Raw genomic sequence first — 102,780 nt, forward strand, 5'->3', positions numbered from 1 at the left:
GCTTAAGGCTAGCGCTCTACCACTTGAGCCACAGCGCCACTTCCAGCTTTTTTCTTTTTGCTTATGTGGTGCTGAGGAATCGAACCCAGGTCCTCTTGCATGCAAGGCAAGCACTCTACCACTGAGCCACCTTCCTAGCCCCTATTCCTTAATTTTCTTTAAAAAAGCTAATGAACACACAGCCTCAAATATTTAAATTTCTAAACCTTACAAATGTAATTACAGCAGCATCTTCCCACTTGGAAGAAAATATGGAATTTCAAGGGTTTTTCATGGTTCTGCTACAGAACCTTTATTATATATACCCTATTCATCCACTAATACTCCATGAAGCTTAAAATTAACTTGCATATTGCTGTGGATGTAGTTTGAGTCTCTCCACAGGTCCATGTGTTAGAAGCTTGGTTTTCAAGGAAGTGGGATTTGGAGATTGATGGAAGCATTAAGAAGCAGGGCCTACATACCATTCCTAGGTATCTAACCTGAACAACAGGAACAAGTATACAAGGACACATGCACCTCCATGTTCATTGCAGCACTGTTCACAATAGCCAGGATGTGCAAACAACCCAGATGCCCCACCACAGATGAACGGATCCAAAAATTGTGGTATCTATATACAATGAAATATTATGCATCCATTAGAAAGGACAAAATAATGGCATTTGCAGGGAAATGAATGGAACTAGAAGAAATCATGTTGAGTGAGGTAAGCCAAGAGCAGAGACAAACGGCACATGGTCTCCCTGATAAGTGGATGATAAATCCAAAACAAGGTGATATGACAAAGTCAACAAGACTTGAGAAACAAAGGACTTCCACTCATTTGGTCGAATCACTACTAAACCCCATGCTGATGATCACATATATATGTGCACACTGGAGGGAAAGTAGGAGGAGGACACAGAACTAGAGGGAATCAGGGGAAAACATACAACATTGGGACCCATCAGCTGCACTGGACATTGATCAAAACGAACTAAGCAACTCAATAGCAGTGATGGGAAAGAGGGGGCTGAATGGGAAAGAGGAACAGCTGACACCATGCAAAAGGAAAGGAATGTACATATCACCTGATGTGGAAGAAATAACTGTATTGTCAAAGCTCATAGAACTCATAAACTTTATAGACCACGATAGACAATTCGCCCCGTGAAAGTTAGAATGTGTCTGTGACTTTAACTAAGCATCACTATCCCACAATACTGTGAAATTATGTAATCACTTAATCACAATAAAGAATTTGCAAAAAAGAAGAAGAAAGAGGAGGAGGAGAAGCCAGCAGCAGTAGCAGCAGCAACAGCAACAGCAGAAGCAGGGCCTAGTAGAAGGTCTTTAAAGACATCTCGCTGAAAAAGGATTAATGTGGCTTCCCTGGAGTACCTAGGTTAGGAAAGGAGCAAGCCCCACCCCCTGCTCTTCCTGTTTGAGGTATGACCACTTGTTCTTAGTGATTCCATACACCACTGTCACCAGAGCTGCCTAATCTTGAACTCCAAACCTCTAAAACTATGAGTGAAATGAACTTTTCTTCCTTTTGAATTTTTTTTATTGTTTTGTCAGACACCTGGACTCTAACTTGGTATCTGACAGTTTTGTTCATTAGCAGGTACCCTACCGCCTGAGCCATGCCTCCATCCCCAACCTCTTTTCTTCTTAAGTAGTTTTTTTTTGTGACAGTGCCACAAAGCTGACTATGCACACCAACCACAGATGAAGATGCTTCTGTGATAGCTAATTTTCAAACCTCCCTGAGAACTGGGATGTCAAAATCTGTTTTACAGTTGGGAAAGTGGCTTAGTGGTAGAGTGCTTACCTAGCATGCATGAAGCTCTGGGTTCGATTCCTCAGTACCACATAAACAGAAAAAGCTGGAAATGGTGCTGTAGCTCAAGTGATAGAGCACTAGCCTTGAACAAAAGAAGCTCAGGAACAGTGTCCAGGCCCTGAGTTCAAGCCCAGGACTGGCAAAAAAAAAAATCTGTCTTAATTTTGACTTTGACTTTTTTTCAATAAAGATTCAGATTATACAAATGTCACACATCTATAGAACACAAAACAAAATTCTTAATCCACATCTGCCTCCAGCATTGTCTTTATTGATTTCTTTATCTCATAGCCAAAGTTCTGGGAAAACTAGCCTATTGTCAACATTTCTACTTCCTCTATTTCCATTTTTACTTTAACTACTTCAATTGAGTTTCTTTCCCTCTCACTCTTCAAAAACCCCCTTTGACAGGGTCACTAGCAAATTTCATGTGGCCAAAGCCAGCCCACACTTTCTATCCTCATTTTCTTGATTTCTTAGTTACATTCAACATAACAAACCACCCACTCCTTCAGGAATATACTCCTTCCCTGCATTCTATGCCAATACTGGAATTTAATATAAACTTGTTCAGGCTGGGTGCTGGTGGTTCATACTTGTAACCCTACCTACTCAGGAGGCGAAGATCTGAGGGTTGCAGTACAAAGACAACCTGGTCAGGAAAGCCCATGAGACTCTTTTTAAATTTTTTAATTAATCAATCAATTAATTAATTTTTCCAGTCTTGGGGCTTGAACTCAAGGCCTGGGTATTATCCCTGAGCTTCTTTTGCTCAAGATTAGCACTCTACCACTTGAGCCACAGTGATACTTCTGCCTTTTTCTGTGTATGTGGTACTGAGGAATGGAACTCAGGGCTTCATGCATGCTAGTCAAGCACTCTACCACTAAGCCACATTCCCAGTCCTTAATTTATTTTTATTGTTACTACAAAGTGATGTACAGAGAGGTTACAGTTACATAAGACAAGTAAAGAGTACATTTCCTTTTAGAAAGTATCACCCCTTCCCTCACTCTCTCCCAGTCCACAAGAACTCTCCAATAAAACTACCAAAAAGGCAGAAGTAGAGATGTGGCTCAAGTAGTAGAGTGCCAGCCTTGAGCAAAAGAAGCTCAGGGACAGCACTAAGGCTCTGAGTTCAAGCTCCAGGACTGGCACGCACACTCACACACACACTCACATATTAATATATATGCATTTGTTCAATTATTAATTGCCTTATCATACAAATTGAATTTTCTGTTTTAAAGAACAAAGCTAAGCCAGGCACCGGTGGCTCAAGCCTGTAATCCTAGCTACTCAGGAGCCTGAGATCTGAGGATCATGGTCCAAAGCCGGCCTGGGCAGAAAAGCCCCAGTGAGACTCTTATCTCCAATTAACCATTCAAAAACGAGAAGTGGTGCTGTGGCTTCAGTGGTAGAGAGCTAGTCTTGAGTACAAAGAGGCCCTGAGTTCAAGCTCCCACAACCAAGTAAAATTAATTAATTAATTAAAATAAAAAACAGGGCTGGGAATGTGTCTCAGTGGTAGAGTGCTTGCCTAGCATGCATGAAGCCCTGGGTTTGATTCCTGAGTACCACTTAAATGGTGGAAGCTGGAAGTGGCACTGGGACTCCAGTGGTAAAATGCTAGCTTTGAGCAGAAGAAGCTCAAGGATAGTGCCCATGTCCTGAGTTCAAGCCCCACACAGGAATGGCAAAATAAATAAATAATAAAATAAGTAAAATAAAAAATAAAACCAAGTTTTAAAATGTAGTTGTTTAGTTTGGTATAACTAAGATGCATTAGGTCACTGATGTGTCTTACAAAGGCTATCTACGGGGTCCTCTAAGCAACTCCAAATTACTTTCCTTAAACTGTGTCTGGTGTGGCACATGTGCTTGCCTGTGAATTCTGGCCTCCAAACACTACCAAGTCACAATTAAGAAGATACACACACACACACACACACACACACACACTCCTACTTAAATCTGTCCAGAAGCTATAATATTACAAATTATCATGTATTATATTCTTCCAAGGTAATCTACATAGGCTCCAAAAGAGCTGGTCACCTTCATAAATGTCAAGGGCCTATTTTATATTGACATCTTGTTTGTCAAATTTACAAATGTTATTACTAGAATGCATGAAATGTGTTGAAAGGCTATCTCACACTCAGTTTTTCACCAAGATAGTCTCCTTCATTCTAGGAGGTTTTGTTTTTATAGCAGCAAGCAGAAGTAAATGGGTTAGGATTGTCAAAGTACCCTTTTGTCCTACAGCAAGAATTCACAAACCGGGGCTGGGAAGGTGGCTCAGTGGTAGAGCGCTTGCCTTGCATGCCTGACGCCCTGGGTTCGATTCCTCAGCACCACATAAGAAAAAGCCGGAAGTGGCACTGTGGCTCAAGTGGTAGAGCGCTTGCCTTGAGCTGAAGAGCTGAGGGACAGCGCCCAGGCCCAGAGTTCAGGCCCCACGACCGGACCCAAAAAAAAAAAAAAAAAAAGAATTCACAAACCAAAGAGGTAGGCAAGCAGTCATGGATAATTTCTCTCTCCTGACCGCTTTGAGTCCATTAGGACACAATTGTTTTAGATGGGTATTTCTTGTAAGTTATTGGACCATCTATTTCTCCTGCCCAGTCTGCCCTCTCACACGGAGCCCCACTCTCTGAGAACGCAGGGAGGGACCCATTAGGTCTGCTCTTACCTTTTGTCTCAGACCGTCCAAGGCCCGTGGGAGGGAGGTGATGCATGATGCACTCCTGGCCCCACTGATAAGCTTCCCTCCGCCCTTCTGGCCCATCTACTTCTCAAGCTTGAGTGGTGCAGCCTGACATCCACAGCACCAATACGGAGTTACAAAACGTTATCTAGGGCTGGGATGCAACTCAGTGGTAAAAGCAAGTGTAACATCTTGGGTTCAATCCCCAGTACCAAAAAAAGAAGAAGGAAGAAGGAAGAAGGAAGAAGAAGAAGAAGAAGAAGAAGAAGAAGAAGAAGAAGAAGAAGAGAGGAGGAAGAAGAGAGGAGGAGGAGAAAAGGAAGAAGGAAGAAGGAAGAGGAGGGGGGAGGAGGAGACAAAAACAAAGAAAAACTATCTACTCTGTACATCCCTTTTATAAATTTTTTAAATTTGTCTTTAAAAAGTTGTTTAGTTCTAAGGACCATGGGTTTAAGTTCAATCATAATTTCTACAGAACTTTCTGAATTTCATATTGCCTGCCTGGTATCAAAAGTTTTGAGCTGGCAGAGGGTGGGGAGGCTTGAACTCAGGACCTGGGAGCTGTCCCTGAGCTTCTTTTTGCTCAAAGCTAGTGGTCTACCATTTGAGCCATAGCTCCACTTGTGGCCTTTTTGGTAGTTTGTTGGAGATAAGAGTCTCATGGACTTTCTTGTCCAGGCTGGCTTTGAACTGTGATCTTCAGATCTCAGCCTCCTGAGTAGCTAGGATTACAGGCATGTGGTGCCTGGCAGAGCCTTCTTTTTAAAAATACATTTTTCTTTTCAAATAAAATCTTAGATGTATTACTGTATATAAAATAAAGGGGCATCTTAGTGATCTACAATAATAATAATTTGAAATATTACTCGAGGTGTGATTCAAGTGGCAGAGTACCAGGTAAGCAAGCCAGAGACCTTGAATTCAAACCCCAGTGCCACCCTTTAAGATTTTTTAAAAATATGTAATCTACTAAAAAATCGAACAATGAGAATAGGAAGATCATTTTAGTAAACAAAAACTTGAAACCTAGTGTTAATTATAGATAAAAATTGCAACTTTATCCATCAGTTCCTGTACATTAATCATTTCTGAATTTTGTTTTATTTGCAAATGGGGAAAACACCAAAGATAATGCATATAAAGTGTTATTGCCACTTACAAGTGCTTCACCTTATTACTTCAGATTTTTCTTTTGCAATGTTGAGGATTTGGAGTTATTTTTCAGGAGGGTGCCTTATGAATGCTAGGCAAGTGTTCCACTTAGCGGCATCCTTAGCCCCACAATAAGTTTTAATTAAACAAGTAATCTGTTAGAAAGTTGAAACACTAAAAATATTTAACATTCATCTTCTTTACTTTTGAACACAAAAATCAAGCTGTTTGCTCATAGCTGCAATCTTAGCTACTCAGGAGGCTGAGATTTGAGGATCAAGGTTTGAAGACAGCCTAGGCAGGGAAGTCCATGAGACTCTTATACGTAATCAACTACCAAAAAAGCTAAAAGTAGAACTGTGGCTCAGTGCTAGAGCACTAGTCTTGAGCAAAAACACCACAAGGACAGGGCCCAGACCCTGAGTTTGGTCTCCAGGACCAGCATACACATACACAAAACAAGACAAGCAAAGACCCTAAAACCTCTGCTCTCCAGAAGCCTAAAGACCAGAGAAGGAATAAATATTAAATCAATAAATAATTTTACCTTGGTGCAAGTAATGCACATGGACACACACAGAGAAAAACAGAAAAGCAAAACCGACGAGCACCAGCTGGAGAAGGGAAGGCTAAAAAAGTAGGTGAATAAGGATGAATATGTTCCATACAGTTTATTCACATGTATACAAAAGATAAAACAATGAAACCTGTTGCAATTTTAAATAGGGGAGAGTGATAGAGAAGGTGAGAATACATGTATGCATTGTATAACTGTGTGGAAATGTCCCAGTGGATCCCCCTCCCTTATACAACTAATGGATGCTAATAAAATAAATGAATAACTATCCACAGAAAGTAGAAGCTCTTCCCCTAGATGAGGGAGGTACTAAGAAGTCATCAGTAGAGATTTGGTAGCAATGATGCCTGAGTCCAGTCCTGAAAGATCAGTAGGCAACCAATAGACATTGTGGTGAAAATGTTAGCAAAGATATGGACTGTGAAGTAGCTTGTTAGACAACAGGAGGCGCAAATAGAAACTTCAAAAAACTATTTTCTACCTTTTCTACCCCAGGAACCCATGGCCTTTCTGTGCCCATAGTTCCCTAAAACGCTGCCATTTCAACGTCCACACACTTATAACAGGGGGCAAAAAAACACCACCTGAAAGTTAAATCTGTTCATATCAGCCATCCAGAACATAGAAAATGACCTGAAAAGCTGATGTCAAAAAAGAATACACACACACACACACACATACACACACACAGGCACGCACACACACCACACACACACACACATGCACACGCACACACACACACAAATTGGAAATATTTAGTATAGGGATTTCAGTTCTGCACAGTTTAAAATAACCCATGAGAATAAATAAAGAACTATATTACCTGGTCAACTCAATTGTGACCCACAGAGACAATGGGTCACTGAGATGAAGGTATCTGCTCTGTACCAAGTATATAAAGCAGGAGGCTTGGGGCTGGGAAGGTGGCTCAGTGGTAGAGTGCTTGCCTTGCATGCATGAGGCCCTGGGTTCGATTCCTCAGCACCACATAAGCAAAAAGAAAAAAGCCGGAAGTGGCACTGTGGCTCAAGTGGTAGAGTGCTAGCCTTGTGCTGAAGAGCTGAGGAACAACACCCAGGCCCAGAGTTCAGGCCCCACGACTGGACCTCCCCCCCAAAAAAATAAATAAATAAAGCGGGAGGCTGTGTAATAAATATACTTAAAAAAACTCTACTCAACCTGTTACAATAAAAACTTTATATTGTTAAATGGGAAATCTGCTGTTATCTGTGAAACTCAGCATTGTGAACCATCTAATTTCCCAATCATATCAGCTAAAAGTGACATTAATATAGCACAAGTAATAAGATGTACTGATATGCTCCTTGGATAGCAAATATTTTAGGTCACTGTGATAAAAGACAAAAGTTATAGCTTTTGATACTCTTCATGTATGAAAAGATAAATAAATAAATGTTTTTATATTACCAAAAGAATGAGTCGCTAATCTTACATTTTTCAATAATTCGTATATTGATTCAACAACCAAATTAGGCAAAAATATAAATGCTTCCCCTCATACACTACTGAACAAGGTATATACATAGGTCAAACCCCTATGCTAAAATGAGATGAAAAATCAAGATTTTCTTAAAATATTTTAAGTGTGAAAAATACAAGCTGTAGGTGACTATAATAAACTTTTTATATATTTTATTTTATTGTATCCAGGAATTAGTGTTTGAATAGCCAAGCCCAACATTAATCTCTTTCATTGCAATCTTTAAGTTTTTGTATGAAGCACACTATAGACCATCCATCTTTATGAATCTATGAATTATAGATATAATTATCTAAACTCCTAACTTTAAAAATTACTAATCTATATTCTATCTCTTCTAAAATCTATACATTCTTTTCTCCTTTAGAGTCTTTATGAGTCTTATCTAAGAGCCTACTAGGACATCCCTAAAATACTTTATTTAGTTTATTTCACCTTGAATAAATAAATCTGGTAATATTTACAGAGAAATACTTCCGTTTCTATGGATTTATATGACTCTGTACATTATTTGCATAAGTGATGGGCTTAAAAACTAAGAAAATAGTGCTAGAATGTTGATTTATGACCTCACAAAGGTAAATTAATTATTTGTAATCATTAATGCATGAGTTTTTAAAAAAATAATTTCCCATAACTTTTTCCCCCCAACTTTTTAAAACTATTCTTAGCCAATGAAAACTTTTCGGTGCTAAAAATTACACTTCGTAAGCCATTGTTTAAATATCCAAAATGCAATTTTGTATTAGCATATATTAATTGTACAAAGGGTTTAATTTTGACATTTCCATAGATGTGTACAATGTACTTTGATGAAATAATATGCAAACATTTAAGTTTTTTTAATCCTGATGATTGTAAAATGAAAAGCATAAGGAATTTTCCACAAGAGAAAATACTTGAGGCATTATTCAATAATGGCCATTTAAAAGTTTCTACTTAGAACAATGAAACCTGCTGAAATTGTTTTAAGAAGTAGGATACAGGAGACTGATAGAGAAGGTGAGCTAGATCAGGACACATTATGTGGAAACGTCACACTGTAACCCTTACAACTAATGTATCTAAAAAAAATTCTATGTACTAAATATGTACTATTATTCATTGGATTATCATTTAGTACTTAGAAGCAAAAAATATTTACATGCGTTAAGGCAGTAAAAAAAAAAAGTATATCCACGTACAGACTGAGGATTTAAGATTGCATTGTTACATTTGTATAATGCAACAAAACTACCACTTTTGTCCATGAGCCAGAGTACTTAATCATATTTCCATTAACTCCAGAACTAGAGATATCTAAGATCAAGGTTCAACGGAGGAGATCCTGAGATTACTGCGAAGAAAATATCCAGTATTTTCCTCACATTTCTCCACTCTACACTTTAGCTAAGCATCATCACCTGTTTTTATATTAAAATACATGCATTTCTCAAACTCTGTTATTCTAAATGGGACCTCCTCCTCCTCCTTGAAGTTGAGATACAGCTGCCATCTTCAAAATTTTAGAAGCACTTCTTGAAAAAGACTATTGAAGTTGCACAGCGGTTGGGAAACTGTAGTTAACCCAACGAAGTGCATTACCTCCACCACCACCACTCCAGCCCCCATCCCAATTCTGTGCAGCGAGGAGAGTTTTATAACTTCCTAAACGAAGTCGAATGAAAACACTGTACTTGAACTTGATTATTTGCTTTGGGTGAGGTGGGGGGGAGCTCATTTAGGAGATGGAATTCCAAGGTCACCGAGCTGACAATCACTTTAAGTTGAGCCCCTCTCCACGACCACAGTGTTTACCCCTCAGAAGAAAGGCCGGGGGGGGCGGGGGGGCCGGGAAGCAGTTACCTTTTCAGAAAAAGCCACTCGGGCTAATCTAATTCCAATGGACATCGAGGCCATGAATGGAAAAACAAACTCATTGCCCGGTACGATTCTATTCCCATCTGCTGCCAACGCAGGGCCGCCCCGCGAACGCGCTTCCTCTGCACACTTCGGGCCTGACACCCCCCTACCTCTCCCCCCACCCCGCCAAGAAAGAAAACTGCGGAGAAAAGCGATCCCTTTGCAAGGTTGGAAAAGGAGGTGTGTGAGAACCAACCCGCGGAAATACCTTTTAAAAAAAGAAAAAAAAAAACTTTTGACGAAAGAAAGAAACAGAAGCCAAACTTTAGCTGCAGAAGGAAAAGCCCCCGCGCGCGGCGGGCACCGCCGGAGCTTCTCCAAGACCCCCTGGTGCAAGGGGCGGCGGCTCACCTGCCATGTCTCCGCCGGGCTGCGTCGGCTGGAGCTGCAGCTCAGGCTCCCCGGCCCGCGCCACGTGCTCCGGCCGTGCTTGCTGGAGATTCCCGGGTCGGGTCGGGTCGGCTCCGGTGGCGCGCGTCGCTCGGCGCGGCTCGTCCGAGGCCGGAGGAGCGGGCGACCTGCCGGTGCGCGAGGTTACAGCGGCGCTGGCTGGCGGAGGCTTTAAAGAACGCAGGTTCGGCGCCTTCAGCCCCTTTTCTGGTCACACCGCAGGAACCCCCAGATCCTGGAAATGGTGCATCAGAGTAACTGCCTCGCGGTGTCTATTTGAGGACTCACCGGGCGCGATCCCACGGCGGGATGGGATCTGCGTCCTTGGCAAGCTCAAGTTCAAAGCGAGTGGTCTCGAATTTGGAAAGGCTGGAACTGTGTGTGTGTGTGTGTGTGTGTGTGTGTGTGTGTGTGAAGTGTTGCTCATGTGGGTGAGTTTCCTTTTCCTTCTTCGGATCTTCACTTCACAGGCATCAAGTTCTTGGTTCGAGTTTTTCAAGGAAGAAAAAGTAGTTGGTGCAAATGTATTTACGGGGGAACTTTTTAATCAATCCGATTGTGCAGTTTTGGGGAGCCACTCTCTTTTGGGTTGATTGGTTTGTCACGACTCACAAAGTACAATTCGATGTGCTTCTTTTTTTTTTTTAAACCACTCTGCTTTCTTTTAAATAGGACACCTTCCAAAATACATGTAGGAAGTACTGGGAGAGTAAGTAAAGAGAATAGATAGGGAGGGAGTAGTAAGATAGTTGAAATCAAGACAAAGATATTAGTCCACCGAGTTGAGCCAGTCAACATCCCCCCTCCAACGTCCTTCCTACTTTATTTGACGGTAGGGAGGGGAAAGGACACATGACTACAGTTTTTTTGTGTTTGTTTTTGTTGTTTGGTTTGTTTTTTTTTTTTTGGTCCGGTCGTAGGGCCTGAACTCTGGGCCTGGGCGCTGTCCCTCAGCATTTCAGCTCAAGGCTAGCGCTCTACCACTTGAGCCACAGCACCACTTCCGGCTTTTTTCTTTTTGCTTATGTGGTGCTGAGGAATCAAACCCAGGGCCTCATGCATGCAAGGCAAGCGCTCTACCACTGAGCCACCTTCCCAGCCCCATGACTACAGTTTTTAAAAAGCAGAATTCACCCTGAGGAATTAAGAGACATTATTCTGTTGAGTTCTTCCAATATGTTAAGAAGACAATACATAAATGGTTCCACTGGCATCTTTGTTTACAACACTGTATCATTAGTGAATAGAAATATATTTGAGACCTAAGGTATGAGGGTTGAAGAAGCTCATACTCAATAGCAAAAGAACACACACTGTAATTTTATGAATTTAGATTTTTAAATAGCACTTTGGTATAAGTGGCTGGGTTATATATACATATATGACATATATGTGTGCCATTATATATGACATCTCACATTATATATATGTAACGATGCAATATATGCAAATATATGCATAAATAATACACTTGTATACACAAACATATAAAGTGACTATCTTGTACTGACTTTGCTTTAAGATCACAACATCACAGTAGCATTTCTATAGCTACATGAGTTAGAGTTCCTAGGATAATGTTTCAGAAAAATACTCTAAAAACTGGGTTTAATTTTAGTACTGAAAGGGGAAATTTGTTGTTTGTTAGTTTCTAAAAGCAAAAATAGCTCATCAAAAGCAGTAGAAGAGGAACTGTAAGCTTTCACATGGATAGTGAGGATGAATAGTTAATTGGTTATAAAAAGAAAGTTATAAAGATAAGCTGGACACTGGTGGTCTCAGGAAGCTGAGATCTGAGGATTGCAGTTTAAAGCTAATCTGGACAGAAAAGTCCATGAGACTGTTCTCTCCAATTAGCCATCAAAAAGCTGGAAGTAGAGCTGTGGTTCAAGTGTTAGAGGGCTATCCTTGACCACCCTGAGTTCCAGCTCCAGTCCTGATATAGGCACACACACAAAAAGTTTCAAAGAAACTTTATCTTTCATTACAATGTTTTTATATATAACAATGGAATGTGGTACTTCCTGTACTTAGTCTAATACTCAGTATTTCTGACTGTACAGAGAGGTATCTAAAAAGTAGATAGATAAACCAGGCACCAGTGTCTCATGCCTGTAATCCTACCTACTCAAGAGGCTGAGATCTGAGGATCCTGGTTCGAAGCCAGTTCTGGCAGGAAAGACCATGAGACTCTTATCCAATTAACCACCAGAAAACTAGAAGTGGAACTGTATGGTTCAAAGTGGTAGACCACAGCCTTGAGCACATGAAGCTCAGGGACAATGCCCAGGCCCTGAGTTCAAGCCCCATGACCAAAAAAAGAGTATATATAGGTAAAATAATTTTTGTATCTACTCCACCCGCAAAGAGATGCAATATAAATCCCCACTCTTTAAGTATAGGTTGTACATAATTATATAACTATGGTATGGTATCTTTCCAAGGAATATAGTACAAAAGAGGAGAGGAAGTAACTATAGTAGACAAACCTGACATTTGTTACTTCAGCCAGGTGATCATAGTTAACATCAATGGTGATAAAGCATGTTTTACAGTGTATTTGCCCTTGATATGGTGTAATGAGAATGTCATTCTATCTCTGAGACATTCTTCTTAAAACCCATCAGTTAAGCATAGATAACTCACACCTATTCAGGAAGCTGAGATCAGGAGGATCTCAGATCTCAGTTCAAAGCTAGCCCAGCTATAACATTCAAGAGATTGCTTCTCAAGCATTAAAAAGCTGGGTTCAGCCAGGCACTGGTGGCTCATGCCTGTAATCCTAGTTACTCAGGAGGCTGAGATCTGAGGATGGCAGTTCAAAGCCAACCTGGGCAGAAAAGTCTGTGAGACGCTTACCTCTAATCAACTACTCTGAAAAAGCCAGAAGTGGCACCGTGGTTCAAGTGGTAGAATACTAACTGTGAACAAAAGAACCTCAGGGACAGCACCCAGGCCCTGAGTTCAAGCCCCAGGACTGGCAAAAAATAATAAATAAATAAATAAGCTGGGTTCAGTGGCATGTGCCCGACATCACAGCTACATGGGAGTCTAAGACTGGAAAGATCAACGTTCCAAGACAGCCCCAGCTAAACTAAAAAAAAGTTTATCTCAGTGGTAGTGATTGTAATGTTGCACACTTATCATCCCAGCCACTGGGGAAGCACAAATGAGAGGACTGCAGTCCAGATGTAGTCTTGGGCAAAAATAGAGACCCTATCTAGCTAGACCCAAAAAGGCACTGGAGGAGACAAGGTTCAGTTGTAAAGTACCAGTCTAATAAGCACAAGGCCTAAGTTAAACTCCAATACATCATGAGGAACAACAACAAAATCCTATTCAATGAGAAAGATATCAGACAAATTCCTATAGAGAAGCTTTCTACAAAATACTTAAGGCTAGGTCAAGATCATCAAAAATAAGAAAAATCTGAGAAATTGTCACACCCAACAGAAATCTAAACAAATACAACAACTGAATGTAAGTGGGATTCTAGAGGGGATCTTAGTGCAGATAAAATAAGGCAAAATCTAAAGAAACTTGAAAAAGTATGCACTTTAGTGAATGTTAATATATCAAAATTGGTTAATTATGAGAAATATAATGCTAATATAAAGCGGGGCACCAGTGGCTCACACCTATAATCCTAGTTATTCAGGAGGCTGAGATCTGAAGATCACAGTTCAAAGCCAGCCCAGGCAGGAAAGTCCTGTGAGACTCTTATCTCCAATTAACTACCAGAAAACCGGAAGTAGCGCTGTGGCTCAAAGTGGTAGAGCACTAACTTTGAACAGAATAGCTGACAGACAGCGCCCAGGCCCCAAGGTCAATTCCCATGACTGACAAAGAAAAAAATAATAATAGTACTAGTGTAAAATGTTAATATATTAATGTAAGATGCTAACAATGGAGAAAATGATTGGGAGTTTGAGGTATGAGAGAATTCCATACTATTTTTGCAGTTTTTCCTATGAGTCTAAGACTTCTACAATTCAAAGTTTATTTTAAAAGAGTAAATGGGTACTTTCAAATAATCTACTCACTCATGTGATTAAGATTCACAAGGATCAATTACTTTACAATTGCTAGGAAGTAAATAACACTGTAGATGTATAGAGAACTTTTATTAAAACTGGAAAGACAAACTTCAAAAAATGTAAGGAATGTCTCAGTTTGCCTTCATTAGTTATCATCACCCCAAGAAAGCAGCAGTTGAAACTAAACCATGAATCTAGACATAATAACTGACATTGGATGGATCTGACTCATTGAATGCTTATGCTATACAAGTAAAATTAACAATGACTAAAACTGAAATTACTGACAAAGGTTGCTCCTGGACCATCTGAGATATTCTAAATACTGACTCGGCTCAAAGGAAATAAAACTGAAAACCCTTGATGTCACCCAAAATAACTATTCTGCACCCTATCTGAACTTAGGGCTCTCTACCTAGCAGCCTACTCAAAACCACTACTGAGGTTGAGGTCCCAGTGCTAAGAAATAGATAATACATAAGAACTTTCAGCGGGGTGCCGGTGGCTCTCGCTTGTAATCCTAGCTCCTCAGGAGGCTGAGATCTGAGGATCACGGTTCAAAGCCAGCTTGGGCAGGAAAATCCATGAGACTCTTATCTCCAATAAACCACTCAGTAAATCGAAGTTGCGCTGTGGCTCAGGTGATAGAGTGCTAGCCTTGAGCTGAAGAGCTGAGGGGCAGCGCCCAGGCCCAGAGTTCAAGTCCCACAACTGATACACACACAAAAAGAACTGTCAGGCTACCAAATTACTAGCCTGAAGAAGCAACCAGGAAAGACACGACATGATCTCTTGCAGACCTCCAGATGCACTCAGCATGCACCCCAGGGGAAAAAGCAGATGTTGAGGTCTTCTGGCCTTTCAGTTAGGCTCATTTTCTAAAGCAAATAAATTTACATGGAGACAAGGGGCGAGATGTCTCCACCATCACCGCATACTCCAAGCTGGAAAATATCCAGTATTCTCTTGTGTGGGGTTGGAGGACGAGGTGAGCTCTTTGGGGTCTTGGTTTTGTAGATAGAAGGATGCACTTGGGTCAACACTGAATGTGAGTTTGCAATCGGTTGGGCACAGTTTCAGAGTTCAAGACAAGAAACACATAGAGAATTCCTAGGCAAAATTCTCACTGGCTTTTCCTTTCCTCAAATCTTTAGGTGATGCATCCTCTAGCCACCCAAAGCCATCATCGTTCTTCTGGAGACTCACAATGGGGAAACACTAGGTTCCACTACTCTTCTCCCCTTCAGTGCAGCTCACGGAGGCCCGCCTCGACAAGCGCGGGAAAAGTGACACCAGACACGAAGCTCCCAGGGTGCCTGAAACAGGCGCGCATGCGCCAGAGGGGCGGAGCTCTCCTCCCACGCGTTCGCCCCACCCCTCCTGCACGCGGAGCGGGAGCACGCGCGCACGCGCTCTGTGGCGAGCCCGCCTCAGCGGTAGCCACGGAAGAACGGGTAGGGGAGAGCACCCTTGGCGGTTTGCTCCGCTCTGTGGAGGAGCGATGGGGAGGCGTTGGGCTAGGGCTGAGGTAGGAAGGAGCCCAGCCGTCGACGCATCCCGCGCCCTTAGCCCCTGAGCCGTGATGCGAACGTGGGTCCTACTCATCGCGGCGCTCTGGTCCCTCGTAAGAGGTGGGGCTGGTCCCCTCGGCCCGCCCCAGGTTCCCTGTCCTGCGGCCTTCTCTCGGGTCCGCTCCGTCCCGCCTCCTCTTCTAACCAAAATGTCCATGGTTTCTTTCCTCTGCAGTCGGACCGCAACGTTCTTCTTTGCTCAATAAGAAAGGCTTTGTTTATGGCACGGTAGGACACCCAGGTAATGAGACCTCTTCACCCCGCACGGCCTAGCTGGGGGTGGGGTGGGGTGCTGGGATCCGAGCAGGCCTGCCCTGGGCATCCACTCTCTCCTGGCCATCTACTCTCTCCTGGTCATCTACTCTGCCCCAGTTATCTCTTCTGAGCATCTATACTCTGTCCTGGGCATCTGCTCTACTCTGCACTTGGGGAAGGTTGCAGGACTCTTAGCAGCAACACTAGCCTTAACTAATGTCACGTTGCCTAGAGCTACACAATTTAGGGAGCCCAGATTCAACGTAAACCTCTTGCCCTGATGTCCCCCTCATTTCCAGAAGTGATGCTGTTTTGCAACTTTTTTTTTTTGCCCCTGGTCCCGGGGTTATTTCGGGGCCCCGCTGGTTACTGCAGTGTGAACTCAGGGCCTGAGCACTCAAGGCTAGTACTCTACCACTTTGAGCCACAGCGCCACTTCTGGCTGTTTTACTGGTTACTTAGAGCGAAGAGTCTCTCGGACTTACGGCTCAGGCTGGCTTCAAACCACCCTCCTCATATCTCAGCTTTCTGAGTAGGATTATAGGGCTGAGCCACCAAACGGTTTGGTATCCACTCAAGGAGTGATTGTCTGTTAGAAAGGCTCTTATCTCTCCCTGTATTTGCAGAATCTACTAACTAGAGCTACACACCTGCTGAGGTAGAGCTCAAATGTTATTCACTATATTACAACTTTCCCATACTCCTCTAGCAAAGTAAATCACCTGGCTACTTTTAAGTGACTCTGAGCTACTTCCTGATATTCGTTATGTTTGGAACCTCTTTATATTTGAATCTTATCTCCCTTTTCAGTGCCATTACTATACCAACAAGTTGGTGAATAGTATCTTTATGTATTCACAGCCTGGCACTCAAGAGGCTTTAAAATTATCTTGTGGAACTACACCGGTTCCAAGCATACTATGACTGTTTCCACCAAATCTGAATCCCAATAATTAATAGCAGAACACTTTTTTTTGGGGGGGGGGCCTGGGGCTTGAACTCAAGACCTGGACTCTGTCCCTGAGCCTCTCTGTGTTCAAGGCTAGCACTCTACCTCTTGAGCCACATTACCACTTCCAGCTTTTTCTGTTTATGTGGTACTGAGGAATCAAACCCAGGGCTTCATGCATGCCTAAGCAAGCTCTACCACTAAACCACATCCCTAGCCCTGCAGAACACTTTCCTAGCATATTCCACATAGGCTTAATTACTGTTGCCAACAAAGGGAATGTACAGTGTTGGAAGCCAGGTCGAGAATTATCCCCTAGTACCCCTTAGGGATAATGATTATATTTAAAATAGTAATCAGAAATCTTTCTATGGTCTTTGATTCCAGTATCTCTTCAAAATATATGATGAATTCCAAATCTGTACGTTAGTCTACTAAGTGTGTCATGTACATTTTACCTACGCTATGTGAAAAGACTATAAATGAGAGTAATGAGAAGGAGACTTTGCTAGTCATTCTAAATGAGGGCTAGCAAAATGTCCAAATGTCATAATTCTTTAATGAAATCCAAAACTAGTACTCTTGGGACAAAATAATACAGTGTATTTCTTGATTTTTCTATGTAACTTAGTTACACATTATTTTACCATAGTGAAAATATATGTAAAATTACGTCAGAATAGCCCATTCCTCATCTGTATGGATTTTGGTCGTGCTAGTAAAGAAACAGTGGACCCCACCTACTTATGGATTGGGCCTAATGAAAAAGCATTAACAGGTAAATTACTTGACATTCTTTTTCTTTGGTTTTTGTGTGTGTGTGTATGTGTGTATGTGTTTTGAGGCAGGATCTTGATATTGTAGCCCAGAGTAACTTAGAACTCCACCTGGAACTTGAAATCCTGCCTCTGCCTTTCAAGTGCTGTCATGTAACACCATATTCAGAAATTTATTTTGTTTGCTTTTGGTTTTGTTTTGTTGTCGGTTGTGGGGCTTGAACTCTGGGCCTGGGCACTGTCCCTCAGCTCTTCAGCTCAAGGAGAGCACTCTGCCACTTCAGTTTTCTGGTGGTTAATTGGAGATAAGATCTCATGGACTTTTCTGCCCGGGTTGGCTTTGAGCCATGATCCTCAGATTTCAGCCTCCTGAGTACCTAGGATTACAGGCATGAGCCACCGGCGCCCAGCCAGAAAATTATTTTAATATGTTCTTTTAAAAAGATAGTATAAACACTGTTTTACAAAAAGTCATTTTTGAAAGGAAGAAATTAAATTTTTAACTATGATTTTTATTATTCCACACTTAAATTTTATATCTTAGTTTGTGCTTTGTGCACTACTTAAGCAAACACTGGAGCAGTGCTTTTTATGTGATTTAATTTCAATAGTGAAGATTGAACCAAAGCTTGTGGTAGGCAAGTGCTCTACCACTGAGCTACACACCTACTCCTAAAGCAGTCATGTTTGTATCCTGCTTCCCAGAGCTGTATTATTTTAGACTTTTGTGAAGAGAGGTATTGAGATTTGAACTCAAGGCCTCACGTTTGCCACACCTCCAGTGCCCCCCTTTTTTGCACTGATTATTCTGAAATAGGGTCTCACTTTTTGACCAGGCCTTGATCAAGATACTGCTATTTTAGGCTTCTTGTCATAGCTAGAATAACAGACATGAAGCACTGTGCCCAGCTCAGAAATTTTTATAAAACTTAAAAATTTGGGCTGGCATGGTGGCTCAGTGGTAGAGTGCTTGCCTTGCATGCATGAGGCCTTGGGTTCGATTCCTCAGCACACATAAGCAAAAAGAAAAAACGCCGGAAGTGGCGCTGTGGCTCAAATGGTAGAGCACTAGCCTTGAGCTGAAGAGCTGAGGGACAGGGCCGGAGCCCAGAGTTCAGGCCCCACAACCGGACCCAAAAAACAAAACAAAACAAAAAACTTAAAAATTTATCCAATAATATGAAATATTTAATATAGAATTTTTCATGGTATCAGAAGACTGCCTTGGGTTATGAGCATTATTGATTTCTGTGAAGAAATATTGTTTACTGAGCTTATTGTCATAAACAACTTAAAACTAAGAGGCAAGAAATGATTGAAAGAAAACTAATGTATATAAATTTCAAAAGCTTATCTTGTAATTTTTCATAGAGTAAGATGATAGAATGAATATTTTGTTTGATTCCTGAGAACATATTTTTTTCAAAATTGGTATTTATTTGTAACCCCAAGTTTACTGAGTAATGCTTGAATTATTATTTGTTAAACCATATAATTTACTACTTCCATTTAGGAAATAATCGAATAAGTGTAACAAACACAGGACAGCTGATGGTGAAAGATTTTCTAGAAGCTTTGTCTGGACTTTACACATGTACTCTTTCTTATAAGACTATCAAAGCAGAAACTCAAGAAGAAACTATTATAAAGAAGCGATATGATTTTATGATCTTTGGTAAGAATACAGGAATATCTTAATTTACACGTTTAGCCTCAGTCAGAGTTAAGTATAAGGTTTCTTCCTTTAGTAAAAAATGGGTCTATTATAGGTAATTACTATGACATAAGTTTTTTGTCTAGGCAAACACTTAACATCAAGATAAATGCATCTTGAATATCCTTTTTTCAAGTTTCCACTTCCCACTGCGTATGTATATAAACACAAACTATCGCAATTCTGACAGGTAATTTAAAACTGTTACAAAATCAAATTAATGATCCTTTCACTTGTGTGAGCTGACAGTAGTAACACTTTCTGCGAATTAAGAGCTCCCGCCAAAACATTCATAGTTTATTCTTGATACTGTTAACTTATCTGTATAACCAATCTGTAGAATCATTTTTCCTCCTCTAAGTAAATAATATTTCAAATGAAAATAACATTATTCTTTAAGTTTTGAAAATACATTTTATGAATACAACTTGATAAACCATTTATTAAATAAGTTCATGCTGATTTGCAAGATTAATGAGATTTAATATTACATGGTTTGGGTTTTTTAATTGTTTGGTAGAGGAAATTAATGCTAGTCACATTTGTTTTTATTTTCATCTTTTTTCAAAGCCTATAGGGAACCTGATTATTCATATCAGATGGCTTTGCGTTTCACCACAAAGTCTTGTATAGGAAGATTTAATGACCTGCTTTTTAGAGTCCTAAAGAAAATCTTGGATAATTTAATCTCTGATTTGTCATGCCATGTCATAGAACCATCATATAAATGCCATCTTGTTAAAGTTCCAGACCGTGGCCTCATAAATGAGCTATTTATAGCCTTTCAAGGTAAAACAAAAAAATTAACATTATTTTTATGAGTTTAGGCCTCAACCCTGATAGCTTACAAAATTATCATATGAACATGAGATATCTTATAAATAATATGTTGTAAACATTTTTTAAACAATATTATTCCCTGGTTGTGGTTTTAAAAACTAATATACTGCTGGGCACCACTGGCTCAAGCCTGTAATCCTGGCTTCTCAGGATATTTGACGATAATAGTTCAAAGCCTGTATACGCAAGAAAGTCTTGAATCAATTACCAAAAAGCTGAATATGGATCTGTGTCTCAAGTGGTAGAACACCAGTCTTGAACAGAAAAAGCTCAGAGACAGTGCCAAGGCCCTAAATTCAAGCCCAGTACTGGCACAAAAATAAATAAAAATAAACATACTAAGCCCAGTATGGCGGGGGGAGGAGGGTTCAAGCCTATAACTTTAAGGGAAGGGTAAGAATGTAGAGGAAGGAAATTTCAGGCCTTGTTAGGGAAATGTGACTTGGTTCATCTAACCTTAAGCATTAGGAGTGAAGGGGAACCTAGTGTTGATGCGGGTCATGAGGTTAGATGGAGGAAGAAAGGCTTGGGATCAGAGAGGCTCTGATTCTTTTTTTTTTTGGGGGGGGGTCTGGTCATGGGGCCTGAACTCTGGGCCTGGGCACTGTCCCTCAGATCTTCAGCTCAAGGCTAGCTCTCTACCACTCGAGCCACAGCGCCACTTCCGGCTTTTTTCTTTTTGCTTATGTGGTGCTGAGGAATAGAACCCAGGGCCTTGAGCATGCAAGGCAAGCGCTGTACCACTGAGCCACCTTCCCAGCCTGAGGCTCTGATTCTTGTCTCAGAAATCAACTCAGAGCCAAGAATATGGCTTAATCTTACAATCCTAGCTCTTTAGGAGGCAGAGATTGGGGAAATCACTGTTTGAAGCCAGCCTAGGCAAAAAGAAGTTTGGAAGACTCCATCTCAGCCAATGGCTGAGTATAATGGAATGAGCCTGTTATCCCAGCTATGGGGGGATAACAGGACTGGCACAGTGGCTGGTGTGGTCATAAATCGAAGCCCCACTTAAAAAATAACCAGTGCATAAAAGGGCTGGAAGTGTGGCTTCAGTGGCAAAGTACCTGCCTAGCACGTATGAAGCCTTGGATTCTAATCTCCAGCAGCACCACAAATAATAATATTAATTGTTTGCCTTCAAATACATATTGTTACTTATTTAGAAGTCAGTGTTATTTATGATTATAGCCTTTAACTATGCAGCTAATATTCCACTTACAACTTCTTGTAGAATTTTAAATGGTATATATGAGAATTTACAGACAGGAATAACCAAACCCAGTTTGCTTCCATTTAAAGGCTTGTAATTACTTCCATTAACCCCCAGATGGAGTAAATTCACAATGTATAAATTATTCAGATTGTGTACCTAAATTTACTATTAGGATTCATAGTTGGATTAAATGTATGTATGGATGCATACTGAATAAAGCTTTATTGAAATGTTTGGGACTTTTTAAAATTCTTTTTGAACCTATTGTATTTTCAACCTCCAGTTAATCCTTTTGCACCAGGGTGGAAAACTGCATGCAATGTATCTGTTGACTGTGAAGATATCACTAATCATAATATCCTCCAGGTGAGAATTTCATTGTAAGTGCCAAATACAATAAAACATTTCATAAATTTTTGTAAATATTTTATTTCAATAATTAAAATTTTCTTTTTTCACAACCTGTCTCTCTGTTGTGATTGTTTGTCAACAAATAAAAAGCATTTCTTAAGAATAAATTTCAATTCTCTCTGGCTCAGCTTCTTTACTCATAGTTGGTAATCTATTTGAGCCACACCTCCAAGCCAGCATTTTGCTGGTTAATTTGCTATTTAGTTGGAGATAGAGCCTCATGGACTTTTCTGCCCAGGCTGGCTTCAAACAACAATCCTCACATCTCAGCCTCCTGAATAGCTAGACAGGTGTGAGCCATTGGCACCCAGTTTAAGTTAAATATATAAATTATATATATATTCCTTAAGTATACATATATAGATATATACATATGTATTGTTTATATGTATATATATATATATATATATAGTGAAATTACTGGTTATTTTAGTCCATAGCCATACCACTCTGAATGCATTCAATTCTCATCTAATCTCACAAGCTAAGCAGGGTTGGGCCTGGTTAGATATTGCATGGGAGATTACTGGCTGTCTTAAAATGTATTATTTTGTAGTAGTACAACTGCAATATTATACAGAGTTCCCCAGATTAATATGTATTCTATTTATAACAGAATGACGGAACCCTGGTCTTTGTGTCCCAAGTGATGATTAAACAGCAGCCTGAAGAACAACCTCACAACCATTTCATCCTAGGTTAAATCAATAGTTCTTCAAAATTATATCTATACTAATAATAACAGCTGCTCTCTCCTCTGCCCTCTTCACTGGCTAAGTAAATAGTCTTGAAAAATCCTTTCACACTTCTGGTCTTGTTCCTGAGCCCATAACTTTATAATCTATACCTTTAAAGACATACCATGTTGTACATGGCTATGCATAGTACTAAGTTGATACTATTATTAAATCTCTGAAGGTAGAGCAAAATTCATGCATGATTTAGTTTTTAATGCTGATTAGAGAAAAGGCTTCCATTTTATTTGGCTCTTTTTCTTGAAGACTATATAGAAGTAGAAATAATGGGCCAGGTATTGTGATATATGCCTGTCATCCCGGCTCTTAAAAGGCTGAGGCAAAAGATCACAAATTCTGAATAAAAGTAGTGAGACCCCATCTCCAAAACAAAATAAAATGCTAGAGGTGTGACTCAAAGTGATAGAGTACTTGTCTAACAAGCCCAAAGCCCTGGGCTCAAACCCCAGACCTAAAAAAAAAGAAGAAGAAAGAAAGAAAACAAAAGGGCTGGGAGTATGGCTTAAGTGGTAGAGTATGTGTCTAACAATCATGAAGCCCTGATTTCAAACTCCACTTCTGCAAATAATAGTAATATTTAACTCTAGTTAACTAGATAACTCCAGTTATATACAATATGGAATAGACATGAGTAATTCAAACAAGTTTTTAATTTGTTTTTTCCTTAACCATTTTATATATGAATTGAGAGTAGTTGATAAGTTCAAGGCTAGACTAGTTTTAGCCTAATTTTTTGTTTTAACACACAACTTCTAGAGAATTTATGATGTATAAATTTTCACTATATTTCATTGCCTTTGACAAAGGAGGTAGAATTTGGTTGATAGTTTAGTAATCATACTTTTCTCTGGTATTTAAATCTTAGGCAAGAGATCGGATAGAAGAATTTTTTCGGAGCCAAGCAAACATTTTATCCCATCACATCAATAGAAGTGTACCTGCTATGCATTTTGTGGACCATAGTTTTCAGGTTGTACGTATGGATAGCTGTCGACCAGGCTTTGGAAAAAATGAAGGCCTACATAGCAACTGTGCTAGCTGTTGTGGTAATTATCAAATATAAAAATCTAGATTATATAATCACTTGGGATAATTTTTTCACTGATCTACAAAATATATTTGGCTAAAGAGATGTAAAAAAATTCTAAGCTTAAATATTATCTTATTGTATATTTAGTCTTAGTAAAGTGCACTCTTTTTTTTTAAGGTTTTTTGTTTGTTGGTTTATTGGTTTGTTTTTTGTTGGTCATGGGGCTTGAACTCTGGGCTTGATTGCTGTCCCTGCACTCTTCAGCTCAAGGCAAGCGCTCTACCACTTGAGCCACAGTGCCATTTCCGGTTTTCAAGTGGTTTACTGGAGATAAGAGTCTCACATCACAGACTTTCCTGCCCGGACTGGCTTTGAACAGTGATCCTCAGATCTCAGCTTCCTGAGTAGCTAGGATTACAGGCGTGAGCCACCAGCATCAGGCTTGCACTTTTATAAAACATTCTTACAGTGTTCTACTTAAGCTTCTATACTATGAAGGAAAACAGAATGGTCTTACCTGTAAAACATCAAAATGAGGGGCTGGGAATGTGGCTTAGTGGTAGAGTACTTGGCTAACATGCCCTGGGTTTGATTCCTCAGTATCACATACACAGAAAAAACCAGAAGTGGTGCTGTGGCCCAAGTGGTAGAGTGCTAGCCTTGAGCAAAAGAAGCTCAGAGATAGTTCCCAAGCCTCAGACTGGCAAAATATATGTGTGTGTGTGTGTGTGTGTGTGTGTGTGTGTCTCAAAATGAGGAAATAAGTACTAGAAAACTGGAAATATGTGCCACTATAGAAGAGATGGCAACAGGCTTATATTAAAGTAAAAAAATAGGATTCTAATGTATATATGTAGGTATGTATGTATGGAGTTTTTAGGGTTTGAACTCAGGGCTTCACGCTTACTAGGCAGATGTTCTACCACTGAGCCACACCCCTAGTTCTTATTTCTTCCTTTAAAGATCATCAAATTATAAAGCTTGAAATTCATATATAATCTTCTACAACTTAGTTGGCTTAATAGGTATAGGTAAAAGTATAGAAATGGTATGATATTGAAGACATTTATATTATTGATATGAGTACTTTTAAATTATAATAATGTGTTCTATGTGTTTTCCTTTGCAGTGGTTTGTAGCCCTGGGACTTTTAGTCCCGATGTTGATGTAACATGTCAGATTTGCATTTCTGTCCATTCCTATGGAGCTAAATCTTGCCCATAAACAACAGACGAAACTCAGCAGTGTGAAGACTAGAGGTGAAAGCATTGCTACCTGCTTGTAGAGGTAGGGGACATAAGACGATTCAGTCACATCCTAGAGCAGCATCACAGATAACTCCATAAAATAGAACCAATAAGACCAAAACATTGGAAGGCAAACATTTTTAGAAACTTCTCAAAACTCATTAACATGACAAGAGTTAAATGCTAAGAAGGCATTTGACCCAATATCTCCAGTGTACAAAGGAAAATTTTAAGTATTGGTGGATGATTTTTTGATGAAATATGTTTTACTGTACACAAACTGAATCTTGTTTTGTACCTAAGACTATATTAAGGTCACGAAGAGTAGCAAAGCATACTATAATAAAAAGTTTGTATTTTCCGTATGTTAACTTGTTTGAAATCACTCTTATGTAAAGTTATGTATATTACCTTTGTAATTAGACTCCAAAATATCTAGTTCCTGTGCTTTTATTTTTAAATAATAGAATTATGTTTTTTAGTATAGGCTTAGATTTACAGAGCAATCAAGCAGGTAATACATAGACTTGTATGCAGTTGTCCTATACCCTCATCCCTCCCTACTTTTCCCCTAGTATGAACATACTACATTCATTGTGGCATATTTTTCCCAATTAATGAACCAATACTGATACTTATTATTAACTACAGTCTCAGGTCTACATTAAAGTTTTATTCTTTGTGTTTTAGGTATTGGCAAATGCATAATGACATGTCCGCCATTACAGTTTCATACAGAATAGACCCACCACCCAAAAATTCTATCTCACATACTCATCCCTCCCTCCGAGTCCCTGAGTCCCTGGTTTCCACTGTCTTGATAGTTTTGCCTTTTTCAAAATGTCATAGTTGGAATTATGAAGTGTATAGACTTTGCAGAGTGGCTTCTTTCACTTAGCAAATATACCTTTCAGGTTTCTGTATGTCTTTCCATGACTTTAGTAGCTTATTATATCATAGTGTATTTATCCATTCACCCATTACAGAAATCTTGGTTGCTTCCCATCTTGGGCAACTATGAATAAAGCTGCTATGAACATTTGTGTGCAGGTTTTTGTGTGAATGTAGTTTTTAGCTGAACTAGTACCTAGGAATGTGAATACTGGGTCATATAGCCTGCCAGACTGTCTCCCAAAGTGGTTCACCGTTTTTGCATTCCCACTATCACTAAGTGTCCTTGTTCCTCTTCTCCAGCATTTGGTATTAACGGGTTTTATATTTAGGCCATTCTAATATGGGAATAGTGGTACTTCACTGTTGGATTAATTTCCAAATTCCCTAATGACATCTAATACTGAGCATCTTTTAATATGGCTATTTGCCATCTGTTTATCTTTTTTAGTGAAGTGTCTCTTTAGACTTTTTTCCTGTTTTTAAATTGGATTATTTATCCTCTTAGTGTGGTTCTAACACACATGTTTTGTTTTTATTTACATATTTACAAAGATTTTTTTTACCATTCTATAGTTTGTCTCTTCATTCCTTTAGCACTGTCTTTCACGGGGCAGTTTTAATTTTTGTTTTCATTTTCATATAATGCTGAGGAAGTGCTCTGCCCCTGAGTAACAGCCTCAGTTTTTCATTTTAATTAATTTCCTTATATTTTCTTTCACAGATTGTCCTTTTGGTGTCATATCTGAAAATTCATCACCAGATTTATAGAGTTGCAGAGTTTTCTATTTTTTATTTGGGTCTTAGTTTTTTTGGCTAAGCTTTAACTCGTTATGTAGTCCAAGCTGACCTCAAACTCATAGTCATCCTCCCCACCCCCATCCCTGAGTGCTGGAATTACAGGTGTGTACTACCACACCTGGCTGGTACTATGTTCTCAACTGTAAATTCCAAGTGTTCATTGCTGGTTTATAGGGAAAGAATGGACTTTTATGGATCAATCTCGTATCCTATAACCTGACTGTAATTACATATTCCAGAAATTTTTTCTCAGTTCTTTGGGATGTTCTATATAAGCAAACATGTCATCTATGAAAATGTACTTCTTAATCTGTATATATTTTCTTATTGTATTAGCTAGACTGCCTCTCAACCCTTGTACAGTGTTGAAACAGGAAAAATGAAAGAAGGCACTCCTACCTAATGTTCCAGATCTTAAAAAGAACACATCCAATATCTTACTATTAAGCGTGATGCTACCTGTAGGCTTTTTGTAGACTTTCTTTGTCAAATTAAGAAATCTCCTTTATTCCTGGTTTCTGAGAGTTTCTATCGTGAGCAGATAATAGATTTCGTTAAATACTTTCTCTATTTGTTGGCTTTCTTTTACCTATCAATGTGATGGATTACATTACATTAATTTTCAAATGTTGGATTAGCCTTGAATATATGGAATAAATCCTTCCTGGTCATTGTATTTAAATATTTTTATACATTGTTGGATCTAATTAACTAATATTCTGTTAAGAATTCTTGCATTTGCTGGTTCATGCCTGTAATTTCATCTGCTCAGGATATGGAGATCAGGATTGCAGGCCAAAGTTATACCAGTCCAAATATTAGCAACACCCTATCTCAACAAACAACTTGGCCAGGTGCCAGTGGCTCATGCCTGTAATCCTAGCTACTAAGGAGACTGAGATCTGAGGATCACGGTTCAAAGCCAGTCTGAGCACAAAAATTTGTGACACTCTTATCTCTAATTAACCACCAGAAAACCAGAAGTGGTGCTGTGGCTCAGTAGTAGAACGCTAGCCTTGAGCTGAAGAATTCAGGGACAGTGCCCAGGCCCAGAGTTCTCTGTCTCTCTCTCTCTCTCTCTCTGTCTCTCTCTCTCTTTGCCTCTGTCTCTCTCTGTCTCTCTCTGTCTCTCTCTGTCTCTCTCTCTCTCTCTCTCACACACACACACACACACAAAACAAAACAAAACAAAAAAAACCTTGAGCATGGTGGCATGTATTTGTAATCCCAGCCACATTGGAGACATAGGTAGGAGGATTTTCAGCAGAGGCTAGTCTTGGCCAAAAGGATAAAACTCTACCTAAAAAATAATTTAAAGCAAAAAGGACTGGGGGCTTACGTGATAGAGTACTTGCCTTGGAATCAATCCCCAGTGACACCAGGAAAATAATGATAATGTTTACATTCAAGATTATGAAACATATTGGGATGCAGTTTTACTTCCTGTAATGGCTCTTATGATTTTGAGTAAAAGTCTCACTATATAAGTGGAGACTGACCTTGAAATCTAGAGATTCTCCTGCCTTTGCTTCCCATGTGCTGGGATTATAGATGTGTAAACAACACCCAGCTTCCTTTAATGGTAACATAATGCTAGCCTCATTGGGTAAATTAGAAAATGCTCCCTTGACTTCTTTTTCTAAAAAGTTGCCAGGTGCCAATGGCTCATGCCTATAATCCTAGCTACTCAGGACGCTGAGATCTGAGAATCATAGTGGAGGCCAGCCCAGGCAAGAAGATCCTTCCATGAGGTTCTTATCTCTAATAAACAACTCAGAAAAAGCCGAAAGTAGTGTGTGTTTCAAGTGGTAGAGTGCTGGCCTTGAGCACAAAGAGGCTCAGGGACAGAGTATAGGCCCTGAGTTCAAGCCCCAGGACCATCAAAAAAATAAAAAAAGTTGATTGCAGACTGGGAATGTGGCTTAGTGGTAGAGTGCTTGCCTAGAATGCATGAAGCCCTGGGTTCAATTCCTCAGTACCACATAAGCAGAAAAAGCCAGAAGTGGCGCTGTGGCTCAAGTGGTAGAGTAGTAGCCTTGAGTGAAAGAAGCTCAGGGACAGTGCCCAGGCCCTGAGTTCAAGCCTCAGGACTGGCAATTAAAAAAAAAATTGATTGCAGAGAATTAAATGGTTGGTGAAATTCACCATGAAGATAACCTCAACCTAATAAAAAATATGTGCTGATACTACTTTAAACATAACAAATTCACTGAAGAAAGTCATTTCTGTTGAAAAGATAGCCATTTCTTTTATGGTCATGATACCTACTGAAGTGGATTTTTTTTGTGGGGGGGGGTCCAGTTATGGGGCCTGAACTCTGGGCCTGGGCGCTGTCCCTCAGCTCTTCAGCTCAAGGCTAGCGCTCTACCATTTGAGCCACAGCGCCACTTCTGTCTTGTTTTTGCGGTGCTGAGGAATCGAACCCAGGGCCTCATGCATGCAAGGCAAGCGCTCTACCACTGAGCCACCTTCCCAGCCCCATGAAGTGGATTTTTTTTTTTAATGCTAGTCCTAGGGCTTGAACAGGGCTTTGGCATTGTCCCCGAGCTTTTGTGCTCAAGGCTAGTGCTCTACCACTCTGAGCTATAGCTCTACTTCCAACTTTTTGGTGGTTTATTGGAGATAAGAGTCTCAGAGACTTTACTGCACTGGCTTTGAGCCACTATCCTCAGAGCTCAGCCTCCTGAGTAACTAGGATTACAGACATGAGCCACTGTGCCAGGCTGAATCATGTTTTTTATTGTCTTTCATAAGCATTTTCTAACTAAAACATTACAGTAATGTTCATAGTTGTTCTAGTATAATGAATACATAATCTTGCTGTGGATAGACTTTTCTCAGGAAACATCTTTTAAGTATTTCTTTCTTTTTCGTAATGCCTTTGCAAAGATTTCTACTTGGGTTGTAGCTGCTGAGCCATGAAAACTTAAAAAACAAACAATTCTTTCAGACTTAAAATTATCTGTACAAAACATATCTGTTATACAACAAAGTTTATTTTTACAAAACAATGGCAGTAGCAGACTTAGTTCAGATGATACATTTAGTATAATTTTCCTGGTCATATTGAAATATTATTGAAGTAAAAGAAAATCTCTAGGGCCAGGCACTGGTGGCTCTTGCCTGTAATTCTAGCTAGTCAGGAGACAGAGATTCGAGGATCATAGTTCAAATCCAGCCTGTGCAAGGAAGTTTGTAAGATTTTTTTTTTGGGGTCCGGTTGTGGGGCCTGAACTCTGGGCCTGGGCGCTGTCCCTCAGCTCTTCAGCTCAAGGCTAGCGCTCTACCACTTGAGCCACAGCACCACTTCCAGTCTTTTTCTTTTTGCTTATGTGGTGCTGAGGAATAGAACCCAGGGCCTCATGCATGCAGGGCAAAGATTCTACCACTGAGCCACCTTCCCAGCCCCATTTTTTTTGTTTTGTTTTGTTTTGTCACAAGTCTCACTATTTAGCCCAGACTAGAAATTTTTGCAATCTTGCCTCTGTCTTCCAAGTGCCAAGATGTTGATATTTATATCAATATCCATATTGATAATATAGTTGGGATGAGGTGTGGTTCAAGTGGAAGAGTGCTTTCCTAGCATATGTGAGGCCCTGAATCAATCCCTAATGCAGAAAAAAAGATTGTGGGAATAAAATAAATTTTCAAAGATAATGTGTTTGGTTCTGACAGCTCTCTGAGGTACTATCAGTCCAAGACTCTCACAAACAAACCCACAATGGGAGATTCCCTGAAATGCAAGCTAAATTCTGTAAAAAGCTATGGCACTAACTTCTCAGAATTTTTTTACCTTTCCTTTTGTTAACTGATTCTTCGGATGGTATCAAGGGTCACTTCCTGTAGCCCCTGGAGGTAGAGAAAAGCAGTGAGATCACTACTGATTTGCTTTTATTCTAATGAGGTAGCTCTTTGATATGATGGTATAATAAAAGGAATGTCTCCTTTTATCTGACTTCCTACCTTGGCTAGGCTTTTTGCCTTGGCTTTTGAAACCATCAATCCATGAGGCTAGCCAAACCAAATCCCTGTGTTGCCTGGATTTGCAAACATCAATCGCCTCTCACCTGGCACAAAATTGCTTGAGTGTTCTGATATTTATTTCACTTACCTCTCTGATCTGTACTATTAAGTGATGGCTCACACCTGTAGTCCTAGTTGCTCAGGAGGCTGAGATCTGAGGTTCAAAGCAAGCCCAGGAAGGAAAGTCCATGAGACTGTTATCTTCAGTTAACCACCAAAAAGCTGAAAGTTGAGCTGTGACTCAAGTTCCAGCCTTGAGAGAAAAAAAAGGCTAAGAAACAGCACCCTGGCCCTACATTCAAGCCCCAAACCAGCACAAAAATAAATAAATATATAAATAGAAATTTCAGCTTATATTTTTAATATAATTTTATTGTTATCATTAAAGGGTTGTACATAGGTATTGCATAAATTGCAAATCAGGTATTGTATACATGCCTTTTTTGGACATTGTCACACATCAACTTATATTTTTATAATCAGCTTATATTTCTTTAACCTTTAAAATATCAAATAGAACTAAAAGGCTTATGATATAAACTGCAGTCTTAGCCAGGCGCCAGTAACTCACACCTGTAATCCTATATTCTCAGGAGGCTGAGATCTAAAGATCAAGGTTCAAAGCCAGCCAAGGCAGAAAGATCCTCGTGAGACTGATCTCCAATGAACTACTCAAAAACCAGAAGTGGTGCTGTGGCTCAAAGTGGCTGAGCACTACTAGCCTTGAGCAAAAGAGCTCAGAGGTAGAACCCAGGCCCTGAGCTCAAGCTCCACAACTGACAAACCAACCAAACAATAACAACAACAACAAAACAGCAGTCTTAGGCTAGAAGTGTGACTCAATGGTAGAGTTGCCTGCCTTGCAAGCTCAAGACCCAGAATTGAAATCCCAATGCCTCCAAAAAAAGGAACAGCACAGTTCTCTCAATCCTCAGGCCTACATCACCCAGCTTTTATTTCCTTAATGCTTTCTGGCTTCCAGACATGTTAAGCTCTCTTGCTTGCCGCCTTCCTGTAGGTTTATATCTTTCCTATCACTGTCATTTAATGTTTCAAGAGAGAGGGACATGATTGTGGCCCAGTAATAGAGTACTTGCTTAGCATGTGTGAGGACCTAGATTTGATCCCCCAAAAAAAAAGAAAGAGAAGAGAGAGAAAAGAAATTAATATGGTCAACCTGTCACTTTTAATCAGAAACCATACATAAAACTCTGATCTTGGACAGAGAGGGGGCTGACAGGATAGTCATCTACATATTGTATTATAACAATAAATTAATAAAAATATACACAGCTGTACAATTTAAAAATTCAACTTATGAATTGCTTTGCTACACTCTGTAACCACCATTAAATGATAATTGACTCACTCTGTAACCACCATTAAATGATAATTGACTTTAAAAAAAAAAAAAAAAGTAAGGCTGGGTACCAGTGGCTCACACGTGTAATCCTAGCTACTCAGGAGGCTGAGACCTGAGGACTGCTGCGGTTCAAAGCCAGCCTGAGCAGACCTTTATCTTCAACTAACCACCAAAAAGAAAACCATAAGTGGATGTGGCTCAAGTGGCAGAACACCAGCCTTGAGTGAAAAACTAAAGGGAAACAGAGCCTGGCCCTAAATTCAAGCCTATTGGCACCAGACTAAAATAAAATAAAATTTAAAAAATAAAAGTTGTGAGGAAATTAAAGCATCTCAGTTTTTACTATGCCTAAGAATCACCTGGGAGCCTTTACGAACCCTGAAGTACACGTCACACTTCAGGCCAATCAAGTCAAACTTTCACTGCTAGTTTTAAAGTTGCTGCAGGCAATTTCAACGTTCAGCCTACGAGAACCACTATGTTTAGAAGAGGGGTTGGGGGTGGAATTTAGCTTAGTGGAAGAGCTTAAGGCCCCCAGATTGGCCCTTAGCTCTTCAAAAACAAAAACAAGGCAAGTGAACTAGAAGAGACCAGTAACAACCTCTATACTAGAAGCAAAATCCTTTTTGGCACTTCCCTCCCCCTGTACTATCCATGCTACTCAGCTGACCCCATAGAGTAGCAGTCTTGGGACAAGTGGGTCCAGGTGAAATACACTCAGTTACCACCATCCTCCTTACCTAAATAGGAGCCATCACCATCCACCAGCTCTGCAGAAAGGAAAAAGGATTCAGGAAGTCTTCAGGTCATCTCTAGTCCCTGTAACCATTTTCTGATTAGTGATGGAATTTTCACTCCTGGACTCTTAAGCCCTCACTGCCCACACCAGGTAGCTGTACTCTCATCATTGTATGTAAATAACAAAGCACTATATTTGCAGACTCCATCCCAATTCTCAGGGGGTAGACAGCCATAGAAGTATGTCTAGAAGATTCAAGCTGTAGCAGCCAAAGCCCAAAGGGGTTGCAACCTTATTTTTTAAAATAATTTTTTATTGAGAATGTGATTACATAAATTTCACAAATTTCACAGTATTGTAGGACAGTGATACTTAAAGTCACAAACACATTTTAACCTTCAGAAGGCAAATTATCATCATCTTGGTCTATAAAGTTTGTGAATTCCATTAGCTTTTTGTTGTTGTTTTTGTGGGTCATGGGGCCTGAACTCAGGGCCTGGGCTCTGTCCCTCAGCTCTTCGGCTCAAGGCTAGCGCTCTACCACTTGAACCACAGCACCACTTCCAGCTTTCTCTGTTTATGTGGTGCTGAGGAATCGAACCTAGGCAAGCACTCCACCACTAAGCCACCTTCCCAGCCCAATTCTATTATCTTTGACAATACAACTATTTCTTCTGTGCAACCTTACATTTTAAAGTCAGAAAAAACAGAACTTCCTAGGCCAACAAGCCATCACTAAGGGGGTCACAGTAAACCAGTCTTCTTTTGAAGAGCCTGAAACCCAAGGCCAGCATTCTATCCTGGCTGTTTCCTGTTCAGGATGTTAGGGTCCCACCTCACAAGGATACCACAGTGTTTGTGAGGCACACAGCCCCCATCCTATGGCCAGGGGATGGGAGTGCAGAGTGGAAAAGGGCTCACTAGCATGTATGGCATGTGCACACACATCATAGATGGTGTGACACTTTACATATAATATCATTTACTCCTTACCACAAGCCTATGATATAAGCATTCCTATTTTACATAGGAAGAAATGGAGACTCAACAACAGGTTGAGTGCTCAGAGTCACACAGCTGGTAAGCACAGAGCTATCATTAAAACCCTAGTCTATATAAGTCCAAAGCATGAGCTCATGCTTTGGACTTTCAGACACTGCAATGGGCATCAAGCAAGCCTTGGTAACCCCTTCTCTGAAGAGAAGACCCAGGATGCATTGGCCCCTGGATCCCATCTGGCTGTGTTACTCCCCTGAGCTCATGAGGCATCTCTGATTCCATAAGGAAATACATTTTTAGCCAAGTGCTGGTAGCTCATGCCTGTAATCCTAGCTACTCAGGAAGCTGAGATCTAAGGATCAAGGTTCAAAGCCAACCTAGGCAAGAAAATCCATGATACTTTTAACCTCCAATGAAGCAGCAAAAAACTGGAAGTAGAGTTCAAAGGTGAGAGTGTCAGCTCAATTGGCAAAATGTGGCTCAAACGATAGAATATCAGACTTGAGCAACATACTAAGGGACATCACCCAGGCCCTGAGTTCAAATACTGGTGTACACACATACACACACACACACACACACACACACACACACACACACACACACACAGAGTGGAGCTTCTACTCTGCCTCCAGCAATTCCAGCCAAGAAAGAAAAGACCAACACCAACAGGGCTATCGCTGGAGCTGTTTTTGTCCCCTCAATTGGACACATCATGCTCTCCAGATGTCAGAACCTCTGGGGCATTCAATAGGCACCCCCTAGAGGATGAGGAAATATTCTTCCAAGGGAGGAGTTCAAACGGCCTTGTACTTCATTGCAGCTCTTTTGCTGAGTACCTACTATGCGCTGGGAGTCACTACAGAGAGGTGAGTAAAGCCAGTCACCAGTTGTCCCCAGCCCAGTGGAGAAGGACATGGAACCCACAGGCTTGCTCCCAAGGCAAAGCGAAATAAGCACAGGCTTGAGGGCTTGGACTACTCAAGCCAACAAGTAGCATAAGAGTAAGGCAGGGTAGTGGATCACATCTTCCCTCCCCGCCTCCCCAAGGGCAGTAGGGACAGGAAGGAACCTGGATAGAGAGGAAGAAACAGAGTAAGTACAGGAGTGGACTGAGGTGTCAGGAACAATGTGAGAGGCTACACCGCGGAGATGCCCCAGGGGCTGCCCCTAGTGCCCAAGATGGGCATCTCCTCCCCTCCCCCATGTTGCCTGACTCCAGCCTCACTTTTCATTAAGAGAGGTCAGATATTCCTGGGTTGTCATCTCCTGCTGCATCTTAATGTTGCACTCGTGGGACATGTGGAAGCTGCTTCCCATTTTTATTTTGAGTAATTGTGCTGTGTCGCCTTTAATTCTGAGTTGTCCTGTTGCAATTTTTCACCTAGAAAGAGAGAAGGTCATACTGGAGCTGACTCAGTGCACTTTCTCTAGAACACCCTTCCTTTCAAGGCTCCCTTCCCTGCCCTCCCTCTGAGCCATCCAGCAAAGGCTGCCTGCCCAGGCATCAGCATCCTGGCTCAGTCACAATTGGAACTAATGTCTACAGAATACTGCTTCTGAGTCAGGCATTGAAATAAATGATTAATGTCATTTTTGGGGGGTGGGGGGTGGTCCGGTTGTGGGGCCTGAACTCTGGGCCTGGGCGCTGTCCCTCAGCTCTTCAGCTCAAGGCTAGCACTCTACCACTTGAGCCACAGCGCCACTTCCAGCTTTTTTCTTTTTGCTTATGTGGTGCTGAGAATCAAACCAAGGGCTCCATGCATGCAAGGCAAGCGCTCTACCACTGAGCCACCTTCCCAGCCCATGTCATTTATTTTACAAGTCTTCTAGAGTTGACAAGATGAGGACACTGGAAGTTAAAGCAACTTGTCCAGAGTTCAGCGGCTAGTCAGTAGCAGAGTGGGCTTCAAAACCAGGTAGCTCTGGCTCTGAAGTCTGCAAACCTCCTTAGCTGTTAAGCCAACCATCCACCTCCTTGTTTAACTGTGGTTGACTGGGGTTTGAACTCAGGGCCTTGCACATGCCATATCTCCAGCTCTTTTTGTGTACCAGTTATTTTGAGTAGGATCTCCTTTTTAGCCAGGCCTGCACTTGAACTCGGGGCCTAGCCACTATTCCTTAGCTTTTTTACTCAAGACTGGCATTCTACCATTTAAGCAACAGCTCCACTTTAGGTTTTTTTGTGGTTCATTAGAGATAAGAGTCTCACAGACTTCCCTGCCTGGGCTTTGAAACTTTATCTTCAGATCTCAGCCTCCTGAGTAGCTAGGATTACAGGCGTGAGCCATTGGCACCTGGCATTTTTGTTGTTGTTATTTTTTGGTCTGTCTTAGAGCTTGAACTCGGAGCCTGGGTCCTATCCCTGAACTTTTCCAGCTCACAGCTGGTACTCTACCAATTGAGACATACCTCCACTTCCAGCAACTTGATGGTTAATTGGAGCAGAGCAACTCTTAAGTTTGTCTTCCTGGGATGGCTTTGAAGCCCAATTCCCAGATCTTAGCTAAGAGATTATAGGTGTAAGTAGTTAGGATTCTAAGCCCAAGCCACTGGTGCCCAGCAGACAGTATTTTTATGCTTCCTCCATAACTGGGACAAGTGCTTACTACTACTCCATTGAGATAGAGTCTCTCTGATTTTTCTGCTTGGGCTGGAGTAGAACCTCAATTCTCCTGATCTCAGCCTCCCAAGTAGCTAGGATTATAAGCATGAACCATCAGTACCTGGCTTCCATTCCTCCATTTAAATGACAAGCATAGAAATACATGAGGGCTAGCCAATCTAAGAGAAATTAAGGGAAAAGATGAAAATGAAGACTAGGAATAAATAAATAAATGTAGGAATATGGAAGATGGAAAAGGAAGACTATGTAGGAATAAATAAATAAATCTGCACTTCTTCCTCGCCTATTCTGACATAGCTCTTCTGTACATTTCTTAAATGGAGGTACATGTGTACAGACTGGTTGGCTTGGATGATAAGGAGTGGGGAATGAAATAGAGCAGAAGTAGCAAGGCCTCCTGGCTGGCCATCTTTCACTTACCTTTTTTTTTTTTTGGGTCCAGTCGTGGGGCCTGAACTCTGGGCCTGGGCGCTGTCCCTCAGCTCTTCAGCTCAAGGCTAGCGCTCTACCACTTGAGCCACAGCGCCACTTCCGGCTTTTTTCTTTTTGCTTATGTGGTGCTGAGGAATCGAACCCAGGGCCTCGAGCATGCAAGGCAAGTGCTCTACCACTGAGCCACCTTCCCAGCCCCTCTTTCACTTATCTTATACTCACCTGTGAACCCATTATCTACAGTATCAGAAGGCCCTTGACCCTCTTCTCCCTCCAATATGTCCCATACAGTGTGGCCTGTCCTGCAGTATTGCCACCCTCAGACTGTCCTTTTTCCCTTCACCAAATCTGTCACCATCAATCACATCCTCTTGAACCAGAGCTCTGAGACTTCCTCAGATATGCTGCTGTACATTGTGCCTGGACCAACCAGGAAAAAAAAAAAAAAAAAAGCTAGTTTGCAGAAGAAGGGTATTGGCACAGGTTTTTTTTAATGTACTTTTAGCAGCCTTGGGTCAAAGAAAGTTTCCAGGACACTCAGAATCTGAAATGGTTCACCTTCCTTGTTTACAGCCAAGTGAGGCAGCCATGACATGGTAAGGAAGAGTGAACCTACAGATCCCAGACTCTCCTCCTTCCGCTATGGAGCCCAGCAGGACCAAAGATGGAGGAAAGATTGCCCCACACAGGAAACATGAGACCCGCTTTCTCCATCTCCCAGAGCAGAGTTGTTTCCTTGTTCTGGGGGGATGCGGGCTGGAAAGACAGGCTTACTATCCCCCAGACAGATTCTCACTCATGTTGAACACAAGAACCAGGAAGGAATGTGAACTTGGCTGCCAGACTTCACACTGTCTGCCCCACCTGGCCTTCCTCCTTTGCTATATTCTACCCATTTCCCAAAGAGCCTGTGCTGTCAGACTCAGAAGGGAACAAAAGCTTCCTAAGCTCCAGTTCCCCATCCTACCTCTTGCTACCTTATTCCAAGGCCCTTATTCCAGTCCACACACCTACCTTACCCACTGCTCTTTTCTCTTTCCTACCCCCCACCACAGTGGCCAACTCTCAACTCTCTCCTAGCCTAAGAACTGTAGGTGTCTGAAAAGACAGTACCCAGGACCAAAGACCCATCAAAAAGGCCACTTACCTCCTCTATCCTCAGCTGCTCAGAAATGGATGTTATTGGAGTCATATCTCCATAGTTCCTGGCCTCTGGGTCTGAGGAAGCTATGGTCTGAAAGTTCTCCAGGGAGAGTGTTTGTAAAGGCGAGGTAGGACGTTTTACCTTTCAGGCTAGATATGCTACCTTATGGCTAGGTAGAGACAGGTATATTCATTCTTTATGGGCTCAAAGAATAAAATGAGAGATCTAATATATAGCCAAATGAGTCTGGGTCAGAGTGTTGCACAGACACATGGGCCATGTAATTTATTGAGCTGGAATAAAGAAATGAACTATAAGTGGGATCAACCAAGCAATGACCATGGCTGTGCCAGGTATGAGTGACTTTAGAACCAGGTCCCCAAATGTCACACTAGGGGACACAGCAGTTAAGACCCAAAACCACTGCTGCTAACATCTGTAGGCAACAGGCTGGACCAGAAAGAGGACAGCACCTAAACTCTCTATCCTCCTCTGGTAAGCAGAGCATCTGTTCCTACCCTTCAGACATAACCAGCCCAGCTTGTCTTCTGTCTTTACATCTTTCTCTTCTGGAAGAATATTGCTATGATGATTGTGATGGTAACAGTGACAGCTACCACATACTGTGTTGACTATGTGGCAAACACTGTGCTGATGCTCCCAATAACATCAGTGAAGGGAGTATGAAGAAACTGACACTGAGGAGTAACTTGATATGGTCACATTTCCAGTAAGTGGCAGAGCTGGGATTTGAACAAAGGTTACTGTTGATGTGTTCTGTACCTTACCCTGACTACTCTTGAAGGCACTCCCACAGAAGCCAGTGACACATCCCATTTTCAGGACTGAGCTATGGTTCTCTCCTCCCAAAGCTATGTAGGCCCCCACTTGGGAGGGGAGCAGTGGCTGGACTTAGGCAAAGTTCCCACACTCAGCTTGACAGCCCTCTCCCCCCACCACACATGCTCTAAGGATGCTGTGAAGCCGGACAAGGCTAGAGTGGTCAGGCTGCTGGGAGAAGCTCTTCCTGCCAGCCTGGACTTTGTACCTGTCCTAAGAACCTCAGATAAAACTGTACAGAACACTTGAGAGGCAATGTCCTCAGAAGATAAGGATTCCTTCACTATAGGTCTCCTCTCTCTCCTAGCACTGTAAGCATCAAAAAGTTCTGGGGTATCTCTTGGCCTCCCACTCATGTACATAGCAGCTCTTCCTGCCAACCTGAGACCTTCATACCTGCCCTAGGAGTGGCAGACCATACTGCACAGAACACCCTAAAAGGCCAGTGTCCACGAGAGACAAGGACTTCACCATTATGGGGTTTCTCCTCCTGGCATTTGTGAGCCTCAAGAAGTCCTGGAGACCATCTCTTCCTCCCACTCATGCTCCTGGTTGGGGAAACTCCTTCCCTGGCCATCAATTCCCACCTCCCTACCCCTACCCATCAAGCCAAAAGCCCAAGACGTACTGAGGAGCAGCCAGGCAAACACAGAATTCTGCTGACTTGCTAAGGTCTTGGCCGGCTCCCTCAAGCCCCACTGGGCTACTGCTAGGTCACTTAAGACCAGCAGTCCTAGAGTCCCCATACTACGCTCTCCCTCAGGGCCCTTCAGGAAGCAGAGGCCAGACACAGGGGGAAACAGGAACCCATGGTCCTTTATTTGCATTTCTTAGAATACTGTACAAAGGGAGTAAAAATCCTATTCACACTTTGCTTAGAAAGATTGTTGAGGTGAAAGTTCCCTATGATACATGGGGTGGGAGTGGAAGGCCTGTAGGCAGAAAGTAGGGCAAGCAAACCTCTCTCCTTCCTCAGCCCACAGGAGAGGGCTCAGGCCACACCCTTTCAAAGAAACACCTCCCCAGTAGGACTGGGGAAGCAGGGGGCACCCCTCTAGCCTCTTCTCAGGCTGAAGAGACTTCTGTCTGCAGACACTCCCTGTCCCTTCCATTGCCCTGCTTGGCAGGGGTACTGTAGGACCTTGCAGCCACCAACCTCATGTGGGGGCCCCCCACGTGCGTGCCACATGAGGGGCCTTGCCCCAGCACTGGTCTACAGGAGGTCTCAATGTTGGGGTGGAAGAGCCCCAGCAATGGCCGTTTCTGTCACAGCTTTCTCACACCAACCCCCTCACATTGCTGCAGAGGGTGGTGTCAAACCAGACCTGTGTTTATACTGCCTCCTCCACCCATGTTCTCCCCCATGCCAACCCAGGAGCTTCAAGCACAAAGCAGCCTCCCTTCCCTAGCCCCATCACCATTCTGTGGGTGTACTAACTAGCCCTCCAAGCCAGCTCCCTTCCCTGCCCACATCAGAAAGGAAGTTGTATTCTTGCTTCTGCCTGTCCCCCCCCCCCCCCCCCCCCCCCCCCCCCCCCCCACACCACCAGCACTGCCACCTCTTTACACCCGCCTGCATGGGCTGCTGCTGTTGTAGCTCAACTCACTGTCTCCAACCTCCACCAGGACCAGCATGGCAGAGCCTATACCCCCCCCACCCCACCTTTTCTCTCCTCACCCTCCCCACTCTCAACCCATACCCAGGGTGGGGTGCAAGGGAGTCACCAAAACTGAGCCTTGGATCAGACAACTCTCTACCCAGCGGGGTGAGGTGTCATCACACACTTGCTTTGTTATGTACAAAACAGAGTGTTCCCCCTCACAGACCAAAGAACTGAAGGGGAACAATCTAGAAGCTGTACCGTCCCTCTGCTCCCATACAGGGGTTAAAGTGCTTTGCCACCTGAGGGTAAACAAGTGAACAAGGGTCTCTCTGGCCTGTCCCAACCACACAGGTCCACATTACCTGGGAGCCCAGCCCCTTCCACGACCACCCCATGGAGTCTCTACTCAAAAGGCAAAAAGGAAAAGATCAAAAAAATCTGAATGGGTTGGAGCCCAGGGGCCCACCCCCAACCACACTACAAGCTACTCCAAGTTGGCTACTGGGGATACAGAGAGCCAGGCCCAGGGCATGACCCCATCTCCGGTCGTGTCCAGAGGCTCCTGTCTTCAGCATCACAGCAAAGGCTTTCCACCCCTCCCCTGCCGTCACAGGCTAGGGAAGGGGCTGCACCCTCAGTACTTATTGATTCCAAAAATCCGGACTCCGTGGAGCTGGGGCAGCTTGGGGATGAGCACGCTCATCAAGGACACTGTGTTGAGGATGAAATGAATGTGGTCGTACTTGGTGTAGAAGCTGGTAAGGAAGTACCTGGGAGGAGAAGACAGGGCAAGATCAAACACTGGAGAGCCCCTTCCTCTCTCCCCAAATCCTGAGAGCTGAGAAGGGATGGCAAGGGGACCCAGATCAGAAGTAGGGTGGCAAGATGTCCCGGGCTGACTAGGCCCCTCCTGACCCAGCCCACCTCACTTCAGGCCTCATTCAAGGGGAAAGCACCAGTGGAAGGAAGACAGGACCAGGGAGGCCCAAGGACTGGGGCTAGTGTTAAGACCCAGGGATCCATCACTTCCTTGTTCCTCTGTTCATCTCTAAACCAAAGGCCAGAGCCTGGGGCAGGGGTTGGGGGGAAGGAGGAGGGAACTAGCTGGGCCCAGACTTCCCAGAGTTGCTTCGCCTGCTGTCTCCCTCCAGCAGAAGTACTCACAGCACAATGGGTGTGATGGTCAAGAACTTTCGAGAGGCAGTGAACTGGACCCCATAGTCCATCTGCTCCCAGTGGGTTAACAATCTTGCTTTACCCTGGTCCGGAGTCTCAAAGGGTGTGCCTTTCACTGTGTGCAGGAAGATGTACATGCCCTGGAAAGAGGGGCTCTGGTCAGAAGACACAACAGGCAAAAGTCCCCAGCTCAGTTCTTCCCTATCAGGCAGAGGGGGATGTTGGCAGATGAGCATGATGGAGCAGCAGGGAGCCTGGGACAAGAACAAGGGGACCCAGGGGAAGAGGCAGGCCTGGCACGAGATCACATGGGGAGGAGTTGGTGGCAGTATCTCCAATGGAGACACTCCAGCCCAACTGGAGTTTCCAGCCAGCCTCCTGCCAGTCCCAAGGGACAAGGACTAGACCCCTGCCTGCCCACCAACAGAGGACTAGGCAGCAAGTGGAAAGAATGCACCAAAGGGTACAAGTGGGAGTCTAACTTAGGAAAGAAGACTTTCAGCAACAGGCTGGGCACCAGGCTTCCTGGGTCCCCAGGAACACGGGAGCAAGGGTTCAGTTCTCTGTTGGGAACTCAAGTCCTCCCAGATCTACAGCCACCCCAGCCTGGAGACACAGACAAATCTGCACATTGGATTCTTCCTGGAGCTATGCACAGGGCTGGAGCTCAGGAGGGGGATAGGGCAGAGAGACAGGAGCCGGGCTCTGGTGACAGATGTTCTCAGGACACCGCCCTGCTATCTAGCCCACGTCTGGCAGACCTCCCCTATCCCTCAGCCCTGGCTGCAGGCAGCATCTCACCATGTTGTGGATGAGGTTGGTGAGGGTCCAGACGACAGGGACACTCACGAAGGGGATGCTGAGCAGTACGACGTGGAGGAGCCCGATGGCCAGGACGTAGGAGAGCCAGATGCCGCGGCTGTTCATCACTCGCGTGTTGGGGTTCACCTCGCTGTGCGCTGTACCCACATTCATCCTGCCACCCCTCTCTGATGCTTGCTCTGCAAACAAGCAGCACAGGTGAGACAGGTCACACTACTTTTCCCGCTCCTCACACCCTCTAGTGCCCTAGAACTCCATACAGTCCACTGCATTGATTCTCAAACATGGAAGCTAAAGTCCACAAGATTTTCCACAGCTGAGCTGTGTTAACACCGGGCTGGCCCATGTGTCAACCCATCAGAACACTGCACCCACAGTATAGTTCATCAAGGAATTTAGCCCCAGAGCAGAGCAATCAATGCACACTCCCCAATCTCACCCTCGATATCATTTCTATAGGGACCTCTTCCTGCTAGGAAGGGGAGAAGAGGCTTGCTCCCCCTAAGATTCTCACTGAGCACAAACCCTGCTGTCTCTATCTCACTAAGGACCTGATAGAAGACATCTCCCCCAAGCCCCTCCTATAAGAAGTAAAAGGAGATGAGGCCTGTGTGTACAGGCAGCAGTAGGTGAAATACTTTGAGGTCCCTATGTCCACTCACCTCCAGTTCTTCAAGCCTGGATCTCCCCAAACCTCAGCCAGGAAGACTGACAAGGCAGAAAGGGAAGAAAAAACAGCAGACCAAGGACAACCTTTGCTCAGACTAGAAGGCTCCTTTTTGACATGGCTAAACTCAACTGGATGTTTGTTTTATCCATTTGGCAGCCACTCAGACTAACCCTTGGGATGTTATCCATTCTGCTGCCAAATTACCAGAGCCCTTTACCCTACCAAAGAAAAGAGAAGAAGTCAGGAGACAGTGATTCACGCCTATAATCCTAGCTACTAGGAGGCTGAGATCTCAGGATCTCAGATTCGAAGCTAGCCTGGGCAGGAAAGTCTATGAGACACTTACCTCCAATTAACCACCAGAAAATGAGAAGTGGTACTGTGGCTCAAAGTGGCAGAATGCTAGCCTTGAGTGAAAAAGCTCAGGGTCAATGCCCCAAGCCCTGATTCCAAGCCCCACAACAGACAAAAAAAAAAAAAGTGGGAGGGACCAACAGAGCACATGGCCAAAAGCTACAGCTTCCAGGAAGGGTGTGAGACACATCAACCCCTCGCAAGGATACAAAAATCATACCTGTGGCCTCTCTCCTACCACCTCCTTTCCGGTCCCACCACACATCTCAGCACCTGTTTATAAGTGTGAGTTATAGCACCATAACTTCTCCTGCCCAGTTCCAATGGTAGAAAGCCTGCAGGAGGAACCAAAGGAGCTGCTCTAAATGCCCAGGAAACAATGGAGGCGACAATTCAGAGTGGGCAGAGACAGTAAGGAGGGAATGATCTGCCCGTCTTGACTGTTCTCAAATTCCCTGGGGGTCCAGTGGCCAATAGAGATTAGATGAGAACAGATTGCACTGTGTAGTGGCTTACCTCTGTCCCGATTGCTAAAGGCCCTAAAGATTGTCAGCATGAAAAAAGCCCTTTCACCACTGAGAAAGGAGTCTCAGATGAAGATATTCTGGAAGTGCCAAAAATGCCTCTCCTTTACTACCACGGTGGCCAACCCCCTCAGAAGCTGCTAGTCTTGAACTAGGATTCCAGCCAAGCCTCCATAAGCATGAGAATTCTCATGGGTCAGTCCCTTATTTATAGGATAATGAGAATGCATTTCCTCTTCTCAGACAGCTCGAAGCCTAGAGATCCCCAGGAAATATGAGCCACAACAGGCAAACAGATAGGAGCTGGCCTGGAGTGCACCCTGGTGGAAGTAAGGCTCCTGGGGCCCATCACCTAGCCCATTAAGTTGGATAATTGGTCCTAACAGAAACTCAAGGAACTAGAAGTGTCAGATGTTTACCTTCCCAGGGCCTTGGGGTTTCAGTTACCCTGACACAGCCCCTGGGACACCTACTACGTAAAAACTAGGGGCAGAGCTGGGGGTTGTGTCTGGCTGAGAAGTGAGTTCTGAAAAACCACTAAGGAAAGGCAAAGAGCACCCTAAATCTCACCAGAAACTGCTGCCCTGAGAGTATAGGTGCAGACCTATATCCTCCCTAACACTTTGTCCAAGACAGCCAAAAGCCTGGCTGAATCTCAGACCACAAGACCTCACACCCCTTTTTGACTGTGACATGCAAAATAAATAAATAAATATGAAAAGTCCAGGGTAAAGAGGAAGATGGTAGCTCATGACTGTAATCTTAGCTACTCAGGAAGCTTAAAATCTGAAGGGCTGAGGTTCAAGGCTGGCTCAGGCTCCATCTCCAAATTAGCAAAACACTGGGCTGAAGGCAAGGCTCAAGTGGTAATGCCAGCTGAGCAAACAAGCTGAGCAAGCTTGAGGCCCTGAGTTCACACCCTGGTACCTAATTTGAAGAAGAAAAAAATAAGTAAAAGGGAGCTACAAAGGCCATAGCTCACTCTGGGAAATTCTCCTTAATGCCTAAACACTTCCCTGAGAATATCCTAGGAGACCCTCCCTTTAAACGATCTAAAAACAGGAAAGGACTGGGAGAAGCACTCTTGAGACATCCAAGGGGCTATGTGTACAAGCCACTTCCATTAGTAATCCATTGACCCTTCCACCAGAATTGGAGACATAGGCAGAATAGGCTGGCAGAGGCAGATGGGTCCCCAGGCGGCTTGAGACTGAAAAGTTTTGCTGTCACGGCGGGCAGGTGGCTGCTCGTACCAGGACCCGATGTGGTTTCATAACCTGCCTACAACCAGAGCCTGCAGCAACTCCGTTAACCACTTTTTTGCTGGCAGCTCTTACCCCAGCCCTCCTCTTGGAATCCACACACAAATTTCTAGTCCATCAAACACTCAGGCCAAGGCCAAAGTACACCTCGGGGTAGCCACCAGGTGAGTAGGTCCCATTTCCTCCTCCCAAGTTAAGGACGGTCCTTTAACGCAGTAAATCTCCAGCCTCTGGGTGATGAGCACAACCATGCGGGTTAATCCTGCTCCGCACCCCCCTCCAGTAGGGACCCCCCCCCACACACACACGGGAGAGTTAGTGGCCCGCAGGGTTTCTTATGCTCCAACTCCACCCCCCCTCTGCCCCACCAACCGCTCAGTCTGCGGGACCACACATAGCTCACCAGCCTCCCGGACCCAGAGGGGGTAGGAAGGGAAAGAAAGCCAACTCTCACTAGCTCGCCCGCTGGGAAGAAAGAGGGGGCGGAGTCTTCACTATTGTTGGGGTTAGAGTGAGACCTCCGGCCGGGGAAGGGGTTGTGAGGCTCCCGTTCAACTCCCCAAGCACTCTGGAGCCTGGCTAGGTCCGGGGCCCAACCCTCAGATCCACGCGTTCACCCTGCCCCGGAGGCAACCAAACCTTTATTCCACTCCCCACACCCCAAAGTCCGGCCGCTCCCCGCCCCTACTCCCAGCCGACGCTCGCCGCACGCGCGGCGTCCCGCCCCCCGGCCTCCAGCGACCACTCTCCTCCACCCGCACCTCCCGGGGCCGATGCACCCCTCCACCGCCAATCACCCCGCCCAGGGCTCCTCCAGCCCCGGGGCGCCTCCCCACAAGCCCCCCATCTCCTCTCCCACCCCTCCTCAAACCCTGGGGCTTCCCAATCCCGCCACTCCAAGGCGGCCTGTCCCGACTCACAGGGTCCGAAGGTCGAAGGCCCAAGAGGGATACCAGGGAACCGAAGCTGCGGCTTCTCCAGCCGCGGTAACAACCAGCGGCGGCAGCCACCCCGCTGGCAGCTCCGGCCGAATCAGCGCCCGGCGCCTGTGCCCGCCCCTGTGACGTCACCGCCACGCGCCGGCGGCGCGGCTCCTCCTGGGAGTTGTAGTTTCTCCGCTGCCTCTGTAGTTACCACCTCCCCCACCCGGCGCCCTCCAGCAAAAGTTGTAGGTTTCTCTCCCTGCGCGCCCTCGAGCTACAGAGCTGTCCTCGCTGTGGCCTCACAGCGGAGCATTTCCCCGTCACTTGATAGTGAGATCAGATGGTATCACTTAGTGCATAACAATTCCAGCTTTTGCCTCTCCGCTTTGCAGGTGTGGTTTTACCCTTGCCAAGATTTTGCAAGTGAGGAAATTCAAGAGTTTTAAGTAACTTAAAGTAGATCCTTGTTGGGATACACTGACACCCCCCTCCTCACCCTCACCCCCGTGCAAAGGTTTAACCACAACGCCTCACTGCTTGAGCCTTGGCCCCAGAGTGGTTCCTCCAGAAACCGACCGCTCCAGCCCTTTACTCTGCTGGAACCTCCTGGGATCAGATTTCCTGGACGCTGGCAGGGGTGAAGGTCTGGAGGGCAGTGAAGAGAGCCTGTACGCACGCAGCACTGGTCCAGAACCTGGTCACACCTACTCCCAGCTTCTTCCTGATCAGATTAAGGCAGAAGAAGGCTATATGTCATGGAAAGATTTCTTGATGAACAGTTAAGAGCCTGAGCTGCTGTCTCTGATCAGTGTATGTGGTTTTATAAAGGTGGGCGATGCTGGGTCACCAGATTTCACAGCTGGGTGCTCCAAAGGCAAGGGCACAGATTTTACTGCCAGGCAGGCATAACGTTGACACTCCTTGATTGGTAGTGTGACCCTGGGCACACTATTCTTCATCTCCAGTTCCACACTTAAGACATCCTACCAGTAAGGTGTAGTGAGAATTCAAAACAATGCACGTAAAGCCCCTATTACATAGTAGGAAGTTGCTGAACTAAATAGCTCTTAAGGTCTCCTAAGTCACTCCTACTCTCTCCACTTTAACCAGAGGGCGTCCTCTGGATAGTTTCCACTTCCCCGCCCAACTTCTATGTCTATGTTATGCATGGCCCGGCTGGAATAGCAGGATCTGATGATGTCATGGATGTTGACCTGGCTAGCCATTAATGTACCTTGAACTGAATGTACAGAGGCAGAAAGAAGGCTAGCCCAGGCAAGCTGGTGAACACTTCTTTCAGACCACCCCCCCTCATCCTGAGGGGGCTGCCAAGAAACAGTTTTCACAAAGAGTGAGTCTTGGGAAGTATCTAGTGGGCACCAATCAGGTATTTGCGTGTCCTGGAGCTGCCAAGAGTTTCTCAACTATTTCCCAGGCCATTGGCCCAGGAGTCCCAAGATCTAACTACTGAGGCCAGCTGAAAAGGCCCAGACCCATGTCCCCTAGAAGTGTGTCCTGAGTAGGAAGTTCCTTGTAATCAGCCTTCTTCAGTCAGAAGTAGACAACCTGAGTGATTTGTTTACAAAAAGCTGCACAGCATTGAGGTAAAAAAGACAACTCTATATTTTCCAAAGTGCACCTGCTTGAGTCCTTTTTCTATTCTCCAGGATTCTTCCATCTTCCACCAAGTTGGTTACACTCTGGCTCTTTGCCAGCTTCCCCACAGCTCTGAGAAACTCAATGACCAGACAGGGCCCATGTTTCAACAAGACTGATTAATATAGAGTCTAACGGAAAGGTCACTGGATAAGTCATGGCCTATTCATAACTGGTGTTATGAAGATAGTGTTGTGTTTTATTGTTTTTTTGGACAATGAGAATGAACAAAATTCTGACTCACCCTGGGCTTATGACAAGTTGTCAGTCACATTCTGCTTTATTTAGCTAGAGGCCCTTTCATGATCTTTCCTCTTCTCTAACTCTTTGCTTTTATAATTACCATGTCTTCACCAAACATCCATCAGCTGTGACTAGGCCTGAACACCATTCTAGATGAGTGACAGCAGTCTTGCATAGTGCCAGGAAAGACACAACCACTTAGACAAGCAAGTGGCTTTATGTCCCAAGAAGCTGAAAAATTGTTGGTGCCTAGAAGCCATGATCATGCTTGGTAGGGCATTCGAAGGAAGCCATTCGTGTACAGGAAAAACTATAATTTGTGAAGCTGTCTATTTTGGCAATATTTAGAGTAGCAGAAAGCTGAAAGCAACAGAGTTCAAGCCCCATGACCTAAAACAAAAGTCAATCTTATCTTTCAGAGATAAATACTGAATTGTGTATGAAATGACGCATTGCCTGGGTTTGCTCCAAAATAGCCTAGGCTAAGGACATAGGGAAATAAACAAATGAGCCAAAGGTGATGATTATTAAAGCTGCATAACGGGAACATGAGCTTCCTTATATGATCTTCTCAACTTTTTTTTTTCAATATTTGAAATGGTCCATTAAAAAACCAAAAATCTTCAGCCAGGAATGTGGCTTATTGGTAGAGTAAGCATGGAGTATGTATGAAGCCCTGGGTTCCATTCCTCAGTACCACATACACAGGAAAATGCTGAAGTGGTGCCGTAGTTCAAGTGGTAGAGCGCTAGCCTTCAGCAAGAGAAGTTCAAGGACAAGGCCCAGGCCCAATTGATCCCCAGGACTGGCAAAAAAAATAAAACTTTTTTCTGATTAGGATAAGAAAAACTAGAGCAACACTGGTGAGATCCTGGCATCAGGTTCAACTTCCAGTTCCTCTTACTAGTTGTGAGAAATAACCTTCCATCATCTCATAGATATAGATAGATTTTTTTTTTCTCAGTCATGGCTTGAACTCTGGGCCTGGGCGCTGTCCCTCAGCTCTTCAGCTCAAGGTGAGCACTCTACCACTTGAGCCAATGCGCCACTTCTGGTTTTTTAAATGGCTTATTGGAGATAAGAGTCTCACGGACTTTCCTGCCTAGGCTGGCTTTGAACTGCAATCCTCAGATCTCAGCCTTCTGAGTAGCTAAGATTACAGGCGTGAGCCACCAGCACCTGGCCCATCATCTCATTTTTAAACATAGATGGTGATGATCATAATATCCACCTCATTTGTGAAGATAAAACTCATGAGTAGATGTGAAACACTGGAACAAATCCTGGCACATAGTTAAGTGTTCAATATACGTTGATTTTAATTCATTATTCCCACATTTGAATAGTCCTGACTGTAGCATCCACCAGCCTATGGAAATTCAGTAAAACACAAACACCTCATATTAGGATGGACGGATTCATGGTGATCTTTTTCATTCTCTAGTTTCAAACGTTGTGTAATCTGATCTTACTTTTAAATGTTTAATGAAATGCGTTTTTAAAACAGCCCATGTCCTGAGCGCTCTCTCTCTCTCTCTCTCTTTCTCTCTCTCTCTCTCTCTGTCTGTCTCTTCTCTCCTCTCTCTGTGCTCTGGAAGCTGCTTAGTCTGCTGAGGTAAACACATTCCCCAGCCTTGGGTGTTTCCATCTGGGGTGAAGGGGTAGTGGGGCCTCTGCTTATAACAGAAAAAAAGACAGGGAACACATCCCCAGCAGTAGCAGAAACTGGGGGGAGAGGGACATCAGGAAATGAAGCCTCTTACCCTAAGCCTACAGCAAAGAATGTCACCCCCCTCCTCCTGTTACCTTCCAGCTCTCCCACCTCACCCCTGCTTCCAGCAAGGGAGGTGCTGAGGTCAGCTCAGAGCAGGTGCAAGGAAAGAAGGAGTTGTTTGTTCCATTGACGTTGGAGTTTGTTTACATGAGGGCACCCCAGGCATGAAGGAAAATGGAGGACTGGTTACCAAGCAGACAAAAGAGAACTGAGGAAACTTCTGAGAACTAAAGACTGGGAGGGAAACTGGAAGGTGGCATCCCAGAGGACACTCGTATTACTTCCATCTCCAAGTCCCAACATTGGCAATTTGGGGCTTCAAAAGGAAAGGCCTGGGCTGGCTTAGTGGTGGTAGAGTGCTTGCCTGGCATGCATGAAGTCCTGGGTTCAATTTCTCAGTACCACAAACACAGAAAAAGCTGGAAGTGGCACTGTGGCTCAAGTGGTAGAATGCTAGCCTGAGCAAAAGTGGCTCAGAGAGCTGAGCGCTGGTGGCTCACGCCTGTAATCCTAGCTACTCAGGAGGCTGAGGATCTGAGGATCGCGGTTCAAAGCCAGCCCGGGCAGGAAAGACCGTGGGACTCCTATCTCCAATAAACCACTAGAAAACCGGAAGTGGCTCTGTAGCTGAAGTGGTAGAGTGCTCCCCTTGAGCTGAAGAGCTGAGGGACAGCACCCAGGCCCAGAGTTCAAGCCTCACAACCGACAAAAAAAAAAAAAAAGAGGCTCAGGGACAGTGACCAGGCCCTGAGTTCAAGCCCCAGGACTGGCAAAATAAAAAGGAGGAGGAGGAGGAAGAAGAGGAGCAGGAAAAGCCTTTAGGCCCTCAGCCAGGACCTGGGAACTAAACCTCCCCACTCTGGGAACCAGGGCTGGGAGGTACCTCAAGAATCCTCATCTGGGCACTGGTGGCTCATGCTTGTGATCCTAGGTACTAAGGAAGCTGAGATCTAAGGACTGCAGTTCAAAGCCAGCTTGGATAGGAAGGTCCATGAGACTCATCTCCAATTAACCAACAAAAAGCCAGAAGTGGAGCTATGGCTCAAGTGGTAGAGTACTAGTCTTGAGCATAAAAGCTCAGGGATAGCACTTAGGGCCTGAGTTCAAGCCTCAAGATTGGCTGGCATGCATTCACGTATGCACACGTGGTGCGCATACACACACACACACACACACACACACACACACACACACACACACACACACCCTGCTGGAATTGGAATCAGTCTTGAGAAAAAAGTTAAGCCCCAGGATGAGCAAAACAAAACAAAATCTTTCAATCCCCATACACCTTAATAAGAACTATTCTCTCCCAATAATAAAAGTAGTTTAGAAAACTGGAACTGTATTACAGAGCACAAGAGCAATGGATAAAATCTGTAGCTTCCTAACAAGACCCTCCCCCTCCTCACACCCTTCCAAACCTATTCTTAGTAGGTTTCACCTAGCTAGAAATTCTGCATGGGTCTGTCCCCAGACCGGCTCTCTCTGCCTTCTTCAGAGCTTACAGTGTTCCAGGCACAGGTTGAAGGGCCTGATGTGAAAAGTTCCTCCTGATCTGCTTTCCCCTGTCAGGCTACACTCTGCAGTTTACTCCCATGCACATTTCCTGTGCAGAGCAAATGCTTAGCCATTATTAGCTGAATCAGGCCACTGAGCACAAATACTCAGAAAAGCCACACCGAGACACTCACCATTCCCAGAATACCTTGCTCTCCTTGGCTCCTGTCTCAGCCTATAATGTTTTCCTCCTTCCTTCTCCCTCTAGTAGACTCTTTTCCTTTTTTCCTTTCTTTCTTTCTTTTTTTTTTTTTTTTGAGTCCGGTCATGGGGCCTGAACTCTGGGCCTGGGTGCTGTCCCTCAGAGCTCTTCAGCTCAAGGCTAGCACTCTACCACTTGAGCCATAGCTCCACTTCCGGCTTTTTTCTTTTTGCTTATGTGGTGCTGAGGAATCGAACCAGGGCCTCATGCATGCAAGGAAAGTGCTCTACCACTGAGCCACCTTCCCAGCCCTTCTCTTTTCCTTTTTTTTTTTTTTTTCCAAGGCCAGAGACCAGTTCTTGAGCTTCCTACCTGCAGCCGCTTTCACTAATTGGCTAGCACTCTACCAACCAAGCCACACCTCCAAGCACCAAATAGGTTGGTATTTCTCTTTTTTTCCCAACCCCCCCTCCTAGACTCTTATTCATCCCTCAAAGCCTAGCTCAGCAGTTACCTTCTCTGTGAGACCTCCCCCAATACCCAGGCAGAGCTTACAGCTTTCATCCTCAGACACTTCACCTGGAGCCCACCCCTGACATATCAGGAATTATTATTTGTATACACCAGTCCTCCCCAGTGTCTGAGGAATATTATCCATGACCCTTCTACCTATGGTTTCCCATAGGATTTACCACTGGCCTATTTGCCTGAGCTGACCTCAAACCAAGATCCTCTTGCTCACTGAGTCTTGAGTAGCTGGGATTACAGGTATGAATCACCATGCCTGGCCCTTCAACAAATTTCTTTTCCCCAAGGTCACATCTTTGGGATATGGAACTACTATCCTTCAAGGAAGGGACTAGAACTGAGTCAGTGGGGGTGGGGGCTTGATAAGATTCCTTTCTGAGTCCTGAACTTGGGAACAGGGCCCTGCCATGTCTCACCTCAACTCTACCATCATGCACACATCCGGTAGCAGGGGCCTCAGAGAGCCAAAGACTCAAAAGGATTGGAAGAGGATGTACCTGTGGCCAATGGCACAAATGTCAGATGGTCTTGGGCCCACTCAAGGGTGTTTCGTGCACAGCTTAGGCCATAGCCACTCATCTCATGGAATGCCCCAGCCAGAGCTCCCCAAGTCTCAGGCTATCTGTTGCAGTAACTGGACTTCCTCCTGCCAATCCATCACCACACAACCAGCAATGTGATCTAGAATATTAAATCTACTTTGAAATCCTTTCAACCCCTCATCTACTGAGTACTATATTTTTTTCCTTCAGTGCCTTAGATGGAACCCAGGGCCACATCCATGCAAGTGATCGTAGCTCCTAACTCTCAAGTTCCCATTCTTACACAAGGATCTGGTCCCCTTCTCTTTGGGTCCAGTCATGAGGCTTGAACTCTGGGCCTGGGCGCTGACCCTCAGCTCTTCAGCCACAGTGCCACTTCTGGCTTTTTCTGCTTATGTGGTGCTGAGGAATCGAACCAGGGCCTCATGCATGCAAGGAAAGTGCTCTACCACTGAGCCACCTTCCCAGCCCCCTGGTCCCCTTCTTTAGTAGTAGCTGTCACCACCTGCTCTATTTACACACTCTATGATCTAGAAGCAACATCATTTCATGCATGCTCCCTGACTCTGCCCATTTCCTTCCCAGCCTTGAAGGCCTCAAAAGCATTTCCTTGTTGGGTCCTCCTGTGATATCCAAAAGTACTGATAAACAATGCTCCCAGCTGAGAGCAACAGAAAACCAAAACAAAGCAATAGGTCTTACCCTAAGCTGTCATTAGGATCCCCTAAGGAGCATTTAAAATCCCCACCACTGGACACATACGGGATCTTTGCTTCAGAATTCCTGTGGGTGGATCCAGGCACAGTTTTCAAGGCCTCTGGTATCCTAATGTGCAGCCTGGTTGAGGGTGGGCCTTATCATTCTCACAATGAATCCAAAGGGAGACAGATGTTAGGTGAAGTTGATGCTCAGTGATGTCCAGGCCAATCTCTCAGTGAGATGCTTTTCCTTTCTGCCTTATTGCCTTGGGAATTACAAGATGGCTAGAACTGACCCTAGTTCCAAGTAGGAAGAAAAGAAGGGCCTAGCCCCATTCTCTCTTTAACAAGTCAGACTGTCCCAGAAAATCCTTCAGCCAATTCCTTCTTAGATGCCACTGACCAGAATCAGACTGCCTCCAGCTCCAGCTGCCGAGAAGGTGGGAAAAATGAGTGGTGAGATTTCTGATATCTGAGGGACCAATCAGGCTCACTCACCAGGGACTAGGTACATAATAACTCCCCAGTCCAGATTTATCACAAAAGGAGGTGAGGAATGGATACCAAGTGGGCAGCCAGCAGGTTGTGTCACATTACTTATCCTCTCTCTGTGTTGCAGAGCTCCTGGTATGTATGTCAGTTATGGCAGACTTGGCATTTATGCATGGTGATGATGTGTGTCAATATGCTATGGCTCTTAGACCAACAGGTCACAAATTGGACTGCCCATTACAAACAGCAGGGGAATTTTAGAGAGAGAAGCTAGTACCCAGACCCCATCCATGGAGATTTTAATTTGATTGACCCAGGACTGAGTGTAATCATCCACATTTGTAATCCCAGATACTCAAGAGATGAAAGTAGGAGGATCACATTCCAGGCACACCCAGATAAAAAACAAGAGATGCTACCTGAAAAATAAATAAAGCAAAAAGGGCTAGGATCCTGGTGAAATGCAGAGTACCTGCCTAGCACGCATGAGGGTCCTGAGTTCAAACGCCAATACCTCTAAAAGATTTTTTTTAATGGTCCAGATAAATCACCAGTGTAAATTATTTTAAAGCACCCCTAGTGATTCTAATGTGCAGAGTATTTTGAAAATAGCTGTTACAGACCCAGTACCTAAGAGCAGCATCTGTACAATACTTGGGACATCAATCTTGCAGGAACTCCACACTGAATAAGGGAACAAAGGAATGAAGGACAGAGAATTTCTGCTCCAACATCTCAATGCCCAGCCTGCAGTATGTGCTGTTCTATAGTTCCTCCCTCCCTCAGATATCCTGTTTTGTGAGCCCTGCTCTCAGATACTCTCAATTAAACACATCCACGGCACATCCCCAGCTCCAGGGGGCCTGTCCAATATCCAGGCTCAACTCTTCACCGGTATCCAGGTTCATCTCTCAGGCCTTAGCTAAATCCCTTGCCAGTGTGAGAAAAAAATAATAGGAGGGGAAGGGTGCCACAAGCCTTCTTCCCACATTCAGCCACAGTCCCAAATTGCATTCCCAAGCATTTAGTGGCACACTGATGGCCTTACTAATAGGTAACACACATAGAACATTTTTGCTTCTCTCTAGGTGTAGAAAATGTTATTTGATTCCTTGGACAAATATGAGTCTGAGCACTGTCCCTGTTGCTGTCACAAGAATGAGTCAGGGGTGAGCACATTCCTGGAGGCGATACCATCTGGTATCTGATTCTTGCTCCAGCAAGCTTCTGAAACTTCTTGTTCAAGGGTAACCCACAGGGTCAGCTCCATGGACATGTAACCTACACCATTATGAGGCTCCACATCATTGCTCAGAAAGACTTCATGCTGGATTTTGTGCACGGCTACCACACCTTGAAATTCCTAACCGTTTTAGAACAAAAGGACCAACATTTTTCACTAAGTCCTACAATTATGTATCTGTCAACCATAATCTCTAACAAAATCTAGCAAGGAGACTGAGGCAGGAGGATCTTGGATGTAAGGCCAACCTAGACTACATAGCAAGACCTTGTCTCAAAAAAAAACAACAGGAAGGAAGGAAGGGAGAGCGAAAGGAAGGAAGGAAGTCAGGCAGGCAGGGAGGAAGAAAAGGTGGGAGGGATGGGGAGGGAAGGAGGGAGGGAGAGAGAAAGGAAGGGAGGAAGGAGGGAGAAAGGAAGGGAGAAAGGAGGGAGAGAGGGAGGAAGGAAGGAAAGAAGGAAGGAAGGAGGGAGGGAGGCAAAAATAAGGGAGGGAAAGGTAGATTTTTACAGATCTGTCCTGTCTAGATGGTGACACCCCCCTTTTCTACCTTTCAGACCTAGTGGGAGAGAGCCAGGGTTTCATATAATGTATCAGGGGTCTAAAGAAAAGGACACAGTGTATTGGTGTGGCTGGGAGGTGACAGAGGTGTCAATGGGAACAGGAAGTAGTTAGAGAAGGAATCAGGTATCTAGGCTGTGATCTGTTGGGTCATTGATTCACTGTGAAACTCTGGTTATATTCTGGGCCTCAGTTTACCTATCTGCAGTCTAAGAAAAACAGGTGGTCCTTTCTTTTGAGCTCTGTGAATCATTGAGGCTATTATAAATTCACCAAACCAACATGGTTGGACCTGAAGGTAAAGGGAATTACAGAGGAAAAGGATACTTGTCTCCATGACTTCTTGTCAACTCTGCCCCCTGAAGAACATAAGTGATAAGGTGAAGAGAATAAACCTAAAATAAGAGAAGCCATAGTGTATTCTAGAAGACAGTGACTATGACAACTAGCATTTGCAGAGCAACTTGCATAGCTCCTTCACATCCACTTAACCCTAGTGCAACCTATCAACCCTACAGCAGTTTTCTCTCTTACAAAGGCAGACACCAGTGGGGCACTGGTGGTTCATGCCTGTAATCCTAGCTAGTCAGGAGGCTGAGATCTGAGGATCATGATTTGAAGCCATCCCAGGCAGGAAAGTCTGTGAGACTCTTATCTCCAATAAACCACTCAGAAAAAGCTGGAAGTGGAGCTGTGGCTCAAATGGTAGAGTGCAAGCCTTGAGCACAGAGAGGCTTAGGGACAGAGCCCAAGCCCTGAGTTCAAGCTCCAGGACTGGCAAGAGAGAGGAGGGAGGGAGAGAGAGAGAGAGAGAGAGAGAGGCAAGGCAAAGCATACACCAATGCTCAGAGAGATGAGGTAACATGCCTGAAGCACACACAAAGCATGTTTTCTGGCTTTAAAGTCTTCCTACCACTCCGTTGCCTTTAAGAGAGGGTGTTGAGATGGGTGACATGGTCTACAAATGATGGTCAGATCAAGCAGCCCAGGGAACTAAGTTACCCATGCCTGGTTCTCAGGCATGAGGAAGAGTTCAAAGTGTCAACCCCAGCATAACAAGAAAAAGTGAGTCAGTTTCGATCCACAGCATAAAATTGGCAACAAAACTCATAGGCCACCATATCAGACTTAAAGGGCCTTGAAGAACCCCATCCAACTCCTAGGAGGGACCATCAACCAATCATAGCAAACAAAAGTTGGACCACAGCGCCCCCTGGCAGGCGAGAAAATTGACACCATGAGAAGCCAGAGGAAGTCTTCAGAATTGGAAGGCTGAGGGAAGCTTGCAACCCTCCACAATGTGCTCGGAGGAGGGCTGTTAGGGTGGAGAATGGTGACTTTGGAAGGTAATAGATCTGAGATGTTCTGTCCCCCAAGCCTTCAAAACAGTGATCCTTGTGCCCAGCCAGGCTCTGGGCAAGGATGGGAGGCTCTGGCAGGCAGAGTCTCCATGTCAGCTAGAAAGGCAGTGATGGAAGAGGAAATAGGGGTAAGGAATGGAATTAGGGCCTGGTCTTCCACACATAGTTCATCAGGGTCTGAGATCTGCTCTCTTGGCATTTCCTGGCCAGGCCACAGCTCAGGTATCTGACACCTGGGGCCCAGAGTCACATGCCCAGGAAACCCAATATACTTGGGCCCCAGGCCCCAGCTTCCAGCTGCTATGAGCAAACAGGGCTTCTGGAGGAGGAAGCGGGTCTCCAGAGCTAAGCGGCAGGGAGACTACTTCCGGGGAGAGGGCAACAGCACAGAAGAAGACTCTGCCACCAACCGGGTGAGAGGCAGGGAGGAGAAGGGAGGGGAGGGGGAGGTTGAGCAGGGAAGAGAGCACAGGGACAAATGGAGGGAGAGGATGGAAGCCGAGGTATATCCTGCCTAATTGTCTAGTCTAGCTAGGCAATTTCTATTAGTGCCAACTAGACCCTCTGATGCCTACCTGCCCACCTGGCAGCCACCCAGGTAGGTGGGGAGGGGGGAATTAAATTAATCCTGCAGGGAGGGGAATCAATACATAGTCAGAGGCAGACCTCACTGATTAACCTTCTAGAATCAATAGATCAAAATGAAGTCCAAGTCTTTACCTTATGAACCCTATTGAAAAGCTCTAGAGGGCTGGGAATGTTGCTTAGTGGTAGAGTGCTTACCTAGCATGCATGAAGCCCTGGGTTCAGTTCCTCAGTACCATATAAACAGAAAAAGCAGGAAATGGTGCTGTGGCTTAAGTGGTAGAGTGCTAGCCTTGAGCACAGAGAGGCTCAGGGACAGTGCCCAGGCCCTGAGTTCAAGCCCCAGGATTGGAGAAGCCCTCCCCCCACCCCACTCACCCAGGAGGAAGTAAGAAAGGAAAGTGATGTAGGCCTAAGAAAGCCCCAAAGGAGGGTCCCTGCTCCCCCCACCCCCCACATACACACACAGGGGGACCTAGGATAAAAGAGCTGGTGGTGGGGAAAGTTCTCTTTGCTCTTCCTTCATGGGTGTGGTCTTCTCTTCTCCAGCTCCTATTCCACTCCAGGATTATGCCAACCTGTGGCCATGTTCCTGTCGGCTGCCCATCTCCTGTCCCTTCTGCTGGTAATACACACAGGGGGCTCCGTGCCCAGCCCCCAGACCCCTCCCCAGGGCTGTTATGTGGCCGAGGAAGCTGGTGAGCGGACCTTCCGCTGCAGTCAGGCAGGCCTGAGTTCTGTGCCCACTGGCATCCCCAATGATACCCGCAAGCTCTACCTGGATGCTAACCAGTTGGCATCGGTACCAGCTGGAGCTTTCCAGCACCTGCCTGTCCTAGAGGAGCTGGATTTGTCCCATAATGCCCTTGCCCACCTCTCAGGGGCTGCTTTCCAGGGCCTGGCAGGCACTCTACGCCACCTTGATCTCTCTGCCAACCAGCTGGCCTCGGTGCCTGTGGAAGCCTTTGTGGGGCTTCAGATCCAAGTGAACCTGTCTGCCAATCCGTGGCTCTGTGACTGTGCTCTCCAGGAAGTACTTCAGCAGGTGAGGCTGGCACCGGGCACTGGGACGGGCATCGTGTGTGGCCCAGGAGCCCGACCAGACCTTGTGGGACAGGAGTTCCTGCTGCTGGCCAGGGAGGAAGAGCTGTGTGGGACAGGGCGAGGTGGGGCCCGGAGGAACACTGATGTGGCCCTGCTGGTCACCATGGGGGGCTGGCTGATCCTGGTGACAGCTTATCTGATCCACTACGTGTGGCAGAATCGGGATGAGACCCAGCGTCCTCTCAAAAGGACCCCCGTGCTGCCTGTGCGCTCCGAGGACTCCTCCACCCTCAGCACCATGGTCTAATGAGCAGAGAACATCCTCACTCCCGGTCCTGTGCCCTCGACTTTCCTTCAGACCCTCTGCTCCCTTGACTGCCCCATTCCATCCCAGCCCTCATTTCAGCCTACCGCTCCATCTCCCCCTAAATATCTCATCTTTCTCTTGCACAACACCATTGCTGGTAGCTGGATTTGGGGGTACCCACCCTGTACCTGGATTATGCTAGACTCAGAGAAGAAAGTTCCCAAGCCCTCTGTCTTCTCCACCCCACTGTTTTGAGGACATTGTGACAGAACAGAGAGTGACCCCAGGTGGTTTGCGCAGCTGGAAGCAAGGGCTTATGGGAACACACCAAAGGGAGCCTAGGCCTGCCTATGGGTGACCTCAGAGGCCTCGCTGTGGACATGGGTGAACTGATGCGTAAAGGATGAAAACTTGACTAGCCTGTTGGCTCACACCTGAAATCCTAGTTACTTGGCAGGCTGAAAATGAAAGGATCATGGTTAAAGGCCAACTCAAGCAGAAAAATTCACAAGACTCCTTCTCAGCCTCTAGTTGGCTGCTCTGGCACGTGCCTGTTATCTCAGGCTACAGGAGGATCTCTGCATCAGATCAGCCTAGTCCGTGAGACTGTCTTCACAGAGAGAAGCTGGACTGGTGGTGGAAGCCTGTGATCCCAGCAGCAAGAGAAAGCTCAAAAGTAGGCAGATAGTGGCTCAGGTATGCACCTGGGTGGAAAGCAGAGCTCTAGCTCAAAAACAGCAAAAAACAGGGTTGGAGCCATGGCTCAAGTGGTAGAGCACCAACCTAGCATGAATGAGACTGTGAATTCAAACCTCCAGTACCACCAAAAAAGAAGGTGGAACATGGGGGGAGGATGGCGATGACAACGGTGATAAAGGGCACTAAAGAGGGAGGGGTGGAAGGCTATGTACCTAAACCAGAGAGCTAGATACCAGTGGCTTAGGAGGCTGAGAACAGGACGATCTTGGTTAGAGGCCAGCTCGGGCAGAAATGTCGGTGAGACTCCACAGAGTAAAGCTGGATGTGATGGTGCACTCTTGTGTACTCGCTATGACTGGGAAACCTAAAAGTAGGTAAAGTGAGGTCCAAGAATAGGAAATGAGACCCTCTCCTAAAAACAACCAGTGAAAAACAGCTGGAGCTACTGGCCAGTAATATTATCTCAGCCTAGCAAGCTTGAGGCCCTGATTTCAAACGCCAGTACTGGGGACAGATGGGGTGGGGAGAGAGAGAGAGAGAGAGAAAGATGTGACAAACGGGAACATTTGAACAGTGACAGGATTTCCCCTGGAGCTGGAAAAAGAGGGGGCAGTGAGGAGTGAAGTAAAGGGCAAGGGGAGGTTGGAAGCTAGAGGTGAGGTCAGAAAACTGGGGTACATTCATATTGAAAAGGGCCCATGTGCACACGCACGTGCGCACACATACACACACACATCTTTTTGTTTTGTTTCTGGTAGCAAGACTTGAACTCAGGGTCAGCTTACTCATGGCTGGCACTGAGCCACAGAAGCCACACCTCCTCCCCACACTTCTTGCTTCCCTGTCCTCCCAATGCCCCCCATTGGGAATGCCCTGGCTCAAGGTCCTCTACTCCCTCTCAGAGAGGCGCCTCATCTTTCTGCCTTCTTCTTTTCTACACTGACAGTTTCCTGGCCCTTGACAGAAAGGTAGATTCCTCTAGGACCGACCTGGGGATCATGGATTGAAGAACCAGGGTCCAGGAGTTGACACCGCTGAGAAAGTCAATAAAAGCTTGTGAATGCCTCTCAACTCTTTCTCCTTGTTCCTTTTATTGAATAACTGCAACCTGGCTGTGAGGGGTGGGAGGAATGTTGAGCTATTACTACCCCACACACACACTTTCTCTCCTCCTATATGGTGGGTGTGTTCTCACTGGGTCAGCTCCTCCTTGCCTGCCTCCCAGCCCCCAACACCAGTCTGACTATCCACAATCCAGGGGATGTGCATGAGTGAGGATGACACTGGAAGGATGGAGGCTGAAAGGAAACCTAGAGGGAGGACCAGAAGGGAGGAAGGAGAGAGGGGAGTGTTGGGGCATCATTTATCAGTCTCTAGAGTCTGCCGAGCTAGCCTCCCCAGAGCTGGGATGAGGGCAGGAAAGTTGTTCACTCTCTTGGTAATCTGTCTTTTCTCTAAGTGGAAGTGTGAGTTGAGTTCTGGGAGAAACCAGAAGTGTATAAAGTTAATACAGAGCTCCTTGGTCTGGAGAGGCCAAGTAGGCTAAAGAAGGGGGCAGAAGATACATCCCTACTACCAAAGGGGCTTCTCCAGAAATGGGAAGGGACAGATATACCCTGTCTTCCTGCCTCCATTCAAGTTGCTCTACCCACGTCATCTCCATGATAGCCTCTTTGGAGGAGGCACATGGGAGCCACATACGAAGTGATTTGATCCACTGCACAGCTTGTTCCAGCTTGGGGCAGACATGGGGACAGAAAGGGATCCACCACCTTCTCCCTGGTCCCTCGGCCCCAGCCTGGCATCCCTGACTCCTTGCCAGCATTCCTTCCACTGTAGGTCTCTCAAGCACACACAACCCCTAGACCCCTGCATTCACCCAGCAACCCTCAGCTCGGCTCATCCTGGAAAACTGGGATGAGCTCCCCATCATCATCTTTTCTCCCCATCATTCTTTTCTAATCTTTCTAAGGCAACCTGTTCCTCTTCAAGTCCAGGGATGCTCAAGGATCCCTGAGTTCTTTTCATACACGGGTGTGGGAAAGCTCAGGCTGCAGCCACACCTTGACCCTGGGCTCTGTGATTTTTGGCCCCATTCCTATCAAAACCATCAAACAACCTTCCTCTGCCACTCTCAGAATCTACCCCTCTCTGCTCACCACCACCCCCACACCTCCCTATCAAGTTGGGACTCTGCACCTGGTTCTGGAAATTAGGTTGTAGATCCATGTCTCCATCCACCTTGTTTCTGGAACCGCCTTTGACTCGCTGTTGTCCTATACAGCAAGAACTCCATCTTTAAGGTCTACCGAGAGCCGGTTCCTGAGCCAGGGCATCCTGAGCCCTGGATAAATGCTCCAGTTCCCCCTAACTCCTTTCTCTCTAGGAAGTGGGGGGAGCGGTGCAAGAAAGGACAGCGAGAGGACAAGATGGGAAGAGACACTGGAGAGGTAACTGAGGAAAAGCTTCATTAGCTCTTCTCTCCAGGAAGAAATCCCTTCACCCTAACCAGTGGGGGAACTCTAAGTCAAAACTCAGTGGGAAGAAAACACCAGAAGCTGAAGCTCAGCTCACCACAGAAGATTTGAACAGGCACCTGCCTAGGCCAACAGTCACTAGCGACAGCAAGGCACACACTACCCTCACACAGCTGCAGCACAGCCTGAGGGGGAGTGAAATGAGCCAACTGGGGAAACTCCCAAACTAAAGGAAGTATCAGTGTTCTTCCTGCCTGAGGAGTTCTGATTAGACCAAGATGTTCCCCAGACACAAGACTGGAGCATTGTTTTTTTTAAATTGCTACCTACAAAAAAAGCAAACAAGTCCAGCATGCTGGACCTGAGGCCTAGAGACAAGATGGCACAGGTAGACAGGAAGAACAAGAGTAGATTCCAAAGAGCCCCTGGGCCCTCTGTGGACACTCTCCCCGTTGAAGGGAACAACATGAGGAAGGGGTAGAAAGAGACAAAGGTGGGCCCAGTGGAGCAGCTGAGACCGGAAGTGAGTCCTAAACACAGAGCTTTATCCACCTCACCCCATCCACAACAGGATGCTGAAGAAAGCAGAGCACCCTTTGGCAGAAGCTTTGGAGGATGGAGAAAGCCTGTCCCAGCTGGCCAAGGTTATAGATTGAAGGCAGGCTCACTGGAGAGGCTGGGGCAAGACTGGAGGCCGCTCTCTGAGGCCTTGCTCTGCCCTCTCCCCCATCCGTGGATACATGCCTGTCTGCTCCTTCCCACGCAGCCCCACCCTCCCCTGCATCCTTGGTCATCTCATGCCAGCTCCTCCATAATCGTACTTTTCTCTTTTCCAAGGACTTCCCCATCTATCATCTCACACAAAACCTGCAAGGAAAGCCAAATGGCTATTGCAATCAATTTCATAATATTTAGGAAATGGGGGGGGGATCCAACAGCCGACCCAAGGTTGCAGATGCTTAGGGAGGAGACTGATCAGATCCTGGGTTTTGCAGATTCGTGCCTGTCTATTTCTCCTGTGGGTCTCCCAGCCTCTCCCCAGGGGTCTCTTCTCTATCTTGTCCTCCACCTCCACCTTCCTCTCCCTGCCCCCCTGACTATTTCAACATGACCATCAGGCTGTCCCTGGGAGCCCCCTGAGCCTTTGACCTCTAAGCAACTAAACACTAGAACAGGGTACCAGACAGGGGAGGAGGGAGAGAAGGGGGAGGGGGGACATATACCCCAGAGGCAGTTCCACACTTCAGGGTCAGGCTGCAGAGACACTGGAGATGGCATGGAGGCGGGGGGGGGGGGGGGGGGGGGGGAGTGAGCCAGCCGACGTGTTGTGGGGGCGTGAAGGGAGGGAAGAGGGAGGAATACCTTCCTTTTGGGCTCTGCCCCTAAAACCAGTTAGTCTCCTTATGTCTGACTTCTTTCCCTGGCTGGGAGTGTTCTGAGGGAGAAGCTCCAGTAAACTCCAGACCTCCTGTGACTGGGAGCAGGGAACCCGCTGAGTAAAATCATATCCAAGTGGATGGAGGAGGATAGCGTGCTGTAAACCAAAGCTCCGCTGGACCCGAGATGCCAAGCCCCCCTCCTTGGAACACAGGCGGGTCTGGCGCTGCAGGATAAACTAGAGGACCGTGTGTGGGGCTGGAGGGCCTCATCCCGGAGGCGCCTGCAGAGACAAGCATGCTCTAACCGGGCTGGGGCGCTGCGAGGCATGTCGGAGCGCTCGCTGAGGGCTGCGCTGAAGGAGGCTGGAGGGAACCTGGGCCGTACAACAGCGGGGACAGGGTAAAGGGGCTGATAGGCCGGCTGGACGAGGGTTTGGGCAACGCTAAGGAGGCGGGGGCGGGGCTTAATGCGCCGGGGGCGGGGCTGAGGGTAGGGAAGCACTGAAGAACCGGGCTTAAGACATTGTGGGCGGGGCTGGTGGGGAGAACTACTGGGTGGAGCTTAAGGCGCTAGGGCGTGGCTGAGGAGTGGAACAGTTGGGCGTGGCTTTGCTGTAGGCGGGGCCTCTGGGGAGGAAATAACCAATGGGTGGGGCTTAAGACGCCAGGGGCGGGGCTGAGAGGGAAGGGAAACTCTAAAGGGCTGGAGGCAGGGATTAAAAGGACAGAGGGCTGGGTGCAGGTGGCTTAGGCCTGTACTCTTTAGCTACTCAGGAGGCTGAGATCTGAGAATCGCCCCTAAGGAAAAGGCAAAGTTGCAAACCCACCTACTCCTCCCTCCACTCTATGCGTTTTCCACAAAAGAAAGAACACGCTGGGTTAGAGAGGAGTGTCAAAGATGGGAAACAGGAGCTAGAATTTAAAGTTGTATGACAGACCACCTCTGAAGCCAAGAGTTGGAGAATGTCTTGGGCTCAAGATGATTTGGGAATTTGTGGAGAAACCTCAGCATGTTTTCGGGAATAAGGACTGAGGTATAGTACTTACCTATCATGTGTGAGTCCCTGGGTTTGATTCCCAACACCGAAAGGAGGAGGAAGGAGAGGAAGAGGAGGAGGACGACGAGGAGGACGAGGACAATGAGAAGGAGGAGGAGGAAGCAACAGCAGCTGAGTGTGGTAACATATGTCTGTAATCACAACAACATATGTCTATAGCAGGATGGCGAGTTTGAAGCCAACCTGAGCTACATAGACACTCTCAAAAAAAAAAACCAACAACAAAAACAAGTGACAAAGAAAGGAAAGGAGAGAAGGAGGGAAGGAAAGAGGAAGGAAGGAAATAAGAGAAAAAGATGAAAAATAGAAAAGAAATATATTTATAAGGAAAAATTTGTGAACGTATTGGTCACAACCTGCAATCTCCACTCCAAAACTTCTCTTCTCCCATGTGAACTATATAACATAAGGTTCCTCAGGAGCATTCTTCCTGTCTCTCCAACAGACAGCCACATCACCCTCTGCTCAGAGTAGGTTTTGGGATTATGCCTCTGTGAGGGGTCATTGTTTCAAAATGCATCAACTACCCCACAACCTACCAATAGGTCCAATAGCCTGTAAGTATGCTTCTGAACCTTTTTTTTTTTTTGTTAGTCATGGGATTTGAACTCTGGGCCTGGGTACTGTCCCTCAGCTCTTCAGCTCAAGGCAAGCGCTCTGTCACTTGAGCCACAGCAAACTTCCGGTTTTCTGAGTGAGTTATTGGAGATAAGAGTCCCACGGACTTTCCTGCTTTGAGCTGCGGTTCTCAGATCTCAGCCTTCTGAGTAGCTAGGATTACAGGCGTGAGCCACTGGTGTCCAGCCTGAACCCTCTTCTTGTCTCCTAACTCCCAGTGTGCCAGCTTCTTCTTGGTTTTGTTTTGTTTTTGTTTTTGTTGTTTTGCCAGTTCTGGGGCTTCAACTCAGGGCCTACACACTGTATCTGATCTTCTTTTGCTCAGGGCTAGCACTCTACCACTTGAGCCACAGCACCACTTCTGGCTTTTTCTGTTTAAGTGGTACTGAGGAATCGTACCCAGGGCTTCATGCATGCTAGGCAAACACTCTACCACTAGGCCACGTTCCCAGCCCTCTTCCTGTTCTTGTTAAAATTGGTAACCTCTACACTTCTAGACTCTTCTCTCCTCATTGACTCCTTAAAGGGAAAAATAAACAAGGATTGTAAGTAAGAAAACAGTACTCTATTCCAATGTCTGTGTCTTCAGAGCACTCTGAGTCAGGCAGACTTTAAGGTTCCCAAAGAGCTGTGAGTTAAGCTTCCTCCTCTAAGTCAGGTCCTCTTCTGAGTCCCATCTCAGAACCTCACACAAATCACAAGAGAAATAGGCTCAAGGAAATGTTTCCTGTCACTTCAATTGACCACCAGAGGGAGATAGAGAACAAAGCCTGCCACCTGTCTCAGCAGCGTGTCCCCACAGCAGTCAGTTTTGATGTTACTTTTAATGGAATAAAAGAGTCCTTAACAGATAAGTCAAACTTAAATTCTGCCTCAGATTCTCCTTTAGGATATAAACCAGCGCTCTGTGCAGAGTGGCCTATGGAACCGAAATGATCTATCTCTAAGATTATGGGGGGATGGGCGTATAAGAGAAAGGGAATCCTGGATAGGAGGAAGGAGTAATTCAGAGACAAGCATAAACATGCACATTTTCATTGCATTCAGGCTGGCCCCACCACACACACTCTTACATCTCTCTCCTTGAGAGATATAAATGCTATCTAGGCCCAGCATTTAGAATCTCATTAGGCAGTTAAGAGGGGTGCAAGCCGGGCTGCGGTGGCTCACGCCTGTAATCCTAGCTACTCAGGAGGCTGAGATCTGAGGGTCACAGTTCAAAGCCAGCCCGGGCAGGAAAGTCCGTGAGACTTTTATCTCCAATTAACCACCAGAAAACCAGAAGTGGCACTGTGGCTCAAGTAGTAGAGCACTTGCCTTGAGCTGAAGAGATCAGGGACAGTGCCCAGGCCCAGAGTTCAAGCCCTAGGACTAACAAAGAGAGAGGGGAGGGGGGGAGAGAGAGCATGACATTGCTAAACACCTGCTGTCTAGATCTTTTGTTTTGTTGTTGTTAGTCATAGGGCTTGAACTCTGGGCCTGAACGCTGTCCCTGATCTCTTCAGCTCAAGGCAAGCACTCTACCACTTGAGCCATAGTGCCACTTCTGGCTTTCTGGTGGTTTATTGGAGATTAAGTATTTCACGGCCTTTCCTGCCCACGCTGGCTTTTTACCATGATCCTCATATTTCAGCCTCCTGAGTAGTTAGGATTACAGGCATGAGCCACCAGCGCCCAGCTGCTTTCTAGATCTGTAGAGATGAAATAAACCAGAAACCTTGGCCCTCAGCCAGTGGGAGGAATGTAGACACTAGGAAGAAAGGGAAGAGTCTGTTGAATTGTAATGGATTGATGAGAGGGCGGGGAGAAGGGCCACCTTCCACTGAAGCTGATTAAGGGATGGGAGGCATAAAGCCCCAGAACTATGTGCTGGGTTGCAGATGACTTATCAATGCAGAAATTCAAAGAGAGGAGGAGAGAAGCAGAAATCCAGGAAAACGAGAGAGATGGAAAGCAAGTAACACACATGTACACTTGTGACAAGGACCAAATGTCCCATGACACCTTTCCCATGCACCCAAGCGCCAATCCCTGCCTCTCCCAAGGAAGGAAAGAGGAATTCTATGAAGGGAAGTGATGTCTTCTGCTTTTGTCTTTGAGAAGGTAACAGGGGGCACAAAAATGGAGGGACAAAGGGTGAACAAATACAGCAGTAGTACTCACTAGACACTACATGGAAAAATGAACTATACAATTTGTGACTGGGAGAGAATGAGGGAAGGGGTGACATGGTTCGAAAAGAAATGTACTCTGGCTGGGAAGGTGGCTCAGTGGTAGAGCGCTTGCCTTGCATGCTTGAGGCCCTGGGTTCGATTCCTTACCACCACATAAAAAGAAAAAAGCCGGAAGTGGAGCTGTGGCTCAAGTGGTAGAGTGCTAGCCTTGAGCTGACGAGCTGAGGGACAGCGCCCAGGCCCAGAGTTCAGGCCCCACCATTGGACCCAAAAAAAAATAAAAGAAATGTACTCATTACCTGATTGATGTAACTGTAACCCCTCTGTACATCATATTTATAATAATTAAAATATATTTTAATTAAAAAATAAAAAGTAAGGGGGCAGCATCTGAGACCATAAACAATGGTTAGACCTGTTAAGGGAGAAGAAAAATGTTTGGAAGCTACATAAGAATATAGAGTCGGATGGGAAAAGAAGCAAACCAAAAGACGAGGGACGCCTACTAGAGGGGCAACAGCAAGGTATTGTTTTGTTTTAGGTCATAGAGAAGAGCTCCATGAGAGCCTCTGTCATGGCAAATGAGGCTTTGAAGACAGACGGGGAATGATGAGCCAGGCGCTGATGGCTCATGTCTGTAATCCTAGCTACTCAAGAGGCTGAGATCTGAGGATGGCAGTTTGAGGCCAGCCCGGACAGGAAAGTTCTTGAGACAGCTCCAACAAACTACTAAGAAAAAGCCACAAGTGGAGCTGTGGCTCAAAGTGGTAGAGGGCTAGCCTTGAGCAAAAGAAGCACCCAGGCCCTGAGTTCAAGCCTCAGGACTAGCACCAAAAAGAAAAAAAGTGCAACAACAAAGATTTTAGGGAGTTACATCGAGTATGAGACAGTCTAATCTCCCCATTGACTACCAACCCCTCAAGAAAACCTCCAGGAAAAATCAAACCTACTGTCCATGTCCTTTAAGCCTTCCAGGTGAGGGTATATAGGCTCCAGTGTGTTCAGGTTCTGTGTATACACATATGTGGTCTTGTAAATCCCTTAATCTGTCATCTACAGCAATTCCTTGCAAGTAGAGACTGAAGAGCAGGATCTAAGTGACCTACCTGGAGACATCTGAGTCTCCACAACAGGCATCTTTACTACTATCGCTGCTATGACTCACCTCTGTGTGTGAGCTTGTATATATTCAGCACTCCATAACCAGCAGAGTATGGGGCACTAAACAACAGAAAACCATCTGAGCTCCTGGCTCAATCCTTGAGACTCAGGAAGTTGAGACCAGGCAGAAAAGTCTGTGAATCTTCATCTCCAATTAACCAGCAAAATACTGGGCTGGATGCATGGCTCAAGTAGCACAGCATCAACCTTGAGCAAAGAAGCTGAGAATGTGAAGTTCTGAGTTAAAGCCCCAGTATTGACACAAGGGGAGTAGGGGTGGGGAAAGAAAGCAAAGTATTTAAACTAGCTCTATCTACTCAGACATATGTGTCTTTACCAAAGATATATACATGTAGCTAAAACAAATGGAGTCAGGTAGGGATCTTCATGCCCACACACAGAATGATGGACAGCCTTTCTCTACTAGAATCTCTGGACACACAGGATTTCATATCCCTTATGGTGTCTATGAGTCCTATCATGAATCCCAGATGCTTCCTGATAGACCTAAGCAATGGTTAGCGCAGTCAGCAGAGAACAAAGTGTTGGAGAGCTACCGGAAGAGCACGGGGTGGAGAGAAAGGGAGGAGCCCAAAAGATAAGGAACAGACACAGACACGTCCGTATCACTCATACAGACCTATATGCATATAATACACATGGGTACCTATACCCCTCCAACTCCCATGGCCTCTCTGTATCACCCCCTCCAAAAGTTTCCACAAGCCAGTCTTCATGTCACTTCTTCTTACTGGGTCCTGGCTGCCCCCACCTACACTGGCACCTGTCTGCCACCCCCTCATCCTCTAGGAGGTCCGAGCCCAGGGCCTGAGGCAGGACACACCTGGAACAGGTTGATGCTGTTCTCCCGGAAGCAGAGCAGGAGGGGGTGGGGTCAGTGGGGCAGGCGGGGTCCCTGGAAGCCGACATCCCTGCCTCCACAGAGGCATAAAGCAGTCTGTCCTGACAGGGGACAGTCATTCTCTCAACTGACAGAGCAAGTAAGTCCTGAGCCTTCACTCCATAGCCAGCCACCCCACAGGACCCAGCATCGTTCCTGGTAAGATCTTGATGACAGCAGAGGGGGCAGGTGGCACTCTGGGGCTCTGGAGATGGTTGGAACCAGAAGGGCATGGGAGTCTCCTAGAATCCAAAGAGTTAGGCCTTCGGGAAGGAAGAGGGCGTGGCCTGTGAATGCCCCTCTGGTGAAGAGTCCTTCCGGGTGCACTCAGCTGACCCCAGGAAGCCATCCTACCCACTCCTGGGTATACATTGGCAATGACAGAATGACCCTCCCCACCCCCAAATCAGTGCTTGTGCCTCCTGAGTCCCTGTGTCTCTGAGGTACCACAGGAAAGGTGAGGCACTTTCAGAGAAGCTGGTGTATCTTCTTCCACCTATGGGTTCATGTGGGTGTGTCTCCTGGCCACCAATCCAAAACTCCTTGAATTGCACTTCAAAGACAAGACACATAAGATGGTGACTCCCAAGCTCTCACAGGCTTTGCCATCTCTGACACCCTCTGAACCCCAGCCTATATCTCCCAGGGCCTCCTCCAGTCATCTTTCTTTTCTTTTTTCTTTTTTTCTTTTTCTTTTTTTGTCGGTCGTGGGGCTTGAACTCTGGGCCTGGGCGCTGTCCCTCAGCTCTTCAGCTCAAGGCGAGTGCTCTACCACTTGAGCCACAGTGCCACTTGCCAGTCATCTTTTCTTCTTGCCACACACAATTCGCCAAGCTCCATCTCAGCCCCAGGCCCTGTGCTGATGCTGATGCTGCAGAGGTGACTCAGACCCATTTCCTGCCCTCCGGGAAGTCTCTGTCCCAGTGGGCGGGTGAGAGGGTCAGGTGCACAGATCATAACAGGGCAAAGTGGCAGGTGTGCCAGAAGGGGATATACTGTTTAGGGAACACAGGAGGAGTCACTCACTGGATGCCCAAGAGAGAAGGAGTGTCCAAGGATGCAAAGTGACTCTTGCTATTGGGAATGGGATATTGTAAACAGAAAGAACAAAGGTAAAGAGCATCAACATGCTTGCATCTGTGGGACACGTATGAGAATGGTATGCACATAGCCATGAGTTGGGAGGTGGGTGTAAAGGAAAGATAAGATACAGGCAAGTGTACCTCCATCAAGGAAAGGGCACTAGCTAGCTGTGTGAGCTCTGGAGTTTCCTAGTCATAAAATGAGGACTCCTGCTCACACCTGTCATCTGAGGACCAGGGTTCAAAGCCAGCTAGACAGGAAAGTCTGTAAGATTTATCTCCAATTAGCCACCAAACAGCTGGAAGTGGAGTTGTGGCTCAAGTGGTAGTACACTAGCATTGAGCACAAAAACTCAAGGATATTAAGGAGAGTGCTCAGGCCCAGAGTTCAAGCCCCAGACCTAGGGGGAAAAGGACTCCTGATAAGTGCTGGTAGTTCATGCCTATAATCCTAGCTACTCAGGAGGCTGAGATCTGAAGATCATGGTTCAAAGCTGTCCCCAGTAGGCAAGTCCTTCAGACTCTTATCTCCAATTTCCACCAAAATATTGGAAATGGAGCTGTGGCTCAAGTGGCAGAACACTAGCCTGCACGCGCGCGTGCGCGCACACACACACACACACACACACACGGACTCCTTGGCTTCTTTAAGGCTCTCACATTTGAGAATCCAGAAAATCACTCACTGCAGAGGTCTTCCCAGGTGCCATGGTGTCCTTAACAGTCTCCATCTCTCCATTGACAGAGACAATGACCATCTTTGAAAACGTTACCCGGGCCCTGGCCAAACAGCTAAACCCTCGAGGGGACCTGACGCCGCTTGACAGCCTCATTGACTTCAAGCGCTTCCATCCTTTCTGCCTGGTGCTAAGGAAGAGGAAGAGCACGATCTTCTGGGGTGCCCGATATGTCCGCACTGACTACACCCTTCTAGATGTTCTGGAGCCTGGCAGCTCACCCTCAGGTCAGCTTCAGGCATGGGGCTGGGTTCCAAGGGATCTTATAGAGTCCCAGCCAGACACTTGGCCCCCAGGGAAGACTCAGAGGTCCCTCTAAGCCTGTATGATGAAATGTCACCTAAAAGTTCTCATTAGGACTATAGATGTGGCTCTTGTGACCAGAGCACTTGCCTAGCAAGCCTGAAGTTGTGAGTTTAAGCCCTCCCTTCCCCCCACAAAGTAAAACAGGGCACCAGTTGCTCATGCCTGTAATTCTAACTACTCAGGAGGCTGAGATCTGAGGATCACAGTTCAAAGCCAGCCTGGGCAGCAAAAATCTGTGAGACTCTTATCTCCAATAAACCACCAGAAAACCAGAAGTGACACTGTGGCTCAAGTGGTAGAGCGCTAGCCTTGAGCTGAAGAGCTGAGGGACAGTGCCCAGGCCCAGAGTTCAAGTCTCATGACTGACCAAAAAAAAAAAGTCAAATGAAAGTTCTCATTAGTTACTGAGGCAGTGGGAGAACTAGTGGTGCCTCTCTGTTGTGTTTTTGTTTTTGTTTTTGCCAGTCCTGAGGTTTGAACTCAGGGCTTGGGCACTGACCCTGAGCTTCTTTTGCTCAAGGCTTGTGCTCTACCACTTTAGCCACAGCGCCACTTCAGGCTTTATCTGTTTATGTGGTACTGAGGAATGGAACCCAGGGCTTCATGCATGTTAGGCAAGCACTCTACCACTAAGCCACATTTCCAGCCTAGCTCTTTTATCTTCTCTCTCCTACAGATCCAACAGACTCTGGGAACTTTGGCTTTAAGAATATGCTCGATGCCCGGGTAGAGGGAGAGGTGGACATGCCAAAGACGGTGAAGGTAAAGGGCACTGCAGGGCTGTCCCGGAACAGCACGCTGGAAGTCCAGACACTCAGTGTGGCACCCAAGGCCCTGGAGGACTTGCACAAGGAGAGGTAAGAGTGGACAGGGCTGGGGCTGGGCAGGGCAGAGAACAGCTGCCCCGAGCCTTGTGTGGGGAAAGCAAAACCCTTGGCGAAGTTGTCACCATGGGGGAGGCCTTTGAAAACTACTGGCAAACCCCTTGGCGATACGGTCACCCCAGGGGACCCCTTGAGGATGACCCTTTTGGCCTATGGAACCTCCAAGCTATTTGCTAGCTACTCCTTCTGGTACTTCCAGTACCCCCTCCCCACAGTCCTCCTAGCTCATCCCACACGTGAGGATGAGATATTAAATCTCTTTGCTGAGAAAACTCATTTCTCTTAGAACCACAGTTTTCTTTTCTGTGGAATTTGGTGTCACAGGATAATTTCTTTTTGTGGTACTTGGGAATTGAACCCAGGGCTTTGAGCATACTAGGCAAGCACTCTACCATTTGAGCTATGATGCCCATCCCTGCATACTCATTCAACCTGAAGGCTATGAAGTATGCTAGAAGGTGGAGGAGTGGACTGGTTGTAACTGCTTCCTATGGAAGCTTGGGTACAGCATTCTGCTTCCACAAATAAAGCCTGCCCGCCAGCCCAAGCCCCACACCAGCCCTGGAGGATGCTGGCATAAGGGGTGTGGCAGAGGTGACATTGATGCTAGGCACCACATATTTTTGTCTTAAGAAGGGACCTGACTTTTAAGTAATAAAGTAAGGGTTTAAATAAACAGATGAGTACTGGGGAGGCCGGAGGAAAGATAGGGTGCTTGGGAAGTCATCCAGTAAATATCTAGTGAGCTGTTTTTGAATATAAAGCATCCTACTGTGTGGTAGGGTACACCTAGAACAACTTTTTCTAAAAATTTTGTAGTCTAGGAGAGTGAAAACTACTGTGCAATAGTAACTACAATCCAAAACAAGAAGTAGCAAAGCGAGGCTGGGAAGGTAGCTCAGTGGTAGAGTGCTTGCCTTGCATGCATGAGGCCCCGGGTTCCATTCCTCAGCACCACGTAAGCAGAAAAGGCCAGAAGTGGCACTGTGGCTCAAGTGGTAGAGCGTTAGCCTTGAGCTGAAGAACTGCGGGACAGTGCCCAGCCTAGAGTTCAGGCCCCACAACGAAGGAGGGCAGGGAAGAGGGGGGGGAGGAGGGAGGGAGGAAGAGGAGGAAGAAAGGAAGAGGAGGAGGAGGAGGAAGAGGAGGAGGTTGGGGAGGAGGAGGAGGAGGAAGTAGTCAGGCACTAGTGGCTCATACTCAGGAAGCTGAGGTCTGAGAATCTGGTTTAAAGCCAACCCAATCAGGAAAGTCCATGAGACTTTTATTTGCAATTAACCACTAGAAAATTGGAAGTGGCACTGTGGCTCAAAGCGGCACAGCATGCTATCCTTGAGCAAAATTGCTCAGGGACAGTGTCCAGGCCCAGAGTTTAAGCTCCCTCACCAACAATAACAACAAAAGAAGTGGTAAGCACCGTGGCAAGGGTTCAGCTGAGTCTCATGGCAGAGGGGAGGCACTTCTGGCAGGGGAATTAGGAAAGGATGCACAGAAGTGGTACCCCACTTCTGCCTTGTGTGGTGGGCAGAAGCTATGCATACAGGTATGGGAGAAGGGCATTCTAAAAGCACACAGAGGCGATATCTCAAAGTAATGAGGGACTGTGAATAGAATAGTCAGTATGGGAGTCAAGGAAGAGGTGCAACTGGAACAAGCAGGAGTTTGAAGGTGGACTCAGAGCACGCAGGAACCAGGTTCCAGAGGTTGACCTGAAGCACCAAGACGACTCTGGCAGCGCTCTGTGTCTCATGATCAATCCGGCCATACATAGGAAGTATGTTCCATGGAAGAAAAAAAACAAGGGATTAAAGTAGGAAGACCAGGTAAAACACTGTCCCATTCTATCCACCAAAGGTATGCCAGGAGGGCGTGAGCTAGGGGAGAGCATCTGGAATGAAGGGGAGGAATGGATGCAAAGCCTGTTGCAAATAGAAAGGATTAGACTTGGCAGGGTAAGGATGTAGGTTTTGGCAACAATGATTCCAATGTTTGACCCAGGTTGCAACAGGACAAGGTATTCAAGGCGAAAAAAAACGAGTGACAAGCAGGTGACAGGCAGCTCCATGGAGTGTGAGTTCCTTTTGGATGTTTTGAGTTTGTGACTCTGCTTGGGTATCAGTTGAGCAAATTCAACAAGGTAGCTACAAACAGAAGCTGGGAACTCTAGAGAGGGTTGGGGTGGCCAACAAAGTAAAGACTTTTAAACCATAGGAACTTGGGGGGGAAACGTGGATCTTTGAGAGCAGAAGCATGAGAACATAAAAGGTTAGGGAACCAAATACAAATGGCAAAGGGGATGCAGACAGAATGGGGAACGTTTAGGAGCCAGAAAGATAAAAGTAGAACCAGGGTGAACCAGGGTGACCAGAAGCAAAAGAAGACTGCGTTGCATTATGGACGGTTGGTTCAGTGTCGTGCAGAATTAAGGGAAGACAATGATATTGCCTTTAATGTGTGAGAAACAAAACCAAATTATAAAAAATTCAGCGTGGAGCCAGGCACCCCTGGCTCATGTCTGTAATCCTAGCTACCCAGGAGGCTGAGACCTGAGGATCACTATTCAAAGCCAGCCCAGGTGGCAAAATCCATGAGACTCTTCTCTCCAATTAACCATCAGAAAACCAGAAGTGGTGCTGTGGCTCAAGTGGTAGAGTGCTCACCTTCAGCTGAAGAGCTGAGGGACAGTTCCCAGGCCCAGAGTTCAAGCCCCACGACCAACCAAAATAAATAAATAAATAAGAATTGGAATGGGAAGTGAGGAGGTAGATATTGGGCAGGGGCATATCTTTGGAGACCCTTGGCAGAAAGGAGAAAGAAGGAAATAGGGTGGCCATTAGAGGGAGTAGTAGGATCAAAGAAAGTAAAACTTTTAGGGGCGGAGACATGTTTGTATATGGAAGGAGCAAGTGAGAAGCTGTCATCAATGGCAGGAGAGAGGATAGAGATGGGGAGGAAGGATCCCAGAAGACGGGAACAGGGAAGGAAGGTAGGAGGCTCTACCTCTGTACTGAAGAAGGAAGGAAGGAACCATGAGGCCCTGGGTGTGAATGGCTGTTACCCAGTTTGTCTCAGCACACCTGGAGGTAGGTGTCATTGCCCTCACTTTATAGACGAGGCAAGTCAGACTTAGAGAAACTGCTCTTCAGGAGAAGTCCAGGAGATCTGAACTTCTGCCCTGGTCTGACTTGAGTTCCCTGACACCATGATGTCTGCTAGGAAACAGCAGAATAAAAGGGGGTGGGGGCTAGCCCCAGCGCCGAGTAGCTCTTACGGTTCCCTTATGCTTCTCCTGCCTCAGGAAGCTGGCAGCAGATAACCCGTTCCTGAAGGAAATGCGGGATCGAGGAGAGAACCTGTATGTGGTCATGGAAGTAGTGGAGACGGTCCAAGAGGTCACTCTGGAGAGAGCCGGCAAGGCGGAGGGCTGCTTTTCCCTCCCGTTCTTTGCCCCACTGGGGCTACAGGTTTGGTTCAAACACACACACACACACACACACACACACACACACCCTTCCTAGAGGCCTCATTCATTTTTTTATGCCATTAGTGCCCATTCAGCATATGAAGAAGACCCTATCCCTTCTCTTTGCTCCCAACCCAACTGGCCAGATACACAACTGAGTCCTTCTCTAGCCAATGGCACCCAAGGTGGGCATAACCCTGTGCCAGAAGTCACAAAGACTATGTGGGGAGAAGAAGTACACTCATCATTTTCCCCTCATGGTGCTAAAGATCAGAGCTCACAGAAGTTCTCAGGCCCATGCACGAGACACATAGCTTACAGCCCAGAGGCTTGGGAGTTTTCGTGGAAATAGTAAGACTCTGGTACCAATTTCTAGTGAGTGATCTGGGATTTTAGAGCCCAGAGGAGGAATGAGTCATGGAGGCTTTCCTGAATGAGGTGAGCATGTGGGACGGACAGTGACCAAGAAGAAGGAACCAGAGCCTGGATGGAAGGAGGAGGAGGAGGATGGAAGTTTAGAGGTGGGAGAGGATATTGCACAGGCAGCTGATAGAGCAGGTCTGCCCAGTTCCCTGCAGGTGTCCAAGCCAGGAAGAGACCCAGCTTGTCAGAGGATGATCACTAAAGATAAGTGAAGGAGCCCATCCCATGGAGTCCAGACTGGGTTCTCCCAGTCATCTTTCTCAGATGACAGAGCCCACTACTGCTGGGTTTCCCATTTGCTCTTTTCACACAAGCTCTCAAGCCTGGCCCTCCACCCCAGGGTCTCATATCTGCAGACTCACAAACTCCCATTGTGTAATCTTAGGGCTCTGTAAACCACAAAGAGGCTGTGACCATCCCCAAAGGCTGTGTCCTGGCCTTTCGAGTGAGACAACTGATGGTGAACGGCAAAGATGAGTGGGGTAAGCGTGTTCTCTTCACAAGGCAAGAGTTAGCCCCACCAGGCTGAGGTATTAGGGTCCCCTCTTGGGACAGTGTCAGGGGACAAGTGGGAGAGTAATACTTCAGCCAATGCCTGAGACAGAACACTAAGGGCTGGTTCTGGAGAGAAAGTGAAGGGGCCCTTGGGTTCTGAGTCTCTCAGAGGGCTGGACACTGTGGAAGCCATGGGGCAGGGGTACAAACATCAGCAAGCAAAGCCTCTATCTCAAGAAACCAAAGGAGGATGCATCCTCTGATTCTAACACAAGAGGGCAAGGTTGAAAACTGCTATCAAAGAAGAGAAGTTGCTGGATGCTAGATTACAGGTTCACGCCTATAATCCTAGCTACTCGGGAGGCTGAGATACGAACATCGAGGTTGAAAGCCAGCCTGGGCAGCAAAGTCTTATCTCCAATTACCCCAGAAGTGCTACTGTGGTTCAAAGTGGTAGAGCACTGACCTTGAGTGAAAAAGCCCAGGGACAGCACCCAGGCCCTGAGTTCAAGCCCCAAGACTGACAGAGAGGGCGGGGAGGATGGGGAGGGGGCAGTTGGGAGGGGGAAGAAATTTACAATTTACAGCAGTAGGGAGAGGGGGAAGTGAAGAATTAGACAAGGCATTTGAGGGGCAAGACCTAAGCCCTTGAGATTGGAAAAAGAAGGGCAGTGCAGCTGAAATGGCCTAATGGGCAGGACCTAACCCTGAGCAAGACTCAGCAAGGGCTTGAGATTGGAGAAGGGTGGGGCAACTGGTCATGGCCTCCTGGTCTCCCTCTATTGCACCTTACAGATATTCCGCACATCTACAATGACAGCATGCAAACTTTCCCTCCTGGAGGTGAGTGAACTGCTCATCGGCTCCCCACACCTCCTCTCCTACCCCAACATTATCCGCTGAAAGTCCTCCCATTCTAATAGCAGATAGAATAATCTTCCTAGGAGTCCCTGCTTTTGTTTCCTAGGTCCCCAGAAATAGACATCTTCAACATTCGGAAAGGTGGATAGAGATATATAAAAAGAAACAAAAAGACAGAGACCAGGTAGAGATTTTGTCAATACTGCCCAAGAAAGACAGAGAAATATATAAAGCCAGGAGACAGAGGTGCAATCAGAAACTGAAAAGACTGGGAGGCCGTGTGTGTTCTCAAGTTGCAGGGTCAACGTGCTAAGAGGATCTCATGTGATTTCTATCATGATCACTGGCGAAGCTGCCTTGACAGCAACTTTAGACAAAAAGGCAGAAGTAAGATTTATACTGACAGATGTACATTGTTTCTGTCTTCAGAAAAACCAGGAGAGGAGAAATTCACACGTAAGTGTTCCTTTCATTCCACTGCAATGTTCTTTTATTCTCATCTTCTTTCTTCCCTACTGACAGGAAAGATGGTAGAGCAGGTCAAACAGCTGTCTCAGAAGTGTGGCAGGCAACCCAGCAGCTTAGGACAAAGCTGTGGAAGGGGAGATCTTTGGAGAAGATGCCCCCACATTTAGACACCTCAAACCTTTACCCCCAAAAGCTTTGGTTGCTTGTTGTACATGTCTGCCACTCAGCCACCTAGCAACCAGGGTGGGAGCAGCTGAGTTCACAAGGATGTCAACTCAACCTGGTGCCCCTTTTCATGCCCCATTAACTCTTCCTCTGACTCATTCCTTCACCTAAGGAATGGAGCAAGAATATCCTGAAAAGAATTGGGAGCCCGGCGCTGGTGGCTCACACCTGTAATCCTAGCTACTCGGGAGGCTGAGATCTGAGGATTGAGGTTCAAAGCCAGCCTGGGCAGGAAAAGTGACCCTCTTATCTCCAATAAACCACTCAGAAAACCAGAAGTGGTGCTGTGGCTCAAGTGGTATAGCGCTAGCCTTGAGCTGAAGAGCTGAGGGAGAGTGCCCAGGCCCAGAGTTCAAGCTCCACTACTGACCAAAAAAAAAAGAGTTGGGGTTTCCCAGGACACAGATGGAACATGTTGCTTCTTCCTTTAGTACCTTACCCTTGGGGATGGTTGTCATGCTGAAGAATTATATTCTAACCCATTTTTGTGTTTGGTTTCCTTCTCCCATTCTTCCTCAGTTATCCAGGCATCTGATGTTGGTAAGGAATTTTATTTTTGTCCCAAGACTTTGGCGTGAAGGTGGTGAAAAATGCCTTATGGTGGAGGGAAGGGAGGACAAGGGCTCAGGTCAAGATCCTGAGACTGGATGCACCTGCAGGGAAGCCACTCTTTCCAGCATAGACTGGATATATTTTAGAATGCTAGGCCCCCCTAGAATGCTGGGTACAGTTCACTTCATCCAGAATACAGACCCACTGCTCTCTGGAACAGCCCCATCCTGGCCTTCATCAAGGTCATTCATTGCCAATTAGTTTGTGAGAAGGGGAAATGGGCCTTCCCTTTCAATTTTTAGGTAAGTCTTTTTGAGAATGGGAAGGCAATTGTGTACTGATGAAGGATGGGGTCTTTGGGGTGAGATGATAATACAGGGCCAGGCCCACCTCCTTATCCCACCCTCATGTCAGGGTTGGAAAAAACTTCCTAATCATGTTCCCTGGGAAAGAAACATGGCCAGGCCCATGTGGGGAACAAGCATGGAGCCCTGAAGAGTGTGACTGAGTGAAGAAGCCCTTGTTCCTGTGGGGAGAACATGCTAAACTGGGAGGCTCTGGTAGAGGACTGGATGCCTCATTTATTACCTCCCTAGGGGAAGCACATGAGGACTTCAAGACACTCAAAGAAGAGGTTCAGAGAGAGACCCAAGAAGTAGACAAGCTGAGTCAAGTGGGGAAAAGCTCCTTGCTCAGCTCCCTCAGTAAACTCCTTGGGAAGAAAAAAGAGCTTCAGGACCTTGAGCTTACGGTGAGGCTACAGTGGGAAAATCAGAAGATGAAGGTTTGGGGTTTTTTGGGGGGGGGCAGGATATTGCAGCTGGTGGGTGCATCTGACTGTAGTACCATGTGGCCAGAGGCCAGGAAAATTGATAGATACAATCACCACGGCTGACCAAGTTCCCCCAGGGTGCTAAGGCCGCCACTGCGCCTTAACAGATATGCACCCTCTAATAGACAGAGGGAGGAGGGAGGACCACAATGCGCTTTCTGCTGCAAGGCAGCTGTAATGGTTCCAGAGTTCAAATCTCAGAGTCCAGAGGCTGGGAAGGTGGCTTAGTGGTAGAGTGCTTGCCTAGCATGCATGAAGCCCTGGGTTCCATTCCTCAGTACCACATAAACAGAAAAGGCCATTGTGGATCAAGTGGTAAGAGTGCTAGCATGGAGCAAAAGAAGCTCAGGGACTGTGCCTAAGCCCTGAATTCAACTCCAAGATTAGGGGGGGAAAAAAACAGAAACAAAAAACAACCTCAGAATCTGAGGAGAACTAAGAGAAATAGAGACATAAAATAGTTGAGGGACTCTGTGCCAGGTGCTATTTCAGGCCCTCTGCTATGGTATCTTCATTTCCCACCTTTCCTCACAGCTTGAAGGGGCTCTAGACAAGGGGCATGAAGTGACCCTGGAGGCGCTCCCAAAAGATGTCCTACTGTCAAAGGAGGCTATAGGTGCCATCCTCTATTTCGTGGGTGCCCTAACAGGTAAGTGGGGAATGAGAGCTTCACTTTTTCAGTGGTGGGAATGAATCGCTTAAGTAAACTCACAAATGAATGAATGAGTGATTGGTAGGTAAATTATACTTGATATTTTTGTTAAATAATGGGTTCCTTGGGAAAGATGGGGGAGAACATTGAAGGGGGTGACATTGATCAAGATGCATTGTGCTCATAATCTGACCTGGAATTGAAACCCTGTTACACAACCACTTCAAATTAAAAAGAAAAGAAAAATAAACAAAAAGGGGGGAAAATTCTAAGGATTTCCTTGGTCCCCTTGGATGCCCTGAGACAGTCTGCTAATAGAGGTTGGGAAAGAACTCAAGTTTTTTCAACCATATACTGAAAGCCAAGGTCATCACTTTCCTAGATACCCACTTATTAGCTTGAATCTCAGAGGGGAATATCTTCTGATCTAGCCCCTGTACTCTCTCTTTCCCTCTGCATGAAATATTCCTCTTAGAAAAATTCTGATATTGCAGTTATAATGTTTGTTCCCTTAGGAAGCATGCCCCCAAAGGCAAAAACTAAAAACTTGGAAAAATAAATAAATAGCCAGGCACCGATGGCTCACACCTGTAATCCTAGCTACTCAGGATGCTGAGATCTGAGGATCGTAGTTGAAAGCCAGCCTGGGCAGGAAAGGCCATGAGACTCTTATCTCCAATTAACCACCAGAAAACCGGAAGTGGCACTGTAGAGTGCTTGCCTTGAGCTAAAGAGCTCAGGGACAGTGCACAGGCCCAGAGTTCAAGCCCCACGACTGACCTAAATAAATAAATAAATAGACCCCTTAAGCTGTGTCTCTCTTAAGACCCTGTTCCTCCCCCACACTGCACGTTTTCTGAGTAAAGTAACTATCATTTTTATTAACACTCAGCAAAAATGACTGGCATAGAACAGGCATTTAATCATGAACAAATGAATGAATGAATAGATGCATACATCAATAAATTCTGGCTGGAATTTCAGAAATGAACTATTTGGAATTTGTAGTCCTTTCTGCACCAGCAACAAATGTATCTTTCTCTGCTTTTTTTTCCCCCAGAGCTAAGTGAAGCCCAACAGAAGCTTCTAATAAAATCCACAGAGAAAAAGATCCTACCAGTGCAGCTGAAGCTGGTGAGGTGGGGGGGGGGAGAGATGACAAGTTTGGGAGGAAGTGGTTGGAACCAATGGGAAGATGCAGATTTAGCCTGATGGCAGAAGCATCCTGAAGGGATCCTAGGCAGTTCATGCCCAATTCTCTATTCTCTATTTCTTTCCTTTTATTATCTTGTTACAAAAGGCAGAAGGAGACATTAGGCTCTGATGGCTCATTCCTAGATTACTAGGAGGCTGAGATCTCAGGATCAAAATTTGACCCTCAGCCTGGGCTTATCTCCAATTAACCAGCAAAAAAAAAAACAGAAGTGGAGAGGTGACTTAAGTAATAGTACATCAACCTTCAGCACAAAAAAAAAAAAACGCTAAGGAAAAATTTGAAGCCCTGAGTTTAAGTCCCAGTACCACCCACTCCCCACCCTCAATTTTAAAAAAAGGCAGATGGATAAATTTCTACTCATGATATGAATCTATCAGCCTTTTCTTGTGAGGAAAAAAATCTGGGTCTACTTATTGCTAATCAAGTGATATGAGCAAATATTTAATGTCTCTGAATCTGTTTATTCTTCTGTAAACTGGGGCTCCAAAAAAATGCAGTGCCCACTATAAGACCCAAATGGAGTGTAATGTAAGAAAAAGAGCTATACGGGAAATGCAGCCCTTCGTGGTGATTTGTATGACTAGGAGGGAAGGAGAAAGCTTACCAGATCTTTTTAAATTTTATGCTGTGGTTGGTTCCTTACAGGTGGAGAGCACAATGGAACAGAATTTCCTCCAAGATAAAGAAGGAGTTTTCCCCCTGAGACCTGACCTGTTGTCCTCCCTTGGGGATGAGGAACTGACCCTCACGGAAGCTCTAGTGGGGCTGAGTGGCCTGGAAGTTCAGAGATCAGGTCCCCAGTACATGTGGGACCCAGATACCCTCCCTCGCCTCTGCGCCCTTTATGCTGGCCTCTCCCTCTTTCAGCTGCTGACTAAGGCCTCCTAAGATGCCTTTTCTGCCTACTTCCTGCTTTCTAGACCTTCTCAGTCTCAGTGTACCATGTTCTTAACACCATATTTCAGAGCCACCAGGTTAGGGCTGAAATCCTACCCTGTCACCCATGAAAACCAAACCCACCTACCCCACAACCTGTCTCCCTCCATGAGTCTTCTACCACCACAACCCACTCCATAAACCCATCTGCTGATGCCTAAATCCTGTAGACGTAGAAACACTCAAACCTTAAAAACTTTGAGCCATTTCAACAACAAAAAATAATTCCTATCCTAATTCTTTGTACTTCCAAAAAAATAAATTTTGCTGCAATTAAGGGGAACTAATAGATTGACATCTCAGTATTGAATGTCTTTGGTGTGTTTCTTTCAAGAATTTATCATAAGGCTATAGCTGCCAGTAGCTCACACCCCTAATCCTAGATACATAGGAGGCTGAGATCTGAGGACCACAGTTTAGTGCCAGCCTGGGCAGATAAAAAAAATCTTCAAGACTCTTATCATCCATTAGCAAAAAACTGGACATGGAGAAGGAAATAAAATGTTAAGAGTTCGGGGCTGGGAAGGTGGCTCAGTGGTAGAGCGCTTGCCTTGCATGCCTGAGGCCCTGGGTTCAATTCCTCAGCACCACATAAGCAAAAAGAGAAAAGCCGGAAGTGGTGCTGTGGCTCAAGTGGTAGAGCGCTGTGGCTCAAGTGGTAGAGCGCTAGCCTTGAGCTGAAGAGCTGAGGGACAGCACCCAGGCCCAGAGTTCAGGCCCCACGACCGGACCCAAAAAAAAAATGTTAAGAGTTCCAGCTGGTATTGAAAAAGAATAACATAGTTGGAGGTCCTGAGTTCAAGCCAATACCAACACATAAAAAGGAATTTAGCATAAGGAAATTATTATTTTGAGACAGTATACATTCTACTACCTGTGCACTGTCTCAGGGAAGCTGGAAAATGCTTAGAGCACTATGAGGGTACAGAATCCAGATTCTAAAGTGAGAAAAACATCAAAGCAGTTTATCTACAAGGCACAGCATTTGGGGCTAGAGGTGTGACCCAGATGGTGGCCTGCCTAACATAAATTCAAATACTAATACTGAGGGAAAAAAGTAGAGCAAAGAGCATTTGTGGGCTTAGGATTGGGGACAGGAGGTGGGGCAGATCTAGAGATATAGAAGTCTAAAACAAAGATAACAAAGCTCAAATTTGTCAAATTGAAAGACAGGTTTCCATGGTTCACACTTGTAATCCTACTCTGAGTCTGAGATCTGAGGATTGAGGTTCAAGGCCAGCCTCAGGCAGGAAAATAAGCGAGACTCTGATCTCCAAATAGCCACCAAAAAGGAAGTGGAACTGTGGCTCAGGTGGTAGAATACTAGCCTTGAGTAAAAAAGCTCAGTGATAGCACACAAGCCCTGAGTTTAAGTACCAGGACTGGCACACACAAAAAAAGTTTGTCCAATTGAAAATGCAAAAACAAGACTCATTCAAAATTCTAAAGATAGTAATTTTTTTTTACCTTTTCTCTTCTTTTATCTTCTACCTTCACTTGAGGGTGGTTTGGGAGAGAATGGTGTGTACAGAATTTGCCTATGCACCTGCTAATATGTCTATTGTGATTTCATCAAACTGTTCCTGTTTAGTTGGATTTGAACATCTTTTACTATTCTCCTTTTAAAGTACTTTTAAGGGTAGAATAATTTCTCCAAAGCTTCAGGCGCTAGGAGTCAAGTTCTCCCCCTTCTTATGCCCTCCACCCACCCCCAAGCTAGTTTTCTCATTTACCAAGAATTCATGACCAAACTGCCAAAAGCTTTGTGTTAAACCATCCTCCCCCATATTCTGGGCTACTTCCAAGGCTTACTATATTGCTCATAAACATACAGGGTTGTTATCTGCTGACTTGATTGTTTTTCTTAGTAGAGAGATGAGCTAACCGCCTAACTATGCAGAAGTGTTATATTTTCTTATTATAAAGATGAACAACAAAACTGGTCTGACTTCTGCCTTTCCATTACTCATCCACCTCAGTTACAGATACAGTGTTTATAAAGAAACGTTTTCATAGTTTATTCCATTAATGATTCAAAAGTTCTGTTATCCAACCTCCAGCTGTGGGGGTGAAGGGGTGAGAGTACAATTAGGGAGGACTAAGTCTAGGCATGTTCCCTAAAACTGGAACCCACTTTTCTTTTCCCCATTTGGCAAGTGGCTGTTTAAGGCAAGTAATTGCTTGCAAAAACAGTATGAAAACAAGAATACAAGGTACACATAGACCATCCTCTGTGTATGTCTGTGTATACTTACACCATTTGGCACAGCATTATTCTGTTCCCCATTTTACAAGTGTCTGTCTGGATATATAAAGCCCCTCTTTGCCAGCACAATACACAGCAGCTCTGAGCAGAATGCTCTCTTCTCTATAGACACAGCCATACATTACTTTGTGTGTGTGTGTGTGTCGGTCTTGAGGCTTGAACTCTGGGCCTGGGCACTGTCCCTCAGCTCTTCAGCTCAAGGCTAGCACTCTATCACTTGAGCCACAGTGCCACTTCCAGCTTTTTCTATTTATATGGTGCTGAGGAATCAAACCCAGGGCCTCATGCATGTGAGGCAAGCACTGTACCACGCAGCCACCTTCCCAGCCCCCATACATTACATTTTAAGCTGCGTTGTTCAACAGCCCACCATGGGCTAGCCCTAGTCTGGTCACAGAGTGGATCTTTCATCATCATCATCATCATCCTTCTCCTCCTCCTCTTCATCGTCATCATCATCGCCAGTAACAGGACTATCCCTGAACTCAAAGGTAGTGCTCTACCCCTTGTGCCACAGCGCCACTTCCGCATTTTTTGGTGTTTAATTGGATCTAAGGGTCTTACGGACTTTCCTGACCTGGCTGGCTTCAATCCGCAATCCTCAGATCTCGGCCTCCTGAGTAGCTAGGATTCCAGGCGCACCTCTACAGTCCCAGGCTGCAGAGCTTTTACACCCTTTTCAGCACTAAAACAAAACCTGACCAGGAAATCTGGATCCCATAGGGTTCTCCCTACTCTCGAATTCCGTTTATCTTAAGCCCAACAGTTAGCTCCTCTACGTCGCATCTTCTATCTTCTCTCGCGCTGGAGGCTCCCGGTGGCAGTTGAGCTGAGCGAAATTGATTGTTGTCGAAGGAGACTCAGCCAGAGTCCAACTGGACCAATCAGGGCTCAAAATCCGCCTGGCAACCCGTGACGATCTATCTTCTCGCTCTCTGATAGGTCCACTTCACCGGCGCTCTTAGAAAGTCTTTAATAGCCAACGTTGGATCCTGAGGGGACCTCTTGTGGACATCCCCAGAAATGCACTCCAGAGGAAGATTTTCTTTTTTTAAGTCAACACAATTAAACCCTTCAAAGAAAGCCCCACCAACTTACGCGGACTCCTCCCCTCCCGCTCCTTCCTGAAGATCCGCCCCCATCCTGCACCTCGGCAGTTGATTTCTCTCCCCTTTGCTAATTCGGCCATCGGCCCTCCAGGCCTGGCATTTCCCAGAAGACCCTGCGCCGGGAAGGGGTTTGCAGCTGCTCCGTCATCGTGCGGCCCGCCGCGAGCCCGCGCTACTGTGCAGGCCTGTCTTGGTTCCTGGTCCCTAGTGCGAGGGTTCACGCGAGGCCCCGGTCTGGGTCCCCAGACTAGGCCGCGACCCCAGGCGCCATGAAGCAGGAGGGCTCGGCGCGACGCCGAGGCGCCGACAAGGCGAAGCCGCCTCCGGGCGGAGGGGAACAAGAGCCGCCACCCCCTTCAGCCCCTCAGGATGTGGAGATGAAAGAGGAGGCGGCAGCCGGGGGCGGCTCCACCGGGGACGCGGACGGCAAGCCGGCGACGGCGGAGCACTCCCAGCGAGAGCTGGACACCGTCACTCTAGAGGGTAGGGGAGCGGGGGTCGGGACGCGCGGCCCCGCCGGTGACAGTGGCCCGGTGACACGGCTTCTCTCTGGACCCCGGCGAGGCCTCCATCGGCCCCGGCCCCTAGGATCGGGACCGGTAGTGCCCGTCCCCACCACCCCCGACCCCTGGTCACCCCAGCCCGTGGACGACCCTTCCATCGCCTCGTCCTATCAGAGGCTCTGGGGGCCTCCCCGTTCTGAGTCTTCCCTTCTGACCTTCTCCATTTCCATCCCACCTGACTGATTTTTAGCGCCTTCTATGTATGACTCTCCGTCTAGAAAGCAACGTGTATATCTGTGTATGAAGAGGATCAGAGTAATCGGCTTATTTCTAAAAGTTTATGGAGGGGGGGGGGTCTGTTGGCCTAGCTACCTTAGCAAACTCCCCTATCGAAGGCCATTGTCTTTGTTGTTGTTGTTGTTGGTTGGTTGGTTTCCCTTGTCGGTCCTGGGGCTTGAACTCAGGACCTGGGTGCTAGCGCTCTATCACTCTGAACCACAGCGCTACTTCCGGTTTTCTGGTGGAGGTAGTCTCGCGGACTTTCCCGCTCCAGATGGCTTTGAACTGGGATCCTCAAGATCTCAGCCTCCTAAATAGCTAGAATTACAGGCATTGAGCCACCAGCACCGGCTATCTGCTTCTTGTCTTGCTTCCTGATTTCTCTAGCTGAAGGGCCCAAACGGTCCCCTAGTTCTTTTCCATTCCTATCAGGCCCTTCCTTACTCCCTCTCTCATGACTGATATAATGTTCTGTACTCTGGATCAAGTTTGATCAGACTCCCTACCAGGGTTTTCCTAACTGCAGGAGAAACTACCTCAAAACATTGAGACAAGAAAGGCTATGCCCTCGGATGTTGCTTTTGAGAATGTTACAATGTTAACCCTCCTTCGCTGCTACTTTAGCTGCTACTCTGAAGTCGGCCAATGTAATCAGTATCTAATAAAGGTCCTTTTACCTAATATAGCCAGTGACAAAGATGCCACTCAGCATTGCCCACTGTTTAGTTTGTGTTTATTATAGGAGTTTGGGGAAATATGAAAAGTCCAAAGTAACAGTGAGATTCAGCCACGATTAACATCCCCTACCCCGGCCCCCTTTTGGTAGGAGGGTTTGAACTCAAGACCTCTTTCTAGGCAGGCAATCTCTCTACCACCTTATGCCCCCAGCCCATTTTTCTTTTACTTACTTTCTGGATAGAGACTCATTTTTTTCCTTCTGGCAGTCTGGACTGTGTTTCTCATTCCTGGGCTAATCTTGCATAGCTGGGGTTACAAACATAGGCCACCACATTGGACTTTATTGGTTAAGATGGGAGTCTTAACTTTTTGCCTGGGCTGTCCTCAATCTATAATCCTCCTGTTCTCTGCCTTCTTGACTACTGGGGAGCTGGGATTACAGATGTGAGACGCTGTGAGTCGGGGGCTTGAGCTTAGCTTTTTTACTCAAGGCTAGAGCTGGCTAGGATTTTTCCTTCCATAATCGAGATTGTTATATAGAGACTTTGGGTCAAGGTATAACTAAATATAAATGATTTTGTATTTTGTCTTTTTTACTTTTAACATCTGAACATTTAGTTTGTTTCATGAACTTTTTTTTTTGCCAGTTCTCGGGCTTGAACTCAGGACCTGGGCACTGACCCTGAGCTTCTTTTGCTCAAAGCACTCTACCATTTGAGCCACAGCACCACTTCTGGCTTTTTCTGTTTATATGGTACTGAAGAATCAAACCCAGGGCTTCATGCATGTTAGGCAAGCACTACCACTAAGCCATATTCCCAGCCATCCATAAATATTTGTTGGGTAGTAAACATAAATATTTGTTAAAAGCACATGTCTGGAATTAACTTCCCCATGTGTATGAGAGTAATAGTACCTCTTTTATTGTTACAAACATTAAAATGCTTACAACTATGCCTGGTATTTGATAAATGCATAGCAAGCCCTCTATAAATATTAGATATTATTTATAATCATTAATGCTTCTCAGGCACCCTGGGCTAAGTGGAAAATATACAAAGGTGACTAAGAAACTACAAATTGATTATATATGTGTGTGTGTGTATACATATATATGTATGTTCCCTTATTGCTACACAGTTAAAATACTTCTAGTTTCTTGCTGTATTAACTTTCTAGTCATCTTTGCTCAAGTTTTTTAAATCTGCTTGTATAATTTTTTCTTTTTTTTTTTGCTGGTCATGGGGCCTGAACTCTGGGTCTGGGCGCTGTCCCTCAGCTCTTCAGCTCAAGGCTGGTGCTCTACCACTGGAGCCACAGCGCCACTTCCGGCTTTTTCTGTTTATGTGGTGCTGAGGAATCGAACCCAGGGCCTCATGCTTGCAAGGCACTCTACCGCTGAGCTACCTTCCCAGCCCCTTAATTTTTTCTTAAGTATAGGTTCTCAGAATCTATTTGCCTGAGTCAAAGAGGCATATATCTCCCCCCTAACCCCTTCTCCGGGCCCAAACTCAGTGCCTTGTGGGCTTGCTTGCCCATGGCGGGAGTTCTACCACTTGATCATGCCTCTAGTCCAGCGTTTTGTTGATTAATAGGAGATGGAATCTTAATGCTTTCTTGGGCTGGCTTTGAATTTTTATCCTCCAGGTTTCAGCCTCTAGGTGTGAACATTCTAAAAAGGGGGTGTGTGGGATAGGGTGTATGCCCGTATTAGAGCTTGAACTCGGGGCTTGAGCTTAGCTTTTTTACTCAAGGCTGGAGCTCTACCACTTGAATCACGCCTCTACTTCCAGCTTGCTGGTTAATTGGAGATAAGAGTCAAAATTGTCTGCTTGTTCTGGCTTCTAACCTCCATCTTTAGATCCCAGTTTCCTGAGTAGCTAGGAATACAAGCATAAACCACCAGCACCAGTTTGAACGTTTCTAGTTTTTTATACATATTGTTTAGAAAATCTGACTTATAGTAAAAGAAATACCTTTTTTACTATACTGCCTATATTTTCATCTTTAAAATGGTACTAATTTTAATAATACAAAAACATTTAGATTTATAGTTATTCAGATTCTAATGAAGTCTACTCTTTATGTCTCTTAGTTATTTGTTACTGGTTATGTCTGTTTGTAGCAGTAGATTTTCTTTTCTTTTCTTTTGTTGGTTATGGAGCTTGAACTCTGGGCCTGAGCATAGTCACACAGCTCTTCAGCTCAAGGTGAACGCTCTACCTACCACTTGAGCCACAGCACCACTTCCACTTTTATAGTGGTTTATTGGAGATAAGAGTCTCATGGACTTTCCAGCCCAGGCTGGTTTTGAACTGCGATCCTCAGATCTCAGGCTCCTGAGTAGCTAGGATTACAGGTGTGAACCACCAGTGCCCAGCTAGATTTTCTTTTAATCAAAGACTTATGAAGACAATCATTAATTTGTGTCTGAGATTTATCTCATTGTTTGTTTAGAAAGTGTTTCTTGTTTTGAGATATGACAAGTCTCCATGTGTTTCTTCTACTTTGTTTTGTTTTTGTTTCTTTTCTTTTGTTCCCCTATTTTTTCTATCACCCTCTATCCCAATCCTAATTGTATTTTTCCTTATCTCTTCGCTGTGTCTAAAATTCAATGTTCCTACTGCCTTCATAAGTATTATTGACCCTTTTAAGCCAAAGGTTGTGAGTCCCCATTCTGACCCTGCATAATAGTCCCCTAGAACTGCTTGTCTGGAGTGGCAGGGAATGGGAGCAACTGGACACAGCATTAGCTTTTCCTTCTCTGGTGGTCTACAGACATCAAAGAGCATGTGAAACAACTGGAGAAGGCCGTCTCGGGCAAGGAGCCACGATTTGTGCTGAGGGCCCTGCGGATGCTGCCATCCACATCACGCCGCCTCAACCACTATGTCCTTTATAAGGCCGTGCATGGCTTCTTCACCTCAAATAATACCACTCGAGACTTTTTGCTACTCTTTCTAGAAGAGGTGAGTGGGGCTGGCCATTTTATAGGGTGTCTCTTTCCTTCCTGAAAACCTCTTTTCTTACTAGCTATATCAACTCTGCTCTTCTAGCCCATGGACACAGAAGCTGATTTACAGTTCCGTCCACGCACAGGAAAAGCTGCATCAGCACCACTCCTGCCTGAAGTGGAGGCCTATCTCCAGCTTCTCATGGTCATCTTCCTAATGAACAGCAAGCGCTACAAAGAGGTATCCAGGATATCAACTAAGTCCCAAGCAGTATGAGGACTTTGTGAGGGAGACAGGCCTAGTAAAGAAGAGCTGTCCCCCAGCCTAGGCATAGTAACACACATCTATCATCCCAGCATTCAGGAGGCTAAGGCAGGAGGATTGTAAGTTTGAGGCCAGCCTGAGCTACATAGCAAGACCCTGTCTCTAAAGGTGGGGAAACTATCCCCCAGACTCTTTCCTCCTGTATTCCTGCATGCTAATGTGTTTGACCTACATCTAGTACCATGGGAAAGGCCTTGGCAATGTCATTCTGTCCTGTCTGTGGCACAATACCAATATAACGGATTCTTTAAGAAACATAAGGAGCTTAGAGACAGAAACACGGGGTTTTAATCCTGCCTGTTCCTTAGGCAAACTAATTTCTATTAGTCACATGTAAATAACATTGCCCACCTTAGAAGATTGTTAGTACTACATAAAATATGTTTTTAAAAATATGTAGCAGCTGGCCATGGTAGTACATGCTTGTAATCCCAGCACTCGACAGGCTAAGGTAGGAGGATTTTCAATTCAAGGCTAGCCTGGAATACATAGCAAGAGCTTATCTCAAGAAAACAAATATAGGGGCTGGGAAGGTGGCTCAGGGGTAGAGCGCTTGCCTTGTATGCATGAGGCCCTGGGTTCGATTCCTCAGCACCACATGAGCAAAAAGAAAAAAAGCCGGAAGTGGCACTATGGCTCAAGTGGTAGAGTGCTAGCCTTGAGCTGAAGAGCTGAGGGACATGGGGCTGGGAAGGGGGCTCAGTGGTAAAGCTCTTGCCTTGCATGCTTGAGGCCCTGGGTTCGATTCCTCAGCACCACATAAGCAGAAGGGAAAAAAAGCCAGAAGTGGCGCTGTGGCTCAAGTGATAGAGTGCCAGCCTTGAGCTGAAGAGCTGAGGGACAGTGCCCAAGCTCAGAGTTCAGGCCCCATGACTGACAGAAAGAAAGAAAGAAAACAAATATAGCCAGGCACCAGTGGCTCACATCTCTAATCCTAACTACTGAGGAAGCTGAGATCTGAGGATCATGGTTCAAAACCAGCCTGGGCAGGAAAGTCCGTGAGATTCTTTAACTCCAATTAATTACCAGAAAAGCAGAAGTGGTGCTGTGGCTCAAGTGGTAGAATGCTCACCTTGAGCTGAAGAGCTCAGGCACAGCTCCCAGGCCCAGAGTTCAAGCCCTATGACCAACAAAAAAAAGGAAAATATAAGCCAGACACTAGTGGTTCATGCCTGTAATCCTAACTACTCAAGAGGCTGCGATCTGAGGATTGTAGTTTGAAGCCAGTCCAGGCAGGAAAGTCCATGACACTCTTCTGTCCAAGTAATCACAGAAAAAGCCAGAAGTGGCACTGTGGCTCAAGTGGTAGAGCACCAGCCTGGAGCAAAAGGAACCCAGGAACAGCGCCCAGGCCCAGAGTTCAAGCCCCACGACCAGCCAAAAATAAAAATAAAAAAATAATTAAAGAGAAAATAAATATACTGTGCACAGCAGAGTAGGCTTCACAGTACTTTAATAAATGTCAGCTACGGGGCTGGGAAGATGGCTCAGTGGTAGAGCACTTGCCTTGCATGCCTGAGGCCCTGGGTTCGATTCCTCAGCACCATATAAGCAGAAGGGAAAAAAAGCCAGAAGTGGCACTGTGGCTCAAGTGGTAGAGTGCTAGCCTTGAGCTGAAGAGCTGAGGGACAGCACCCAGGCCCAGAGTTCAGGCCCCACGACCGGACCAAAAAAAAAATAATTAAATAAATAAATGTCAGCTACTTCTATGATACCAAATAGCTCCATCTTGTAGATTTCCTATTTTTCCTATATATGTGTATGTGTAGTAATAGGATTGACCCTAGGAGCCTCATACTTACTAAACAAGCAATTCACTACTGAACCATACTCACTCTTGGCCCCCCTGCCCTCAAAGAACAGATTCAGACCAAACACATGCTGAGCATTGCTAATCCAAAACTGGAACTTTGGTACATCAGCATGTTGGCACAACAGGAGAGTTTCACATCAGAACCCAAGTAACAGGTTCCAGTCAATACTCTAATATTCCTGTGTAAAACTACCTCAGAGTCCAAGGTATATCCCAAAGATAGTAAATCTAGGGGTAGAGGGAAAGAGTCCTAAATCCAAAACATTTCTAGTCCCAAGTATTTCCATTAAGGGACAAGGGGACTTCTGCCATTTCTCCAGTTTAGACCAGCTTCCTTATCCTGTCACAGTCTCTTAGAAGAGGACAGGCAAGGAATGACAGTCCCCTCTTCAGTTCCCTGTTTCGTTTTTTTCCTTTCCTCCCCACTGTTTTGTTGGCTTGTTTTGGGGAAGGGTACAACTCAGCAGTTTGTACTATTACCCACAGATGGTATAGCCATCACTACCAATTCTAGGGTATTTTCATCACCCTAGAAACACTGCACCTGCCCATCTCTCCTTCCCCAACCCCCAAAAGCCATTTGTCTGCTTTCAGTATTTAAAACACTTGCCTGTTATGGACATTTTGTATAAATAAAGTTCTACAATATGTGGCCTTCCACTTACATGAATAACATCCCAATGGATGTTCACACTTCAGAGTTTTGGGGGTTTTGATTTTGTTTTGTTTTGTTTTTTGGTGCTAGTCCTGGTGCTTGAACTTAGGGCCTGGGCACTGTCCCTGGGTCTCTTTGTGCTCAAGGCTAGCACTCTACTACGTGAGCCACAGTGCCACTTGGGGCTTTTTCTGAGTCGTTTATTGGAGACAAGAGTTTCACAGACTTTCTTGCCCAGACTGGCTTCAAACTGTGTTCCTAAGATCTCAGTTTCCTGAGTCTCTAGGATTACAGGCGTGATCCACTAGAACCTGGCGAGTTTCTGTCTTTGGTTGAGACAGGGTCTCCATGTGTACCAGGCTGCCCTTGAACTTAGGATCTCCTGCCTCAGCCTCTGGGGTGCTGGAATTCCACATGCTCCCGTACCTGGTTGTTCATCTATTCTTCAGCCACCAAGGAACACTGGGGTTGTTTCTACCTCTTGATGATGCAGTTAGGAATGTTTGTGTGTAGACTTTTGTGTGTTCTGGTTCTTTTGTGCTCATTGGCTCATGATAACTGGGTTTAACTTTTCATTTTCTCTTCAGGCACAGAAAGTCTCTGATGACCTGATGCAGAAGATCAGTACTCAGAACCGCCGGGCTCTGGACCTTGTGGCTGCAAAGTGTTACTATTATCACGCCCGAGTCTATGAGTTCCTGGACAAGCTGGATGTGGTGCGCAGGTACGGGTGGCTGAGGCCACCCTTGTGACTCATGGGGTCAGAGCTTTGGTCATCACTACCACACAGGTTGAGGAGCTCGTACATGGAAGGTATCCAGGAGGTAGTAGGGCAATGGCCAGCAAGCCCAGAGCTGTGCATGGGATGATGATAAAGAAATGGAGGGAATGGCTGGCTGCCAAGAATTGTCCCCCAGTTCTTTCCTTTACCCCACAGCAAGTAAGGACTGAGAGGTGGGCCAGGGTTAGAAAGACAGTCTGGAAATGTTTTTCCTCTGCTTAAACCCAGCAGTTCCTCCCTATTTCCCTCAAGGAAAAGCCTAAGCCCTCACAGTTTATAAGGCCTGACATGAGCCGCCTATTCCTACCTTCCACCCCAACTCTTTCTGCTCCCCAGCAGACTCGCCTCTCTCAGAGCCTCTGCTCTGGCTGTCACCAAGGCTAAGAACAAACTCTTCTCCTTCCCTCCTTTACGCTTTGCTGAAGGCAACCTCAGGGAGTCCTGCAATGAGCAGTTGTTTAAAATAGCTGCCCATTCCACACCTGTGTCCCACTGCACTTACCCTGCTGGCTTCTTAGTCCACGCTACCTTCTGTCAAGCTGTCCATGATATTCTTACTTATTGTGGGTCCTATCTTTCTTCTTTACTAAGCACCCTGAGAACACAGCTTTATCCTTTTTGTGCATCTAGGAAAGCACGCTATTCAGATGACAATTGATATTTGTTTTTGGACTTGTGTGTATGTGTGTTGGTCCTGGGGGTTTGAACTTAGGGCCTGAGTACTGTCCCTGAGCTTTTGTGTTCAAAGCTAGCACTCTGCTACTCGAGCCACAGCTCCACTTCTGGCCTTTTGGTGGTTAATTGGAGATAAGAGTCTCAGAGAGGGCTGGGATGTAGCTCAGTGGCAAAGCGCTTGCCTAGCAAGCGCAACGTCCTGGGTTCGATCCCCAGTACCAAAAAAGAAAAGAAAAAAAAAAGAGTCTCAGAGACTCCTGCCCAAGCTGGACTTGAATCTCTGTCCTTAGATCTCAGCCTCCTGAGTAGCTAGAATTACAGGTGTGAGCCACCAGTGCCTGGTGACAGTTGATGTTTGGTATATTTGGTAAAGAGCCAGAAAAGTAGTAGTCTTTAACCCCTAACTTTTTTTTTTTTTCTGGTCCCAGGGCTTCTCACTTGGCTTTTTTATTCTATCACTTGAGCCATGCCGCCAGTCTGATTTTTTTCTAATTAATGAAGATAAAGTCTCACATACTTTTCTGCCAGGCTGACTTTGCTACTCCTTCTGAGTTGCTGGGATTACAGGAGTGAGCCACTGGTGCCCAATCTCTAGATCACTTCTTTTAAGGACTTGAAAAGCAATGAAGTGGGGGGAGGGCAGAGGAGTTCATAGAGTTGTGGTTTAAGGCTTTTATATCTTTTCTTAAAGCTTCTTGCATGCCCGGCTCCGGACAGCCACCCTGCGGCATGATGCCGATGGGCAAGCCACCCTATTGAACCTCCTGTTGCGAAATTACCTACACTACAGCTTGTACGACCAGGCCGAGAAGCTAGTGTCCAAGTCCGTGTTCCCTGAGCAAGCCAACAACAATGAGTGGGCCAGGTACCTCTACTACACAGGTGAGCAGAGGGCATGGTCCAGATAGCAGGTGTTTCACGCCCACTTGGTATAAACCTTGTAAGGGTCGATTCATTTGGCAGTCCAGTTCGCCAAGGATTTCAATTCACCCACTCTACTTTTCCTCCACCTGCAGGGCGAATCAAAGCCATACAGCTGGAGTACTCAGAGGCCCGGAGAACCATGACCAATGCCCTTCGCAAAGCCCCTCAGCACACAGCTGTTGGCTTCAAACAGACGGTGAGCCAAAGTTAGCATCATCTCTTCACCTCTTCCTCATCTTGCCCATCTGATACTCCTGGAGTTCTCCTTTCCTGTTCAGGGGCTGGGAAGGGCTTCAGTAACCTGCCTTATCCCAGAGGCTGCTCCAGCTGTGCATGTCAGTGTCATGTGTGAGCACTTTCTGCACTTCTGGCAACTTAATATTCAGAGCATTCTCCTGGAGAGATGGGTTTTAAGCATCCCTGTTTCCCAGCACCACTGATTGTAGCTGTGGGACTGGATTATGCAGATTAACCCCAGGCTCTTAGATGCTCCCTCACATCCCCAGCTGGAATAGGTGCACATCACTGTGCTCCAAGCACAGACTCTGTAACCAGACTAGCCTCAATCAAACCACAATCCTGTGATCCTACTACTACGTGGGAATCTGGATGAAAGATCAAAGATCTTATAAAATTAATTTTGAACTGGTTTTTGAAAGTTGGAGCCAGGTGCAGGTGGCTCATGCCTATAATCATAGCTACTTAGGAGGCCAAGATCTGAGGGTTGCAGTTTGAAGCCAGCCTAGGCAGGAAAAGCCAGGAGACTCTCATCTCCAATAAACCAGAAAAAGCCAGAAGTGGCACTGTGACTCAAGTAGTAGAGCACTAGCCTTGAGCAAAAGGAGCTCAGGGACAGCAACCAGGCTCTTGAGTTCAAGCCCCAGGCCCAGCAAAAACCAAAGGAAAGTTTGATAGGATTTTCACAAAAAGACATGGCTTTTCAGACGCATGGGGTATACAAGTGATAGATTGCTTTTGGAGGCTGCTGGTATCTCTTGGGATGTGAATCCTTCCACTTCAAAGCCAGTAGTGAGAGACGGGGCCCTTGCATCACATCACCTCACTGCAACTTCTGCTTCCTTCTCCTCCCTCTTCTACTTGATCTCACCCATTATCTTAACTTTCTATAACCAACTTATACTTTGACTAGGTGTGGTGGTATATACTTGTCATCTCAGCACTTGGAAGGCTGAGGCAGGAGGGTTGAGTTGGAGGCTCCTGGGCTGCATTCTGAGACCCATAGTCTTGAGCAGTGTATACAAACAGAAGTTTATTTCTCCCATTTCTAGAGTTTAGGAGGATCACTTAGGCCTAGGAGTTCAAGAGTAGCCTGGGCATAGCAAGACCTTGTCTCGAGGGAATGAAAAAGACTTCTCTCCCAGAATTATTCCAAGGGGCAAGGCAAGCTCATGGCTGAAGGTGGAGGGCTGAAGTCTTTGCCTAGCTGTAAACATGATCACACACCCCTGTTTGCATCCCTCACCTCTAACAGTGAGAGCGTCTTGTGCTGCTCTGCCTCCTGCTAAGACATCATCACATCGCCCCCTGTCCCCTGGCATAGTGCTGAACGCTGCTGGCCAACATACGAGGCCCACTCAGAAGCAACTCATAGTTTTCTTTTTTTTTTTGCCAGTCATGGGCCTGAACTCTGGGCCTGGGCGCTGTCCCTCAGCTCTTCAGCTCAAGGCTAGTGCTCTACCACTTGAGCCACAGCACCACTTCCAGTTTTTTCTGCTTATGTGGTGCTGAGGAATTGAACCCAGGGCCTCATGCATGCAAGGCAAGCACTCTATCCACTGAGCCACCTTCCCAGCCCCTAACTCATAGTTTTCTAGAGGAGGAAAGTCCTGGTTTTCTAGCCAGCTCCCTACAGAATGGAGGCCACTTTTTCCCCAGTACTAGGGTTTGAAATGAGGGCCTTACACTTGCTAAGCAGGCACTGTACTACTTGAGTCGTGCCTCCAGCTCCCTCACCCCTGCACATGTACGCGCTTCACTTTCTTCCTCCACCCGTGGGACTCCATGTCCACTGTGCTCTCTCACCCCCTGTCCAGGTGCACAAGCTTCTGATTGTGGTGGAGCTGCTTCTCGGGGAGATCCCAGACCGGCTACAGTTCCGCCAGCCCTCCCTCAAGCGCTCACTCATGCCCTACTTCCTCCTCACCCAAGGTAGGCCTGTCCCCTCCCAGAGCCCTCCACTGTGGCCTCTGCTTGTGCCATGTGCATCAACTCACTAGCCTGTCCCCTACAGCTGTCAGAACAGGAAATCTAGCCAAGTTCAACCAGGTCCTGGATCAGTTTGGGGAGAAGTTTCAAGCAGATGGGACCTACACCCTAATTATCAGACTGCGACACAATGTGATTAAGACAGGTGCGGACCCGGGTCTGAGCAGGACCCAGGTGGGACTTCTCCTAGGGCTGGGGGTTAACCTTGTGGGATACATGGGAAGTGAAGGCCCCCTGCCCACCCCAGTGCTCCTTCTTCTCCCAGGTGTGCGCATGATCAGCCTCTCCTATTCCCGAATCTCCCTGGCTGACATCGCCCAGAAGCTGCAGCTGGATAGTCCAGAAGACGCAGAGTTCATTGTCGCCAAGGTAGGGGCTGGGTCAGGGGCCAAGTGTGGGAAGAGATTGGGTAGAGGGGAATGGGGAGAGCAGTGTAAGGTCTCAGGAAGTGCAGGTCATTTGCAGCAAAGCCAGGAAGTAGCCAGAGGGTAGATGTGTGTAAGAGACAGAACAAGAGGTTCTCAGATCTAGAAGATGGACTTTCTTGTGACCCTTCCTCCCTGTGGGGGCCTGTAGGCCATCCGGGATGGCGTCATTGAGGCCAGCATCAACCACGAGAAGGGCTATGTCCAGTCCAAGGAGATGATTGATATCTATTCCACCCGGGAGCCCCAGCTGGCCTTCCATCAGCGCATTTCCTTCTGCCTGGACATCCACAACATGTCAGTCAAGGTGAGCAGCCCTTGCTGTGGTGTCAGGCTTGGCAGTAAGTGTCCCTCCTCGCATACCCCCAGACTTGGTTTGTGGCCCCATTCCCAGCCCATCTCTAAAATCACTGAAGGGCCAGACAGGTTCAGAGAGGACTCTGTCCAGGTCACAGCCAGCCTCTTGCTGGTGGGACTGCGATGGCTTCTATAGTTTGGAAGGGATGTGGTCAGCAGGGAGGGATTCTGCTTGTCCACTGTGAAGCTGATGCCTGACCTGCTTACTGGATGGATGAGATTAAATTGAAGTCACCTTGTAAAGGCATTTCTAAGCCCAAACCATATAAAATGTGGGGATGCACTCTGGTTTAAGCCCTCTCCTCTTCTAAGCACTGAGTTGGATGCTATTATTTGACCACAGTGTTTTTGTTTTCCTGTCTCCTCCCAGTAAGCCAGAGGTGTTTGCCTTACTTAGATCTGCCAAAGCCACACTCAGCATGACATGCAAGGCACTGTATGAGCTGGTCCCCTCTTTCTCACATCGCCTCAAGCCAGGCCTTTTCACATGGGAGCCCTTGTTCTGGAAGGCTTCTCCTCCATTTCTTTTTTTTGCGGGGGTCCGGTCGTGGGGTCTGAACTCTGGGCCTGGGCACTGTCCCTTAGCTCTTCAGCTCAAGGCTAGCGCTCTACCACTTGAGCCACAGCGCCACTTCCGGCTTTTTTCTTCTTGCTTATGTGGTACTGAGGAATCGAACCCAGGGCCTCATACATGCAAGGCAAGCACTCTACCACTGAGCCACCTTCCCAGCCCCTTCTCCTCCATTTCTTCCTCCCTTTCCTTCTCCCTGCCCAGTCAGGAGGGGCAGTCATTTGCCCCTTCCAGATTCTCATTCTCGCCCTACATTGTAACAACTGGTTTCCAAGCCAGCTCCTGCCATGCTCTCATGCAGTGGCTGGATATGTTAGGGACCCAGAAGGAGTGTGTTAACTGACTGCCCCCTCTCTGCTTCTTTCCTCCCATCCTGCTGCCCTGCATTCCTACGGCTTCTCAGGCCATGCGGTTTCCTCCCAAATCATACAACAAGGACTTGGAGTCGGCAGAGGTGAGCCTCCTTGGGGCAAGATGGAAGGTTGACCTTCCATACAGAAAGGGAAGAGGGAAAGCATCTGGAGGGCCTGGAACTGTACCACATCCAAGCAGCCTCTGCCCTTGGGTGAGGGCATTAAGGGAGAGAGCCTGCCCAGCCCTCACCCCACTCTCTCTCTAGGAACGGCGTGAGCGAGAGCAGCAGGACTTGGAGTTTGCCAAGGAGATGGCAGAAGATGATGATGACAGCTTCCCTTGAGCTAGGGGGCTGGGGAGGGGTGGGGGTGAGTGGGGACCGGCTCTGTCTTTCCCGTTTGGGCATTTGGGGCTCCCTTGCCTAGGGAACTGGCCCCCTTTTCCTCCACACAGCTCACAGACTGCATACATGCAGGGGTGAAGGGTGCTGGGAGCCGGCCACCCCACCTCACCCCAGTGCTCTTCTCCAGCCAGTGACTTGGCACACCACGGGCAGGAGGGTGGGCAGGCGGCCTCCAGGGCAGAGTCCTGCCTAGAGGTGTGGGCAGCAGAGGGGACGGACAGACCCATGGATTAGGGCCTGGAGTTGGGAAATGTTGGGTTGTATGTTTTCTGAAGCTTCAATTATGATTTTTAAACAATAAAAAGTTCTCCAAAGCTCTGTACATCTTGTCATTTGCTATACCTGGCTCTCTTGTGGCTACAATATTGACAGGCCCAGATCTTTTTTTGTGCCAGTACTAGGACTTGAACTCAGGGCCTTGGCGCTGTTCCTGAGCTATTTTGCTCCAGACTAGCATTCATCACCTTCAGGGGTTTTGGTGGTTAACTGGATTTGAGAATCTCGACTTTCCTGCCCGGGCTGGCTTCGATCTAAGATCCTCAGATCTCAGCTAACATTACAGGTGTGATTTTCTCTTTTCTTTTCTTGGTTTTTGCGTCCTAACCCCAAGTATGTTTTGAGGACCCAGTGGTGTCTGCCAAGAGAAAAGCCAAGGGAATGTGAACAGGCCTTCAACCTGGGTCTTAAGGGTAGGGTTTGCTCTTTACCTAACTGGCCCTCAGGCACTAGGCAGATCACCACACCTAGCCTCCTTTCACACATATGTCAAATACAGCAGGTGTCACCTAGTTCCTAAACCCACGAATCCTTCAAGAGGTTCGAAAAAGGGCAAGTTGTGACCCCAAGCAGTGTGCAGAACTGAACCAAGCGCGGGTAGGGTGGAGGCCATGGCTTGGGAGATGGGCTGGCGGCTGACTAGAGATGGAGGTGGGAGGGCTCCCCTGTGCTCCAGACCAACTCCAGCCATGGGGGAAGTGGGGAGGATATACCCACTCATGTCAGGGTCTGCCAGCTACAAATGATTGCTTCCCAGAGGGTCAGAATTACTCCTGCATTCTCTGGCTGACACTTAAAACACTGATATGCATGTTCTTTTTTTCTTGCCAGGCCCTAGCTCTTAGCTGAAACCTCTGGTTTCTATCTCTTCCCCCTGGCTCAATTTCACACATCCTCCGGGCTGCCCCTCACAGTGAGGGCTGTGTGTTCTGGGCAGAGGCACTCCCTGGATGCCTTGCATAGGAGGTGGCTGGTGGGCAAGTCTTCCTGGCCTATTTGTCAGAGCTGGGCCTCAATGTCCTTGGCCTTCCCCAGTGCCTGCATGGCATATTTGGGTCTCCACAAGTCTTGTTAGGAAAGGCAAACATTGCTCACCAGCTGGATGCTGACAGCCCATTCTCAGGCCTGTTAGATTTCTGTGATCTGGCTAATTTGGTTCTTGGAGGAAGCTAGTACAGGGGTATGTAATATTCTTGCTGCCCAACTCACTGAAGTTATCCTTCTTAAAGTGATGTGTGCCAGTGTCTCAGACCCTTTCTTGATTGGGAAGGTACATTTGTCATGGAGTTTGTCATGGATTTTCTAGTTCTAGCCTTCCTCAAATCTGTATGTCATCTTTCTGACTACTCATTGTCTGGAAGTTTGGGTTTGCTTTGTTTCCTTATTCATACTCTTTTGGGGGGCTGGTATTGAGACTTGAACTCAGGAACTTGCACTCTTTTTTGTTTTTTTGTGTTTTTATTTATTTATTTTAATTTTATTTTATTTTATTTTTTTTGGTCAGTCATGGACCTGGGCACTGTCCCTCAGCTCTTCAGCTCAAGGCTAGCACTCTGCCACTTGAGCCACAGCACCACTTCCAGCTTTTTCTACTTATGTGGTGCTGAGGAATCGAACTCAGGGCCTCATGCATGCAAGGCAAGCACTCTACCACTGAGCCACCTGTGAGTCTCTTATCCCCGATTAATCACACACAAAACGCCAAAAGTGAAGTTGTGGTTCATGTGACTCAAGCACCTGGGCTCTGAGTTCAAGCCTCAGGACTGGCACAAAACAGAAAAACTAAACAGAACATTATCACACAATAATAATCATTTGGAAGGTTAATTTTTGTATTTCTAGTTCATGTTTGCCTTGTTTTTGCAGTGCTAGGGATTGAACCCAGAGCCTGGTTTATGTACCTTCAAACTGCGATCCTCAGCTCTCAGCCTCCTGATTAGCTAGGATTATAAGCATGAGCCACCACTGGCACCCTGCTCTGTCATTTTTTGTTTTGTTTTGTTTTGTTTTGCTTTTTGAGGCATGGTCTCCAATTCACAATCCAGCCTCCATCTTCCAAGGGCTTGGTGTTTTTGTTGTTGTTTTTGGTTTTGGGGAGTTTTTGGTCAGTTGTGGGGCTTGAACTCTGGGCCTGAGTGCTGTCCTTCAGCTCTTCAGCTCAAGGCTAGTACTCTACCACTTGAGCTACAGCACCACTTCCGGTTTTCTGGGGGTTTATTGGAGATAAAGAGTTTCACGGACTTTCCTACCTGGGCTGGCTTTGAACCAGGATCCTCAGATCTCAGCTTCCTGAGTAGCTAGAAGTACAGGCGTGAACCACCAGTGCCAGGCCCAAGGGCTTGGATTCAGGGATGCACCACCACACCCAGCTGTACAATGTATTTTAATCAACAAAGAAAACATTACAGATAAGCTGGAAGTCCATGTTGTTTCCTCCCAGTAGGCAGCCACTCCCATTAATTCTGTGGGTAGCCTTCCGTGTTATGTTTTTGTGTATTTTCACTGCAAAATAGCATATTGAGTTTCTCAGTGTTTATAGATAGGGTATCACCTAGAAGGAACTCAGTTACTTGGTATTGTTCAGAGATCTGAACATGTTGAAGTCCAGGCTCACCACTTGGAAAAATATTGAATATAAAGAATACAGCTCAGGGCTGGGAAGGTGGCTCAGTGATAGAGTGCTTGCCTCATGCATGAGGCCCTGGGTTAAGCAGAAAAAACCAGAAGTGGCACTGTGGCTCAAATAGTAGAGCACCAGCCTTGAGCTGAAGAGCTGAGGGACAGCGCCCAGACCCAGAGTTCAGGCCCCATGACTGACCAA

General features: G+C 46.1%; 6 protein-coding genes across 9 annotated transcripts in view; 4 read left to right on the forward strand and 2 right to left on the reverse strand.

The window, feature by feature from the left end:
- The window catches only part of Ikzf3 (IKAROS family zinc finger 3 (Aiolos)), an 88,115-nt gene extending 77,716 nt beyond the window's left edge, over positions 1–10,399 (reverse strand). Inside the window, exon 1 of the mRNA XM_013008807.1 lies at positions 10,022–10,399. Within this exon, the coding sequence (XP_012864261.1) occupies positions 10,022–10,028 (7 nt within the window). The 5' untranslated portion in view covers positions 10,029–10,399. The remainder of the gene's footprint in view (positions 1–10,021) is intronic.
- Positions 10,400–15,679: 5,280 nt separating this feature from the next.
- On the forward strand, positions 15,680–24,835 carry Zpbp2 (zona pellucida binding protein 2). Of its 2 annotated transcripts, XM_013037806.1 has the most exons (7): positions 15,680–15,728; positions 15,844–15,909; positions 17,525–17,650; positions 19,162–19,323; positions 21,699–21,781; positions 23,447–23,627; positions 24,741–24,835. In XM_013037806.1, the coding sequence occupies exons 1-7, from the start codon at positions 15,680–15,682 to the stop codon at positions 24,833–24,835; spliced, it is 762 nt and encodes a 253-aa protein (XP_012893260.1). The 2 variants fall into 2 exon arrangements, with proteins under 2 accessions (XP_012893260.1, XP_012893259.1); XM_013037805.1 differs by lacking the exons at positions 15,680–15,728; positions 15,844–15,909 and adding an exon at positions 19,933–20,151 and having other exon boundaries at positions 17,557–17,650.
- Positions 24,836–39,512: 14,677 nt separating this feature from the next.
- Ormdl3 (ORMDL sphingolipid biosynthesis regulator 3) lies at positions 39,513–46,156 on the reverse strand. Of its 3 annotated transcripts, none has more exons than XM_013038060.1 (4): positions 46,049–46,156; positions 42,298–42,497; positions 41,485–41,636; positions 39,513–41,090 (listed from the first exon to the last, which is right to left on the reverse strand). In XM_013038060.1, the coding sequence occupies exons 2-4, from the start codon at positions 42,469–42,471 to the stop codon at positions 40,955–40,957; spliced, it is 462 nt and encodes a 153-aa protein (XP_012893514.1). In that variant the 5' UTR covers positions 42,472–42,497; positions 46,049–46,156; the 3' UTR covers positions 39,513–40,954. The 3 variants fall into 3 exon arrangements, with proteins under 3 accessions (XP_012893514.1, XP_012893517.1, XP_012893516.1); XM_013038063.1 differs by lacking the exon at positions 46,049–46,156 and adding an exon at positions 45,988–46,006; XM_013038062.1 differs by lacking the exon at positions 46,049–46,156 and adding an exon at positions 42,981–43,259.
- Positions 46,157–57,992: 11,836 nt separating this feature from the next.
- Lrrc3c (leucine rich repeat containing 3C) lies at positions 57,993–58,787 on the forward strand. The gene has a single exon (XM_013037832.1). It carries the CDS (start codon positions 58,023–58,025, stop codon positions 58,785–58,787), a length of 765 nt encoding a protein of 254 aa, XP_012893286.1. The 5' UTR covers positions 57,993–58,022.
- Positions 58,788–71,084: 12,297 nt separating this feature from the next.
- On the forward strand, positions 71,085–82,658 carry Gsdma (gasdermin A). Its single transcript, XM_013037783.1, has 11 exons — positions 71,085–71,300; positions 72,056–72,236; positions 75,562–75,727; positions 76,535–76,631; positions 77,440–77,487; positions 77,935–77,961; positions 78,718–78,738; positions 79,347–79,501; positions 80,117–80,231; positions 81,295–81,368; positions 82,096–82,658. Exons 1-11 carry the CDS (start codon positions 71,087–71,089, stop codon positions 82,336–82,338), a joined length of 1,341 nt encoding a protein of 446 aa, XP_012893237.1. The 5' UTR covers positions 71,085–71,086; the 3' UTR covers positions 82,339–82,658.
- Positions 82,659–85,833: 3,175 nt separating this feature from the next.
- On the forward strand, positions 85,834–99,998 carry Psmd3 (proteasome (prosome, macropain) 26S subunit, non-ATPase, 3). Its single transcript, XM_013038026.1, has 12 exons — positions 85,834–86,244; positions 90,000–90,190; positions 90,278–90,415; positions 93,555–93,691; positions 95,115–95,305; positions 95,440–95,543; positions 97,402–97,516; positions 97,599–97,718; positions 97,839–97,942; positions 98,150–98,305; positions 99,330–99,380; positions 99,546–99,998. The coding sequence occupies exons 1-12, from the start codon at positions 86,031–86,033 to the stop codon at positions 99,621–99,623; spliced, it is 1,599 nt and encodes a 532-aa protein (XP_012893480.1). The 5' UTR covers positions 85,834–86,030; the 3' UTR covers positions 99,624–99,998.
- The last annotated feature ends 2,782 nt before the right edge of the window (positions 99,999–102,780 follow it).

Source organism: Dipodomys ordii, unplaced genomic scaffold (genome assembly GCF_000151885.1).
Source record: "Dipodomys ordii isolate 6190 unplaced genomic scaffold, Dord_2.0 Scaffold7, whole genome shotgun sequence".
NCBI classification, from domain to species: Eukaryota; Metazoa; Chordata; class Mammalia; order Rodentia; family Heteromyidae; genus Dipodomys; species Dipodomys ordii.

What these genes read in the sequence shown, in the direction of transcription:
- Zpbp2 (XM_013037805.1), top strand. Translation starts at nt 17,572, where the DNA reads ATGGATTTTGGTCGTGCTAGTAAAGAAACAGTGGACCCCACCTACTTA. An exon ending in TAATGAAAAAGCATTAACAG is followed by an intron (nt 17,651 to 19,161) that starts GTAAATTACTTG and finishes ACTTCCATTTAG; the next exon opens with GAAATAATCGAATAAGTGTA. An exon ending in CTAATCATAATATCCTCCAG is followed by an intron (nt 21,782 to 23,446) that starts GTGAGAATTTCA and finishes TTTAAATCTTAG; the next exon opens with GCAAGAGATCGGATAGAAGA.
- Ormdl3 (XM_013038060.1), bottom strand. Translation starts at nt 42,471, where the DNA reads ATGAATGTGGGTACAGCGCACAGCGAGGTGAACCCCAACACGCGAGTG. An exon ending in CCAACCTCATCCACAACATG is followed by an intron (nt 41,637 to 42,297) that starts GTGAGATGCTGC and finishes CCCTCTTTCCAG; the next exon opens with GGCATGTACATCTTCCTGCA. An exon ending in ACCATCACACCCATTGTGCT is followed by an intron (nt 41,091 to 41,484) that starts GTGAGTACTTCT and finishes TTCTCCTCCCAG; the next exon opens with GTACTTCCTTACCAGCTTCT.
- Lrrc3c (XM_013037832.1), top strand. Translation starts at nt 58,023, where the DNA reads ATGTTCCTGTCGGCTGCCCATCTCCTGTCCCTTCTGCTGGTAATACAC.
- Gsdma (XM_013037783.1), top strand. Translation starts at nt 71,087, where the DNA reads ATGACCATCTTTGAAAACGTTACCCGGGCCCTGGCCAAACAGCTAAAC. An exon ending in TTGCCCCACTGGGGCTACAG is followed by an intron (nt 75,728 to 76,534) that starts GTTTGGTTCAAA and finishes GTGTAATCTTAG; the next exon opens with GGCTCTGTAAACCACAAAGA. An exon ending in GCAAACTTTCCCTCCTGGAG is followed by an intron (nt 77,488 to 77,934) that starts GTGAGTGAACTG and finishes TTCTGTCTTCAG; the next exon opens with AAAAACCAGGAGAGGAGAAA.
- Psmd3 (XM_013038026.1), top strand. Translation starts at nt 86,031, where the DNA reads ATGAAGCAGGAGGGCTCGGCGCGACGCCGAGGCGCCGACAAGGCGAAG. An exon ending in TGCTACTCTTTCTAGAAGAG is followed by an intron (nt 90,191 to 90,277) that starts GTGAGTGGGGCT and finishes CTGCTCTTCTAG; the next exon opens with CCCATGGACACAGAAGCTGA. An exon ending in ACACAATGTGATTAAGACAG is followed by an intron (nt 97,719 to 97,838) that starts GTGCGGACCCGG and finishes TTCTTCTCCCAG; the next exon opens with GTGTGCGCATGATCAGCCTC.